Here is a 144,179-nt window from a genome sequence, read left to right on the forward strand (position 1 = left end):
GTTACGTTTCTACCGATTCAACATTTCTTGCACAAAATGATTATCATATGACCGGTTGACCGTTACCGTTTGTCCACTATTTCCCTGCCGCATCAGTACGAACCATTTTTTGTACCAGCCAGCCAGTCTGTTGTTTTGTTACCATATATTTTTCTGCCTCTTTGAATCTCGCTCCAATGGAAAATCTCTTTACCATAACCAAATCAGATGATCTTAACGAAAATTGATTCAAACAATCGATTAGCCATGCAGTAAATTTAATTTGGTCCAGACGGTATTGAAAAATAAAAAAGAACTGCCTCAGAAGCATGCCGGCATAAATACGGGTAGATTAATGAAGTGAACGGGAACACAGAAGGGAAGAAAGCACTTGCTGTGTATCGATATTATGCTCGTGAAAGCTAATGCTGCTCACGGCCAGTTACCGTTGTGTCGTCGATTTTTTGTTCATTGTCACACGCACAATTGCCTTTCCCATAGCCTTAAGCTTCGTGCTATGTTGACGGGGTGGTTGGTTTGCTTCTTGGTAGTTAGTGAGCAGTAAGAGTCATAGGAAAACCAATAGTGTTATGTTCCACTCAGCATAGATTAACGGAAAATAGATGGTAGTGTTGTTGTGGTGGCCTAATTTCGGTGCTTAAGGAAAAACAACGACACTTCTCGTTTAATCTGAATAATAAATACACTTTAAGCATGTCTGGCAATCTTGTACACCTGGTACTGCGGGAAAACTAAATTGAGCAGACTTTCTCATCGTCAAGTTCCATCTACTTTCCTTCGTCAACAACTTGAAGATATATATTTCCAGTGGCAATGTTTACGGGAAATATGCCTCATCAAAATTGTATGCATAAATCGATGTAATTAAATATAGTTTTTTTTTTAATTTATTTCATGTTTAAAAGTGTCTAGTGAGTCAAAAAACACCAAATCCTCTTTCTGAAAAAGCTTTACGATGATTCATCGCTTTACCCAACGATTGGCCCACACATTATTACCGGATCTCGTTAACTCTACATCTTGCTTCGTCGATCATTTCGCCAATGATCAGGGCATGTCGCGATCACCTACTCAAATAATTGTTTTCCGTGCGTTCATTCCATTTTTTGTATGTCCCACCGGCGCCTGCCTGTAAGCTGTAGCTGTGCCGATTCAACCACGTGCATCGCGACCGAACCGGAAAAAGGTAGGCCAAAGTTACACGACCTACTATGACATCTCGTGAACTCATCAGCGCCCCCAAACCGGCCACGGAACATGCGCGACTGTCTGCGTGCACACCTCCGCATAAATTATGGGCGTTGACTAGCGGAGGAAGACGACGCAGAGTGTGAGTGTGTATGTGTATGTGTGCTACAATTATAACGAACTGGAGAATGTTAAAGTATAGGAAGAAAATTTTCGAAATACTACACCAGCGCAACCACAGACTGACCAGATGCAACGACCATAACCATCATTTGAGGCAGCATAAATTAAAAATGTTAATCATAATGAACGCTACCACTTAAAGCTCGCCTCAAACGCGCTCGCGTCGATGGGAACTAAAGCGTAGCTAAAAGCAAAATGCATCATTCACAAAAGAATGCACCTAGGCGCAGTAAATGGAGTGCATTCACTTGCGATCTGCTGTGTGATTAAAGCTCACGATCATGCATTAGTTTGTGGTCGGCCACAAAGTGGAATCACAGTGACGAATGAGAGCGAAACGTTAAACGCAAGATAATGGCTGTTAGAATAGAATAGCGAACGGAAAGGGTGAGAAATATTAAAGCAGCAGAAATATACCTCGCGCTCAAAAATTTGATTTCCGTCTAGAATGTCCCAGCAGGCAGCAACCAAATTTTGTAGATCAATTGCAAAAATCTGTGACGAAACATACTTCGTGCTACTCATATGTTGGTGAAAAAACCATCGTTCGTATGGCACTGGGACCCAAAATAAACATTCTGCAAGTACAAACGCATAGTATCTGCAGCCAACCGTGTCCATCGAATGAAAAACGCGGAACGTGTTCGCACAAACAAAGAATTGCAACTAAAAAAAATACACGCACACATTCGCTGTTTAAATATACTGTTACGATTGTTCACGCTGCTTCCAACTCCATCATTCATTTGTTGCCCTTTCACTCATCCAGTGGCTTGCACCGTACCGAACATCCAAACATCAGCCACAGAAGGGCTGTACAGAGCAACCAACAACAACAAAAACGCATATGAAACATTAAAATAATGTGAATCAGAGCGCAAAATAGTGGGCTAACCAGGCAAGAGCTACGCTTTCACGCCTCCGCACCAGCCACAGCCGCAGCTGATAGTTTTGTTTACGAAAGAAGAAAAGCGACACGTGATTTACTAACAACGGGTCGGAAAAGTAAAAAGAAAGCTGCAAGAAGCTCCCCGTTAACCCATCCTTCCTCCACACGTTACATCGGTCTTTGGAAGCAAGGTGCAAGAGTTATGCGTAGTTATGCGAAAAGCGATAATTGTAATCGTATATTTTTATTCAATAACTAGGTATGTTTGATTGTTTGACTTATAAAGACTCATTCATTAACTAATGAAGTTAAAAAAACCGTTAAAGTGAGTTCGCAGCAATGAATCAATGAGGAGAGGAGAGCAGTATAAGACAGTATCAATCTAGTATAAGACACCACAAGTCAACATGTGCGGCGATTGCGATTGTTTTTTAATTTTTTTAAGTAAACAAAAACGGCTCATTTTTAGAGTTACTCAATGCAAAAAGTATATTAGAATGTATAAACTATTAAAATTAAAATAGTAAGTAAGCGTTTAACTTTGCTTAGAGATGTAATGATCTTGAGTACCATAAACGCTAACGACAAGATGCGTGAAATAGGAAAAATAAATAATTCATGGGATTTTTTAAAATTTAGCTTTCTGTTTGTCTGTAACATTGAAAATCTGTTTAAAACACGTGTTACTTCACATTTTGCAAAAAATATTGAAAATAAATGTTAACACCAGTTAAGTTTTGTGTTACTTGAATCGTGTTAAATAATCGTGAAAAGACACGTTTCTAGACTGAAAGTTATGAGTGTAGTTTTCTATCCAAAGCGTTAGGGACACTACCCACCTACATACGTAATGCAGCTTGAGTCACTTTTTCTGCAAAAAATCATAAAGAATTTTTTTAACATTAATTTGTCACTGTGATGTGTGATAATTTTTTAATAAAATTTTTTACTGACAACAAAAAATTTTTATAACGCTGTTTTATCTCTTGTGTAACAGTCTCGGTCATTACGGTTGGCCTATAAAAAGGTCATTACGGTTTTTTGTGTATTTGGTAGCATTTGATAGTTGACATTTTAAAAAAAAGAAGCCCTACAAACTACTAGGAGCTGTATCACAATGTATACCCTCATAAGTGTTGACGCCTCTTGTGTTTATCTAATGTGATGTACGTTCTGTAATATGATGTACGCTTCTGCATTATTGAACGGACCAGACCGGAAAAAACTCTTTGAATAGAAAACACACTCCATGGGGAGAAACTGCATATAAAACGCACAGTTTTGTTCAATATTGGCAAACACACATGTGTTCGCAATTATGTAAAATAGATTCATACTCTTCAATGTGCATAATTCTTCAATTTTTTATGCGTTTTGTTGAGATTCATGCTATGTTCCAATATAAATCATGTTATTCTCATTGCTAGCAAATGTTCGGTGCGGTCAAACTGGCTATGTACAGGTTTACTAAACCTATGTGCACCACATAACTAGATAGTCACAACGTCCGGACATACTTATATTTTATTTTATTTGTTTTTACTAGTCAGCGAAGTGCTGCCTCATATTCTCACGCTGGCGATGTACGCTTCCGCTAGTCTGTATGACCCTGTGCTTTCAGACAGTTCTCACGACATTTAGTAAATCGAACAAAAAAAAAACATTTCCTCAAACTAGTGAGCGTAATGAAACCCAAAATGGAGCTGTTTTGTGTTTGCCTTTAGCAAAGGTAAATACGCTTTTGCATGAAAACAGCTGTGCGCGGTGTGTTTTAACAAACAGTCTCTTGGCAGCCTTTATTTACTATCAGCAATGATGAAAACAAAAACAGTAAAGCACACATGCACTTGCATGCCCTTCTCACGGTAGGGTTTTACACATTTTAAACTTTTTCTGTTTGAAAAAGGTGTTTTTAACTATGCTGTTTTCCTGCAGTACAAGAGATTGTCATGGTATTGTGAAGAAAATTCTGTCTTATTTATTCCAGCGTAAACTTTTTTTTTTAATTTCACAATTCGAATGTCCACTAGTATCTGTGATTACATCAGTTCTTTATTTTTTCCATCGCGATAAATTTGCTTTTGCAAATGTGCAAAATTTGCAAGAAACAATCTACAATATTACAACACCACTAGCAAACAACCATTTACCGGGGAAAGGATGTGTTAAACTCAGTGTAACAATTCCTTCCAACCGGTATCCGCTGTTCGGACGAATGTGCCGCTTCATTTAATGTCAGCTGTTGTTTGAGGAGTGCAGAGAGTCGGAGACCAGTTCGCAAAAGCGTGAGCATGGAACATGGCGAGAGAAACATAAGTCAGTCGACGTTGGAGAGAAATTCATGAGGAATGATAAAGAGAGACAGAAAGAGAGAATGTTCATTCCACGTGGTAAGGGGAAATGTCTCATGCTACATCTGTCGTGTGCTTGTATCGCTAGATTTTTTCCTTACTTTCCCTGAATGTTAAACCAAAGTGCGAATGTAGTGTAAAATAGATGTTTAGTATAATTTATAACATAACTCCACCCACCGTCTCTAACTATCGTGGATATTCGTGAACATTCGACAAACGGTGCAGTAAAGCTCTATTTTATGTAATTGTGAAAATTATTAGAATTGCAATGGATAATTGATTAGATCGGCTTATTCAATGAATGATATCAAATTTTATTCCATGCAACAATTTATCTTCGAATCTAAAATTGCTATGAAAATATGTAAAGCAAACATTAACTATAAAATAAATTATTACAACAAAAGTTTTCTCGGAAAGATTTGTCGACGATTACCTTCTGCCCCAACACATTACCCCAAATTGCCCCGACGATTACCCCAAAAACATCACAAAAAGAAGCAAACAGTTACAAATTTTCCACCTTTTCCCTGTGGTTCTGTGTATATTTTCTAGCAAATCTATAAATTTTTAGCAGTTATGAATTTGTTTGTTGTTACAGGCTATAGAAAAGTTTGATTCTTTAAAATGTACTCATGTATCATGGATTTATATCGGTCATCATTTCAGCATCATTTGTTGTCGACAAACGAAGACTTCGACAGATAAACGTTTTCATCCATTGTTTAATCAAAAAGTAACATTTTACCATATCTATGTAACACTCTTCATCTAAATTTTTCAACTGCAACGCTTACTTTAAACATTTTAAGATTCTACTTTTTCTTGCTTGCGTCATCAAAGCCTAGATTATTAAATGTAAAACAATAAAAATACACTCTTGTTTTATCACAATACTCCATACATGCATGTCTAATTTTACTTCTTCTTTGGCACAACAACCGTTGCCGGTCAAGGCTTGCCCGTGAACTAATGAAATGAGCTTGATTTTCAGTGACTTATTGTTACCATAGCAGAATAGTCATTCCTACGTATAGGAGCACGGTCTGTTCGGGGCTTGAACCCATGACGGGCATGTTGTTAAGTCGTACGAGTTGACGACTGTACCACCAGACCGGCCCTAATTCTACTACCCTTTTTCAATTCCAGTGTTACCTGGAAGCTTAAAGAAGATAAATATATACCTTAAAGAAGATAGATACCGTAAATAAAAACTTCTTATCATCAATTATTTTGCTGAAGCGAAGCCGTGTGATTGTGCTTTTATAGTTCAGTAGCTTGATCTAATATTGTACCACTCTGCTTGCTTTTAGAACACTGAGTCTCAAGGCAAGCTGATGTTATTCATACGATTGTGATATCTAATCCGCTATCCGCACGAAACTGACGCTTTTTTGTCCTTTATATCCCGCATCAGCATTTTCATTACTCCAACGTAGCAGAATTTAAAAGAAATTTGTTTTGCAATCCTGGAATACACATGGAAACATCGTCATGCTACTGACGTTTGAAATTGTTTGCAATCTTGTTGTAAAAGTCCATGTAATAATTGAATCGATATGAAGATCATCGTGATCAGAGTTAAATTGTAAACATAGAAAAGCTTAAGTAAGTACAACTCCAAAACCTATCTTCTGGAAAGTGATAAAGAAGCTTTCTTTCAGAAGCATCTTGCTTCCCTTTTTACAAATTGCTCCGAAAGGCTGAACCTGTAGCCACCACATGTTTCGAATGGAGATGATGTTTTGGCACACGTCAAACACGCTTGCTGCCCATATGGCATGCGCACCGCGGATTTCGGGCACCGTAATAAAAGTGACCTGACCCCGATCCTTGGAAAGATCGTCTGCCACACACAAAGAACCAGCAGGGCTCCTGTCTTACCATTATTAATAGCTCATCCAGAGTAGCAACTGTTGCCATGAGTGCTGCTGTAGCTTCCTTTTCGCGATCTTGCTCATGATCAGTAGCACGCCTATCGTGAAAAAGGTAGCATCAAATAGGTGGAGCATGATTCTCTATAAAAGAAATGGTGCTAAATAGGTGAAGACAATAATTTGTAAAATGTGAACAGCAGGTAAGCCCGAAAAAAATTGGGGTTTGAGCATTCAGAAACAACAAACAACAAACAGAAACAAGAAACAAGCCTATTGACGTTTTTGTAGCGTTTAAGTATAATTATATATACAGTCGGCGAACATGTTTGCTAAATTTTCATGATTACGTCTCGAATATTTAAATAAAAAAAAGTAAAACTTTGCTCATAATAAATCAAAACATTGTTTAAAATAATTTGATACAAGACGAAATAAATGAAAACTGCAAAGTATGGTTTAAATTAATTTGAACAGATTTCCGTTATCTGAGCGCCAACCAAAGACGTTGTAGAAAATAATACGTCATTAATAATTGTCAAATTCATTTTAACACCCCTAAATACCACAGACGTAGTTCTCATACCGGAATGTCTTACGACGCGTGGCCAAGTCGATCGAAGGGCAAGCAGGGTACGAACCTTATGAACCTTGAACCGCAACCCAACCATCGGCTCTGTTGTGAAAGGCGCTTCAGCTCTCTAGCTAGTAATTAAAAATAGGTCGTGCCACAGTTGGAAAAAGGAAGCCACGGTTCTGAGAAGTATCTATCTTTCCCAACCAGCTGCAGCGGCGATCTTGCCGCATGTGCTTCCGTGCAGTACCGCGGCTAGGCAATTCGTTCGGCCCCATAAAGTTCATGCACCGTGGTCATAGACGGAGGAAGAGAAAGAAAGGTTCAAAATCTTCCAGAAACTACTCGTTAATCACTTCATTATCAGCTTGTTTTGCCGGCATGCCACACACCTCCGTGGAAGAATTCCAAGCAAGTTAACATACTTTTGCCTGGTCTATCACATTTCTCTATCTGTCGTGGAATTTGTGATCGTTTTTCCTTGCGGTCCTTTCTTCGCTGAACATTTAAAGATTTGTCAAACTGGAGCAGCTGATCTAGTACTACCTTAATTGTGAACCATCCTTAACGGTTCTTGGATACAAGTTATCGTTACACAACTTACGTAAACTGTGAAACGTTCCTATATCTCATATAAAACAACAGTCCGAAAATAAGAAACGAATCCTGAAATCAAATTAAAAATCGCCTACAATATGTCATCCTTCTGTAAACCACAGCACCTAACTATCTAGGCTTTGAGCCCTGCCGACATGCCCGCCATACCGCTTCGATCGCCTGGCGTTGAGTTAATGCTGAACATCTATAATACAAAAACAACATTCATACACACTACAGGCCAGTTAGATTGTGCGTTGACCAGATTTATCATCTCAATTTAATCTGTCCATATAATCGTACTTTGCCTTGGCTTTTTGAAAATATTCTTACCTGTGTTATCCTGGTGCTAGGTTCAGTTCAGATGCACGCCATAACGTCAACTTCAACCGCTGTGGTAGTTTTGTGTCGTAGGCTTCTCTATTGTGAGTTTTTCTCCCATTTGTTATCTATTTCTGAGCTTGTTTGCTTGACAAATGAGTAAAACTGACCCAACAAAACATCCTGGATGGCGTCCCTTTTGCCGATCGATCGGTGATATTTTTAGTAATAATATTGTCAATTGAGGAATGAATATTATAGAAAGTAGTTCAATTGCTGTTAAAACCCAGTGGATCTGTATTTCTTGCTTTAGGAATAAAGACACCGACTGAATTTGGTAAGTTTCTACAAAAGAACCTAAATCTTTAAAGGTTTCCAAAAATGACCCTCGTTGTGATATTACCTCAATTCACGACAATCTTCCTGATCGTGGAAAGCTATAAAAAACGTAAGATAATTACAGAAAACAAGCAGACTACAAGTAGACCCACTACGACAATAATGCTCTCTCAATATTGCAATAGTATTACAATTATTATTGCTAAGACTGGCTATGTAGATTTAGTTAAACGTTCTATACTTCCCAGGATCTCATGTAGGTAGACCTTCAGAAATAATATAAGATTTAGAAGATTTTTTTAATTTCCAAAAACAACCCGCCGTTTCTTAACTTAAAATGTACTGCAACAAATACAACTAATGACATTGATTCAAGGCAAGAGTATTTCGTTGTCATTTTACAGAAACGAACCAAAAGTCTTTGTCGGCAACAACTACAACTGGGCAGGGTAATAAAGATAAGGGTGGTGACGGTCGTTTAATTTTCCTAGATAAACTATCTAATAACACAGAAATCCTATACCGTCAAAGGGTTGTAAAAAGAGAGCGAAATATTGAACGCGAGTGTAATAAAGTGCAGCAGTGTTCACTCTTAGTTTGTTTCCTAGGATCTATATGGATGTTGTAAGAAGATTGTATGGCAAATGAAATCATTTAATGGTTAGTGAGATTGTAGGCGGTATATGAACTCAAAGAACAAACAAATCAGTCGTAGTATTAGTTGTAGAGAGATACTCGAATAATGGATTATTGATAGCATTACGGGATGAGGCAGTTTTTTTAACGTCCAGCAAGATTATCAAACACATAACATAAACTTGTTTTCAAAATGTATGTGATGTTTGCTGTACTCTATGTTTGTATCATCGGCAAGAAAAGTGTTTTAATTTTCAATTTATGTTTCACAAGACTGCAAGAGATTTGATCTCTCTAAATCCTGTCAAGATATGAGCTGACAGTATAAAACTATAGCCTTTGGCAATGTGGAAGATTATCATAATTGAGGTGTTATTTGCTTTATCATGTGTTATATCTCTTGTTATACTTCTTCTTCTTCTTTGGCACAACAACCGTTGTCGGTCAAGGCCTGCCGCCTGTACCCACTAATGAAGAGATATTGGCTTTCAGTGATTTATTGTTAACATAGCAGTATAACCAGTAGTGATGGGAGCTCCGGATTGGATTCGTGAATCCACTTCGACTCCGACATTCTTGATCCGGATCCGACACCGAAATAAATATGTCTTCGAATCCGGTTGCACCGAACGAATACAGATTCAATTGGCTCCTATTGAAACCGTTTCAGTGCCGTGCTTAATTCGTAGAGCCAACTATTTACACTGCACAAGTAAGCTTGCAAGCCACCCTAGCTCCTAGCTAACATTGCTGTATTCATAGCTACATATATCATCAAAAATGCGATTGTCTAAGTGCGTACCAGCAAAGCACGGTATAATGCGTATTTCATAATTTTCTGGTTGTTTCCAGATTTTTATTTTGATAAATCTTGTGATTTATGGTTTACTTCCCTAATACGCTAGGGTTCTTTCAGCGATTTACTAACAGCTTCCCGCATCCCTCCTTCCCACTAATTCCGGAGTTGATCCGGTTTCGGATCAATCCAAATCTGGCTGCAGACCCATTTTGCCCATCACAACAGTCAATCCTACGTATGGGGGCACGGTCTATTCGAGGCTTGAACCCATGACGGGCATGTTGTTAAGTTGTACGAATTGACGTCTGTACCAGCAGACCAGCCCCCGGTCTTGTTATACTATATATTGTTATATATTGCTATTGGTAAAACAGAGGCAAAAACGTAAGTGACTAAAGCAATCTTCAAATAACATTAAAAAGTTATTATTAATTTAAAAAATGATGAAATGAGAGAGAAGTATGTAATCTACAAATTTTCGTATAATTCAATAAAAAAAAATGATGAATATAGTTCTCCCATACTCTTTTTGATTAAAAAACACCTCATTTGAATAAACTAAATAAATGTAATAAAAGAATAATAAACTTCATTTTGTTCCTTTGCAGCACAATAGTCTAGTCACCAACTTGATAAAGATTCCATGCCATGCCTTTCTTCCCCATTTCTTTATTTCTTACCTCATTGCTGTTAAAATTTCACCTGCAACTGCACAACCACTGCAAACCACTGCGAATTCAGAAGGCAACATTAAGCCTCTAAAATCAGCTTTCTGAAGGATGGTCAAAAAATTCCCACAATTAAATTAAATTGAGTTTTTCCCTACTTCATGCTCGTCCCCGTATACCGCGTTACGGAGCAAAACAGGGAACTACACAAATAAAGTCGAAAAGATCCCTGGTGGTCTGACCAGTCGTACGTACTGCTCGCTCAGTTAACTGCAGTCACACGACAAGGATTGAAGGCGACACCGGTTCGTAAAGCGAAGCGGAGCTTCCATGCCGTGGCTAAAGCCAGTTAATATAAATCTGATTATAATAAACTAATGATCCTTCAGATGCAGTCTCACGAGTCTCGTTGCAGCCAAGGAGGAGAACAAGAACCGAGAGATCGGTCACAGCACGAGTGACATAAGCAGAACGACATCTCGCGCTTGAGCTCAAAAGCAACCCCGATAAAGGCAAGGTCTTGCCGGGGACCCCACAGCGGGATTGGGATTGAGAGATGAGTGATTATTTACCGGCGCTCGGGAAGCAACTTAATTTCGTAACGTTTGCTTTGTTTTCGGGTTCTCGATCACCTTTTTTCGCAACTGTTGTTTCTATTTTATTTATTTTTTGCGCTGAAGGATGTGCGCAGAGTTCTTCGTGTGGTTGTTAGGTTTGTACTTTTTGACCCCATTTGTTCCTTGCTTTGCAAAAGCTTTTGTGGTGGAAGCATGTTTTGGATTCACGCTGGGTTAGATGTGAAATTAAATTTTAAACATGTCTTTATCATCCCTACCGTCAGGGTACTGCGCATGTAACACTTTGTTGCGCCACCTGTACTGCTCTTCTGGGTGTGCCGAAATGGTTGCTTTATTTTTTTGTTGTTGCTTTTTTCTTTTGCTGAGGATTTCAGTTATCTTTTTTCGGTACGTTTACAGACATGCACGATCGACGACGACGACGACGACGACGGGGACGACGTCTATTAACACCTCTTTAAGGGAGATGGTGAGATCGCGGCAAGATTACACACAGTACATAAGGTGTGCACGAGAGCGATCGTAGGAGACCTGTTCCCTTCGTCTCGAATAATCAGACTGCTTGACGAAAGCGGAAATGAATACGGCTGGTGGTGCTACAAATTACACGAATCAGCCGACGCGAACTCTCCAGTTCCACTGCGGACGGAACCGGTCGGTGGAAATGCGCTGTATTGAATATTGAGGTGAAACAAATCATGATCATTAACAATGAACTGAAACACCACTTTGAACACTTTGATGTGCCGCTGGGAAAAGACGGAGTACTCTGAATAGATGTGGTTGTCATCACCACGTGAGAATATGTTTCTCGCTACTCCGATATGTTCCCAAACATGCTTTTGTTGTGAGAATGTTTAGCAGTGATTTTGTGTGTTGCTCTTATTTTTGCTTCCTCCCAATACGAAAACATGGGTAATTATATGACAAATGGCGCAAAATAAATGTATTAACCGTATTTGAAAAAAAATAATCAAATAGTATTTTACAACATACAGCTAACGTCATCAACACAACTCACATACAATTGATATTAAAGTTTTCTGCCATTCTGAAAAGAATGTATTTCAATAAAATTGTCTAACAAATACAAAAAGGATGACGGCAGGGTGCATACATGCAAAATATGTTAGAACACTGAATAGAAGAAGTGAAGCAAGTGGTAACGAGTCTCGTTTTGTAACATCATCCAAACGCTGTTTGCACTAGTCATAATAAGCCACATTAGGGATTTAAGACATTTTTGAGTTGATTGTTGAATTCCTTTTACATCTTCATAATCGTTCAATAAGAAACAAAATTTGTGTTTTAAGAAACAATGTCGAACGCATACGTTGCGTGTATGATCGCTTAGCTGTTTAGCGATCGGCGAGTAGATTTTTGTTTCAAACATAGCTTAGAAGACTATTGGATACCAAAAATCAACTAATTCAAAACATTCTGACTCATCTTGTCACAGCAGTTAACTGTAATTATTTTGAAATGTTGTAATATTATACTCACACGTTTTTGGATGAGATTTTATGGTGAAGTTAGGAATTATATTTTTAAATTAGCGATTAGGAATTTTTTAAATTTTTTTTCTTCTTATTGATTGTCTAATGGGTTAGTGCTTTGTCCCCATAAATGTTGTGTTGTCTCTTTTGGTCGTCCTACCAGAAAAAATACATGGAACTACTTTTTGGGTGAAACTCAGATATTAAGAGAGTCTTCAATTAAGGACCTTGGTGTGTGGCTTGATGACACCCTCATATTCAATGATCAGATCAACCATGTCATTGATAAAGCGAACAAGGTGCTGGGACTCATTATTCGTCTTGCCTCTGAACTGAGAGATCCGCCATGCATGAACACACTGTACTGTTGCTGGGTTCGATCTATGTTGGATTACGTTAGTATTGTGTAGACCCCGACTGGAGGTGCCGCAATGCAGAGACTAAAGGAAGTGCAGAGGAAGTTTACGCGTATCACAATACGTAGATTTCTGCACGGATATAATGCACCTGTGCCCTCTTATTCTCTCCGCTGTCGTATGTTGCGCTTGATGGAAATCAAATCTATCAAATCAAATCTCTAGCTCTCGCGGTGGTGGTGTTTTGCTAGCCGTTTCTAACGCATACGAGTCGATAGAATTACCTTCCCGTGATCGTTCTCTCGAGTATATTTGTGTGCGCGTCACCTGCAATAACGCACATCTGTACATCATGGTAGTATACATTCCATCGCAGCTTAGCTCCGAGATATCGACTCTTCGCTCTCTACATGATTGTATCAGCGGGTTCACTCTCACACTGAAGCCTTCGGATCTGCTGTTTGTTATTGGCGATTTCAATCAGCCTAGCATAAGCTAGTCCACAGCTGATCCTTCGTCCTCGCCAGCATACTCATCAATCACGCACTATGAACCAACTGCGCGCTCACTGGCCAACAACACCTTTGTGGATGGATTTAAATTTAACGGATTAGTGCAACTTAATCACATCAATAATTCGCACGGACGCATGCTTGACCTGCTCTACGCTAACAATGCTGCAGCTAAATTGTGTTCGCCTGTCTTTCCAAGTGTTGTTCCGCTTGTACCTCTTGACTCCTATCACCCCACCCGGCGTTTGACTTCAATATACGTATTAACTCGTCGACCCGACGCAATTCGACGACTCGACAAAACTCGACGACAACCGAATTTTATCGTTATAACTTTGCTAAAGCTGACTATGTGAAACTGAACGACATGATTTCAATGTTTAACAATAGCTTTCATTGTTCCAATTTTATTTCACTTGACGAAGCAGTATGTTCATTCTCGTCCTTCATGCTGCAAGCCTTTGTTGTATGCGTCCCAGTTCAGCGTCCTAAACCTAACCCCCCCTGGGCGGACCGCACACTCAAACGACTCAAACATGTAAAAAGAGCTGCTTATCGTCACTACCAAACGCGCCGCTGCCAAAGATCTCGCTCGATCTACTTTGACACGCACTCTTTATACTGCAGCTATAACAGGTTTCGATATCGCAGATATTTGAGTAAAATCCAACGTAACCTCTGCAGGTGGCCTGACTCGTTTTGGCGCTTCTACCACAGCAAAACAAAATCCACGCATACACCGAAATCCATTACGTACAAAGGAGCAACAAGTGCCAACACTAATGAAATGTGCAATCTCTTCGCGGATCGCTTCGCAGATTGCTTTTCACCGGCCATGAATGATACCGATACCATTGATGCTGCTCTCGTCAACACTCCGGCTGGCGCAATTAACATGAGCACTCCTTTCATCGACAGTGAGATCGTTTTATCTGCCCTAGCGCAACTAAAGCCTTCCTTCGCTCCTGGACCCGACGGAATTCCTTCTACCGTGCTGAAACGCTGTCAAACGACAGTAGCACCTATCCTTGCAAAATTGTTCAATGCATCGCTAGCCAATGGCTACTTTCCCAAAACATGGAGGAAATCTTGGATGGTTCCTATTTACAAAAAGGGCGACAGGACAGATGCCATCAACTACCGGGGTATTACATCTTTGTGTGCCATTGCCAAGGTGTTCGAACTAGTGATATACAAACATCTGCTACATGCATGCCGCAGCTACCTAAGCCCGTATCAACATGGATTCGTGCCAAAAAAGTCGACTACCACGAACCTGGTTGAATTTGTAACCTATTGCACAAGTCAAATTGATGCTGGAGCTCAAGTCGATGCAATTTATACAGATCTGAAAGCAGCATTCGACTCTCTTCCGCACGCAATTCTTCTCGCTAAACTCGATAAGCTAGGAGTTCCCAGCTCGCTCGTACAGTGGCTTAAGTCTTACCTAATTAATCGCACATACATCGTGAAAATTGATAAGCACATGTCCAAAGAAATAGTCAGCAGCTCGGGTGTGCCACAAGGAAGCAATATTGGCCCGCTTCTCTTCATATTGTTTATCAACGATGTTACCCTGGCTTTACCTCCCGACAGTATCAGTCTGTTTGCCGACGACGCAAAAATTTTTGCGCCTATTCACAACACAGGTGATTGTACATTCCTGCAAGACTGCATCGAAATTTTCTGTTCGTGGTGCAAGGACTGACTATCTGCATCGCGAAATGCTACTGTGTGTCTTTTAGTCGATGCAGGAGCCCAGTCACTGGGACCTACTTCATGGACGGCACTGCAGTTAATCGACAAAATCATGCCAAAGACCTGAGCGTTCTGCTTGACTCTAGTTTGAACTTTAAACAGCATATCGATGACGTTGTAGCCAGAGGAAATCAATTACTTGGCGTGGTTATCCGGACAACTAATGAATTCCGCAACCCCATGTGCATCAAAGCTGTCTACAACTGTATTGTTCGTTCGGTTCTGCAATATTCGTGCGTAGTCTGGAGCCCAACTACCGCTTCTTCAATTGCTCGACTTGAGGCGATTCAACGTAAGCTCACGCGATATGCCCTACGCTTACTTCCCTGGCAGGATCGCAATAATCTTCCTCCGTATGCTGCGCGGTGCCGTCTTCTAGGCCTTGAACCTCTTTCGGTTAGAAGACGCAATGCACAGTGCTCTTTCATCGCTGGATTGCTAAATGGCTCTATCGACTCATCGCCTTTGTTGCATCGAGTCGATATCTATGCACCATCCCGAACACTTAGGTCTAGAGAAACTCTACGGCTCGCTCAACCCCGTTCCAGTGCTGGTCGGTCGGACCCTATGTTCCGCATGTCGGCTGTCTTCAACACTGTCTCGGATTGCTTCGACTTCGACATCTCAACTCAGTGCTTCAAGGAACGTCTCCGGCTTTTGCCGTGGCCGCAGTGAATTGCGATGTAAATCTAATTTTTGCTATGTATTTTTTTCTCAATTGAACTGTTACATCTTAATTAAGCCATACGGCCCGTTGAAGATTAAATAAATAATAATAATAATAATAATAATAATAATAAATCCCGACGCTCACAAGCTTCATCACAAGTTCACAACTTCATCGCCAGCCTCCTGACCTCCATTATCGATGCTCCTTCACTCCTCAGCTCTATTTCTCTTTACGTTCCTTCTCGTCGTCTCCGCGTCAGACCTCCCATTTTTATCCCCTCGCACCGTTCTGCTTTTGGTCAGAAAGATCCATTTTTGAGAGCTTGTGTCGCATTTAATCAAGTTCATGATATGTTCGACTAACATGTTCCCTTGTTCAGTTTTCGCTCTCGTCCTTCTGAGTCCTTGTCTATATCATTAATCTCCCATCCTTAACATTTCCTTCTTTATTAGTTTGTAAGATATATTATTATGAAACCCTAGGCAGCTGACAATATGAAATAAATAATAAAAACAATATTACATTTAAAATTGTTTTTAGTTCACATTTTGATAAGTGGATGCATTATTTGAATACCCAAACTTAACTATGTGTCTGCAATGAATTATGGCTAAGTTACTGATGATCACAACTTATGGAAGCGGAATTTATTGTTTTGTTACTACCAAACCAAATTTCGTTATATTCCATTCAATTCCGAAATGACCATGTCAGACTATGTTATTTTGTCATCGTTATCATTTTCATGCATTATAAAAAATGTCTATTGAACTGACATCAAGTATTTGGTTGCCAAACCCAAACTATATGACTCAGTCGGATGTTATAAGTAGGGTTCAGGTTGCCAACTATTCTCCAGGTTTTTCGGTCCATGTCTGCCTGCTTCCATTTTTGTCTGCACTCAATAACCAACAGGTCCTAATCCACCTGATCCAGCCATCGCCCTCTATGCACATCGACCTACCACCAGCCAATCTCGTTCTTTTTTACATCCTACCGCGCTTTGCCACATTCTAAACCAAAAGCGTTTGCTTCCTTACGGACGAAATGAGAGCGGTTCCGTGATACAGTCGTGACAACACGTGATTGCACGACTTAACAACGTGCCCGTCGTGAGTTCAAGTTGTGAACGGACCTTCCCTATAGCAAAAACTGGCTATATGCCTACTTGGTACTGAATAAGTCTCTTAGCACTGAATAAGACCAGTAATGGATATTACGCCAAATAGAAGAAGAATGTACTTACGAGCTCTTCAAAACGTGACACATCTTAAATTTCTTGCATTCACTGGATATCAACAGTCTGTGGAGACCGACGTTGGCACGAAGGGCGAAAAATGAGTATGTTGATTTTGTTGATAATATCGTTATCAAAAGTCCACTAATTAATCTACATTAATTAATTAGGTTCATTCTCTAGTTTATAAATACCTGAAACGGATTGTTCCCAACGAGAACTAGAGATGTGGTGAGAAGTTCAGGTTTAGAGTGGAGAGTGCAAACATATCAATAATTAACGTTATGGTAATATACTATTCTTGCAATAGCGTTCAAGGACTAATTTTTTACACCCACATTCACCTTCTTGTGTCCTCTGTACGTCTTCTTTTAAAATCACTGTTCGCATCAAGTGAACAGACTGTTGATACTTTAATAATCTTCTCCAAATAAATCTATTCGATATTGATCGATGTTATATTCATCGTAGGTCTTCCCTATCGAGCTCGATCTTTAAATACAATTACGATACAATTGCAAAGAAAAAATACGGTTTGTGTTAGCAATCAGTAAAATAGTTTTACAAATAAGAATCTTTTTAGAATTGTAAATAAGTATATATAATTCATTGCAAATCACTAAGCTTCGTTCCATTGTAAAGTCATCAAACCAACCGCACAAATCAACTTTATCAACAATCAATAAAATAAAAATAAATCGTGCAGTAAGATAAATAGTAAAGCCGTTATTTGGTTAATTTATTGAAATCAAATACGTGTCCGGCTTAAGCGGTGTCTAAAACCGCTCACAGTCGCGCACCTTCGTCTGCCAATCCATTATCCTGGCTTTCAAACAAAGGCCGTCTCCATGCCATCTTGCTATCTTAACCTTGGCCTACCACGGCCCTTCTGTTCTTTGGGGACTGTCTAAAAGGATTTTCCGGGATAAGTCGTCCTATTCCATGTGTATAACACGGCCAGCCCACTGGAACAAGACGAACTAGATGCGCTGCGCGACCGAGCTCTGCGCTTCTGAGCATCTTCTTCTCGAACGCGTTTCGTCAGGTTTGGACAGTGTTCATGTCTGATATCTATAGCGTAGTATACTTGAAAAAATAAAAAAATTAAAGAAAAACTGAAATTATTACTCTTTTTAAGAAACGATCGCTGTACATTTGGGTTGGCCCTAATTCTTGAAACATTCCTGCTGATACTCTTTGTGATTGCATTACAGTTTCGAGAAGGGTATCCTTCTTTACAGTTCGCATTACAGTTTGACGAGTTCGACGAATGCATAAACATGATCTTTAAAACAATTGGTCTGCCAGGTATTGCATTGTTTATGATTGCATTGTATTGATATTGTACACGATACAATACAATGTAATTGATAAAATGAATAAAAAATAGTTATTAAAAGTAAGCTCGTTGAAAGTTTAATGGAGCTGCCTGGTGGTTTACGGAATGTTTTTGTAATACTTATAAACATTTGAAGGAATGTAATTATAACTTAAAATTATACTAAATTGTAATTATACTTAAATTGTTATTATACAGTGTCGGTTAGATTAACTATGAAACAAAAACTGTTCAACTACGACTGTTGGAACCTTACAACAGCAAAATAGGATGGTTCCAATGACTTGACGACATACACGTTAAGAATTGGTGAGAGAGGAAAGAGATGGGAAAAAAGAGAATAGTTGTAAGGAAATAGGATAAAAAGACTCGCAAGATAAGCCAGAGCGATTATTACCAACGAACTGGCGGAATAAAAGGACCTATTTTTTGGGAACAGCTAAAGTACAACCAAAAAACTTTAACGTGTTCGGCATTAAATTATTTTTCCGCTTCGTTTTCTAACAACGACTATACAACTGTCTATGCAACTGGCTGTCTGTTATCAAATACTAATTTGGATACATTTTCCATAATGTATTTGGCCTTACGCCATAAAATATAATGGTCGCGTTTTAAATTAAATAAAACGCATTTATTGTGTTTTTTCTTAGTTGTACTACAAGACATTTCTGCTTTCTGCTACTGATGCTCCTGATTTACTCTCGTCCATCTCGCTGTATGTTCCCTCTCGTTCTCTTCGTCCACGTGATCCTCTGTCAATTGAAATACTCTTTATACTCTTCATACACTTTACACACAATCTTTATACGCTCTTCATACTCTTTATACTTTCAATGATCCTCTTATATCCTGTTTCAGGTTGTTTAACCCCTTTTACTATCTCTTTGAGTTCTCTCTTTTTTTCACTAAGTTTATGATAGTCTCTACGCTCTACCTGTGTTTTTTTTTCTTTTGTGTTTTGCTAGGTCAAGACTAGTTTAGTTAGGTTTAGTTTTTCATGAATGATTTTGTTTATTTGTTAGTGTTTAATTAGTTTTAAGTCTGTTTTATTTAGCCTTGATCGCGGATATTGGATTAAATAAATGGAATGGAATGAAATTAAAGACATTAAGTAGTGTGCAACATTGAATAGTTTAACTAAAGCATTAAATACAAAATAGACACACATTTTAGCTTGGTCTGATGTATTTATAATCGTGTTTGTGTGTTCATTTATATTGATCTGTTTATAGAAACAAACACGCAAATAAAATGTCTCATTTTTTTGTCGATTCCTTATGTTTTTCACTAAGCAAATAATAAGTAATCTTATATCATTGCACAATCATCATATCTTTTTTTCAGCTAGCATGTATTTTTCAGTTCACATGTATTTGCATATTTTTTGCATTTATTCATTAGGTATTGTTGCTATCCAAAGCTCAACTAGCTATAACAATATAAAGGCCCAAATTATTTTACCTTCACTCCTTCTGAAACATGTTGTCAATTTTCTTTGCGTGCGATTTTTTTTTTCATCTCAATGATATACAGCTTATGACCAAACGCTGATGTGCAATTTATTTCGTTGGTGCACAGAATACATTTTTTGTTCGATAAAGTACAAACAATGCTTTTTGAAATAAGCAACGCAGCAAACGCATCATCCAGTATCCAAATAATGCAATAAAATGCATCTGACGCATCTGACGCATTCTCCGCAGTCTGACCAAACAATGCAGACAGACGGCGAACACGGCACATTGTCCCACTATCGTATGAATTGTCGCCTAACGGTACATTTGGCGCAGACTTAGAAGCATTCCGAAGGTCGCTGCAGATCGACGACAGATGCAACCGTCGCGAAAAATGCGCCAATCGTTCGTTGCCCATTTGATGCCTCCCTGTACCTTTTTCTCATGACAATCTAACGTCTGGCGATTGTTTTAGTCTTTGCCTTTTTTGTTTTTTGCTTACCGTTCGGTTTCGATCGAGTTTATTTTGATTATTACCTACCACGTTCGGTGGTTTGGCAAAATTTCAAGAAAGCACATCAGGCCCAGGCGGAGGTAACCTTCTAAAGTGGACTCCTTTTATGGATAACGAAAACAGGGAAACACATTTGATAAAAAAGAACAAAGCTTCTGCGCCGTCTTTACAGTTTTTTTTTGGTATGAATTTTGATAAAACATAAGCCACCAGGTCACATTGGAAGAATTGGATGGTTTCCAGAAAAAAATGTATTCTTATACCGAAAAGGAATGTCAATAACAGGCACCTTTATGTATCGAACATAACAGCTATCTTAAACATCAGATGCACTTTGTGATCCTTTACTGGGACAATATCTACCTAAAAATGTTTGTCTTAAAACAAGAGCAGCAGGTGTTTCGTAAGTCAGGTCGTTTTATATGTCGTTAATTTATTCTTAAATTGGCATTATCAGATAAACTTCAGCCATATTTAAACTACAGGTCCCGAGATACGACTGTATTTGGGACCAAAAAAATGTCCCAAAGCAAGGCTTAAGTCGAAATAGTCGTATGTCGAATATCTGTGAATATAAATTTTATAATCGAAGTTGAAAAGTTTAAATCTACTATATCGTGTATTTTATTAACAATAATGTTCAATGATGTATTAATTTTGCTTTAAAAGCCGTATAAATGTTCAAGATCGGGCAGTTGGGGAATTTTTGGAAATGTGTGTGTAAAAGTTATCAGCAAGAAATCTTCCAAAAAATATCAATTTCTTCACTATGGCAATTTTTAAATATCAAAATCGCCGTATCTGCGAATCGTCGTAACTCGAGGGGGTCGTAACTCGGGGGACGCCTGCATTTAAAGAAATAATGTCACAGCCTGCAGAAATATCTTACGACATACAAGTGACGGATAGCTCATCCCCAAATCAACCCAAGAAGGTGAAAACGATCGTCTCTCACTTCGTACATTCCTATGTATCGAATATGTAAGAAAATAGAGCTCATATCGAGCTTTGCATTAAGAGTTCAGTGACAAATTCATACGACAAGATGTAAAAACTAAAAAATATTGTTGTGCTATATACTACACTACTTTCTCCATACAGTTGACAAATTAATATGCTCATAATTTTGAATTATTTCAACCACAAAAACCAAGCAAATGAGCTTCTCAGCAAAAGCGCATGTTAGGCAAAGAATCTTTTGCCAATATTAATTTGTAAAGTTAAAAAAAAACTTTATTGCTATTATTATCACAAAACATTACCACCTAATATTATTTCCATGTTTACTATATTGGTGCTCTTTACAATAAACGACTCTGCTCCTGCAAAATCGATAGACTGCGATAGATCCATTCGTATCTGAACCGTTCCCGCTTACCAAGGACTCCTAGACTTAATACTTGAATACGTAAGAAATTCTTGTACTGGCCGGCATGATCGCGTTGGTCATTATGCCAAAGAACGAGGAGAGTTATTTTGTGTTTGGAATAATCTGAGCATAATACACATCCAAAAATTTATAACACCCAAGTCTACTGGAATAAAACATAAGAACATTGTTTATAAAATGTGAATGAAATCTCTCACAAACAAAGTACTGAAATTCGTCATAAATACTGTTCTGACTTTTATTTGGCGTAAACTTCCTACGCGGACATGCCGTCCCATGTTGGTTTTCAGACTTTATTCAGTATCACGCAGCCGAAAATTCAAGTCGTTAATTTAAAGCTCTGGATAACGCTTCAGAAGAACCAAATGCAAAAACTAGATGTGGAACTAGATGAACCGGTTAAAATAAAAAATAAAAAAAACACGCCAAAGATCCTCGAACATTGAAGAATGCGAGACGAACGCATATAAACTATAAGTTTGTTGTTTTATTTGTTCAGAAAAATATTTATTTAGTTATATAAATATTATATAGGCATTTTTTTGGCACAGTGATTTTGATCCACTTTGGAAAATATATTTTTCTAGAAGCAAACTTATCATTGTTGTCATGCTATGGTACTACACATTCTTAAGCATGTCACGAACAATGTTTCAAAAAATAAAGCAGTACATTAACTTCATTTTTCACGGAAAAAATATAAAAAATGTAAAATTGTAAGTAGTGGGCACTTTATTTTGCCGGCCACTGTAATTTAGAAAATAGCGAGTTAATTTGGCCAGTGTGCAAGGCTTCTTCTTCTATTTGGCGTAAAGTTTCAACACCTAAGGTTTTCCCCTGATTGCAATACTTTTGCCAATGTAAACTTACTAGTAGACATCGAAAAAGCATTTTTGATTCGTTATGTACCATCTTAGGAAAAACTACGGATTCCTGGATTGATTTTGATAACATTTTGGTAAAAATAAAAAAGTGTGTTTTTTGTTGGATTACGAGTGCAGGGCGGGCAAGATCGACATCTTGATGGGGTAAAACCGATACTTTGCAGGGTGATCTCGACACATAGGTTATAACTTTTAAAATAACAAACTCTGATGGCCGGTTGTTTTTCATTGAAGTTCAATAAAGTGTTTCGTATCAATTTTATGCAAAATCAACAGAAAACATCATTGAAATATGCGAAAGAAATGAAACTCAAGTAAGAACAAACATTACAAATAGCATCGTACCAGACTCCATATAGTAGAAGCTGCGGCGATAGCATCTGGTTTACGGAATGAATGGTTAAGATTCCTTTAAAAAATAACCTGGCAGCCATCTTCCAGTAATCTTCTCAGTGGCGGATCTAACGGTAGGCGGACTAGGCGGTCGCCCGGGGCCCCGCCGATTTAGGGGCCCCGTAGATCGCCATTCTATAGTATGCCGTATGGACAGAGTACTAGCGACAAGGGCTCCCGGAAGGATGGCCGTTGGTGAGCCGTACGCCTCACACACCTTCGCTGTTGTCCTGCCTGTCGATGTCATCCGCGAAACCGAGAAATTGGAGAGACCGGTAGAGGATCGTGCCACGGATGTCGTAGTTTAGCCCCGCGCTTCTAATAACACCTTCCAGGGCGATGTTGAAGAGCAGACAGGAGAGTCCGTCACCTTGCCTCAGACCCCTGTGAGATTCGAACGATTCCGACGTCAAGACTCTCACCTTGCAATGCACCCCGTCATGGTGGCTTCTAACAGCCGGATCAACTTCCCAGCGAAGTGGTACCGCTGCATGATGTCCCATAGCTCATTCCGGTCTATGGTGTCGTAGGCCGCTTTGAAGTCGATGAATAGGTGGTACTCTGAGGTGTATGTCGACATAATCGGCTCTCATAAATATACCTGAAGCCGAAACCAAACCCATACCGGTCCTGAAACTGTTACAGAGCCCATACCGGTTCTGGACCTGATACAAAACCTATACCGGTCGTAGAACTAATCATGAACCCCTGTCAGTCTTGGAACTGCTCACGAATCTATACTCTATATCTATATCTATACACGAAGCAATACTGAGCCCATACCAACCCAGGAACCGATCACGAATCCAAATCGGTCCTCGAACTGATCACAAACCCGTACCGGTCCTGAAAGTGATACGTAACTCATACCGGTCCTGGACCTAATACTGAATCCATCCCGACCCTGTAACGGATACTAAATTCATACCGGTGCCGAATCCGATACAAAACCAATACTGGTTTGGAAATAGATACTGAGCTCATACCAGTCCTGGTCCTAATACCAAACCCATACATGTACAGGAAGCAATACTGAATTCATAGCAGTCCAGGAATCACTTAGGTTATAGGTTCATGCCGGTCTAGAAGTGATACTGAAACCATACCGGTCCAAGAACCGATACTGAACCCAAACAGATCCTAGAACCAATCACGAACCGACACCGATTCAGGAAATGATCTTAAACCGATACCAATCCCGACAGCTCCAATTTTCTTCTGTTCCTGGAACTATACCTTGATCTGTTCTGGATTCGTAACGATACTTGAGACATTATTCGGGTCTGGAATCGATATAGTTCCTGTTTCCATCGACTAGCTGATTCCACTGTTCCATAAACACATACCCAGCAGTACATGTGCTGCATAGGGAATAGTGTAGGAAACGACAAGGGAATTAGCATAAGAAATAGCGTAGGAATTTTAGCTCAATTGATTGTAGACACTACAGCTCATATAAAAGCCTATTGCGAACTCGGGACAACAAGTAGCAAATAAACCCGCTGATAGGAACAACCGACAACCAACCATGTAATTGTGGAGAAAAACAAATCTAGGAAATCTCGCCACCTGCATTTGTGGTCAATTGCATTTAAAGCAGCTATAACAACATTTTCTATATTTTTTCTACAAAAAAAAACATCGGATATTTTTATCACACTATATCAAGTCGTATATTGGCCATACTTCAGTTAGAATCCTTAGTTCTATATTATTGTCGTGAAAAAATACATTCATTTTTTGGAATGGCCATAAAGACGGTTTCGTGTATCACATTTTATGCCAATTTTCATTTTGCATTGCCAATCAATGATACACTCTACACGACGTACAAAGTATAGCATAAATAAGACACGTTATTTACGTTTTGGTAGTTTTTGCTTATACCTATAAGATTCAATGTTGCAGTTTTTGAACTACTTGCTTTACATTTGCTCTGCAAAAAACACGCAAACCATTTAATTGCATAGACCTATTGAACTTACTTCCATCAGCGCAAGTTTCTAGATTCAGATCAGTTGTAGACGCTATTCTTACCCGCCTGTAATGTTCTGTAGGTTGTAATGTCTGTAAAGCTACCGGATGATGCTACCTTTCGGTAATGTATAATAATTGTGTTTTTTTTATCTTCTAGCGTTCCGTTTGAGCAGCCGATAAAATCGTGAATTACTTTCGGGAGATTCAAACACATCATCGTCCCCATTGGTCCATCGTGTGATGATGGGCTGTTCGTTTACGAAACGCTGATATGCCGCCGTATCGTCTGCCGCTATTACCGTACTCCTTTCTATGCGATCCTCGTCGTCGCCGTTCGCTGGGCCCCGCTGGCAGGGAATATCAAAGCGCGAATAATCACCCTGCACCTCGTCCGATTGATAACGGGAGCGTAGAAACAGTGCCACCAGCATGATGATAGCGAAGGCCGCCAGTGCAACAAAATCGTTCTCATCCAGTGCTGGATCCGAGTGAACACGTTCATAGTTTTCCACGTACAGTCGGCGGATAAAGTGCCGCAGCGGGTAGTCCAAACGGGCACCAACGATTGTATTAACGCCATAGAAAATAAAGACCGTACCAAAGATGACCGAGCGGGTGATCAGTATGATCGGCAAGGTAATGTTAAGTACGGCACCGATTAATACACCTCCCAATGCGATGTACCACGAAACATTACGCAATGTGTAGAAATTTCCATCTGAAACACGAAATACAAAAACGTAAATATTTGTTTGTAAAGAACACATTTTATCGCCAGCCCTGGAATACTTACTTATCATACCGAACAGGATTAAGCAGAGCATGTAGCCAGTTAGCATTGAGCAGAATATTTTGCCGGCCACGGGAGCGTACAGTCCGAGAAGCAACCCTACCACGGCTCCTACAATTGCCCCGCCGACCAAACATGTTATAAGCCATTCGTGTGCCAGCGGCTTGTCAAGCATATTCAACGCCTCCACCGTACCCACAACAGCCAGGAAACCTAGCGAGGCAGAACATTTGACCACGAGCGGTAAATATCCCATGATAACTTCTAGTACGGCAATAATCGTCAGTATGATGGCGAGTACACGATAGGGAATGTTCAAACCGTAGCATCCCGCCGGTTCTATGAATGGCTTACACGAGTACGTGTGGGTTGGAACGTAAAGAGCAAATCCTCGGTGCACGGGATCGATCACAGCGGTTACGAACACCATCCCGCGACCAGTCAATCTGCCGTAGGTGTGTCGATTCAGCAACAGCGGTGCGTGCAAAGCATTCTGTCGTCCCTGCACTTTGGCGTTGGCATAGCTAATCAGCTTATTAATTGCAGCGAAATAGGCCCGTTGGGAGAAATCGTGCGTAGGCATGATGTAGTAGTAGGACTCATATTCCAACCGTGCCTTCCCGCACGCATTCGGAGTGCCCTGGAAAGGTTTGGCGACTGCCGCAGCCGGCGTGTCCACAATGATGACTTCCGGCGTGAGGGTTAGATTGAGGACGGGTGAGATTTCGACCGGAAATTCGAGATTGCATCCACCCGGTACCGGGGCCGATCTGTTGTACAGCATGAGCACCAACGAAACCCACACTGGTTGATGAGTATTCAAATTGAACGCGTACAGATCACCATCCCCGTACATCAGCAAGCCAACATTCTGGCCCGAAAGATGGCCCCCATCCACGATGGAGCTGTTGTAGCTGAGCGTAACATTGTACTCGAAGGCGTGCAGCTGCACCAGTGCGTAGCCAACCAGATCGCCAGCATTTTTTGAATAGTTGCTCAGGTGGATGCGCGTATTCGAGTACGGCTGCAGGACGATCTCGCGATAATCGTTGATATCGTTCGGTCTCAAGGCAACCGGGACGGTCAACTCGACGACCTCTCGCACTGTTATCGCCAAACATCACCACGTACAGCAGGAAGGAGAGAACAGTGATAACATATTTGGAATGATAACACACAGTGAAATGCATTTGCTAGCACCAAGCAACAGTAAATATCAAAACTTACCAGACGCCAGGCTTGGCTGCTGTGGTTCGACAGAAGTGGAGGTATCACTGGTCACATTTTGGGAAGCAGAAATAGTTACGTAAAACATGAAATACGTACAAAAACATTTATATATTGTATTGGCAAGGCGAACATTGCCTGAACGGTACATTGTTGTCGGTGCTTGCCTGTGCAAATAAAATAGATTTGTTGTGATAATTAATGACAGCAGTGTTGCCAAATCAAACAAATCGCTGTACCCGTTCAACATTGCGATGGTTTCGAGTAGTATTTTCTGTTCGAAATCTCCCGCTAAACATTGCGTAGGTTTCGAGTAGTAATTATTTTTGCAACTTTCGTTGATTTTTATCGTGTAAATAAACGAAGAACGACGATGTCATACTGGTTTTCAATAGGTACGTTCATACAGGCCATATCTTTCTTCGCGAATCTTTCCCATTCCACCAAAAGCAAATATCAAAATAATTCGCCAATATTTTTACGTTTGCATATCACGAATCTTAGCAGGATACAACTATCGTAAAACAACAAAATAATTCGTAAACACAGGTTTTTGTTGTAAGAAATGCACAATACAGAATCATTAGAACATTTAGAACTTGAAAGCAATCGAAAACTAATGTTTATACACAAAAAACACGGCATTAATCTTGGCCTGTCAAAAGATTGCAAGCAAATATTTTTGTTATCCATCTAGCGATGAATAGCTTGAATTGCTCGAAAAAGATTTGCCACAGGCTGCTAGACTTCCCCTTCTTCTTCTTCTTTTTGGCTCAACAATCGTTGTCGGTCAAGGCCTGCCTTGTACCCACTCTAGTGAAGTGTGCTTTGGCTTTCAGTGACTTATTGTTACCATAGCAGGATAGTCAGTCCTACGTATGGGGGCACGGTCTATTCGGGGCTTGACCCCATGACGGGCATGTTGTTAAGTCGTACAAGTTGACGACTGTACCACCAGACCGGCCCAAAAGACTTCCCCTATCTTAAAGAAAATTTGTGTTTACCAGATATTTTCTAGCAGAATATGCCATATGTGAACGCTAGCTATCCAAATTCATCTAAAATTATGTATTATGAGTTTAAGATAAATTTGGGTAGTCGCGTTCACAGATGGCATATTTAGCTATAAAATACACCTGTTTCCATATACGTTCGAATGTCGTGCCGTTTGCATCGAATCGCTAACCGAATCGCATGCCACTACGATCAAATGCGTGCAACCATGGTTGAATCGCGTTCCACTACGGACGAATCGTGTGCCACTACGATCAAATCGTGTGCCGCTACGATTGGATTTCTGAAAGGTAGAGCCAAGATCTATTAAGGAGAACAGGTCGATGCAAAGCCCGTTGCTAGGTTGCCATTTTCAGCTCGTTTTTGACAGTTTCATGAAAAAGTGTTTACAAACAAACGGCTAATAGTTAACGCGCAAAAGTGGACGAATTTACTATTAGGAAGGTTATGTTGGTTAAATTTCTTGCGGTCAATCACTTCTGGAGAATAAAGGAGAAGTAATTGCAGTCTACTCTGTATTCAGAAACATTGATAACCTTTTTCATTGTTTGCCATTCCGTGACCACAAGCCACTACCGTTTGCAACGGTCCTGCTGGAAAAACGAAATGTTTAACATGTTCAACTGGGTTAAAGAAGTCCTTTTTACTTTCAATTGAACACTGAGAGTAAAATGAAACATCCAATCGACACACACTGGTACAATATGCATACCGTCATTTACTTATAACCCGGTTACGTATGATAAATGAGATCTTTGGATTGTATAGTCATGTAATATTCTAATTGGATTCTAATTCTTCAAATATTCTAATAGGAATTGAATGTAACATGCTGAACAAAACTCTCTTTCACTCCATAGCAACGTCCATCGCTAAACATAAACAATGTTCACTTTAACTGTCAAAATTTTCCCATGGCTTTCTGTCAATTTACTCTAAGCGCTTCGACCTGTTCTCTTTCAAGGACCTTGGGTAGAGCATAGTAAACGATTTTTTTACGTTTGCAAACTGCTTCCTTCTACGCCAATGGCAATTCGTTTGTAAAATTCTGAATAGGTGGTTTATACGAAGCTATTACGAAGTATATACAAAGCAGGTGGTTTGCGATTCGAACGTAACTGGAAACAGGTGTATCTGTCAAACACGTATTTTCGCCACTACCACCAAAATTGTGCTACTTTTTGTCACGCGAGACGTTGTTGCTCTATGTCTCAAGGTGTATGGATATTAGGAGGAGAAGTGCTTCAGGGCAAATTTACATTTTACGGCTTGACATAACAATACTGGGGCTCCGGTATTAAAATTGGGAAGGACTGGAGCGGGGTATAGAAATTTGTATGCCATTTGACATAAAAATTCTTAATGATGGCGGCCGGCAAACGCGCTAACAATTGCCCTTCTAAATAAACAAACCTTGCTATGTCTATTCGAACGGTCAAATAAAAAGATTAAAAAACTGCTCGATTTTTCTACTTGAGTGCAGAGCACGATGTTCCGCTTTTCGTGTAGCTCCGTTCCAATCGGATCGGAGCCTATCAACTCGAGCACATCACTATCGTGTGAGATGAACCTTTTCGCTTCAGACGTCATTTGGTGGTTCCGGTTTGCGGCGTTTCTTTCTCTTTCCGTGTTAGAAGTTCAACGAGGCAACACGTACGTGTTCGGCCCGTCGTGAGCAAAAATGGTGAACCACCGTATTCCTTCGGTCTTCTCCAAGACCTACGTTACTCCACGTCGTCCGTTCGAAAAGCCGCGTCTCGATGCGGAATTGAAGATTATTGGCCAGTACGGCCTGCGTAACAAGCGTGAGGTATGGCGTGTGAAGTACACGCTTGCCAAGATCCGCAAGGCTGCTCGTGAGTTGCTCACGCTGGAAGAGAAGGATGAGAAGCGTCTGTTCCAAGGTAAGTTTTAGAAATGCTGTGAACGATTGGGAATCCTCGTTTAATCCTAAACAAGATTGTGATGATCTGTTTTATTTCTGACACCTCTTGTCAGAATAGTTCTTTGTTGAAAATATAAAATCCTGCACACGCTGGGACTGAACCACGTTTCTCCCACATATAACTGCACAGTGAAAACCTTAACCTCACTCTAATCTACTCTCTAATCTACTCCACTTTCAGGTAACGCCCTGCTGCGTCGTCTGGTCCGCATCGGTGTGCTGGATGAGTCTCGCATGAAGCTCGATTACGTGCTCGGCTTGAGAATTGAGGATTTCCTTGAGCGTCGTCTGCAGACCCAGGTGTTCAAGCTGGGATTGGCCAAGTCGTACCATCACGCTCGCGTTCTGATCCGCCAGCGTCACATTCGGTAAGTAGTCGATTAAAGAATGGATGGGTATCGATAAAGCCCGATCATCGAAGCACATAGCGTCCATAACATATCATACCAGTGCCGAGAAGATTCAACTTATCCGTTGCTGTCTCCATCGTGTATTCAGTTCTCTAGAGAGATTTTGCGCTGGCCCCGTGCCGCCGCAAATGATCGTGAGTGCCACTTAGATTCTGAAGGGTCGCAAGATTTTTCGGTTTCTAACGCCTCACATACGTACACACGAAAAACTAGTTCAGTGACACGGCTTTACTTGCACGATGAAGCAGTTTCCTGGTTGGTCGCCAACGCGCATTGGCGATCATTGGATCTATTCACGGCAAGAATGAGCCATTAGGAACTTGTTAATTCGTGCTGAAACGTACTCGCCGATCCACGGAAGCAAGAATCAGATGTATTTCTTCCACATGCGCGATGCAGCGATGCATTGAGGATCACTGGAAGGTTTTACTGTTGTATCGATTCGGAACGAGGTAACAAAAACGGCATCATTTACCGTTTAATAATTTAAAACCTTAACGTTTAATAGTATGTAGTATTCAGGTGGCTATCTTCCTTCAGTCTTTTTGTTGTAAATCAAGTAGTTTTTCAAAAATTCGTATGACATTGCGAATGAAATTCACAGCAACGTTATAAATTGCAATGGCTGAAATTCATGGAATAAGTTTTTAGTGTCAGCATAATTATGGTGTTTCATTCGGATTGCTTATTCAAATTACGTACTATTGTTTTCTATTAATTCGGCCGGACCATAATACAAGTTTGTAACACGAATATTGTAAGACTATGTATGTCTTACAATACTGTCTATCTAAGATGCTAAATCAATGGTTTATGTTATGATCCACCCCAATTGCCACGCTCCACCGAACAATCTATTTCGCTGAGAGTGCCAAATGTAATAATCATTGGGAATATTGAATCCGGGTTAGGAACCATTTCCTGCTAATTAAATTCGTGCAGGCCGTGGGCCGAAAACTATGGAACAATTAAAACTGTGAAAACGATCAATGTGTACTCAATTATCGATATAGGATGCGAAATCAATGATCTATGTTACGATCTGCCTTAGCCCAATGGCCACGCTCCAGCAAAGAACTTATTTTGCTAAAGAGTGCCAATTTAAATTATCATTGGGAATATTGAATCCGGGTTAGGAACCATTTCCTGCTTATTAAACACGTGCAGGCCGTGGGCCGAAAACTATGGAACAAAAACGATCAGTTGGTACACGACTATCCATATAGATAGGATACAAAATAAAAGACTAAACTTTACTTTACCCCAATGGCCACGCTCCAACGAACAATCTATTTCGCTGAGAGTGCCAAATGTAATAATCATTGGGAATATTGAATCCGGGTTAGGAACCATTTCCTGCTTATTAAATTCGTGCAGGCCGTGGGCCGAAAACTTCGGAACATGAATATTGCAAAAAAAATCAGCATTTATTATACCACTACTTAGAAGAAATAATCATGCATCGATTTTACTGTTAATTATTTTATTAAAACGTTCACGGTTTCTGTGTATACTGGACTGGAATTGGACCCCCGACTACGCGACGGGATATGTATAGTCATACGTTAACAAGTTCATGTGTCTCAGTTCAAATGCGATTAGACTGGATCATAGCCACTTTTTACTACTATGTTAGAAAAAAAAACGTTAAAAAATCACTGTCTTGATCAATCAACAGCTCTAGAATCTGTTAATATGCTGAATAATCTCAATAATAATAAAATTTTGTACTTTTTCTTTCACAGTGTCCGCAAGCAGGTCGTGAACGTTCCTTCGTTCATCGTCCGTCTGGATTCGCAGAAGCACATCGACTTCTCGCTGAAGTCGCCCTTCGGTGGTGGCCGTCCGGGTCGCGTCAAGAGGAAGAACCTGAAGAAGGGCCAGGGTGGTGGCGGCGCTGCCGAAGAGGAGGAAGAGGATTAAACTGCTGGTCGCGGTTGGTTGTCTAAACCCTAAACATTCTGTCACTCTGCTAGATGTAATAATAACAAGCATTACACGAGTGTCATCAACACGATTCGTCTAATTTATTTAAACTTATTTCTTGCAGATGAAGTAAGTGTATCCGAAAATTTCTCTAATTTGATAAACGGTATCAGTTTTTTAATTAGTATGTTTATGCCGCCATTTAATAGTATTAATAGTTCATATTTAGTTAATCAAAAATCAGTTAAAAAAATATCTTAAATATTAAATTCTTAAGTACACACGTAAACTACTATACGAAATTTAATCTTAGAATGTCATTAGAAATGTGAATATTAAAGGCCAGATTGGTTTACCCGTAAGTTACATAAAACAATATTTCATTCATTTAATATCATTTCTCGGCTGGTTGTTGTCAAAATTCTTTTGGTTGTCGCAACGTTATGATTAATGATATGCTATGATATAAATGATTCTCAAATAGATCGGCAAATCTTAAATATTTCTGCAAGTGGAATATTGTGACTTTCAGCCAGAATAGATTTTTAAAAATTTAATTAAATCGTTGGTTTTTGACGTAAAATTTATTATTTTATATGATTCATGTAGCAATTTCACGAAGTTACTAAACAGTGAACTGTACACTTATGGTAGACCGTTCCATAAACTGTATTTCAATGTTCATGAATATTTAAATTTCAGTGCTTAACTAAAGTTGTACACGTCTCTGTTTGTCGTGTGAGGCTTCGTCTATGAACAATCAATTAAATTTCCATGTGCATAGGTTTATTATTCCACACCCTGCCGAGTTAAAATATATGTCTCTATAGGACAGCGATCGGCAAAGTATTGCTCGCGAGGCTCATACGGCTCTTTGATTTCTGGATGAGGCTCTTAATCGTTCATATATTTTGTACTTTTGCCTCATCTAAATGGCTCTGCACGTTAAATTCTATGAACATTTTTGTAGAATTTGGCTATTTTGGTCGCAAACTTTACCGACCGCTGGTCTGGGACATTCTTCTTTGTCTCTAAAAGACTTCCTTTCATTGCATCTAGAAATCCGCCGCTTGAACACGGCACTCTAGAGGAAAGGGCATGGAAAATTGAACGTAGCTAATATGATGTTTTAATTATTTATTTATTTTTTACGTTTTGATGCATGTGTGCAGTGTCTAAACGTCGATAAAACTTTCATTAATTCGAATGGGTCGGCATGATTTTAATATTTTTCCATTCGATTCGAAGCATTCTGTTCCGTTCGAGTGCCGTGATCACAGGCAGAATATCATTCATAACTTTGCTTGTTCGCGATACTTAAAAAAAGAAAACGAATAAAATATAAATCCCAGTAGAACCAACATACGAAACATAAAAACGGCATTGCTCTTCATGTGCAGTGTCATTTGGAAAGAAAGTTATAAAAACGATCGCCGGAAAAATAGTTCGGCCATAGGGTTGAACATTCTGAAGGGAACAAAACGTGGGCAAATATCTGTGGATGTTTTGATTCACCCACTGTGCCGGATCGGACCGCTATCAATCCATCATTAAGGCGGAGCAGATGATTCTGCTGCTTTGACTCTGGGCGCACATCTCCACAGACGAACAGCGGCTACAGCCGGACTGACAAATGTCGAACGTCGGAAAAATTAAGTTTCTCCACTGAGGAAAGTACTTTTTCGTGCAATTGGTATCCATCAAACGCTACAGTTTACTTCATCGCGCAAGTAAAGTATGAAAAGTGAGGTAGAGCGTTAGTATTTTGTCCCCCAAAGATAGTTGAAAGTAACGCTGTGTGCAGAGGGAAGACCGGCGAAGTGCAGAAGAAGCGGAAAAGCCAGTTTTTGTATCGCTGGTAATTTGTAGTGGTGGTAGTGCAGAGAGGGCCGCTATATCTGCCTGTGTGCTGTCCGTGTGGTGGTGGTGTCATCGACGGTGTAAAAGAGCTTTACACAGTCGCGCTGACTGAAGGAGAGAAAGATGGCCGATGGCGTTGAAATCGATCTGTACGCCGACGATTTGGACCAGGATTACGCGCAAAACAATGTAAGTAGACGGTGAAACTGGAGCGGCTGCTGTGCGTAAACCATTTTCCATCTGCAATGGGACTGGCACAATGGGTATCTCATCCCGCCGTAGCTTGAAGTTTGTGCCTGTGGGAAGTGCATATGACTGCGTGTGTGTGTTTGTATGCGTGTATGTGCGTCGCAGGAGGAAGCAAAATGTTTTTGTTGCAGAAAAAGTGAAAAACTTCTCTTGTAGTGCTTAGAGTCGGTCGGTTGTTTACCCGGGATTGTGCTTACTTTTGCAGGACGATTTCGGTGGCGATAGTGGCGACCTGTACGACGATGTAATCGTACCATCCGGGGACCGCAACAATGCGGGAAGAGGCCCGTCGATGGACCGGGGCGACGGTGTCGATACGAATGGTTCGTACCACCATCATCCCGGGGCTTGGTCGCTCAGCCACATTCCACGCCGTCATCAGCTGTACGTGGGCAATCTGCCCTGGTGGACGACGGACCAGGACATCACCGACTCGGTCGCGGACGTTGGCGTGAACGATTTCCAGGAGGTGAAGTTCTTCGAGAATCGTGCCAATGGCCAATCGAAGGGTTTCTGCGTGATTTCGCTCGGTTCGGAAAACAGCATGCGGCTCGTAATGGAACGGCTACCGAAGAAGGAACTGCACGGTCAGAATCCGGTCGTGACACTGCCAACGAAGCAGGCGCTGAATCAGTTCGAAAGCCAGCAAAAAACCAGACCCACGCCACCGGCACCAGGGCAAAGCAACGGACCGCGACCGCCTGTACCCGGCATGCCGATGGGTGGCCCGGGCGGACCAGGTGGCGGCCACGGAGGACCGGGCATGGGAGGTCCGGGAGGGCCACCGGGTGGTGGTCCTGGTGGACCGGGTGGACCAGGTGGTATGGGCGGTCCCGGCGGACCGCAGCCACGGATGATGAACCCCAATATGCCGCCGGGCATGCGTCCACCGCACCCGCACATGTCCGGACCGATGCACATGCAGGGACCGCACGGCGGACCGGGTGGGCCACCGCGACCACAGGTAAGTGTTGAGCCTTCTGTGCCGCCTCATCTAGTTCGAAGTGTAAGTTTCATCCGCCATGACACCATCTTTCGTAGGGACCGCCAATGCATCAAGGGAATGGACCACCACAGCAACCGCCTCGATTCCAGAATCAAAACCAATGGAATGGTCCGCCACGAATGAACGGTCCGCGACCAGGCGGCCCGGGGGGTCCAGGCCCAATGCAGCACAGGCCGCAAATGGCAAGTTATATCAGCAAATCGTTAACGTCTTTTACTCTCTTCATTTCGCTAACTCCATACAATCCGATCGTGTCTGTGTTGTGTGCATTTTGTCACTAACTTTCTTTTGTGTTGTGCTTCTTCATTCTTCCACAGTTCCAAGGACCGCCGAACGGTATGCCACGTGGACCTCGCCCGGAATGGAACCGGCCGCCGATGCACGGTGGTTACCCGCCGGGTCATCCTGGTGGCCCCGGACAGGGTCCACCGCATATGCAGGGAGGGCCACACGGGCCGCGCGCTCCCCATCACGGATCGATGGGTGGGCCGCCGGGACCACAGGGTCCTGCCCCGCACGTGAATCCGGCGTTCTTTAATCAGGGCGGTGGTCCACCGAATCATCCCAATGGAGGTGGCCCCGTTGGACCGCCGCACGGTCCACAGGGACAGGGTGGGGGACCGCCACAACACTTCAACCCACAGGGTGGTGGAGCTCCACGGGGCGGTCCATGGCCGGTACAGGGTGGCAAGCCGCCGGGTGCGCCGGGCGGATTCCCTGAACATCCGGTCATTACCCCGCAGCTGAGCGAAGCCGAATTCGAGGAGATTATGACCAGGAACCGTACCGTCAGTAGTTCCGCCATCGCGAGGTAAAGTGCAATGTTTAAGCCGTACTACTGAAATGTTACACTAAACTCACCATCAAACAACTCATATGATGCTCATGTTCTCTTTGTTTTGGTGTTGGTGCATTGTTTGCAGAGCCGTATCGGATGCCGCTGCTGGCGAATACTCAAGCGCAACCGAAACACTGGAAACGGCGATCTCGCTTATCAAGCAGTCCAAGGTGGCTCAAGACGAACGGTGTAAGATTTTGATTGTCTCGCTGCAAGACACGCTGCACGGTATCGAGGCGAAGAGCTACACCCGGCGAGAGCGTTCCCGGTCGCGCGAACGCTCGCACAGACGCCAGCGCCGGGAGCGGTCAACGTCACGCTACCGGGAACGTTCGCGCGATCGCGAGCGGGAGCGAGAGCGTGATCGAGATCGCGATCGTGAACGTGATGGGTAAGTGAATACGGCTGCGCTGCTTTGGGTGGTTTTGATTTGCATGATTCACGACAATGACCTTCCAACTCTAACGCAAGGGGACGGACTCAGGGCTAACTCAGGGCTGGACGGTCTTGTCTAGCCGCGGAAGATATATGAGATTTATACTATATCGTTTGTTCTCACCGTTTGTCACTAGCTCTCGCCGATCTCGCCCAAGGAAATCTCCGGAACCGGCCACTGATAACGCAACGGATAGCTCGTCGAAACGGTACTACAACGACGATCGCTACCGTTCGTCGGATCGTGAGCGGGAGCGCGATCGCGACCGCGAGCGCCGTGAAGATCATCGATCACGGCATTAAGTAGTACTAAAATGAACCCTTATATTTTCGAACGCTACTAGCAAAACGGAACTAGCTGGTTGCCTGAAATTCCTGCAACGCTACACTACTATTGAATTCTAAAGTTTTTGGGCAATTGTCTTTTTTGACAGTTCAGTTCCCATTTCCATGGAGAGAAGTTAATGTGAAACAAAATGAACTACACACACGGTCCGCAGCCCGATCCTTTTGCTCCGTAATACTTCCCGCAGTTTTATATATGTATCGATGTTTCCCCCAATCTCGCCCAAAGTTTTTGAAAGTAGTTTAATTTGAAGTTTTGGTTTCTATTTTGTATAAAATTAGTGCAAAAGTCGTTCCAAACATGGAGCAAAATGTAGTAAGTTCATTGTGAAACAAGAATATCTCATATACACGTTTTAATTGCACGACGCTCTCGAGTTTCCCCCTGATCTAGCTGCACTTACAAAAGCGCCGCCGTATCGTCTCTCTGTTTGCAAAGTGTTTAGACAGAGAATGTATCCTCTTTTTTAATTCCATTTGCACTATTACTATTCTACCAAAATGAAACGTGGGAATCATCTGAGAGCATAATAATACGCCACATAGCTAAATGTAACGCAGAGAAGGACGCATCGGAGCGCAGCTATGTTGACAAAGATTTTAGGCGCGCAACGGCAAAGAGGAAGCATATATATTCAAACTACACATCCATCCCGCTCTACTACTAGCAGAGTACACTTCCCATCATTGGCGTTCCTCTAAGCAAGCAGCAACAGGAATGACAATCTTGTGCAGCGACAACAGTGTTGTGTGCAAGTATGCGCGCGTGTGTTTGTGTGTGTGAGTGTTGTTCCGTTAGTGGTTTAAAGATCTGTTACAACTCCTGAAGACTTCTTGCGGTTCGTGTGCGTTCCGTGTGTACATCCTGCTACGTACGATCCATGCCCGACGGCAGTGGGTGCATCTTGAACGGTCAGCAGACTCAGCATTGACAACGCAACAACTCCCAGTACTTCCCGGCGGCAGTAGCTTCCTGATGGCAGCAGCAGCGGCAGCAGCAGCGGCAGCAGCAGCGGCAGCAGCAGCTGTAGCAGCAGCAGCAGCTGTAGCAGCAGCAGCAGCAGTAATCATCAGCGGCAAGCGGGTAATGCTGGAGGAGGCCACGTGTTGCTGTGACAGTGACGCACGACTCGACGATGACGACGCTACTGATCCGCAAAGAAGATTGTAACACATCCCTCTTTTTGAAGTCAATAATTATAAACGTAATCAGAGAGAAAAAAAAAATCAAAAAAAAGAAAAAAATGTGCAAATTTTGTGTACCGTGTTGTGTATTCTGTCCCTCCCTTAATCATTATTTGTTTTATTATTATTACCACACTAGTCTTGCACAGAGAGAACGTATTATGAATGAAAAACCATTGTAATGTATTGTGTCACACATTTTTAAGCTAAGTTTTTTTTTTACGAAAACCCAACACATGTTTTCTTTTCGTACTTCGACTAATTTTTGTACGGCGGAGAGACTTTATTTTAGTTTATTAGTTTAGTTTTGTTGTCAAAAAACCGTGACAGATCGCACAAGTGACGACTGAATAAGCACTTTGTGTGGGAGTGTGCTTGGGAGTACTGTTGTTTATTTTAGTACTGCAGCTAGATAGAGATGCTTGGCTGGAAGAAGCGTAAAAACTGTTTGATAATTTTACTCCAGTTGAAAAAGGCAAGGGACTAGAGAAATATAAACATGTTGCGATAAAGCGGAGCCGAAGTAACGGTGACAAAAATATTGTAAAATGTACCAAAATTTCGTAGAAGGTCTTTTGTAACACGAAACATAGATACCTAATACTGTTAAGGCCAAATGTAACCGCGGCATTTGTGGAAAACACTGCACTCCACTGTTTGATGCCCTTAAGTGCAAATGAGCTTCCTACTGTCCCCCGATCTTCGTCGGCTCGAAAAAGCAACTCATCTTTCTTGAGAAATCAAACAAATATTGCGATGTCGGTGTTTAAACTGATGTAAACTTGTTACTGTGTAGCAAGTGCGTGTATGTATGTAACATTTATGTACCTTTGATCAACAGACGTTGGGGGAGAAGTTGACGGACGAGCACAGGCGGTTTCGAGAATCCATTTGTAACATGATTCACGATGCCTAAGCATACGCGCCACATTTTATGTATAAAGGCTGCGTTGTAATGACAGAAAACATAAAAACTAGGTCATGTTTCTTTTTATAAAAACACGATCAATTTGTACGACGGGATTTGTACAGTATAGCAAAGACAACAGATATAATTAAGTGATGTGTACAAAACGCGTTCTATCTTTACTGACGAGCTTTATATGTATGTAGTATTATTAAGAAAACTACCATCTAGACGCTTTTACCTTTTGTAAATTTATTACTTTGCGTTATTAGACGAGCTGCTCTCTTCTTGGTACAATGCCTGTAGCGCGTTATCTCTTGCGTCTAGTTTTACCAAAAAGAAAAATAGGAACAAAGAAACTTATCAGTCATATTTAAGGATTCTTTTTGCAAATGCATATTTGTAAGGACACACTGTACTTTGTGCGAAGAAAGGGAATGCAACGACGCAAGACTGAACTCTCTGTCTCTAAGACTGTGAACGTATGTATCTCATTACATTTAAGCCATTTCAAACATTTGGGATGGGCAGCAGTTGACTTGCATACTCGTAGATTGATAACTTATTACTTTTAAATTGTTATATTTTAATCTCAAAAACCTGCAATGCAAAAAAAAATACCGTTGTTAGTAGTACATAATACTGTGGAAGATATTTGGGCTTAGCTAAAAGTACTATTGTGATTGGACGGTTTTAACCGTTTTTAACAACCTATTAAATTACTCCGTGCTCCGTGTATCGATTAATAAGATGATGAACGAATGTGAACGTACCGAATCGTAGAACTTCTAAACATTTGCTATATAATGTGTCTTTTGTAACAAAAATGAAACGTATTTTAATCTCAAACAATGGGGATTATTCTATTCTTTTATGGGGGTTCTCGAACCTAGTCGGGTCCAAGGTCCATAAATTACTACAGGTCGTTCCGTACAGTGTACTTCGACACATTGTCATTACACAGCTGAAAAGGGAGTCCAAAGTTACTCAGCAACTCATACAAAGGCCTTAGCCACCCCTACTATCTATCTGCCAATCTCCATAGAAATCTCTATCCATCATGGCCACCAAAATCAGAGCTTAGGACCCACCTGTACTCTACCTAGGCACCTTGGTCGTGTTGAGAAATTTGACTCGATTGCTTTTTGAAATATGCTTGCCTGTAAAAAAAAAATCTGGTATGAAAAATCAAACGAGACGGGCCTTTAACGTCGCAGTAGGCGACAAACAGCCAGACCAACCCTCGAAGATGACTTTAAAATTCGCTTGAAAATATAGAATGTTAGACAAAAAATAAGGAATTTCCCGATAGATAATCATAGGATTCGGTTTATTATAGTCTAATTTCATTGAACTATCGATTGAACATGAAAACAGTTGGTCCATCGACTTTGGTTAAATGACTTTCTTTAATTAATTTTAACACATATCAGTCATCTCAAATGGTCATTGAGGAAAACTGAAATATTTTTCTTCAAAACTGTCAAAAAATCGTCTTCAATCAATTTCCTGCTAGCCTTTTGATATCTAGAACAAGTGGCTTGAATCGAGACTCTGGAATCGAAAGAACACGTAGTCGCTTTTTTTGTTGATAGAACTCTTCTACTAGACAGACACATTTATATGGCAACCTCGAAACTGAAATAGACTTCCGCGATAGTTTAAGAGCATAGTAAACCCGATTTGCTTAACAATATTCAACTCCACGTCGACACATCTCGATTGCGCAAGAACAGAATACGCCTGAATAATACTCCATAAAGACAACAATGACCAACAGGATTAGAATTTTAACGTCCTAGGGAGGAATTCCGTATACAACCAAACGGTGGTTGGATGGAATCAATTATTCCTGCTGGGAACTCTCCGGGGTGTGCGATCGATGAAAGGACAAGCTTTCGCTAAGACACGCATTGTATTAATTATCAATCAGCCCTCGAAATGCTACATACACCCCGTCTGCTTTTACACAAAATTGTAATTATGAATAGGACAAAGAGGCTTGATTTTAGTTGGGTTTATCGCGTTGTTACTGTTACGTTATAAAACCCTGTTAAATGGTGCAGAATTAACCGTTAAATCGAAAATTGGGGAGGGATGAGCTGACACAGTATGCTATGAGACGATTGTTTCGTCGTAAACACGAACTACAAAAAGGTAAGCATTTTAAAACGTTGCCTAATCTGTACTATAAAATTACATTAAATAATCGTAAAATGGTAGAGTAAATGTAAATGTGAGTGCCAGTAGTAGAGAGAATTGTGTTGTTATACATTTGTAAGCAAACTCGTTGTAAGATATTCCAGTAGTTTGATAAACACTCATTTACATGAGCGTACCATTAGTGAACGACTGAAGGCATTTTGGCCCCTGCAAACAATGTATTACCTGAAAACTTATGCGAACCATGTGAAGGTCAATGTTATATTATTCCAAGTTTTAATCATTCTCTCTCTCTCATCATCATCTCTCCCACAACTATTATTATTAGGACAGCATGTTCTAAAAATGTCTAAAAACACACTACACGGACTCAAGTCTTCCACAACACCTTTTTGCTGTGATATACTCCTGGTTGTACGTACGATACGGTAATGAAAATCGATCAAACTCGATGTGTGTTCTTCAGTTTTGTAAATGAATGGAAAGCTGTTCTAAAAAGACGTTGTAACAACAATTAGCAAAGAACAGAACAAACAAACCAATCCAATAAGCGGGAGAGAGAAAGAAGATAGATAAAAAACATACAAAAACCACACCGAGCGAATTTGTTTAAAATTAAATGTTTATTTTATTTCCGTTTGCTTTCTCCTTATTATGTTTGTTTTGCGTTTCCCATTTCATTATCTTCTTTTGTGTTTTCGTTTTGTTTTGTTTTTTCTTCAACCAGCGGCACCCTTTATTTTATGTGATTTTTTCCTCTTCTTTTCCGTCTTGTCGCGCGCATTCTTTGTTTTGCGTTTTGTTGCTTTTTTGCGTATGCTTCTCTTTCTTCTCAATTCGTACAATTCTTTTTCGATTATTCACAGTGATTTCACAAAATATAGCCTAAAATACACGATCCATCTCAACGCACACGACGCTTCAAACTTCCCGCCATTATATATGCTCTTTTTCCGTTCCAACACCATCCTCTATACGCCCCGCTTGTACACTCTCCATTCCTCGCTCTGTGGGTATTGGGTGTTCCAAAACAAGGGACATCCACCCCCCCCCCCTCACACATCTTGCGACTTAACTTAAAGCCGTATTCCACATGTCTGGGAACACATCAAAAGGACCTGGGGGAAGGACCAGGAAGAGAGGAAACTGGTTGATCGGGACAGCGGGACAGGTTTGCGGTTGATTATTATTATTAAACAGTGTAATTAATATGATCTGTTCTACCGTGTGTGTATGTGTCTGTTTGGTTTCACCGGATATCCGTCCCAGTATAGCGCAGTAGGAGGAGTGTGATCATGGTTCATCTTTTGTTTTTCACTATTAACCACTAATCACGAAACCTGAGCAGATCAAGAACATGTTCAAAAGGACAATATATAGAGGTGTGTGTGTGTGGCACGCAGAACAAAAGAAAGAGAGGATTTACATATCTTACAAACTTTAAATCGTGCATGATCGATCGCTTACGGCTTGTACTACTTAAATTCCCTATACCAACCCCCAAGTTCCCCCAGCCACGACCACCGTTGCCTCTCCTGCTCGCCTTATTATCTTTAGTATGTGTGAGTGTTTTTTTCTTTGCCAACCCTACAATGGTTCTTCCGTTCTGCTGTTCCCAAACTTAACCTAACTCCATTGATGTTACACGCGTGCCTTACTTGCTACTATTGGGGGTTTTCACAATCGTTTTTCCTCTTTTCTATAAATTACAATCTCTTTCCGATTTCGTACAATTCTCGTTAGAACTCGATTGTATGATCGTATCCCTTTTGCTTTTCAACCGCTATCACTACGCTCCTCTCACCGTTCGCACTTTCTGGCCGTTTTCTACCGCTTTTTCGTTTCGTTTTTCACCAACTTAAACATCATCTCAAACGAGTCTAGGCGTGAACGTTTCTCTGTACTGCAAACCGCGATTCCAAAAAGGCGAAATTTGAAAATTTCTTGCGCGTTCTTGTTTCACCGCCGAAGCTAGAAAGAAAATCAAAACCTGTAGAACACAGTAACGAATCGACTAAACGATTACACGGTTCACAAGTGATTCGTACACAATTGAAAAAGAACGTAAAATAATGTAAAAAGACAAAAAAAAAAACAATTCACATATCCGGATAACACAAGCGAGTTCCTGTATTAAGGTTTTATCTCCCTGCTGTTCTTGCTCCGTTGTTAGTTCTATTGCTTATTGTGGTGCATTCATTCATATTGTGTGGCCCCTTCCGCTGCTCTTACTCACTAAACAAACAAACAAACACACACACACGCACGCACGTTCGTGGACCCACTTCTTTGTACAGACACATCCTATTGACCCCCAGATCGTCGGAAAAAGAAACATTTAACATTGAACTAAATTTAGACAACAGTGATATTAAAAAAAACATACCAGCAAGCAATATGTAACTAACGCGAAAGATCACTACTGGTACGATCGCGATCGCGTCATGTACTAGATACACAAAATCGGATTGAAATATCCTTCCTTTGTCCGTCCGCTCCATCCTTCTCTGTACATATTATTCTTCATTGATCGTACTCACTACTGTTAAATCCAAGACGAGAGGAAACTATAATTCTAAGATGAACCATGAAATCCTTTTATACAAACACAGGTGGGGAAGAGAATACAATTAAGGGACCTCTTCTCTTGGTGGTGGTATGCGGGCTTTGTTTTAAATTCATAAAAAATGGGGGAACTGTTATCGGCTGCTTGATATGCAGAGAGCCCATAGAACGTTGAATTAGAAATTCGTAATTGATGGTAACATTATTGCGGGATGATATTTATTTACGTTAAAATGGTGGCATTTTATGTTTAAACTATTGCGGTAAGCTCAGAGCTTTTTCGTAGAAGTAGAATTGTCAATCAACGATGACAATTCCGTGTTCCGTGGTGGGGCCAATGGTAGGAAGGACAATGAATTGCTCTACCCCAGGTGTAGATTGAAGCGTGTGAAACACTGGTGTATAGTGCACACAACGACGGTGGTCGAGATCATGATGAGACTCTCTTTTCCCAAACGAAATCCATACGAGGTGTGAACTAAACAAAAGCCAAACCATGTTGAAACAAGCGCGAAATAGAACAGCACTGAAGAGTAACACTATTGTTTCTTTGCTTGCAAAAAAACCACTACCCGCCCTCTCCCCTCTCCTAATCGTCAGCTATTGCTTTAACCTAGAGAACAAGCATGCGCTCATCGCAATCCCCCTTTTCTCTGATTTCGCGTCTTTCATGAATGCCTCACATGCATATATTACTTCATTCACTATCACTATTTATATTTCGAAAGTGTGTTATTATTGTGAGAGCCGCTTATTTTAACCACCAGGCGCGGAGGATGCATTTCGTACGTTCGTTCGGCGCACGCAATTGCAAAAACTAAACAAACACCACCACATGCCGTCGCCGCACACTTACAATGCGCGATCTCCATCACTTACTTGCTAACTGATCATTTGCATTTGCTTTCTTACTTACAAACGGGCGTACACCACCCTCTCCCTTCCTCCGTTCTCCCTTTCGGGCCATCTGTTCCCTCATCCTTACTATTATTATCAATCCTACGGGCTGCTCGTCTACTATCGTTGCGGGTTTACCTGTGTTAATGGCTAATATTAGTGTATCTTCTTTTACAGTTTTACATAGCGCGATTCTGATTACTGTGTTTCACCCCCCCCCCCTTCTTTTGTTATTATCAAACTCACGTGAGCTACTGCTACTGCTTTTAAACTCGTGTGCTTCTCTCGTCGTTATACTACAGCCGGGCGACCGTTGGACCGCAATTTACACACACACAACCTTCACACATCCTTTCTTCGAAGTCGGGCCACAAGTTCTGATCAGAAACTGCCGTGTACTTGCCGAGTGTATGTGTGTGGGTGTTCCTATTCTCCTACCAAACATTACCAGTTCTTTGTGATGATAGATGAACTCACCATTCCTCTCTCTCTCTCTCTCTCTCTCTCTCTCTCTCTCTCTCTCTCTCTCTCTCTCTCTCTCTCTCTCTCGCGTATCTTTAGCCTTAGACGCGTTCTTCGGGGAGTGGAAAAGTCACTGCGAAACGATCGGATGGTTGGATTTCATGAAAGAAAGATTAAAATATGTTCACCAATAGGCAAACCAGTTCGTGTGTTGAATTATTTCAATTGCACTCGATATTTTGATTGCTTTAATGAAGACTCAAAGTAAAATGTTTTACACCAAATGGTACAGATAGTCCAGGCCAATTACTATGATTTCTCGCTCTTACAATCAGCTACGGCGTGATGTGATGTACGTAATTCGGTTCGTGTTCGGTTTTGTAATTTTAATGCTGCACAAGCTTTGCTATCGATCGAAATAGAAGAAATTAACCAGCTCGAAGGTGGCGCATCATGCGACAGAAACGAATGTAAACTATAACACGTCAAATAAAATCGTGCCCGGCATGGCGGCTGTGTGGGATATTTCAGTATGAAGCGTTCCTGATACATGCGGCCGTGTGGTTGGTGCGTACGTTGTAAACAAGCGTGAACAGAGTAGCGGGGGGATACGTTGCAGAAAAGACGACGGGATGACGTTGACGACGTTTCTCGATTAGAAATTGAAGTAAGGCGCTAACTGAAGGATCAGACGTAGTCAATGTTGCTGTTGTTGAGCAAGTATATCGTCCACGCTAACGAACGCGCACGCACCGAGCGAAGAGCTCGACATGAGGCGCAGCAGCTCGCAGGCGTGCGCTATGCACACCTCTAGCGGTGGTCGCCATGAGTAATTCATTGATTCTACGAAAAAGAGAGAAAAAACGCATATCAGAAAAGAGTACCACATCCCAGGATAAACGAGTTGATTTGGGTGGGTAGGTAAAGGTGGCCTTTTGTAATGTCCGATTTGCGAACATACCTAATATGGCAGAGTTTAGAGCAGCACATACAGCTTCACGACGCGACGGGCACAGTTGCCATCCGAGCGGACTTGCCCATGGATTCGAATAGGCTAATAAACTAAATGCATCCTGTAAGTGAAGAATCAAACGAGCATTAGATGTTTACAGATAAAAATAGAGGAATATACATTAAAAAATCATTATAGACAAATGACATAAATAGCCTGAAACAATTTTATTAAACTTTACAAAGCAATGATAATTGAAAAGTAGGTTAAACTTTGTTATTCGCGGGACGAAATTTTGAATTTAAAATATTGCACTTTAACAAAATAAAATTAAAAACTGCAGTTTTGCAGGACGTGTAGCAACTCATAATTCAATTTTAAAGTCAATGCATGAATGAAAGTGTTCAAAAGAGGTTTTCATATAAATCTACAATAAAGATTCATTTGAATCATGAATCTAAGCCTTGAATTACTGAATTCTTAACAGCCGTCGATCTTTCAGCTGTATTTTTGTAATGAACTTTGAAGATGTTCTCAATTATACTCTACAAGAAAGTAGTCTTCTCATTGCATGAATCGTTGTAAAAATGACAATATGAATTCTATTAAGATTAATTTTAAATAACTAATAACTAACATAACTAATTTATTGGTGTAAGTGGGAATATAAATCTTTTGAGAGCTTGGTGTATTTTTTTGGTGTTTTATGAATTAGATCCGATGATTTCCAAGCATTATCACATCGTTTCATTAGAAATTGAGCTTTATGTGACGGGAAGTGGATACTACGGCGCCCGTTTTGGACAGGCGTATTTGACTTCCGGTTGGAATTTCCAAAGTGCCTGTCCAAAAAAAAAAAAATCTCTTTGTGGATGAAAGAGTACAAACGAAAGTGTCCCAAAATATTGAGTTACGCCTGAGAAACCCTGTAATGCAGGAGGAAATGCCGACGTATAACAGGGAAACCAATCTTACCTCTAACATTTTTTGATTAGTTTCATTAACACCATGTTCCTTCTCCAGTCGTTGGCTCATCTGGAACAGTTCGCGACCGAACTCTAGCATCCGCTCGACACCCGATTTTGCCGTGGCACTCGTCGATTTACAGTTTGGCGATAGCGATGAGTCCACATCTACAAGGCATACAACAACAAAAAAACAGAAACACACACAAACACGATCATTAGATTCGATTGGCCATGCCGTTGCCGAGTCTCGATGACGATGATCTTTTTACCCATATCTTCATCCCGGCCGGTGTCCGCCTCTTCCTCTTCCTCTTCTACCAGTTCGTTCGTGTTGGTTCGATTGGTGGCACTGCCGTTTTTGTAACCATTCGTGGCGCTATTATTGCTGTGGCCGTTCTCCATCTCGACGTCGTTCGAGTAGTCGTCTTCGATGCAGCTGCCATTATTGTTGTTGGTGTTATTACTGTAATTGTAAGCAAAAAAAAGTACGATTATTTCGAAGTGATGCCACAGTGATGCCGAGTGCGCGTTTTTTCTTTTACCTGAGGACGTTATTTTTTAAGTATCCCTGATTGTCAGCATTATCCGGAATAATGGTGTTACCGTTTTGATAACTTTTTGTTGATTGTATCACCGATGTTTGCACTGGGCTCGTACGTGACGAAGGAGTTCCCTGCGCGCACGATGGATGAAAAAAAAAAACACAAATGTTGGTATAAGTTGTGAAATGATAAGGTTTTGGATTCGGTTCGATTCTTGCGCCAGAACCGAGCCGCCAAGTACTTACTAGGTCAAAGTCAGATCCGTTCACCATCTCGATAAACTGTCGGCACTTCAGCATAAACAGCAGATTTTGATTCGACTCTAGCAGACCCGGATAGAGACGAATGGTCTGTTCGATCGCTTGTCCCATGCGGCCGGAAAGCACTAATTTTATGATTTCTACCAAAAATGAATGGATGAGAACGATGTAGTGAAGCACGGGACCGGGGCAAGGCGTCAGGGGGCTGTGTACTTACTTTGTCGATTTTTAATCGATGTCATGTCTTCCTGTAATGTTTGGCCCGCGCTCCGGGCGAACGTTTCCGCCGTCGAGCTGTACCCGTGATGGACCAGATAGGAGGAAACCATTTTGTGCAGGATCACCGTCCAGTCGCCCTGATCATCCGGCAGTGGGAAGTTGTAGATGGTGGCCTTCGTGCTGGCCCGCAGCTCCTTCAGCATGTCCTCGATGTCGAACTTGAACGGTTCCTGACCGAAGTTGGCATCGACTACCTCACCGGGCGTCTGCAGACCGACCGTCGGGTATAACCGGGGCTGGAAGCAAGAGAGCGAGGCACAATATTAGCTTGGGTTTGCATTTTGTGCGGGAAAGTCTGACTGCCACCAACTGTGCTTACCGGTAGATCTCTGAAAGCGATGCCCAGATGGTGGCCGTTCTTGGTGTAGAAACACGTATTGTCGACCAGATTGACGCCACAACCAATAATATCACCGGTGGTAAAGGTGGGCCCGTACGGTTGCCCATTGCCGGACGAGCAGAACGAGTGACCGTCGTCACCGTGGTAGCCGTACGATTGCTTGTCCCACCCGGGCAGACGATTCATCTTGAAGTTGGTATGGGTCAGCCCGATGCCCATGTAACCGTCCCGGCCTTTCGAGATGATTTTCACCTCGAAGTAGTACAGTCCGCAGGCGGCCGGTATCGGATAAGCGGTACGCACCGAGGCAGCATCTGTGTGTGATTTGCCAATTCCTAATTACAGCAGAGAAAGGGCAAGAAAGAGAGAAAAAGAACACAGTTTTAATCAATTGAAATGGGAAATGGGTCCGTTGTGGTGCTCTCTTTCAGTGGTTAGTTAAAACGAAAAGAATATCCCCAAATATCTCCCTTCTCTTGCAACAATTTTACACACCACGGTTTGTAGTATGCATTCGCTAAACTGTGGGGCTGCGCTGCTGTTAACCAGACTGTGAAATGTTATGACTTATTTCTTTAGCTTCATTGTGTACATTAAATTATCACATTTCTGCAGTGACTCACGTCCTCGTCTCAAGGGGGTAAATTTGAAATGCAATGAGTGGCGAAACACGGAACACAGCACAGTCCGTGGTCCATTTGTTTCTCTTCTTGTCCTTCATTATGGCGGCGCAAGTTTTGTACTGCTTGCCAAACCACTGGCCAAAAGAGAAACACTTGCTCTCTCCGCTTCGCGAGACAGTTCGAGTCCAGTCCAGGAGCAGTTTTGTGCGGCGGCTCATCGTACTTTTTGGCCTTAGAGTAGCTGCACAGACGCGGATAAAGACGCGGCCCACACGATCGCGCGCTTCATTTGTACGTATACTGTTTTCATTTGTAGCTGCTCGCTCTCGCCCCACTACGAATCAGTCGCGTTCAAAGTCATGGAAAAATCGTTGCTAAACGCCACTCTGACCCACTTCGGTACCTGGGGTGAGTGTGTATGTCTGCTGCTGTTAGAGTTCGACCCTGACAAAACACCCGCTTAGTTCGACGCGGCTTTCGGTTCGTTTCGTTCAAGCGTTTATTTTACCTTCCAACCGCCCCCCTTTTGTCGTAATCATTTTCAGCCTATTTTCCTTCTTCGTACGTCCGGCATATTGCTTCACCTGTGTGCTGTGCCATGTGTGCTGGAGGTTTCTATACTGCGTTACGCCAACACACCTTGTCGCTTTCGATATCCAAAAACTCTGTGTCCTGTGCAATCGTAGTAAGGGCAAAAAGCATTCCGAATGGAAGGAAGAACAAGGCGATATTCTTCCACAAACAGTATTCCGTAGTCAAAACACACGAGAGCCTTGAGGTAACTTAGGCTCAAGATTATTATTGAGATGTAAAATACAGGAAAAGGCTTTGATAAAACGCAAACATAACACTCTACTCACTTCCAGGAGCTATGATACTGTCGGACACTCAATTGACCCTTTCTTTCGTGAAATGAACCTAATCTACTGGGAATTGATTTTATAGGTGGACTCTTAGAGTCTTGTTGGACAAATCTAATAAGAATTTCAAAGGAGCCTGTCACAAAAGGGTGCCAGAGTACAATTTCCAACATTTGAAGTTCACTTCCCATAAGAAAGAGTCTAGGAAGTGTCCCACAACTATGAGAACCCACGAAACGTTGGAGCCAAAGCTTCTATAAACTGTTCAAACAGCAAAAACAACCCACGGAAAACTCTGTAATGCTGTTCAATGTTTCATCAAGAGTTTTTAAGCTTCACTTGCTTTACAACCAAGCCGTAAGGCCATAAATGGCTAAAAACACTCGTCCGTGTTTTCCCTTTCCTTTATTCATTTCCCTTATGCATGCCTGCAATAAAAACCAACAAAATCGAAACCCCCTTTTTAATTACAATAACAAAGAGCTAACAATACAAATTGGTTATTTTTAAAATAAAGTAGCAGCTACCAAAATGTGTAGAAATTCATGTTTTTACATTTGAAACATAAAAAAAAATAAATATTGCGCGCATTACTATTTTTGCTATTTACTATTACCACTATAAAATTCGCGGTACAGGGTTTCCCGACTCAATTTCCAGTCCCTACAAAATTTGTCATTGCTTGAAAAAATGTTTTTCAACAGCTGTAAAATGTTGTATTTGCATCACGATAAAGTTTCAGTTCTTCCCCATGGTTTCCAACACGTCCAAGGCTGGATTGAGTTTGACAGTTCTTTGTAATGTGTTGATGTGTTGAAAATTATGTGTAAGAATTGAAATTTTATCATGCTGCAAATACAACATTTGACAGCTGGTAAAAAAACATCTTGGAGATGATGAAAAAAAAAAATTGCACAATCGAAAGTGTCTTTAGAAAACCCTGGGATTTGTAAAATCTTAGCCGATAAGCGTTCCTCCTGTCTTTAATTCAATAAAATAAAACAAAATAATGAAAAAACTACTCAATTTAGTTTACTTTTACTTTTTAGTTTTAGTTCTTCTTCGATTATATATTTGGAATTGATAATCAGAATAATCATTTTGAAGAAAACCATTATAAATATTAACAAATAGATTGAAATTATAGATACTAATAATTTGTTTTGAACAATGAAAACATTTAAATAAACAACCATATTTGATTCTAACATGTGAGCATACAAGTCCCAGCTTATGCTACTTTCCCAAAGCTTCGAATACAATAGAAACCAGCAAATGAAATATTTCACCATAATTTATCTTTTTAGTTAAGCAAAAAATCAGTTTATATGACACATTCTACAGCAAACTCCCAATACACAGAAGGTGAGGTTAGTAAGTAGCAATCTCACAAGACGTTTTGATGGAAAATACCAAACTCTAGCAACAGGCAGTCAGCGATGCTATATCAAACGCTTCCTTCAATCGTTCGAATTACATTCGAAGGAAAGTAAACACACACATACACACACACACATACACGCACGCAAACACACTCTCACCCTACCACCAGCCTACCAAGTGTTAGTTGCGAAGCGGTTTTTGTGTCGAGAAAGTGAGATGTGCCTTCACCCGCCACGCGTTTGTGATTGTGTGGGGTGTGTGTGTGCGCGCGCGCTTGGCTGTGATTACCAAACAGCAGTAGCAACAACAGCAACCCCCCTCCCCCCACCACCCTTTCCTCTTGTCTGCTCGGGGGTTGTGGTCTGTGTGGCAGATTTTTTTTATTTGTGATTGCCCTTTTCTCCTCTTCTGCCACACTGTTGCGCCGTTTGCTGCAGCTGATACAGTGATAGTGATACAGGGGGAAAAGTAAAGGACCAGGTGAGGTGAGGTGGTGGTGGTGTAGAATATGAACCCGCATGCCTCCTCTCGCTCTCCTGCAACGTCCAACTGGCAACACGCAATCGAAAGTGTTTTGCGCATGTTTGTTTTATTGGGCACCGAAAGGCACCGTCACCGTCACTAGAACTAGCACACACACGCGCATTTGTTTTGTCGCAAATAAATCGACGGTTTGTTCAGTGTAGCTGATAAAGAGTGGCTCCGAAAAAGTTGGCAATCAGTAATGGGACCCAGAGCATAACTGGATGCGGGGAGAAGGGCATCTTATGTTTGGGGAATTAAAGCTCAACGCGTTTCTTTCCCAGGCTGTGGGGGGATGGGTGAGTGAGGAAGTAAATAGAGCTTCAAGATTTGCTGACCTAGTATTAATAGGTCCTACACTGCCATGTGCACCACTCACACCAACTATGTGAGCTTCACCTGCACCATATGATCAGCATGATCGAATGCATCTGCCCAGTGTGCTACTGGTTTTGTGTAAGCTCATATTTCTTCCCAGGGTTGCTCTCAGTGCCTCAGGGACGATACGAGGACAGGCTCTGGTTGTAAATCCGATACCTAAGCACTGTCTGTCCCGTCCGGGGATCAAGCCACGCGCGTATTGTCTCTTTCCTTACCCTGATCATCACACCATTCAAATGCGCACAAATAAACAAACAAACAAAGACAAGAACGGACACATCAATTCGCGTTCCGTCGGACAACGTCCTATGTTGAATCTGTAGAAGCGCGCACACCAACACACACACACACCACCATCGAGCGAAGGTTTAGAACGAAACAAAGACGTCAGTCCCCGATTCCCCCTCCCTTCCCGCCCTCCGCCATCGATCGTCTGCATCAGCTGACGGGTGGGGGAGGAGTTGTTCGTCGTTTGCAAGGACAGGAGAAAATAATTTTTGAATGAATCAGTTTGCGTAATACATCGATAATGTCGTTCTGGTTTCTTCTAACGATCGCGCAAATCATTTGCGCGCAGAATGGTGTTTTTTAACGTTTATGATCTGTGGAACTGGACATTTAATGTACAATCGACGCAGTATATCTTTCCAGTCATTCGTTCATTGTATGCCCTTCAAAGATAAAAAAGGATTAAAACAGTGTAGAAAACTAATTTATTAAGACTAGTCAATTATTAGTCAACTATCGGTGCGATTGGAGTTGAGAAGGTGACGAATCGGAAGGAATGTTTGACATTTATCGAAGCTTACGTTCTCGGTCTCACAATACCAACAGACCAAATAAACAGAAGTTTACACAAACAAGTATAGCAACGGTACAATTAAGGTAAACATTTGCACCAAGCAATGGTTATGTTTAAGGAACTTTTTAGGAATTGGGAGTTCAATATGAATATTAAATTTACAATATATACTAGTCAAAATCGATCATGATGCTAAAATGTCCGTTGTTTCTTACAAGAAAACAAAACAAAATTTAACAATTAATTTTTCCTAGCAAAATTGGTCATTGTGAATTGTTCAAAATTAGTTAAATAAATAAGCAATACAGGGATTTTCAGGGTTTCATACTTGTGGGATACTTTCATTACACTTTTTCTTACGCGAAATGGTACTCTATGTTATGGGAATTGGACTCTATAGCACCCTTTTTGGACAAAACCAATAGAAATTTCTAATGAGTGTCCAAAAAGGATGCCATGGATTCCACTTCTTATCTTATAATGTTTATTTTCCCTTAAGAAAAAGTCAAGAAAATTATCACAATTTGTAGAGAATGCGCGTGGTTGAGCATCGCTTCAAATGTCAGGAATCCGGAATTGACTAACATGTAACTATTAATGAAAAGCGTTGCAAAGCAATTCGTATAAAAATGGAATAAACTAATGAACCCTATTTTAGATTATATTTAGCGATTTAGTAATAATCATAGTGAATTATTCAATAGTTTGCTTTTTATTTTTAATTTTACAAAATTATGACAATTATGTTGTTATAATTCATGATTTATAATTCTACTGGTAGAATTGCTCCATTTCGTCTACTAAACTGTTTTCAAACGAATTATCAATTATGCCATCCTCATCATTACAATCTACATAATTTGCACTGTATTGCAAATGAGAAATCACTACCATTAAATAACAACTCCTTTAAATAGCTATTTTCCCATTTTTTTTTTCGTTATTCCACATCTTTGGTCGTTAAAATACGGTGAATAAACCATTGTATGGAATACCAAATTTATGATCCAAAAACACTTGAGCATACATAAGGCAAATTAATTACATTGCACATAACGAAAAAGTTTCTACAGAAATGAAATAATAAACGAGTCAAATCAACCAATTGAAGATTTAACAGTACAACATCACACTTCGGAGTTTCATAAAACATCAGAAAAGTGAAACGCAATAAAATAACGAAAGAAAGAGAGAAAGACGAACGGAGCGCATACGCAAGGTAGCAACAAAATGAGGAAGGTAGAGAGAAAAAAATCGAGAGAGAGAGAGAGAGAGAGAGAGAGAGAGAGAGAGAGAGAGAGAGAGAGAAACACAGACAAGCGTACGAACAAAAAAAATGTACACACATTTTCGCACAACGTTGTAAGAGCGCTGCGTACATCGGATTTTCTTCGGGTAAAACTTTTCAAAGGCGAAAGGGAACGCGGAACACAAAGGAAAAAGGCATTTTGCTAAGGGGGAAAGGGTAGCTGCTACAGGCCGCGAATATACGCGCACATCCAATGTTATTCATCCCAGCATGCGGAGGGCCATACCACTCCCACCCACATCTTCCACCCTTCCTGTACGATGAAATATCGGGGTCGTGCCTGTGCGTGTGATTCCTCTGCTACATTCACCATCATCCCATCCCTGCCTGCCGTTCGCTTTGTGTTATGTTGTCCGTTTCCGATTTATGCTCATCGCGTTTTATGCTTATGCGCGAATGTCGCCTTAAGGGGGACGTTTGTGTTAGTTTCCCTAACCGCACGTGTGTGTATGTGTGCAGTGTGGGGGGAGATCGGTGCTGATTTGGAACAGCTGGAGCGATGTGTTCGTGTGCGCACACCCCGTTTCTGTCATTCTGTTTTCATTGTTTTGATCTAACGCTTACACGCACACACACACGCGCGCGCGCGCTTCTAACGCATTGGACGACGAGTTTGTGACGCGATGGACGTCGGTGGTGGTGGTGTTGTGTACATTAAATTGGTCTGCTGGCTGGGTTTGTCTCTGCTACTGTGTTCAACATCGCCATCATAACATGACAAAGAAAAGCTCGCCACAATTGACTTTTCCGTCCGAAATGTTTCACAGTTCAGTTGTTGTAAAGGAGTGGGGGGCTCATAAGGCAGGCCAAATGGACTCCAACGAATACAGTTAGCCAGTGTAAGCCAAATAGGCCCAAAAAAAATGAAATTAATTTAAAAATTCACTCCTTGAAAGAAAAATCTATACAAACGATATCTTTATAAGCATTTTGAATTATTCAGTATTACAACCCATAAATATAAATATCATGTTTAATGATGGTAGACCAATTGCAATTACAAGAGATATGAAAATGTACAATGAAGACTGTACTGATAATCAATAAAAAAGAATGACATTTTCCTAACGACAAGCTACTCAGTAAACGTTTCACCAATCGTTTGTCAAACACTACTGATTGTTATATCACAAGCATATTAAAAATCTATAAAATATGCAATAATAATTAGCTTCAACAATTTTGCCATCATTTCCTCCCCAAATACTACAAGGTAGCGCATGATTTCCGTCCGTCAAATCGAAACGTCAAAACCTGCTGATTTGTGTTTCTTCCCGTGTTCATATCGGCGCTTCTTTGTTGTACGCAATCCGTCTGCCCCCAGTTCATCAACACATCACCGTCGTCTCTTTCACACCAAGGGGGAAGCCTATTGTGACGCGTGCTCATTCCCTCAGAGGCACGCACACATTCGCTCCCTTTCTACGACGTACATGCGATGGGTGTGTATGTGTGTGTAAAGCAGCTACTACTACATACTACTGTAGAATCAATTGCTTCTGTGTACGGTTTGTGAGCTACACTATTTGCGCAATATAAAACGCACACATACAAACACACCACACAATCAGCTACACGAGCCACACCATTGCGCTGCTGCTGGCAGGGCTGAATGGATGGAGCATTCCGAGGGCAACATTAAACACACAAACACACCTATCAACGATGTTTTTGAACACACAAATTTGCGAGTCGATACGAAAATAAAGGGCCATACACTTCAAAGCTGGGAGATGGGGAAGCCAGATAAAAAAAGTGTCCAACAACCAGTGCAATGAACGAGAGCACGGGCGTGAAAGAATGGTTGCACAGACATTTGGCAATATTCTTGCAAAGAAAACAACAGAATCTTTTATGTCACTAGCGACCTTATCCAGGTGTGATGTTTGTCACAGAATGTAAACATTCCCCAGACGCTTCGATGTGCGTTAAAGTGGCACACACGCATGTGGGTTCCTCATATGACAAATTCCTATAAAGGCATGATGATGATGATTGCACGCCCTCAACAACGCGGCCATTATTAATGCGCAGTAGAAAGGGGACAGAAGAGGAAGTGGAGCTGAGTTGAAAAAGCTCAATGATTATTAAAGTTCATTGAGGAACAAAGTATTGCATCGACCGAGGGGCGGTGGGTACTTCCTCTTTTTGAAGAAGTATACACCCACCTACCCCGTACGCTTTGCCCTTCTTTGCAACTGATTTGTGTATCACTTGCTTGGCTGAGGGGGATGAGGGGAAGGAAAGGGAGCAAAAAGTCGTCTTGATCCATGTGTATGCACACACACACAACAAACAACTCCCATTTGGTGGGGAGGGTGGGGGACACTTGGTGGGTGCGCATAGACAGGAAGAAGCAAAGGGCAGCATACAAAGGGACGCAGCCAGCACAAGATGGCGTAGCAGGAAAATAAGTAAGCGCACAGCAGCAGCGCAGCTGAAGCAATAGCAGAGCCAACTCGGACTAAATTTAGATATGCCGACGAGAAACCGCGTTCGAGCGACACACACCAACCGACTGGCCTGCCTGCCTGACTGACTGCGCTGTGCGGTGCTGAAAAAGGCTGAAACAAATTCGGATTAGCCAGGACGTGTGCGTACGCGCCGCGGGGAACGATAAAAACCTTTGTAGTGAACACGGAGATTGTTTTGCGTCAGCCCGATGGTGCTGCACTTGTCCTGGAGGCTCCAGGAGCGGGGCAGCGGGTCGACCGCTTCGTTGACGTTCGGGTACAGCATCCGGAGACGGTCGATCGGTCCGGCGGCCGCCGCATTCGGGCCTGCTGCTGCTGCTGCTCCTCCTGCTCCTCCTACACCACCCCCGGGGGTAGTACCGCTGTTGCCGCTGCCGCTGGCACCCTGCTGCTGGACGTTGTTGTTTGGGTTGAACATTCTGCTCGAGGACATTAGCAAACTGTCGCGAGGCTGACCACCATCACTACTACACTTCACACTACTTGCAGCGGCTGCAGGCGCATTGTCGGCCATCAGCGGGGCACCCAACTACGCGCCCGTTGGAGTGTGTGTGTGTGTGTCTGTTCCTTTCCTTTTCTTTCTTCGTGTGCTCGAGGGAAAGCGACTCACTCAGACACAACACACATATACACTCACGGTCACACAACTCACAGGCCACTCTCACCCCCCCGGCACCTTTGGTAGACTACTGACCGAGGCACACACGCGACACCGATAATCCCACACGTTATTCACCACTGCTGCTTCAATTTGCTTCCACTGCAGCAGCCATGCATTCGAATGGTGATGATAATGGCGTACCGAACACACATATGCACACACGTCCACTGCAATCCGCTCTATTGTTCTCACTCACTCTCCACACTATATCGCACACACGCGTACTGGCGCGCGTTGTACGTCGATTTCAGACCGTACGTTTTGCAAAGTTGGTCGCGGACCGACTGCGGACTGCGATTGCACTTTGCTATTGTCCTCGTTCGCGAGCGTGTTGTGCAGAGAATGATGATGATGATGATGATGATGGTTCTGCTGACAGCGGGACACCCACCAGCCAAAAAACCACTCTCCTTCTGTCACGCTCCGACACAACTGGGTTCGCTCGCTCGCTCGCTCCTGACACTGACGTTCACCAACACTGCACACACACCAGCACAAAGAGGTTCGTTTTTTGATACGCACACAACCGCACCACCAATGTACGACGATTGATCGTCTTCTTCGAAATGTGTCTTCGCTTTCTAATAAGAACACACAAACCTGTGCCTAATTGCTTTAATACCTGAATCCTTTCCCACTGCGAAATTTATCAAATAATCACACTAGCTCACACTTCGATTTGGCTTGTGTTTTAGCTGCGACGCGGTAATGGTGTTCGTGCGTGGTACTGTACGCGCTGTTGTCTCTTGGCCCGTGGCACCTTTGACTCCCTCTCACTCGCTCGCTCTCCTTCCCTGTCTTTTTCTCTCGTACACGATTCTTCCTATCTCTGTCGCTGCTGTCGTCTTGCTCGTTGGACAGTTCGTGATCGAGAAAGCCAGAAACTGAAACTGAAATGATGACGGGTTAGATGCGTTGGTCAAAGGGGGCGAATGGGCAAGGTTGGGGAACTATTGGGACACATCGCGTATACAATACCTTGTCAGCCCGAAATTGGGAAGGTGCGACCCTTCTCTTCCTGCCCTTGTTAATGCCTTGAGACACACGAGCGCACACACACATACACTCACACACACTGCAAGGGAAGAAAAACAACCAGGGCCACAGGGGCTCGCTTTGCCAGAGAAGTTCTGTGATCAAGGGCAGCTTTTGCTTCGCGATTTGACACGCTACCTCACGCTGATGTGCACACAAAGGGAAGAATTAACTTTTTTTCACTTTTCACGCGATGAAAGATGACGATTCACCTACTTCACCACTCCACACGCAAACCAGCAACAGAGCAGTGTGGAAGATGGAGTGGATGATGATGGTCTTTCTGGCTACTGTGTGTTCGATGGCGACTTGCTTTTCAGCAGCCTGTATCAGCAGCCTGCTGTCTCACTTGCGCCCGTGGTCGCAAACGTATGTTTGTCTCAAGTTTTGCATAACGTCTTTCGGAGCTCGATACAGGTTGCGTTGGTATTGTTCGCGATGAAAACGGCGAAACACTGCACACGGCACGCACACATCCACACGCAGTGCAGTTGCGGAGAAATTGTACGGACAGGGAATACGGTACTTGCGATGGTAGTTGTGCACAACAGCATCAGATGAGTTTTGTTTACTGTGCCAGGTGCAGAGTTCGTTTGGTGTGTTGTGCGGAAAATGAAAACAAATGCCCGAACGAACTTCAAACACGAAATTTGGTTCAATTTCTTTCAATTCTTGTAAAGTTATCCGTACGCAATACTTTGTATTGCTACACATGCAGAAGGCAAGGTGAATTGTCGAGTGTTGTTGTCGGATATGTTGTTTTCGGTAAAATTTGATTTACAACATCTTTTCAAATCGGAACTGTCTTTTGAGCCGGATGTTCGTTATTGTGAGTTTACAGCAAAAGTAGTGATTTATACTCCTTGCAACGAAGCACACGAAATAAATGGTGCGCCAAATTATTATCCATAAGCAATTTCGCAGCATTTGTACAGAAAATAAATGAAAATTTTCATATTTGTGTGCTTTTCAAACGAGCATTCCATCATTCGCATAACCGTTATAAACGTAGAACCTTCACACATTTGACAGTTGCTGTCAATTTTTACAAAATCAAAACAAACCAAACGGTAACGTAACAGCTGGTGTAGCTGGAAATCGGAAAACAATAGTGTAGCTTTGTGAGAGATACCTAATAATTGAGTGAATTTAGTTCTTCCCCATTTGAGTATCACGGGCATGTCAAATAGTGATTATTTTTTAATCATAAATAAATAAGCTGCAAATATGCAATTGGTGAAAGAACAGCAACGGGTTAATGACTACCAAGCCAGTCGGAGTGAAGGTAAATGATTCAGCTGATGCTACTTAAATATGCTTTTAATTCTGTTTTTGTTAATTTTCAGGTGGGTGAGTAAACGATTATAAATCGGTATTTTCATCGAATATAATATCGCATCTAGTAAAATATACCCATTACGAAAAACCCATAACTGTTGGCTTGGAAGGTAGATATGTACAGTTTTACGATTTCGATTTTGGTTTACAAGGTGGGTGTTTTTAGGATGGGTTTATACAGGCGGTCCCCGAGATACACGGTTAATGGGGACCGAAAACGGCCGCAAAAAACCGCGTATCTCGAATTTCCGCGTAAGTCGAATCTCGTGATTTCTAGCCAAAATATCACTAATTTTCGTGTAAATTTACAACTAGGGGGTGGTTTTAGCCACTTAATAAATTATTTGATATGATTCTGAATGAAATGACAGTTTCAAACCTTTTGAAATAGTTTTTAACATCCGATCAAAACAGAAATTATTTGGCATTTTACAATAAATGTGTCAAATCAGTACAATTTGCTCAAAGAACTGTCATATTTAGAAAACCGCGTATCTACGAATCCGCGTATAAGACGTACCGTGTATCTCGGGGACCGACTGTATTAGCCTTTTCTAAAACATACAATAATTATATATACTTTACATGGTCCTGTGAAATTATCTGTGATGTCCAAAACCTCTATAACAATACAACAACGACATCATGTAAAATGACACAGCCGTTTGAATGGCTCTGGCTGGTCTAGTCTTTAAGGGCCGTGGCAACACTGATAAGATTTTATCGGACTCAGCAGGGAAATTCTATTTCGGTTCATACTGCGGAATTGGATGATTTTAATGGTTTAACCATTATAAAAATAATTTGATATTGTTCCTACATAACGTACATAATTACATAAAAACATTTTGATTCCGTCATGCGCAAGGAGCCTAAAGAGACTACAATATACTACTATACATGTATTTATACAACACACATGTATTTATTTACAATGCTCGAGTTTAATTGGCATATGATTTGTTGCACAAGAATGCTAAATAAAAGAGTACAGTCTGTTCCCGAGTTACCCGGTTTCTGCGTTCCCGGCGAATTCGCGTAACTCGAATATCCGCGTAAGTCGATTTTCACGTTTTTAATTAAAATACTATTGATTACTCAGAGTTTTTGGTTTAATTTAGTACTCTTATACACTTTATCATTTATTTGATATGATTTGTGCGAAAAATTCTAATATTTCTGGCTTTTAAGCGGTTTCAATTTGTTAGCAAAAATGAAATTTTTACCGAACTTGAAGCAAATTGTACTGATTTGACATATGGTCTGTCAAATTTAGAAAACCGCGTATCTCCGAATCCGCGTAAGTCGAGAACCGCGTAACTCGGGAACAGACTGTACATGCAAATAGTTTTTTTAAACTATACTGTTGAGAATGCGACAACTTCAACTCAATCAATTATTTAAACGAAGATTTTCTAAAAACTTTAGCCGCTAACGACAGTATTCAATATCAAATTTAAATGATTTCCTTTAACGAGAAATTCTCGGAATCCAAATAAATGACATTTCCGTCTTTATCATGGACATTAAATTTAAACGGATAATATTTTTGAATTTAAAATGAGCGAACCGCTCAAAACGCGTGTAACCTTTTTCAATCGTACAAACAAACAAACGAGCAACGGCGCTATAAGTAACAAATCAGGATAGCGATCCTTAAAACAGTTCAAGTCTAGGAATATATCACGCATCCAGTAAGGCCTTCTGGTTCTTCTTGACTTGCATGTTCTAGCAATTAGGAAAACATTACGAAACCTCTAGCGGTTTAACCTGCATGCATGTGTAATCATCGTCAAGCAAGGACCAATTCTGAGCAGCGTAGGATAATCTTACATTCATGTTGCCCAAGATCATAAAACTTAAACTTAAAAAAAAACACTCGAACGCAAGCTAGTCTCTAATATCACACAAGTAATAGATTCGAGAAAGCAGTAACTTTAGTCACTTGACAGTGCAGGGATTTATTCTAAACATGCACCCGAAGATTGAAGTATTAGGTACAGTTCTGCCCAAAAGAAAATCCCTACGCTAATGCAACCAATTCGTCCTAATCCGAGAAAGGCACAAAAGGATCGCATTTCCATCCATAGCACTTGACATTAAAGAGAATGCTCGAGACAACTTCTAGAGAGATAGCGTGGATGCTGCAAAAAGAAAAGCGTTAACGATACGGACAAATGCGTGAAAAGGATGGGACATTTTCTTCCCTCGTTAGAACGCTAGGCCAATAGTATATAAGCTCTAATTGCAGATACAAATAAACACTTGCTATTAAGATCTCAAAACGATCACGTGTGCCAGTGTTGGAAATTCTTTTTTCCTCAACTTTTAAAAGGTGGTACTGACAGTTCGTTGGCAGCGGTCTCGTTCAGTCGTCTGATCGAGCCACTAAGATCTTGTAAACGCCTCGAAGTTTTATATATACTTTATCACCCCATCGTTTTAGTGCACGAGTGTTGTTAATTTGAGTTATAAAAACACCGTTTGGACTTGATCAAGAGATTGATCAAGACCGATGCCTACGCGCAGGACTCATCACTGTATTACAAAACAGGAGGAAATAACAGAGACGTACACACGCGATCCTTTTGGTTTATGATCTGATGAGCACGTGTTTATTCTATTAAAAAATTGCCTTATATTCTATCTCATTTTCTACGCGACCCCGATTTTCCAGGATAAGATTTTCCTTATCTTTTTCTTTTTATCTTTTATCTTTTGTCTATATGTTGTTATATCATCTCCAATTACTTTCGACGTTCGCCGTATGTAAACTCATTCCAAACCTTGTTTTGCGTCCGCCTAACGCGCATGTTAATTATTTGTTTAGGTTCTGCATTTCGGATATTTGAAGGTGTTGTTTTATAGCATCGCGATCATATGCTCGGACGATCGTGCGTTTGTGTTAATCTTTTTTCCGTTCGCTAGAGTAAATTTGGTTTGTTTCATTCGTGGAACGGTTCATTTTTCCTATGCTAAAGTGTGTTATAAATGAGCATTTCAACGGAGTGTTAATTTTTTATGTTGGTTTAAAATTTGCTCGACTTTGTGAGCTTTTTTAATATTATTTAAGTTTGAATGTTTCTAACTCGTGATAGTCGATGCATAGTATTCTGGCGCTTTTGGTAAACATACATACACGGCGCCCACTTTCTTCTACTTGGCGTAGATTTGGAACGATTAAACAGAGTACCACGCAGTCGGATAATCAGTGCTTGCTACGGGGAGACGGTCCATTCTAGACTTGAATTCGTGACGGGCATGTTATTGAGTCGTACGAGTTAATGACTGGATAATAGAAGAAATAATCCAAGCTTTTGCTGATTCTTCCAAGATTATTTCAGTTCTCACTACAACTTTCAATACATCATTAAATCTTAAACTCTTGCCTATAATCTATTTTTACAGCGTATATATTTCATGGATGTGTTTCATGCCAGAGATGCTACACCGATTTTCTGTTTAATGCAGTACAGAAAAATTTAACTATTTTTTTAGGAGAAAATTCATCAATGCTTTTAGTGATAAGAATGTTTACTGAATCATTCAGTAAGTAGATGCTCACCAAAATGAACGCTCGTTTATTAACCGATTTTTCTGTTACTGGTGGCGATTTAACAGTGACGAAATATTTCATTATTTTATTATTGATGTGCAGAGATTATTAGTACCTAAGCTCAAGTTCATACATGTTTGATGCAGTTTTTATACTGAATTAAACCATAACAAGTTTGGTTGTTAAGTAAGCGCTCATAGACGCCACGAAATTTCAGCAAGCACCGTGGATTGTAAAAAGATTTTACACACCAACACTGCTACCGATTCTTTCAAATTAATTCTGCAAACCAAAGTTTCATCAGAAATTTTGTCGATGTTATCACGAGCAAGTGGACATTGCGTTGTTTTGTTTTAATGTTCTGAATCACAGGTGGATTTGGCAGAATGATGTACTGCAATATGTAATTTCCAGATTTCCAGTAATATGTAAATGTACAATTAAAAATCTAATAACAGGAATAGTTTTTATCATTCCAACATTCTTGAAACAAATGATTATATACATTTTGAACGCTCAAAAGCTCGCGGGACAAATCCAAAACGAAATCGGGAAACAAACAAAAAATCCTTTGGAAACAATTGATTAACAACTAAAATTCTGTACAAATGTTGAAGTTTAGAAATCTGATTGTACACGTCCCATTGAACGTTTCGTATCATTCTCAAAAGTCGTTTTTGTTTTGTTTTGTGTGATATAAAAAATAAGCCTTTTGAACGGTTTTCTCGTTTTTAATTTAATAAAATGTTTCTTAAAGGTTTGCGTTTGCAACACGTATGCAAAATTTAAAGTTCATCTGTGAACGAGGATATTCGATTCCCTTGTCGATAACGCACACCGTCGCGTTTCACTCATGGGTCGGATTTAATTCCGGTGCGCAACCGGTGCCCCCATGGGTCGGAATCGATTCCGATAGACTCGCACCTAACTCCAGGTTGTGAAATGGATCGTATGACCCATCACTAGTACAAAGCCATTCTCACATTATAATGAAACAACTCGGTGATCGGTACCCAAATTGCTATAAGCAGGTTTTCTGCAAACACTGGTTTTGTGAGATAACCATGTTGCAACTGTAAAGTAAAAATTGTTTATGGCATAATAACCATTTATATTTGTGATCGTCCAGGCGATATTGGAAATTTGTAAGAAATTTCGCTTATTAGAATCGTTGGCGCTCAGAGGCCTTACCTTGTGTAGGGGGACACGCACAGTTTATGAATTAAGAACCGTGCAAGTTCGTTTACTGGCTATACCGATCTGTCTTTATTTCACTAAAACCCTGGTTTATATTTTGGAATTATTTGTGTGTGTTGGATGTGTATATACATCTTGTGTCGATGTGTAGGTGTGATGAATTCGTATATGATTATGCTATGCCTTTTTATGTTTATCTCGAAATCCTTCGCGTTTCTTGAACGTTCCTAAATACACTTGAGATTTTATGACCTATGCGTCTTGTGTTGTTATCTTACAGGATTCAGTTATTGCTCCGCATTAGTGATGGGTGCGCACGGGAAAACCCTCGGATTCATCGACTCCGAGTCCGAATCACTCCGGATAACTCCGGATCACTCCGGATAACTCCGGATCACTCCGGATAATTCCGGATCACTCCGGATCAGTCCGGATCAAGCTGCCGGTCAAGGCCTGCATGTACCCACTAGTGAAGTGAGCTTGGCTTTCAGTGACTTATTGTTACCATAGCAGGATAGTCAGTCCTACGTATGGGAGCACGGTCTATTTGGGACTTGAACCCATGACGGGCATGTTGTTAAGTCGTACGAGTTGACGACTGTACCAACAGACCGGCCCATTGCCTTTACTATTAATGTTTAAAAAAATGGGGTTTTATTACTGTGCCTGTCTAACCGGATGTGTTAAAGCTTTAACCATTTGATCTGTGTAATGTGATAGTTTCCAGATGATTCTGTGATTATATAATTTTGTACAGCAGACATGCTAGACAGCTCCATACCCTTGTCCTAGATTTGTTTTTTTTAAAATTATAATTCATGTTTTTATTTTTATATTCTTCATCTCCTCCCAAAAAGACCAAAGCTTCCCACTTCGTTGACAACCGCTGTTGTGGTCGTAAAAAGGTGCACAATTCTCATTCACAAGTCGAGATTATTATGTATCCGGATCAGTGTGCAAAGGCGTTCGAAACTGTTCCTGCAACAAATAAAAATGAGATCAATCGATTTGTTTCTCATGCAACAATCATGTTTCCGCCGCATAAGTTTGACAGTTCGTCCTTGCGATTTGGCATCAAATGTCCCTGCATAATTTTAATGTATCCGGGACATAGGTTTGACATCTCCGTAGAACCGTATCGTTTACGGGGTGCTTTCGACCATGTGGACCACAATCGATCAAAGGGCTGATCGCACCACTTAATTTGATTACGTTTCGCGAATCTTCTTCTACAGACTGAACATATTTGTACCTAAAATTCTCGAGAGTCCCTACTAAACCGATGGGGCGCTTGGTCAAGTTACCGTTAAAGCCGTCACTGTTGTTAAGTCAAACGACTGTATAACATGATCCGGTCCCAAAATTTGTTCGGTACAAATTGTTTTACCATTTCCTGCTGAATACAAACAATGTCTTACCGTAATGTGGAAAAAGTCTCTGCACCCAACATCGTTTGATCAGATTCCATTGTGCATAAAAATGAGGATTCCAATTAAAAAGACGCTTGTGCACATACATTTGATGCGCTCATTTAGCCACTAAAATGAAACAGTTATGATATTACGCGTCGTGGAGAATGCTTCACCAGCGCTTAGCTGTGAATCGTTCGTTGGATGGTACTTTTGCCAGGCCCTCTACTGCATCTGGAATAGATTCGTCTGTTCTCCGTTGATGGTACGCATCGTTTGCTAAACGGTACTACGAATACCATGTGCGATGTTAAGATAGTGCTCGAAAGCAACACACACAGGCAGCTCACCAGCTTAGACGTAGATGTGCCAATGTGCGGCATGTGTGCGTGGTACACCATCGTAGGATGGTGTGTCTTGCTTGTAGCTTAACATAAGAAAGAGATCCATCGCGATCGAGTGTCGAGTGTAATAGGCGGTTGGGATGAGCAATGGAGGTAGTGGTGGGGATGAGTGGCGAGGTTGAAGATTGCGCTACGCTTCGAAAGTACGACGAAGTACGGGAAACTAGACTATCGCGGGCCCCGTAGTCTCGTAACAATAACTAACGTTGAGTAATGGAATAACTGTTCACAACTGTTTCAAAAAAGGAAAGTCATTTATGGAGTTTTTTCCTCCCCCCTCCACCCTACACTCCCGGCGACTCGGTTTCCCATGCACGTCGTTTGCCATCGGCTAAGCGGTAAGCGGTTAAGCAATGTTGCCGTTATTTGGTTGGAAAAAGTTTGATATTTGTTTAAAGATACGGTTTTCAGGATTTCACCAGCAAATGATTCCTTCAAATTGCTATATATTGATATAATAATATAAATCTAAAACACAAAGTATGATATTTTTCTAATGAAGTGGCAATTACAATATTTATTCAGTATAGATCCCTCCCTAAGCATAGTGATGTTGTTTTACGAAATTTGTCGATTACTTAACAACAGGTTTTTCTTCGTTTCTATAGTTATTTCATGAGAAAGCGCAATCAAATTTCAACAGGAATGTTTGAGTTAACACTATTAATATATGCGCTCTCTCCCTTATTCTCTCTTTGTCCGAAGCCATCTAGTCGGGGATATAAAAATTAATGTTAAAAAAATTGATAATTAAATAACTTTTCAGGCTTTTTTCAACACGAGTGGGTTAGAAATTTAGTACCAAACAGGAAAAGAAACTTTACTATTTGCTTTCTATCGTTAGTTTTGTTTTGCGAAAACAGTGAAAGGCAAAACATAAGCCTGTAAATAAACCATTGTGAAAACGATGTCATTGAAATAGAACAAACCATTGGTAAATTGTGGCAGTTTTTGTTTGTTTGTTGTAACTGGCATAATTCTGCATTCTCGATTACCGACCCTGCTAACTGCTTGCCTGACAAGAAAATGGTTCACAATAGTGAACATTCGCTTAACCAGTCGAGTGTTGATGACTGTATGCTGTCTTTCTATTTGCTTTTTTATACCTTTATACCGATGTTTAGTGCAAAAAAGAAAAAAAAAGCGGCAGCAAAATAACGACGAACGCTAACGCAAATACTGACGAGCTTGCTGTTTGGATGAATTTCAACGACCAGTGTATGGCTGTGTTTCAGTGAAATTTTTCATCGTTCCACACAGCCCCATCATTTACTGTGCTGACTTGCGCTGTAGTTCAATTAAACTAAATATTCGTTATAGCGTGTGGAGGGATTTTCTTTGTGCCATATGGCCTTCCTTTGCGTGTCTCCCCATCTGACCACTCCGCCCGGAAACCCATTCGCGCGCAGCAACTTGTCTTTTGAGTGGGAAAAGCTGAAAAACAACAATTTTCAATTATTTTGCCACACTGTTACTAGCCGATCTCTGTTTTTATTTTTTTTATCTTTTTGCAGTAATGTTTTGTTTATGATGCTGTCACGACTGTAACCCGGAGGTGCATTGGCAGGGTAGGAAGAAGAGAAAGAGCGATATTAAAAACATCTACTGCCATGCAGCATATATGGGATGTGGGATGGACAAAAAATGTGTCATCGATTTCGTGTCATAGTCATAATGTGGTGAAAACAAATAAAATGTTTTTCGTTTGTAAATAAGCTCGAAAAGCAGCGACCAACCATTTGGTAGGGCTTTGTTTACTCAAATGCGACATGCTTTTTTATTTTGTTTTAACAACACAAACCCTGGAATATGGCAGTTGGTTGCAGGCGAAGAAAAACTAGTAATCTCTTCCGCTCGATGCTCTCGTCCTTCACAGCCTGCCATCGTCCCACGGACACGGGTGGGCCAAGCGGAAACGAGTGTTCGCTGGAAGTGGTGTGCAATTTTTACCATGCAAAGCACCATTTACCACCAGTTTGCTAATCGTGCTCGGTTCGCAAGAAACTCCAGCTACACACTCGCCTAGTTAGTGTATGATTATGTGGCGCAATGCATATTTCGCTATAATTTTATGTAACCACGCAAAACTACCCGGCAGAATGGCTGGCCTGAAAACGGCTGGGTTGAAACAAAGCGAAGGAAAAACGGCCACTAATACTACTACTACTACTACTACCACCCGGGCAGGCTCAATATGCTTAATGGTGTGGCTCAAAACTGACGCGTGAGCAAACGTATGCCTAGCGCACATGGGAAAGTGCACTGCGCACGATGTGCAGTAAAGTTGCAGTTGCAGTGTCCGGTGCATATGCCTGTCAGAGGATGGGTCCAAACTCGATTACGGCTTGGAAGAAAAACAGTACGAATTTTTTTTTTTTTTTTTTTTGCGCATACGAGTCCGCTACTAAGCACGTTCGGTATTTTTCTTTTTAACAGCCACTGCGCTTGTCCCTCAACCACTCATCGCCAGAACTGTACTTTACACACAAAAAATACTACTTTAACTGCCAACTCTCACTCTCATGGTGAACCATACACTCATGCTCAATGCTCCAGTTTTATTGCTAACGACGGCTCCATGAGTCATGCGCGATTCCACGGTGCGCTCTTCCGTTACAGGTAGGCCGGGAAGAATGGATTACAGTCGAAATATGATGACATACATCTGAACCGTTCGTAGGAACAAACGTCACTTCGTGGCAGTTCTCTTGCCCGCCGGTACTCCCGGGTATGTCGTTTTGTCGCCCGCCCCGGGGGTAATGCATTACACGACGCCTTTTCATTCGTTATTCGTTGCCTGTGGAAATGAAACGAATTGCGCGCCGTAGTGTTGTGAAGCACAAAGGGAATGTCTTTGAGTTTTGCGCAGTAAAGCTGGGGGATGGTGGTGGATGGACCATGTTTTGCATGGCTTGTGGCGCAATGATGTGGGTTGAAGGACTGTTATCTGCATATATTTGCTTTTTAATGGGAGTTTGCTTTTTTCGGGGGCTTCGAGATACCAGTGCGCAGGATCGTGTTGCTGATCGGCGCAGCTAATTACGTACACAGTTAATACTCATAACAAAGTGGGTTACATTAAAATGCATGGTCTGTGAGGGTTGACCGATTTTTATGTATCCTTTTTCATAAGTTTAAGTTGTTTTGCGGTAGTACATTTCGAGTTCCTGGAGTTTGGAGATAGTTAGTTATTATATCGAATCCTGGAGAAGGTTCATTTGAACCATCCACCAACGATATATCTTCTTAGCTTAACTGACCTTGAAATATTATTCAGACTAGACTAGGCTTTGCAGGTTATTTAACTTAACTCTTACAATAAACGATACGTCATTCGTAGGTTTAGTGATTTCGTTTAATACATATTCTTGAAGACTAACCAGACAAGGGAACTCGATCACTAAACAGTTTATTCTGTATAATAATATAAATTTATCATGCGTTGATCGTTCGACCCGTTGGAAAACTCAAATATGCAATATTTGTGGTGTAGTAGGTACGTTAAAATCAGTTAACATAAAATACAAAATACATTTTGACCCGTTGGAAAACTCAAATATGTAATATTTGTGGTGTAGTAGGTACGTTAAAATCAGTTAACATAAAATACAAAATACATAAAACAAAAATACTCAGACTACAGCTGAATCTTGCTATGGGTAATCAATAAGACACTGAAAGCCAAGCCAAAAACACTTCAAAACCTTAAAAAGTGATTTAACAGCCTCTCAAAAAGTATTCGTCTACTCGTCATTCGACTTAAAATGCGTATGAAAAAAAAGTTACTAGCATAATGAAAACAGCTAGATATGGTTTCTGTGATCAACAATGACTCTTAAAACACATATTTATACGTATATTTAACCCACTTTTTGAAGACTTGTTTCTATTAATATCTGTTTGTAATATTGCAATACCAAATAATCAGTCACGTAACCTTGATCCATTGAGATATTTGCAATTTATTATCTATTTGGACTCTTTCAGGTCGTTGTTACCAATTTGGGTTCGGCTGGGTTGGCGATTGGAGCTAGAAACCAATGCTCATAATTTTCTGCATAATATTTTTTTCTTCCAATGCCTATTGCAGCCATAATTCGTCTTTTTTTCTGTAAGCTTAACAATTTATTTTTGGACTCATAGTTTGACTTGGGCGTATGACGTATTTCACCTCGAAATGAACATGATTGTTATCGTTCAGCATTTAGTAACTACATCATGTTTTATTCGGATCTATTTTTTTGAATTGTTGTAGTAAAAATTAAATTTTTAGATTGCTAATGTTTTGGTTCCATTCAAAATTCAAACTGATATATTTTTTTACTATTTTTTACAATAACATGTTATTTCTTAGTTCAGGCTCTCTAATATCAGTTCAAATAATTTGTAAAAACTCCCATGATCTTGCTAAAGTCGTACATGTTTGTGTTTACAAAACTTTACCTAATCAAACTTCTAATACAATAGATCGTGTCGAACGTAGTTAAAGTTATCTATCTGCGCTGAAGGATACGGTGTTTCGATTCAATCGCAGCCCCACATGGGCATTAGACACTGCCTTCGGGGCTGTAAACACCGAAGCACCAGCTTGACGCTGAACCGAAAACGGCTCGAAAGCTTGCTAGGCTGCGGCCAAGTGCGTACACAGCGCCTTAATTGTGGCCGATAAATGCCGTGCACCGTGTGTTGCCGGAGGGCCATAGGACGAGGCGCGCAGGCAGGGTCTTGCGGGTTGCGAGATTACGCGTTGTACTCGTGCACTTATTCAAACACAGCATTTCGACGGTTGTTGTTGCAGTGTGCACTTATTCTCGGCATCTTGGACGAATTTGGAAAGTGTGCCGAAGGTTAGCCCATTGTGGTTAGCGGCACACCACACTGCGAGCGAACTTGCTAATCTAGTCTAAATGTGTGGTGTGCGTGCGTTATGCGCTATTCTCCCTTCCCTTCGTAAGGGATTCAATGTCGAACGAGAAGCTCGCAATAGCAGAAGCTCTAGAATTACCAACAAGGCAATATACCAAGGTGTGGAAATTGAGCAACAATCTATTGAATTGATGTAGATCGCGTACAGTGTTGCCTTTTGTTAGGGTTTCACAGATAACTAGCAGTATACCCATTCGAAAATGCTAATAAAGTAGCATAATAAATACTCGTTGGATTGTGATGGTGTCATTGAATGGATGCGAAACATTGTATTAAATTGTTTATTACATTAGACACTTATACGATATTTTTACCTCTCAATGGTTCCATTACTCCATTCCCTAACGTTAAACACGCAATCATCATCATCATCATCATCATCCTCTTCCACATCGTTTAGTTTCGATGATGGAAATTTCTTCATTTCGTGACATTATACCTTTAAAGCTAATCGATACGTCCCTCAATCGATTCAGACTATTAATAGACTATCTATTCCCTTTGTTCGTTCGATTGGTTGTTTTTTGTAAAAGGTAAAACTAAACAAATATTTTTGTGTGCTGTAGAAAAAAACTGTACTACAAATCGAGCATTTTTTCCTCAAATGTTGCAAAGAAAAAGTTATTTAAAGAAATATAGTTCTCGCACAAATTGGCGAGGTCAGTTGGCTTATGGCCTACATTCGAAAATCAAATATGGGGGAAGTGTAAATATTTTGATACATGCAATCGATAATAATAGCGCTTCGGGCTGCGCTGCACATAGTTGGACAGAAACAACAATCCGAACACAGCTCGCGGCACAGAATGTGTTTAAGTTATAATTGATGACTTAACATTTTCTATTGTGCTATTCTTTGACTGTTTTGCTATGAAATGATAAAAAAGAGAACTGCACGGAATGTGTGTTCGAATAATTAATTTTGAAAACGATGGTGCATGATATGGATGGGGTTGGTGTTGGGGCACACGGCAAAATTGGTGGATACAAACAGTGGGCCAGCTGGTTTCGCGTCTTTGGAGTGTGAGAGCGATCTTAGATGGAACGAGAGATTGAGAAAGAAGTGAATCCAGAGAGGCTCCGTTTGCAAGCACCCGCCAGACAGGTGGTTTTAATTGTTTATTATAAGGTTTTATTCAAGGTGTAGTACAAGAATGGACGCAGGGAGAGATGCTTGGAGAACTTAATTTCTCGCGAGTTGAATTGCGAGAGTGCGATTGTTTATTTACATCTCTTGCCGGTTTGCGTATAGCTTGCTTGTTGTGTGCAGCACGTGTTGAACGGTGCGTGTCTTCCAATAGGGGTGGTGTTCTCTGCAAGTGTATGTGCATTCGCTCACACACGAGCGTATTTTCTCATTTTTCCGAGAGCGAGCGGTGCACTCTGAGTTATGTCCGCAAGTAAGCTGATGCGTAGACCCGTAGCCAGGGACGAGCAACTGCTTCTTTTTTTCGAATAAATTTCAGCTAACACATGTCACGTGTGGTGCAAGTTAATTCATTTAATTAAAATTTATGTAAAATGATTTAAAATGTCGTGAAAGGATTAAAGAATTACTCAAGTAAATTACTAATATTTGCTAAATATTTGCGTTACTCTAATTCGATCGAGCAATGTGCTGGCTCATCATTACTGCTAGCTGGCGCAAAATAAAAAGTGTAGAGAAACCAGAACACCAGACATGAAAAACGTACAAATAAGTTTAATAGAATAGATACAAAGGGTCTAATCGCTTGGCAAAAAATCGGCGTCGGCTCCGATCCGACACTGAAAAATTTGGATCTGTATGTCTGACTAGCATTATAGCAGACGGAAGTCGGAGGCGCCCGGAGTCGGAGTCGTCTGGAGCGGGGTCATTTGGAGCCGAATGTTGATGGAGTTTTCCAGAACTGGAGTCGTCTGGTGTTAGAGTTGTTTGGAGGCGGAATCGTTCGGAGACGAACCGAGCCGGCATGTTTTGAGCAATGTTTTGAGCATACACTCAAAAACATTGTTTTCGGGGTGGCATTGGATTATGATGCCACACGTATAGTTGATATTTCGGCAAGGCGCCGTCGGATGTTGAGGCGGAAATCAAAATTCCACTTTTTGACAGCCATTCGACATTACGGCAGGCTATCGCGGTTAAGATTGCATCTACTTATTCTTTCATCTAGGTATTTCTTAAGTATCACATAGGTTTCTATTCGGATGTTCTATCTGCCACTCAAGAATTCCTTCTCGATCTTAAAAATGTGTGCATAGTTTGCCTAACCCTGCCTCGAACCAACGATCAATGGAAGCAAAAGAGAACGAATGCACACGTTTCCGAGCGGCCAAGGGCCAAGAGTCTCTCTACGCTCTCGAACGTTTAATCTCTTCCACTTCAAAGCAAACGCAACAAGCGCTGGCTTGAATTTGTTTGAGCGAAGAAAAAAAATTAGTACCAAAGGAGAAACCACCGCGAGCGGGCACAGACGCTTATTGTTGACGGTGTGTCTTCGGCGTTGTCATCGCGTGCTATTGTGCTGCAGGAAGTGCCGTCGTACGACGACGCATTTCTTTTCCGCCTGTCATTCCGTTCCGGTGCAAGCGTCGTCCGGTGGGGACCGTACCGTTCCTTTTTCCCCGTGCCAAAGTTCCTGTGGATTTCCGTGCTGCTGCAAATAGTGATTCAGTTTTCCGCAAAAATCAATCGTTTTGTTTTCCGCCAAGTGCATCGGTGATCAGTCTGTGTTGTGATTTGAAAAAAGTATTATTTTGCTTTGCTATTTTATGAGCAATTTGCGAAGTGTTTGTGCAACGAGTTTCAATTGGTCGACAAAAGCCACTTGTTGAAAAGAATGACAAAGTACAATAAATGATAAAAAGGAAAGCGTGTTCTCCAGGGTGTGTATGCGTGTGTTTATGTGTCGAATCTGTCCAAGACAAGGTTGCTGCTCCAGTTCCGTGCACAGACGGTCCCATCATTCCATCAGTTTCGTGTCACAATCATCATTGCCAGGCGCAAATAGCGATGGATACGTATGTCAAAAATCTGCTCAACGGTTGGAACATGCCGGAACTGATAAAAGTGTTTCAAGGTAAAGACGAAAAGTATGCTACTATACCTTCCCATCGTTTCGCTTCCGGTTGCGCAGGAAGTAGATGAGAAATAGATTGAGAAAGAGAGAGAGAGAGAAAAGGAGAAAGAGAACGAGAGAGTGAACGAAAAAGAGAGATAGAGAGCTATCACTCGAGATAAGGGAGAAAACGGGAAGCAGGTAGAAAGAGAGAACGCCAACTCGTTGTTCATATCTCTGTTTGATGATATTTTGGAGAGCAAAAAAGCATCCGTGAAAATATTTAGACCCGACAACACAACACCACGCATCCTCTCACGATACCTTTTTCCCATCCCATAAGGCACGTAAAGGAATAAAGGGAGTGGGGGATGTTTAGTAACAAACAGCACTGTTTCATGTTTGGTTTTTGTTATGTACTGTGAATGACTTACTTGTACTTGAGCTTTTTCTATCATTTTTTGTGGTGTAAAGTGTGGTTCAGTTTGGGTATTTTTTTTAAAGAAAGCATAATTGATAAAACAGATTTTAGTTTACATTAACACAGCTGCTTCTCCGATCAAATGGGGAAGTTTTCAATTAAAAATCATGCTGTAATTAAATTTAATGCCCTTTGTATTAATACAAAACTTTATCATTAACGCCATCAGCTATAAGCATTAAATGGTGTAAAGAAACATAAAATCAATTCAATTTGTTGAAGCGAAATGAATAACATCTCTCGCTCCACTTCCCACCGTTCGCTCTTTTCTTGACCAGAAAATTCTTCTTAAAAGGGTAAAATTTCCTTCAAAGCTTAATTACGTGGAAACTATAGAAGAAAAAAAAGTGTTGCAATCATTTTCTACTGGCAAACGATTCCAGTGTCCCCGCCGGGTTGCTCTTTCTCTTCGGTGTCCGCACGCACACGAACACGAAAAATTCCTTCCAAGTTGGTAAATAACACACAATTGTTCGTCTCTTTGGCCACTGCCACAGCGTACCGCGCTCGCCAAGCAATTCCCTTCGCGCAAACAACCATTACGACAGTTAGGACGGTTTGTCAGTGTGTGTCTGTGTGTTTCACTACAGTGGAGTGAAATTTAATTTGAATTGCAATGAGAATTATATTTTTTCTTCCACGAAGCTAGCAGTAAAGGCAACATTTTCTACACTACCCCCTTTGCGGGCCTTGCCACACGACCTTGCCGCTTGTGACTAGCCTACTAGCCGCTGTGCTGGTGGTGCTTGTGTGGCTGTGCGTTTGAGCGTTCTTCATTTACTGTATAGTTTCGGTCCGCTCCTTTCATATAATTTGAAAAACTTCAAGTTCCCGGTGGCGCTCTGGGTAGAAGGGGGGCCGAGGTCGGGTGCCTGGTTCGACAGTATATTTCCATTGATTGTTCGTTTGTACGGAAAGCATGGCGTGTTGATGTAATCCGAACGGTTCGAATAGAATCCAGTTCTCTGGGGTTGGTGCTGTGCTGTGTTGGCTCTTGAGCAGCAGCAGCGTAGGGTTTACCAGTCACCAGCTTACCTAAGACGATGGCGCTCATCATCATGATTCCATTGTTTTCTGGCACAAACCCGTGAAGCATAAAGTTTCTTTCACTGCACATTTCATAAAAATTCTGATTTTGGAGTAGTATGATTGCAGTTATTTCTGTAGTACAGAAAAGGAGAATGTTGAGCTTTTTCAGGCAATAGTTTTATTCAGTCTGTTTTCAAAATTTCCAATAAGCGCAAACTGTTTTGATTGCTGAAAGACGTGAAGTATTTTGAAAAACAATTACCTTAACATTTGTTAAAAAATGTATGTAAAAAATAAGCTCTATGGTCTTTTTGAAGATTGCTTTCTTTTCATTCGGTAAAACCGGCGGTGGAGATCGAACTGCTATTAGCTTGAGTATAATTTCAAAAGATCAGTTTTGATGTGCTTTAATACTGATGTTACAGGGGTTCCAAGACAATTTCGAATGTGCACAACATTATTAACCGCCTATACAATGATTCTTAACAGCTTTCATACATAGTATTTGCCTCACAATAAAATTTCAGCTCTTACTGCTGAACTTAATCCAGTTTGAGATGTGTTGAAAATCATCTTCATGAACAAATACAGGGGTTTTCAAGCCACTTTCCAATGCGCACAGAATTATCACTGCTTGTAAGATGTATTTCTGTCACGTGTTGTATTTGCAACACAATGAAATTTTAATTCTTATGATTTCCATATGATTTTCAACACTTCACAAATAACTGTTAACTCAGCCCCGCTTGTGATGTGATGATTCATCACCTGCTAGATGTTTTTCAACAGCTGTCAAATGATGTATCACAATGAAGTTTCAGTTCATACGCATTATTTTCAACACATCACAAAGAACGATCAAACTATATCCAGCTTTGGACGTGTTGGATACCATGGGGAAAAAGTGAAACATTACAGGGGTTTTCGAGTCAATTTCCAATGTCAACAACATTTTTATTGCTTGCGAGATGTTTTTCTACTGCTTTCAAATATTTGCATAGCAATACAGGGTTTTCCATGTAACTTTCGAATGTGCACATAATTATTCACCGCATCCAAGGTGTTTTTCAACAGCTGTCAAATGGTGTATTGGCTTCAAAATGAAATTTCAGTTTCAACACATTATTTTCAATACTTAACAAAGAACTGTAAAACTCAATCTAGCTTGAGTCGTGTTGAAAATCATGCTGAACAAATAAAAAATATTACGAAGGAAGTGAAATATCAAATGGATATGGGTTACCATGTTGCACGCGGTGAATAACAATGCTTACATTCCAAAGTGACATGGAACATCCTGTAATATATCAGTTCTTCCTAATGATTTTCAAGCTGGATTGAGTTTGACGGTTCTTTGTGACGTGTTGAAAATCATGCGTAAGAATTGAAATTTTATTCTGTAGCCAATATAATGTGTTAAAGCTGTTGAAAAACATCTTGGAAGCGGTGAATAATGATGTGCACATTCGAAAGTGATTTGAAAACCCTTGTATTGTGATGGAAATACAACATTTGACAGCTGTTGAAAAACATCACGCAAGCAATGAAACATGTTGTACACATTTGAATTGGCTCGGAAACCCTGTATTTCTATATAAAAAACTGATGATTTTATACTTCTGTAATCAGTTTGTATCTATACTGTTTTCCCTGCGAGAATACTCTTTTCATGCGCAATCAGATATCATGTTTTGGGACCCATTTACCGTGCTTTTAGACTTCGCAAGATGTTTGCCCCTTTTTATCTGTCATTTTTTGGTCGATTTTTCCTGCTTCCAAATGTCGTCCCATTACGGGATCGATGGAATACTGCCAGATATTCAATATATTTGCCGTGCGTTGGCACGACAAAAGCATTACCAGCAAATTGGTTCTACTCTCCGTTGCATTTTTTGTTCCTTTTCAATTTTCCCAAACGCACCATCACCATCAACTTCTGTTGTTAACGGTGTTCTTTGGAAGCTTTTCAGCACTGTCAGGCTCACCAAACACAAGCAGTGAGCATGCGCCGTACCATGACAATGACTGCCATTATCATTCATTGCGAAAACCGGCAAATTGTGTCGATTTCGATGGCGATTCGTTCGAAACGACTGCATTTCCCTAAACTATGACTCGCTGCCTTTCATGCACCTCATCCCCCTCGGAGGGCACAAAATCACATTCGCGTGTGCGCTAACTGCTTGCAGCTTGAAGCTTACGGGAGGCGTCCGTCACTCACTCGCATGTCCACCCTTATCGTGTGAGGCCCTTTTGTGGACAGGAAGCTTTTACGACAGCATGCAGCTTAGGCACTGTTTCTACTTTTTTCTACTTTTTATCCATTCCCTTTCGTCACATTCCACGAAAGGGCTTTGAAAAAAACTGGAGGAATTGATCACGAAAATGCACAGAACATGAAACGGCTGCACTACATTATTGCGTGTATGTGGTGCACGTTGGCCCCTCGTATGCGATATGTTGCGGGACGGCTAGTATTACGCTCTTGCGTAAGCTTGAGCGCAATACTTCCTCCTTAGGGCCGTCGTGTCGTAGCAATTGGTATAATTTTCCGTGCGTCTGATCGCACACGATCATATGTTTGTGTTTGTATGTGTGCGAAACGCGCAAGCCACAAGCACTGCCTGCAAAGACAACTGCCGAAGAGTTCGGTTGTGACAACTGGTGATCCATAATCGTATCACAATCGCAATAGATACATCAACACCGCGCAACACCCATTGCACCCAGTTAGTTTTAGGTGCCACCTGGTAGGAAATACGAGAGTGATCTGTTTGCTGGTGCCTCTGTAATCATTATTGCCACGGCGTCAACCCTCCGTCTTGCAGCTGTGAATGGTGAACTTTTTTTTTCTTCTTTTGCACTCGCCTGCATTACGGCGTTACTACGGCTCATATTCAGAGTTTCTGCCGCCTTGCAAGGTCCCATTTCCAGCACATATAATGCGCACTTAAACCAAGCCACCACGCCATCATCGCCAAAGTGCTGCAAGTAGTACTAAAAGAAAATGTGCGTTCCCTGTGCTGTTCCCCTTTCCCGACTCCAACACGTGTAAGTTGTATTACAGCTTGCACAGTACCGCGTTTGAATCGAAACACTTCTTCCATCACTACTCCGCACGACGTTTTACTGTGGCTGTGGCACTTTTATTCGTTTATGCGATGCCCTGCTTTTCAGTTTCTTCTCTTCGTTTTCTCTCCTTGCCGATCGTCAACTTATCATTTCATATTCCAACCTATCTCTTTCCTCTCTCTGTTTTTCATGTTCACATGGCGCTCTGGGCCTATTTTCCGTATCGTCTGCCGTAATTTATTCCATAATGCGGGAATACTGCGTTTTGTGGTCCACTGACTTATTCGTCACCACACACCACCAGAGGAGGAAATTGATGAAGCTGCTTTCAAGTGCCTCAAGTACGATATGATCAAGGAGATAATACCACGCATCGGCAAGCGGGCCAAGTTCCTACAGCGGTACGAGGAGTACAAGGAGAACCTAACGGAACGACCCGCCTTTGCGGAGCTGCAGCTGGACGAAAAGGTAAGAACTGGGGGATTGGGGAAGGGATGACTCAGATGATTTGAAGCAGAAAACCATATGGGTTGTGATGGGTTTGCTGTCTATAAGCTTTCGTTCGGCCAGATTTTGTCCGAACATTAACACAAGTTAGGAACACATTTTTGGGGGATTTATTTGATTTGAGACGAATAGTCGTACCGCTTGTTAAAATAATGACTGATGATGTATGTTGTACAACATACCCACGTTAGTTTCCATTTCTAATCTCTTTGCATTTACACAACATTGTTCAACATTACATGATATGTTCGTGTAGTTAATCTCCAAGATAGTTTTAATTGCTTGTTTTAATACTAAATTCAAAATTTATTATAATCGGACATGCCGGCCTTGTACACGATTACTAGACTTAATTGTACCACACAGTCGGCTATTCAAGACCTTGCTACGGTGAGACGATATAGACGAGAATCGAAACATGTGCGGCCTTTACAGAAGACGGCGCGTCAATCGTTAAGCCACTTTACTACCAACTGCCGTTTTATATTGTTGATTTTAAACTAACCATGTCGAACATAAGAATTGATCGTCCGTTAGAACCTTGATCCGATAGAAAGATTAGGGGTTAGTATATCGGGCTTGTGTTCAGTGTTGAGCGTCATTCATTTGGAGCTTAACTCCCTTGCATCAAGTGTATCGTGTTTCTTCATGTACTAGCACGTTTACCCCTCGCTTCGGTGTAGTGTAATTTGTTGAGTTATAATAATTGACATTTATTACAAATGATCGCGCACATGTTTTCTGTAAATGTTTCAACAACCGTTATGAATCTTGGCCTGCTTTTCTAACCCTCAACATCTTGTACGATGTCTCTGCTCTTCATAATATGATTTAAATGTATTCCGTAACCGGACCATTAACTTTGTTCTGTTTCCATTCTCTTGGTACTGTAATGATTCGGATTTTGTGTTGTGCGTAGCATAACCCTCTACTCCGTTTTAACGTTTGTTCTTATGGTATTAAATTCTTTATATTTTATTGATTGAATTCTGGCTTAAATATTTAAAAGTGGTGAACAATCTTTTGATAGTACCTTATATACGTAGAAATTATATTAAATTGAAAGAAATGTTTTTTGAAATAGTGGCGAACACTATCCGAAGCACATGTAGTGTAGTGTAATAATTTCCATGAACTTTCAAAGACTTTCTTTTTCATGTCATTTTCCCTTCTCATGTCGTGAAATATTCCTATTACATTTGCTTTGCACGCGTAAACTGTAACCGTGCTCGAGAAATATGTTTGCAATACTCTTATCATGTTTGAACTGCAGACAGCGGCACAGTGTAGCTATGTGTGTATTCATTTAAGCACTATCAATTAACAGCAAAAGTCTCGCTGACCCAGGAAAACGGCCGATAGATCCAGTAATGACGGTGGTACTTAAATGGCACAAAACAGCACAAAAGATGTGACCACCAGGCAAGATAACAACTACAAACGGGAAACACCCGCAACGATGGGAATATTGAAATGACATTCTTGCTGTCAGTACCAACGTAGCCACCAGTACCATGGCTGGTGGAGTGCCTAGAACTGGAATGTTACAAATAATAATAATAATTACAGCGCAATACTATCAAGAAGGAAGATACACGATAATATGGCCTACCCCCAGTGGTCGCTTATCGCGAAAGTGCGTACCGGGGAATAATAATGGCCTTCTCAATGCGAAACGGATGTGTTACAGTGGTTTTCGGTGACCGAATACCGAATGGCAGCACTACGCGTCACCGTGTCCCCGCGATAAGCAGGAAATGGCGTACCGAAGTTGACCTGCAGTTGTTAGGGTCCGTGTTCCTCCACACTACCCATCATTACTATGCACACCCAGGGTCAACCAATATTCCCCGAGGGAGAACGAGTTCCAAACTTGTGACAGTGGCTCCGCCGTCCGCGGTTACGCCAGCCAGCAGGGAGGTTAATCAGCAAGTTAAGCGTATTCGGAATACATTGCGCCAAGATTCCGTTCGCTTGTGCTCAACGTCTGCGGGTCCGTTGCTTGCGGGCTAGTTAGTAGAAGCCGGTTGAGTATTTCGGGTCATTTGTTTGCGCCCAAAAACCCGGCGTTGAACCTTGATGGATTGGAGACGACGAAGACTGATAGAGATGATTTTCTCCAATATCCTACATCGCTTGAGGCGGCACAAAAGCGCACTGCGCTTAACACTCGTTTTGCGTTGCACCCGTGCGGCCGATGCACAAGGGGCCCCGCCGGCCACACTGTTATTCGCTTCTCCCGAGGCGTATTGTGCCTGCTCAGCGGTTGCTCATTTATCATTTGGAATAGGAATAGGAGTTTCGTTTGCTCCCCTCTTCGAGCGAATAATAAAACCCTGCGCAGTGGGCCCTTCTCGATAGAGCTGGCCTTGTTTCGGAGGCCGCTCGCGTGGCGCGATTCCGTATTTATTATGATTATGATTTTTCACAAACTGTCTCTGGCCCTTTTTCTGATGGCTGACAGAGTATATTCTTCGACGGCCGGTTGCGTACGCTGGCGTACATCGCGCTTGCACCGTTTGCTGGCGTGCGCGCGCGGGCTTGGCCTCATTCGGTGGTGGGTAGTTTTTATTGTTGTAATACAGCTAGACAGCCTAAGCGGGGCACCACAGAGGGCTGAAGAGAAGTAGGGGTTTTGAGTGTTGTCGAGGGCCGCTATTACGGTAGCCGTTTGGTGGGATAACGCTTTCCCACTACTTCTGCTACTACTACCGTTTCTAACTATTACTACGACCGAATACTATTATGCTGCGCCGTGGCTGTCGGGGCGATGGAGGGCCTTGGGCAACGGCTTCACTCTGGTCTTCCATTGTGTGGTATTTTTCGTTCCGAGTGCTTAGCGCGTATTTCGAAATTGGTTCGCGCATATTCACACCGCCACTAACTTCTTACGCCCGATACGGGGTGGCCTTTTGATGGTTTTGTGAAGTTTAATTTGTGTTTTGCTTCTTTACCCTACTTTTGGTATGCCTATTGTTGATTGTTTTTTTTTAATGGTTTCATTTTGTAGATTTCAAAATAATGAAAAAAATAATAATACACATATTGCGCGATCAGCTTCTTGTGCTTCACGTATCTGTTCCGGCAACGTGGTAGCAGAATATTGAAGCCATTCTTTAAGCGCTACGTGGCACTGCTGTGACAGCTAGTGGATATTACTTGGGGTGTTTGTGCTGAATCGACACTTTTGTACTTAATATCCAGAAAAAAAAACTCCACGGTTTAGTGCTCCGTCGTGTGACGGATTTGCATTTGCTGTGCCGGGAGACACAGACAGTATAATGCAATATATTCATTGCACTAACAACACATTGCAAAGTGGTTTCGAAAGTACTCGGTATATGGTTAAAAAATATTTTGATGCCCGCACAAACCCGTGTGAGCAATAAGACCGCTCGTTGGATAGTACATGTAAATGGGTATTTTCCATTTATTCTTTTTGTTTGAAGATTTCACAATGCCATGCTTTCATGAAGGCGGAAATGTGATAACTTTGTATTTGGCAACAGTTGTTGATGGCACACAAGAAGTATCACTTAGATGGGTGGAAAATCTCTTCTTCTTGTTTGGCTCAACAACCGATGCCGGTCAAGGCCTGCCAACCCACTTGTGGGGTTGGCTTTCAGTGACTTATTGATTTCCCCCCATAGCAGGATAGTCAGTCCTACGTATGGCGGCACGGTCTATTTGGGGCTTGAACCCATGACGGGCATGTTGTTAAGTCGTACGAGTTGACGACTGTACCATGAGACCGGCTTAAAAATAACTCAACAATAATAGAAATTATTTCAATTTTAACTACTAAAAATAGTAACACTGTAAACTATATTGGATACCCGATAGTCTACCAATAGACGCGTCAAAGACAATGTATAGTATGTAGAATTACAGGGGTTCTCAGGGGATCTCATAGTTGTGGAACTCTTACTTGAGTCTTTCACATGGGAAGTGAACTTCATATGATGGATATTGGACTCTATGGGACGTTTTTTTGGACAGGCTTATTGGAAATTTCTATTGGACTTGTCCATTAAAAGTGCTATAGAGTCCAATTCCCATTACATTAAATCTCGTACCCATCACGTGAAAAAGGTTCAATAAAGTCTCCCACGACTGTGAGAACTCCGGGAATACCCTGTAAAGGAAAATGATGTTCGACTATACATGTCGACAAAGCACATGAGCCTAGGGTTTCTAAAATTATTCCGTCTAACGCAAGGAATAAGAATATTTAATGCGCTTGAGATATTGTAGCTTGTTTTGTAGCGTGTTAGCATCGACATGAGTAGTCAAGGAATTTTCATGATAAATTTGTTTACTGAACGAATTGATCCCTTATTACTAAGCAATGTTGTTGTCCCTATTAGGCATTTAAAAGCTCGACGTTTTCTACTGGAAGACTTTTGTTATTGTCTTTTCTGTGCTAGGACTTAACACTTCGTTATCGATGTTCAGAAATTTTAATGTGTATTCAAATGTAATTGATTTATCCTTTGGTAAAAGGATTGGTTATCCCGAAATGTAAAAGTGCTATTAGTGGTTGTATTGCGTCTAATTTTGGAGACTTAAGTTTATAAGTAGCTCAAATGGCAAACTTACACAATTCCCCTATTCGATTGACAGATACTATTAAATGAAGGCTGACCTTCACATAATGCTTGCACAATTCCAATAACCAGTTGAAACATTCCACCAAGTGATTTAACTGTTCCATTATATGACTCTTGTCTTAAAATTATTGCACGTGTCAGAAAATAATTCCAAACAAATTAAATGTACAATACTGAGCCATATTCTATTCTGTTATTGTTTATTAGGTAGAACAATATAAAGCATATTGGAAAGGTTCGTTTCCAACAAGATCATGCCCATGTGGGATGCAGTTTGTAATAAAAAAGTAAAGTGCACCTCTACAAGAACATAAAAGTTTAGTTGTTTTGCATATTCATTATTATTTAACACGATTGCAATTTTCCATGCTGAATTGTTTCTACGTTAAACATGGGCTCGACCTGGTTGGAATCGATTTTTGCCAGGGTCAGCAGTTCATTAAAAAACGTAAAAACTAAACCAGAACGCTCACTTTGTGCAGATACGATTTTTAACGCGATTATGAACGCGAGCATAATAAATCGTAGTGCTCGTTACATGCTGTACATATCTACATGTTGGCATTTAAATTGGTTCATAAAAGTACTGCTCTCTGTTGAAGTCATGCTTCGCCAGCGAGTTGGTACGATGCTTCGTTTTCTCTTAACGTGCTACACCGAAAATTAATGTTCAGAGCAATGCAAAACGCTAAAACTCATGGGTTTTACTGCCAATGATTGACAGACTTGCAGAAACACATCGGTGAGGTGTGGGTTTCTTTTTCCTCGGTGGTTCAAAGTGCCACATTTAGCGCTGCGCCATCATGGAGAGAACTACAATGCACATGTAGTACGTACCTTCGGCTTCTGTCCCGTCCCGTCGGATCCCTCGTTCGGCGACACCAGCATATGGGTAAGGGCGGTGTTCAATAAAACATTATGCCAATGGAGCTCATGTCTAGCCCCGTGCGCGCCGTCTTACTGTAAATTGCAGATGTATTTATTCCACCTCCAGCAGGCCCAGGGTTCGTCTGGGGTGTAGTATGTCTATGTCTTGACATAGTTTTTGTGGTCGATGGGACCGGGTGCTGGGTATTTTCCGTTTTGAGTGTTTGAATGAATGCTTGTTGCTCGGGTATTGATTGGGGTTCCAGCTTCTGTCCTCTTGCTGCACCCCTGTTGCCCATTTGTGTCTCCCGCGTGAATATTACGCTTCCTGTTCCTGCGTTGCCTGATGAGCGTGATGTGCTGCGGGTTCTCTTTCTCAGGAACAGGAGAATTTTTAATGACAAAAGCTCCAGAGCCATGGAGTAATGAAATGCATTGTGATAATAATATCTTCGTCTTCTCTGGGCGGTTAGAGCTGGGAGTTAGCCTGCCTTACTCCTCTCCAAGTCAGTTTTATGTGCGTTGTTGGGCCCGTTCGTACACAGACTACACGTGATCAGTAATCGGGGAGAATATTATGTATTCTAGGGTTTTGGGAATAAACTGCAAGCGGCGACCCGTTGATGTGCGGCGCATACATTACACCAGCCTCACACCCATGTTCTCATCCTTCCACCACGAGAAGATGTACAATTCGAAGTGGCAGGAAGTGGTGTGGTGGCAAGTAAGCGTTTGTCAGCGATTGCTCACGCGAGTTTTGTTTTTCATTTTCAGTCTTTTTATCAGCTGGAAGAGGGAATTTGTGGCGAGTAGGTGCTGGTAAGGGAAGACGAAATTATGAATATTGATGGGTGTGCTGAATATGTTGAATCCATGAATACATGTTTGTTTGGAGATGAGAAATTTCCTTATCACCTCCGTACGATCGACAAAAGGGAATGAGTTTTTTGGGTTTGTGTTTTTTAAGATGCCGAAAAGGCGCGCCACTTGAGCCTAGACGAATATGTATCGTTTATCGTGATGATCGAAATCAACTGTTTATTGGTTGCTGATGACTTGTGATATTCATTTCTTATTATATTTAAAGTTTTGTACTCAATTTGTTTGAAAAGACGGCATCTTAGCTCAGCATAAATGTAAATTAACAATTTTGGTGATAAATAGTAAGCAATAAGATAGTTACATATCTCTTGGTAAAGTTCTCAACGCCTGACTCAGCACCCACTAGCTATGGTGTCGTTAAACCAAAGTCAAATACCAAATCAGAACGGGGGTAAAGTAAAACATCTCTTCTCAAGGAGGGTTTTACTTACGTGTTAAAATAAGTCACGACTCAAGCAGTGATCATTATCAGTGAAGTTAAACAGGAAGCGATTCCCTATGTGCTCCTTCTTGCTTTCGACGCACCGGTTATCCTTCAGATGGTAAAAATAAGTAAGCATTTCTACACCAATTGTGGTTGGTGTTACAAAGAAGGAGACATATATGATAATGTGGATGAAATAAATTCGAATTATCGTGTATGCATGCACACTACCAACTATAACCATAGATAACAATACTCCTTTTAGATAGCTAACTAGTTAATGAAATCAAATCAAAAACTAATTAACAATTACACAATCATATTTTCTTAATTATGTGACCTTTTCGGTTGTGTTTTCAATTTTCTTCACTGGTAACCCCGGTGTAATTTTATTCCCCGGGTATTCTATACTCTTATTCTTCTCATTGAGCGCAACAACCGTTATCCGAATAGTTCTGCTTTTACCACAAATGATCTTGGCTTTAAGTGAAGGGGGAACGATCCATTCGGGTCTTGAACACACGACAAGCATCCACAGTTCCTCAAATAAAAAAAATAATTTAATTTTAATTAGATGAATTTTTAGTAAGACTAGCTTGGTAGGGCGATCTCATAGTACAGTCGTCATTTTGTACGACTCAATAACATGCGCGTCTTGGGTTCAAGCCTCAAATGGACAGGTCGTCCCCCCGTAGCACGGAACTATTTGGCTGCGTGGCCGAAGTGAATCGCCAAGTGAAAGAAGAAATAGCAAACCAAGAGTAAATGTCCCAATAATAATCACTTCATGGCTATGAAACATCAATGTTTATAGTTTTTGAGAACTATGGCGAGCCTAAAAACTGATTGTAATTCTAGTTAACATTCCAAAACAGTCGTTTTGATTTGGCAATGATCACAGTGTCCATAAAACAGTGGTGTATAAATTGTTGAAATCCAATTTTATATATATTTTCCCAAACATAAAAAAAACATATTAGTTTCTAAATAGATCTTATCAGCTGTTGAAACAAGGTTTAACTGAACTAAGGCTCCGCTATTAAATGGTACGATTGTATCAGCATCCAATATTGGCTGATTTCGTTGATGCCACACGCAATACAATCCGATGAGTGTTGTTGTTGGCTGCATACCAACGATAGTCACGGTGAATATGATACCGCACGTGGCATATCTATCGACTTGATACTGAAGAATATGACGCGGTATGTATGGTTCAGACACTCACCGCATACCATTGATTGCATAGTTTCATTAGTCATTGTGAAATATCGATCGCGGTATTCGCGGTTTTACTAGAAAATTACAACGGAGATTTCTAGCAGACTGATGATTTTATTTGTTTCCTTTTATTGTTCATTTGAGTGTGTCTGTAAAGCGATCCCAAGTTTGGTTAAATCATTGCTTTGAGAGCAGAATCTTGTCAATATAATGTTGGTAAATGATCTTGAGCATGTTCATTAATTTGTATTTTTGTAAAATCTGTTTTACATATCAGCTTTATCTATGTTACATATCTAACACATAATACAAGCGTGGTCGCGTGAAAATGATGGTTTGCAGCGCTAACTACTAATAATATTTTTGTACTTATTCAAAAACATTTTTTTAAATTTCCTATCTCAAGATTTTTCAATCTGAAATACGAAAAAACGATATCAAGGGCGACCCGCTTAATCTACAAACTAGAAAGTATTATCTTTGCAATAAAGTTAGTAATCCCGCCGTAAAATAATCGATGAAATTGCTACCGAGGTTTGACAATAGATAACAGATAGTGAGATAATACGATAATCTACATTATGTTACATTGTAGAGTTTGCTACATTTGTGCGCAAACATGACATAATCAATGATATAACATGACATACAACAAGTCCGTAAGATGATTTCGTAGAATTTGCTTAGCAACATGTAACATATGGATTTAACATACAATTTGATTGAATAAAAAAAAACGAAACATAGAGTTACGAAAACTGATTGGTTTATTTGTTTATTTTGTTTTATTTTTTTTTGTTTTAGGAACGATTCTCACCAACGTCCCCGCAGAAACCTTCGCGGATCGACTGGGGTCGGATAGAGAAAGTCTGTGGCCCGGTACCTATCTATTTGAAGAATCTGCTAAAGATGTGTGGCTATGAGGCGGAAAGCAGTCTGCGAAATTTGAATGACGATGACTTCATTGATATGGAGCGTTTCGCTCGGGAAGAGCTGATCCACCTGGTACCGGCGACACAGTTCTACTTCCACATCTTCTGCAGCGATCCGGCTCGCGAATTTCGGCTTGTTCCTGGCCACCGTAAGCTGCTGCTGCAGATAAGCGCGTATCTCAACTATACCAAGGTGGCTAGTGAAATACAACGGCCAGAACCGGCGCTCCGTCTACCAGCCGATCTGACGATTCAGCGTGAGCGTGAGCGTGAACATCGGCTACTTTTAGCTCAGCAGCAACATCAGCAGCAGCAACAGCATCAGAAAGAACAACAGCACCAGCAGAAAGAGCACCAGCAGCAAAAGGAGCAGCAGCAACTTTTGCAGCAACAGCAACAGCTGCTGCAAGAAGTTGTCCGAATGCATCAGCAACCGCTGACAGAGATACAAGAGCAGATGCTGTCCGAGATGAAAATGTCGCACAAAAACTCACCACTCGCATTCGAGCAGGCAACCGTGTTCCCTCCGCTCAGCGACGAGGAGCGCATCAAGAAGATTCAGGGCTGCATTGTCAAGCTGATCGACATGTGGAGCGAAAAGCAACCCATTAAGCTGCAGATCACGGAGGAAATGATCAACGTGACCTACGAGACCAATGGCTACAACGCATTCATTAAGTGTCCCATGTGCGCGGTGCAGATAAAGGTGTCGAAGCTGCCAACGAAGAAGGGCGATCGGTTTGTGATCTCCAACTTCTCGAAGCATATCATCAAGATGCATTTTTCTCAGCTTAGCGACGGGGCCGGAGGGGGTGGGGGAGGCGTAGGCGGGAATGGTGTCGGTGGGCATGCGGGATCGGTTGGCTCGGAGCGACATCTAAGCATGGATAATGTGTCTTCCTACTATGGAGGGGAGAATTCGGACAGCAACACGTACCCGTACGATGACTATGGGTCGGGTAAACGGCCAAAGCTGGACGAGGACGATGATGAGATGGATCCGGTGCCACCACATTTGCTGCATCCGTATGTGAGCATTAAGGACGAAATTATCGATCTGGACGCGTAGCAGCTTGTGCCGAGGTACGGTTGTACTTTGTCGTCCATAAATCGCACGAGAACGGTTACTCGTGTCGAAAGCGAAAAAAGACGTTAAGGGTAAAGATGAGACATACGAACGATAGCGCTTAAGCCAATTTTTCCATTCCTCAATCAAACCAAATAGCCTCTCTTAGCTTGTTGACTCTCATAGAATAACTGCATTATTTCTTAGAATAAGTTAGGCTGTTAGATTTTAATCAAAACAAAGGTTTAACTTGCCGTGAATTGTTTCGCAATGATGGTTACGATTAAACCAAAATAGCTGTTTTATTTACTAGCAATTATTTGGTGGAACTGTTTGCACTCAAGCTAGGACGAAGTGGCATGATAAAAGACTTAATTTTGGAACCGTAATGGCTGATTTGAAGTGAATTTACCGTTTTACACGGGATAGCTAGCGAACGTCGTAGGTAGGTTGATAGGAAATGGTGTAAATAAGAGATGAGTTAAATTATACTAGTAAATGATGAATAAATACAAACATATATGTTCTACACATTGCATGTTGGGATATGAAAAGCTGTTTCCTTAAATTTTGCATAAAACCAACGATAATTTTTCTTTTCCAGCACAAATTACAAACCAATACAAACTGGCCAACGAACCCTACCCAACAGAAAGCTAACAAGTTGCACACAAAGATGTGTCTTGTATGCAAGCTTGTATCGAAACTCTCTGATATACGGTTGACCATATTTATTGCTGCGGTTTTTCACTATTGATTACAGAAATCTAAAAAAAAAAAAAATGATATTGCCTTATGATTTCATTACAATCGCATAACATAAATTTAACAATTAATATATCATCAACAAGGCGATCTGCTGTGCTTTTTGTACAGTGAGCTTTACTAAGCTTTTATCGTGCAATAATTTTCAATTGCATGAAAGTGTTTTTCGAATTTGGTAAACCACAAAAAGTGCAAAACCGTGAAACCTGGATAAGAAAGAATCCTAAAACCATCGTCCAGCCGGTTTTTTTCAGGATAATGTAAAACCAACAACGGATCATATCGGAACCAGGCGCGTTCATTGATCAGATTGATTTATCGATGAAACTACGGATGCTTATTTTTTAATAATTTAATATCTTTAGCAGTATTTTGGGGAACTGAGAAAGGGAATGCGAAATGAAGGGATAATGGCTCATTCCGGGAAAGAGATAATAATTCTTGCTAATCGAGAATGTTCTTTTATGCAGTTTCATAGCAAGAGTTTTTAAACTGTTGAATTGAAAGAAACATAGTAAATTAAAGTAAGTACTACATTATTTTTATTTCATGATTTTAATATTGTTCTATTATCTCTGATTACTAATTGAATAATTGTTGAATTGAAAGAAACATAGTAAATTAAAGTAAGTGCTTCATTATTTTTATTTCATGATTTTAATATTGTTCTATTATCTCTGATTACATAAAAATGCAGTTGCAAGTCACAGTTGTGGATTGACTTATCTTCATTGAAAATTATTAGTTTGTTTAAGTGTTTGGAAACGAATTGCAGGACTTCTGAAATAGAAAATGAGCTACAATGAAGAAATAAAACATATAAAAAGTAAAAGGATTTTTGAATATTTGGTTTAATCGTCAAGGATTTTTTTTGTGGATATTTTTTAATAATTATATTGAATTAAATGAATATCATCAAACGATTTTCACCGAACGAAGCTATGAACTTTTGTTCTCGATCGTACATGTTGAATGGTTGATGACGATGGTGAATATGCCGATCTGTTCTCTATCTGTATTATTTTATGTCTAATAGCTTTAGTACGGAAGAAAGGATTGAACACAGCTAGTAACCGACCAATTTGTTGGGCCAGAGCCGCACTGCTAGATTAACTCCGGCTGTTATTTATTTTAATTATTTCTCAATTTTAATTTAATCCAACTTAACTAGACCTTTTTTCAACTCGCTCTCCAGGTCTCCTTATCATAAACTTTCAGGAACTTATTCGTTTTCTGTTGTATCGAGATTCATCTCGTCGTCTCTTTGTGTTATGGAGCAGTTACGGTTATGGAAGCTGGGCATATTTATAATCTGCTGCAACTTTAATTTGTTTAGTAATAGACAAATTTGTATACGTCGAAACTTTACTTCATGTTCAGTAGTTTAGGGATAAGTTTCAGCATGAAATGATATAAAACTATCCAACAAAACAGTCCTTACAACAGCTTTGGTGAAGATATATTCTTAGTTTGTTGGCTAACGATTCCTCCACTTGGTTAAAGAGTGAAGCTTTGGTCCGATCGATTTCGAAATCAAATCAAGCACCCAAGTCCCAATTATTGTTGAATTAGGACTAACTACAAGCCAGGTAGGTCAAACTTGTAGTTTGGCGTAAGAGCGTCGAACCGTTGACGGCTTTCGGCTTTTGAAACCGACTTCGGCTTTTGAAGTGATCTGTCCAGTGGCGGATTAAGGGTATCGGGGGCCCTAGGCGGAAAGACGAGTTGAGGCCCCCTGTAAATGATAAATGTTGTTGGGGGGTGGGGGGAGGTTATGCGGTCACTAAACTTGCTGTTGGGAGATTGAACAGTAAACTTGAAATGCCGTCGGGGGCCCCTACGAGCATCAGTCATAGGCTCTAAAATTTTTGCTGACGGGGGGAGGGGAGGGGGGGGGGTGCAAATGATTCGCCAGCCTCGGGGCCCCAACGGCCATCCTTCCGGGGGCTCTTGTCGCTAGTACTCTGTCTATACGGCATACTATATAATGGCGATCTACAGGGCCCCTAAATCGGCGGGGCCCCAGGTGACCGCCTAGTCCGCCTACCGTTAGATCCGCCACTGGACCTGTCGAACATACAATCGGATTTTCCCTAAGAATTTAATACTTAAAACAAAGCTCATATAGATTTCGAATCTTGCGACTACATTAGCTTTGCATTGTCCTAATCTGTCATTAATCATAATCTCTTCAAATCGGTTTGAGTAAATGAGCAATAACTTTATGATTTTTCTTTGCACTTTAAATTAGTACTGCGCTTTCTTGCCGCAAATAATTGCGTACCCCGTTTACTTACGCGGGAACGAGAGCCACTTGAAAGGGATGGGCATGGGTAAGCGTTGAAGTGCGCTCTGAAGTGCGTGGGAAAGGCTGAAGCAGAAGAACAAGTGGAATTCCCGCCGCATTGATGACGGTTGCTTATCAGCTGGCAGTGCTTGCCGGCCGAAGAGATATAAAAAAGGTCTAGCGGCGAGGCAAAATCTCATTCCCTTACCGCAAAGTACATCCATCAAGATGGTTCGCCGTAGTTCGGTCGTGGTTGGTCTGGTTTTGGTTGCGTTCCTGGGTACGGTACTGTCCGTACCAATCTGGAATCGCATCGTCGGCGGGCAATTGGCTGAAGACACCCAAATGCCGTACCAGATTGCGCTGTTCTACCAAGGCAGCTTCCGGTGCGGTGGCTCGATCATTGGAGATCGCCACGTCCTGACGGCGGCCCATTGCGTAATGGATGACGGTGTGCTGTAAGTATACACTCGATGCCGAACCGGGGTCGTTTGTAGAAAAGATGGATTCGATTTAATTGTAATGATGGAAACCTTTTTCCAGCCTTCCTGCGTTCAAGTTTGGTGTTCATGCCGGGTCCGCACACTTGAACGCCGGTGGTAAGCTGTTCAAGGTTCGGGCAGTGTACCCGCACGAGGGCTACGGCAACTTCCAGCACGATATCGCCGTGATGGAGATGAAAGAACCGTTTGCCTTTGACAAGTACATCCAGCCCATCGAGCTGATGGATGAGGAGGTTCCCCTCGGCGGCGAAGTGGTGATTTCTGGTTACGGACGCGTCGGTAGCAACGAACCCGTCTCGCCCGCGCTGCTCTACACGTCGATGTTTGTGGTGGAGGACGAAAACTGCAACTCGATCAGCGAGGGTTTGATGTGCATCGACAAGGAGGGTAGCTACGGTGCGTGCAATGGCGATTCGGGCGGCCCGGCCGTATATGATGGCAAGCTGGCCGGTGTGGCCAACTTCATCATTGACCATTGTGGTGGAAACTTTGCCGATGGTTATGCCAAGGTGTCCTACTACCAGGACTGGATTCGTCAATTCCTGGAGTAAGCTGCCATTTGCAAGTGTTACTCCAAGGGAACAACGGGGAGTGAGTTTGGTTAAGCAAGCAAGGGAATAAAGTGTGGCGAAGAGATGCATACATACAGGTCGTACTTTTATTCAATTTCTTTTACTTTATTGCAAAAAAAAACGAATTCGGTTGATTGATGTTCAATTTAGTAAAATGTTCGCACGATTTGGAAAATATTGAATTAAAGTAAGTGTAATGTAATAGCTCTCCACTTACTCCATAGCGGAAATTGTATTGTAACATCTTTTCTGAGCTGTTGTGATACAACCGGGCAAATACGTTTTCCTACAATTCTAAGAAGGCAAAGGCAAATGTAAAAGGAAAAAAGTTGCTTCTGCGAAGGATGACAAAAGTCGTACCGAAACAAATACAAACAACCAACCATCCAACTTTTCAACATTTTTACCACAATGTTCACGGGATCAGCTGCGTAAAAAATGTTTAATTCTGTTGTTAAAAAGGTTGTTTGTAGATTGACACATTTACAAGGCTGTACAACAATGTTTCTTTTTGAACATACATAAGTTATTTCGATAAATCCAAACTTAACGACTACATTCTCTAGAAACTCTACTGTGCTTTGTTTTCAAGTATCACTAGAGACCATCATGAATGGGACATGTATAAAACATTCTATCTACCAGTTGTGAAACCACTTCAAACGGACATAAATGTTAAGCCCGAAGCAAACGGCATGGTATGGATTGAATCGCTACTGTAACTGTAGAGTGAAGATTGTTACTATCAGTTCACTTCAAAGCGCACACCTACAGCGTTTGAGGGGGTTGCCTACAGCTTGGTTGCGGTTCTAGTACTGGGTTGATGATGAGCAGCAGAATGTTCATCAATTTGAAGTTCGGAATCTTGAGGGAAAGTTGGTCGAAAATAATGCAGCATAGAATGTCCTCATTACGACGACGGTGTGTTTGCTGAAGGGTAAAGTCTTGTGGGACATTGAGGCCCAGTGTTTGCGTCTTAAATAATGTATGGGAATACAAAGATGATGTGGTCGATTTTTGAATGAAAATAGGGTTGCAATAGTTGATAGTTGGTGATACAATACTTTGGACTTGTGTGTATAGGCCAGATTGGTATTGGATTTTCTAAAAACTTGTGTCATATTTTCCAAATTTGTACCGAATTCAGTGTTCTGGGAATGAAAAAGGATACAAGGTTTTTTTCATTCTGGTTTTATTTTGCTCGAAGAAAGTCATGTAGCCTTTAAGACTGTAGGAACGTTGCTTTAAAGGGATTTGAAGAGACTTGTGGGGTACTTATCAGGTTGTTCTTTTCAGACAAAAAAAAAAGTTCATTTTAATGCCGGTTTGTATAATATTTATTCTACATTATTTATTTATTCATTTGATTCATGTATCTTGAATTGCTACATCTTGAATGGTAAGCTTTAGCCAATGTGGAAAGCTACTCAGTCGCATCAGCTGCCCAGAGGCAAATTAACCACAATGAAACATTTATCGAATATGTGTGAAGATGCAAACAGCAGTGGGTCACAGGAACGTAGTAATTAAACAGGTGGTACAATTCGTAATTATAATTGAAATTCCTTGTAAGTCGTAAGTGTTCCAAAGAAGAGGTAATTGGTTGCGTTATGCGCATGGTCTTATCGGAAGATCAAACGAAAAGAGCATCAAGATTGGGGGAAAAGAGCCAAGGATTGAGGCATACTCTCTAACCAATTGATGGCAACAGGGCAAAGTATTGGCTGTTTGCTACACTTACACGTTATACATTTAAAGGGGTTTTTTAAAATTATCTCTGCAACAGTTTGTTTCAGTTGAGTACAGAGGACCTAAGGTTTGGTTTAATAATTTCTTCATATAATGAGAACATTTCCAAAAATGCCTATGCTCTATTCTCATGGAAATTCACTCACTGATTTCGCTTCCGAAATTTTCGGAACTTTATTTCAAATCTAGAACTAATTATCATTCCAGAGCTAGTTCCAATTCTGGACTCAAAACTGATTGCGTTTCCAAAGCATATTGTTATTCCCTGGTAGATTCCGATTCCGGTGCCGATTTAAATTCCAGAATCGGTTCCGGAATCGGATCCGGAATCGGAATCAATTCCAGCATTCGAATCGGCTCCAGAATTGATGATGACCCACCTGAGCAAAGAGGGACGAAATAGCTATGTTATATACACGACAGAAAAGGGACTAGAGTATGTTGATCTACATGATATTTCAGCACAAATAATTCTTGGGCTCTTTTTCTTGCAGCAACAGGAAATTCCTGACTTGAATACAACTAAACATCCATAACGATGTTTTGACATCGATGATAAGCTCGGGGTTTAAATTTCTAGATGACATAACGACATGACATATAGTTTTAAGCATTTTCAGTTTTAATCTTTTTGCAAAGCCTATGTTTGGGCCTACGTCTCGACGATGAACTAAGCCACACTTCGCTAAGGTAGCTACGTAGAACAACGATGGGGTTTAAACTTGAAAGCAATGATGTATTAATTTGTGTGACAAAATTTCATGAATTCGACTGTCCATACAATTCAATTTAATCGAATTCGAGAGGCAGCCATAGCTATACGAGAGGCATCATGAATGGTTCATTAACGATACACAGACATGTAGTGAAAGGAGCTTTTGAAAGGTATCCTTTCGCATTTACGGCTGTGAATATAATAAATTAAATGATTGATCAAATTTGTGGAATCCTGCCAACATACCGTGATACGTGATTCTGCGTGGTAAATTATAGTTAATTTTCATTACCCACCAATTCACTGGCACAGGAACTTGGCACTGGTTGACACCGCCAACCCCTCCAAAAACCTCGACCTTTGCGTACCTTTACTTTGTGTCAATAATTATGATGAGAGGTGTATCCAATTGTGTGACGCCTCCGCTCAAATAGAGCCACAAGAACCTGGAGCTTTTTATTCAAAAACACATACACTCTCCCACATGCTTCTCGTTCACACGGCGAAATAAAATGCTACCCAAACCAGGGCGGTACGTCGTCGATGCTACCGTACATTAATTACCATGCTCTTTTCAGAAGGAAACCATTCCGGTGTCACGAGTAGGGTATGGGTGCGGGCCACATCGCCAGCATAAATGCCGAACATTTATCTTGCTTTCAGGTTGATGTATTCTACTTTTTTCCTGCCTTTTTTTTCTCACCCTCCAGTTTGAATGCCATTTTCGACCGTTCGTTAGGCCGGTTCAATGCAATTTAAAGCCTGTCTCGGTCCGGTTTGAAATAAATGGTCACGGTAAATTGTAGCTTATTTGGTCTGTGTGGATGTGTGGTAGTTTTACGAAATGGCGTTGGTGGAGGTTGTAAATCAAGTTTATTGCAACAATTAGCATCGTCTTCAAGCGATCCCCTATGTCAACCGATTTAATCCGAGTTAATCTTGTTGGCGGGTTAGATCAGTTTACGGGAGGGATAAAATAAAGCATTGTAAGGTTTAGCAAAGCGATTCTTTGTGGATTGATTGGATTAGATTCAATTGGTGTATCGTTCGAGTGAACAATGTTTTCAAAACAAGTTTTAAGAGAATGTTTTCTATTCCTAGTATATATTTTTTTAATATGCTTCGAAGGTATTACACATTCACACTATGAGGTTTATATAGCTTATCACAGAAATTTTCAATAGGATTATGCATTTTTACCCTTTTTCATTCAGTTAACATATCCTTGAATATGATTTAGGGGAATCGGAATGAATTTATAAAGAAGAGAACTTGGGCTGAGGGGGCAGTCGTTGATCAGATCGCAATAAAGCAACACCGTCAAAAGAGAAAAAGTCTGTGTCAACGTTCTCCCTCATTCGGTCCACCTCCTCCACCCCCTCGGTTGGTTTTCGGTCGTCATGATACGGCTGTGGCTAGCATTGTTTTCCAGTGTTCAAGTATTCGTCGCCTTCCCTCAATCCATCCGCTCCTCTCGTTTTTTCCTTTACATTTTATGTAACGTTTATTTTCAATCTTTTGGAAAACCATTTGCTAGAAAAAGTAAAATCAGAATGTGGTCATACGTGATTTATATACCTATTTTACCGTACAACCGGATAGTCAATTCTTGCTACGGGTGAGCGGTTGGGAATCGAATCCGTCAAGCCTATTAGGAGCCGGCGCGTACATTCAATAGATCACCGGGACCTTATATATTATATTTTTCACAATCTAGCATAGAGCGATCCTCTGTCCACCTCCTTATGCCATAAGCTACAAAGTTTTTTTTTTGTAGAAAATATATAAAGAACATTTCACTTTCGTTTTCTTACGGTCACATGTTATTTATTTAATTATATTCCGATTAAATAAACTCCGATTTAAGATTTAATCATATCATAAATATAGCTATATTAATTAATGTATTGTGTTCTACTGATGAACTTTCTGGCCTAATCATGTCTTAATTTTTTCTTTATCATATACGTAGAGCAACAGATATCTAAAAGCTCTAATACTTCGTTGAATACCATTGACATGCGAAGTATGGGTTATGGTTGTGTAAGGAGTAGGGAGATAGGAATTGAACTGCCGTGTTCGAGAGGGAGCGAGTAGGTTTATTGGACCTAACAGAGTGGAGCAGTTGATCTCACCGTTAAGAAGCCGGAAGATAAACATGCATTGCGTATGTATACGCCGTTTGCTAAGAGGCTCGAGTCAGACAAGCAAACAGCACCGATAGTAGGCCTAGCAGTAAGCTATTACCAAGGAAGTAGCCGGATCGCGAACCTTGTGATTTTCCTCTGCAAGACTTCAAGGTGTTTAATATTACCAACACCAAGCAGGCACCAAACCGAAGACTAATATTCAAGACAAGATCGGAACAGGAGACCACATTTGGCGTAGTAAACCCTTAGTCAAGCATTGTTATTACTCAGGCCTTTTCTTTTTTCAGCAAACGAGGTGAAATTACAGCCTGTCAGTGTAACGGTATTTATCATCCGGGTTGTATCCATGGTCCGCTATATTGGATTTCTGCAATTGTGTACTAACAAAGATTCCTTTTTATATTGTTTTGTTCTCTATGTTCTGTTTGAAATGACTTATAGTGCTTTTATTTAAATTAAAAAACATATTCCAAATAATTTATAACCTTTCTCCCCTAAATATTTATCTTTAAGCAAAAATAAATCAATTCTTCATGAGCTAATCTGATCGCGCCCTCGACGAATTGGCGTTTACATATTTTTCAGGCTGAAATAATCTAAGCTGAAATACTGAAGCTAGTTTTGCGTGAGGTTTTGTATAGAGTGTTGACATGGTTTCAGTCGCCATGTGTCAAACTCCACATAAACAGCTGACTGATATCGTAACAGTCATCATTGTTAGTTAAAATCTCGGAAAATGAATATGGTATGAATATGATTTTTGGTGTTTTGGCGCTGTATGTAGAGTAAATCATAGAGCGGTCGATATATAAACTTTAAAACGTTAATAGAAACGATATAATTGAAAGCGTTAAACTATTCATTTTTACTGTGCAGTAATGTAATTTGAAGTACTGTTTAAAAATAAATTTTACATGTTCTTAACCTGTTTTCCAAAGAAATTTACTATTCGTATCATTTAAAATCGTGAACTATATTTTCATTCTTTCTTCTTCTTCTTCTTCTTCTTCTTTTGGCTCAACAACCGTTCTCGGTCAAGGCCTACCTGTAGCACTTGTGGGGTTGGCTTTCAGTGACTTTTGGATAACTCCCCTCTGAACCCATGACGGACATGTTGTTAAGTCGTACGAGTTGACGACTTTACAATGAGATCGGCTATTTACATTCTTTATTTTGTCATAAAAACGTAACTGTACGTAAGTTTTAAAATAAACCTATTTACTTTACTTATGACTAATACAGGCGGTCCTCGTTATACTCGCTTATTCGGGACCAAAAACGGTCGCAAAATACCGCGTTAGACGAATTTCACAGTTTCTCACCAAAATAACACTTAATTTTATACAATTTTGCTTGGCGTGATGAGCTATAGCAACTATCTGATACGATTTTGACTGTATTTAACGATTTTAAACCTTCATAAAGAATTTAAAAATTCGATCAAAAAGGAAATTGTTTTGCATTTGATAAAGATGTGTCAGATCAGAGCAATGTTCTTAAGGAACTGGCAAATAAAAAAAAACGCGCATCTCTGAATCTGCGTATTAGAGATACCATGTATCTCGGAAACCGCCTGTACTTTATTTTATCTAATAATATCTGTACTTCATACAAAGTTGTTTGTTGACTTATCGAAAATAATGGACACCGAAGGTAAATTTTATGGATCAGCTTTGTAAGTTTATTGTGTTCTGATATGTTCATGAATAAAAAAAAATCGAAAAGAAAGAAGAAGGTCTAAACGGCCAGACGGGTTCAAATAATTCAAGAAATTTGGTAATTTTAAAATAGCTGCTACAACGTGGTTTTATTTATTGTTTATATAACATTACGTTATTTTTTTATTATTTTGAAGTAAAGTCACATCTTATAGGACCTCAAAATTGCACACAAAAAATGCACGTACACACTTACTGTACGGCCCATGTAATATTATAAATACCATTGGAAATACAAACTCGTCTTTATTAAGCTCTAACGATCTCGTCAATTTTACCAACTTTAATTCTCTCCATCTAAGCTTGCATTTTCTGAAGCTGTTACACCCCTAGCGCCGAAAAGTTCGTCATTCTAGCTGCCCGGTTAAAGCAGCACAGTGTAACTGTGAAACAATACTTCAAACGGTTTTCCGTAGCGAGAACCACCAGATGATTTTTTTTACATGCGCAGGCAATGCAGGATGGATTTATGAAATCCTCTCTTCTTTCCGTCTTTACTTTTTACTAGTCGGTTTATATCGTCAAAATTTTCACGATTGATCGATTCCATCCGTCGGCTCGGGTCGATCCCTTGGCGGTTTGTTTATGGCCCCTCGCCTGTTCCTGTTGCACGGGACCCCGGGTCGGCCCGGTGGTACTGCAGGCGGGGATTGGGATCGGGGTTGTGTTGTTGTATTGTTTTCCAACGCTAACATTTCCCACAGCCCGGAGGTAAAAGTTGGCATAACTTTGAACCTTCGAAATTGCTTTTCATCGGGGCCCACGGGCAGATACAGTCCCGGCTCGTTCGTTTCGAACGCATCCCGCGCGTTCGGTCCCGTATCCGAGGGCCTGCTATCGTACAGGAATTTCAGAACGAAATCAAGAATTTTCGCAATTATTCGGATTTGAAAATGTGGGCAGAGTGTCGCTGTAGCAGAATGGTTGTTGTGCAGGCATGTTCCGTATGGGCAGAATTTCATCGGGCAAGCTTTTTATTTTTCTTTTCTTCAACAGCACAGGTTGATGTGGCGCTCGAGGTACAGCATTTTTCTATAAACGGTCATATGCACGTTGGGATGCTGATGAGCGTTGGAAAAATAGTCCACCACCACACATACTCATCACATATCCACACAAATTCGGCGAACTGAGACGCTACACATCGCCTTACCCGATTCGGTGAAACTTGAGTGATGAAAAAGTTTCGGTGATTGAAAAGAGAGAAAAAAGCTTGTAATTTCTGTCTGTTGTGACGTCAAATGAAGGCTTGATAGACATGAAGTAATTTAGTGGAAATACACCCCAAAAGCTGCTATGTGCAGAGCATTCCTTTCTTTCGCAAATTTGATGATTATGTATTTTTGAACGGGGTGTTAATGGCGGCAAACGATCATCAACGGGGGATGTTTCATGATTGATGTTTAATCTGTTTAAAAATATTTCACCTTATTTTTCCGTGTGCACATTGTTCTCTCTTGAATTGAGTTCTAAAATTATCTTATTAAGTTATGAGTGCTAAACAAAACTGATTTTGTATTTTCTTCATTATTGTATTATTTTTATCGTTCATTTCGTTCGTCAGGTTTTCATTATTTGACAACCATGTAGATTTCTGTGATTCTTTAATATAGAATTGGTTTGAAATTGGTTCCGTTATGCATATGTGCAAAGAAAATAAATGCTACTAGCTTTTCTTTAAAATAGTTTTACAATTGCACAGAAAATTAAATTAAACTTTGACCATTAAGTGAATAGGTAGATTAAAACTGGAGGCAAAGTAAATTCTTCAAAATAAAAAATAATAAATTGAGCCGGAGTAAGAAGAATTGTTTTTATTCACACTAAATTCTAACAAATAAGCAGAAATACCAAAAACAATAATCAAACATTGATTGATATAACAAAGTTTTCAGCATACATTTTTTAACAACATTCTTGAAGCATCTTCATCTTCTTCTATTTAGCGTAACGTCCTACGCGGACATGCCGGCCTCCTATACAGGCTTTCGAGATTTAATTCATTACCACGTAGCCGGATAGTCAATCCTTGCTACGGAGGGACGGTCCATTCAGGGCTTGAACCCGTGACGGACGTGTTATTGAGTCGTTCGAGTTGACAACTGTACCACGGGATACCACGGGATGTACCCCGGATTTGAAGCATCAAATCGATTGTTACATTTATCAAATTTATCCAACTAAACATATTCTGCCTTTAGCCAGAGTTTGTATTTACTGAACTGAATTTTAATTAATAATTACCGTGCAACCAGCCATTCCGCCAAACAGCGTCGCGCCGTGAGGCCGACGCCGGACACATCGAAAAATCACCATAACGAAAAAATTGACAGGTTAAATGTAACGCATTGTAACGCTCCTTTTTTCGGTAAACCAATTTCGCTACTTATTTACTGCGTGAAATTGTCTCAACGTGTCTGAGCGCACGGTTATACGAAATAGTACACTATTTTCGAGCCCAAATAGATATGTAAGATCAGATCCGGATTCGTTCAAATGTTCCGGATCAGTACATTGAGCGAGTGAAACATGCATCAGTTTTTGAAAGATCCGGATCATCGCTTCCCTGAGAGAAACAAAGGCGATTGTTCGAATGCTCCAAATGAGCAAGTGAGCAGGTATCATTTTTAGATCACCATTCTTCTCTCTACAGATAGCTGAACAGACATATCTTACACGTATGTGATTCTTTATACCAAAACTAGAAAGCCTGGTTACACCGCTTAGATCTGACTCACGCTTTGAATTCGACCGCCCATGATTTTTAAGGCGTGTATACACGAATCTAGGTGAACGCATTTTTGAAGTCGTCCCAGAATTCACCTATCTGGGGTCAAAGGACAGCAACGACAATAGCATGGAAGCTGAGTTGCACGCAAGGATGCTGGTTGCCAACCGGTCATTCTACAGCCTGAAAAATCAGTTCACCTCAAAGAACCTGTTGCGACGGAGTACCGGTACTCACCGGTACCGTGTAGTAGTAGTACCGGTACTCACATACGCCTCTGAGACATGGACACTGTTTAAATCTGACGAAACCCTCTTAGCCGCGTTCGAGAGGAAGATGCTCAGAAGGATGCTTGGCCCCGTATGTGTGGAAGGACTACAGAGGAGTCGCTATAATGACGAGCTATACGAGATGTACGGCGACCTCACTGTCGTGCAGCGTATCAAGCTCGCCAGGCTCCGGTGGGCTGGCCATGTTGTACGCATGGAAACGGACGACCCAGTTCGTAAAGTCTTTTTAGGCCGTCCACAAAGACAGAGGAGGCGTGGTAGGCCCAAATTGAGGTGGCAAGATGGCGTGGAGGCATCCGCCATTAAGGTCGGGATAACGGAGTGGCAGACGAATGTGCGAGACCGTGAGCGGTTTCGGACACTCCTGAGGCAAGCCAAGACCGCAAAGCGGTTGTAGCGCCGGATAAGTAAGTAAGTATACACGAATAGCTCAATTGTTCACAATGTACAATCGTTTGGGAAAATCTGCGTGCGAGGTGTCAATTCCATACAAAATTTGACACCTTCACTCTTTTGCATTAATCCTGTAGATGGAGGTTTAGCGATATGTTTAGCGTATTGTCCAAGCGACAATGACGATGAAAATACAACTGGCTGTCTCATTCGTTGCTCGTTACTACGTATTGCATGTCTTCGCCTCGTGCTTCGTCTTAGTGAACCTCTTAAGTACGAACAGCACTGGATATAGAGTTTCCAAAATTTATTGTTTGATTCCTGTAATGTGTTCTGTCCGTCTCACGGTTTATTTACCGTTTCTCATATATTTTTGTACTGTTTCCTCATCATTTCGGTATCGTTCTATTGGAAGTCAATGCAGTCCAACCTAAAAAATATGAGTAACGCAATAAATCGTGGGAACGAAGTAAATAACCATGGGAACCAAAAGGTTCTGCATTAACTGAAAGGTTCTGCAGAGAACGAACGATTAAATGATTGATCTGATCAAATGAACCAGATCAGCTTTATGAATGAACCGGAACTGGGCTGATCTTCAAAAAGATGACAGTTGGTGGACCACATTGTTTCGTTTATAATAATTATTTAATTATTTATTTACCTATTTTTCAATTTATCTAGAACTCAAACTTGATAAAAGTGAATAGATTCTCTAATCTACTTAAATCCTCTTCCTGTTATAGCAAAATATCAACGGAATTACAAATCTGTTCTAAACTTCTGTACCTACCCTCTTGATCCAGCGTAATCATTATGAAGCTAGATTGAGTTTCAGACCATGTACTAGCGCAATGTTCGAAACCAAATGAGACGAGAGACAAGAACATCGTTAGAAGCGAAAAACCAAGCGGTATGACATAAAGAAAGAGTATTTTCGCTCCTTGCATTTCTGCTTGTTATTGTTGCTCATTTGCCCGTTCGCCCACCATTACGACGAACTGAGCAGAGCAATAGGGCAGCCGCCCCGGCAGTTTGTTTATGTCCCGAACTGGCTGTGAACAGTCGTTGAGCGCTTCCGGTCTTCCTTTGGACGTACGCCGGGTACGCCTTCCTCTTGACCGGTTAAGCCGTATCGCTTTCACTGTCGCATCGGTCCGGTCCACCAATCTCGATGGTCGTTTGTTACGTCAATTAGATTTCTCGTGTATTATCAACATTGTTTACTAGTCCATTACCACGTCCTTTGTGCGAAACAGTTTCAACAGACGGAACACATCCGATCGAGTTCGTCGCGATGCAAGACACTGGACAAACAAACAAAAACCAACCACAGCAGCAACCAACAAGACAACAACAACAAAAAGAGCCTCCAGATTGCAAAAAATCAGCCTACACAGCAAAGCGCACCGGCTCCCGATGCCCTACTCCCATTATTCAATTTGGTGTAATGATTTCGGCCAGAGATGCGTAATAAAGCGCTCCAGATTACGTTGCTGTAAGCATGTTCGCGCGTGGCCTTCACCAACAAAAAGCCACCCCAACCATGGCGATTATTGTGAAAGGCTAGGGGTGAAGTTACGGTGGAAAGGGATTTGGTAGCCGAACGGTACGGATAGATAGAATCGGGCATTTTTTTCACATCGATTGGTAAAAGCAATCATACTAATCAAATAATTAATTAATTGGCGACATAGAAATGGGCTATCCTGTACACCGCGTACCGAGTCAGCCACGGACGATATTATTGTTGATAGATTGGGCCGACCTCTCTGGTTGTGGTCGGTGATGTCAACACTAATCGCGCCGGTGGGTAGTTTATGAACTCCGGCACCGAGTAGGTGGGCTGGTTTCGGTGCTTCTGATGAGCTGCTCTTGTTCGATAATGATGTCCTACTGAATGGAGTAGCCGCACGGGGCGATTAGCTCCTAACTGGTACTGCCGTGAATGGGTTATATTTGGAACTCAGGAACAGGCCGTGATTTCGGTGTAAATGATAGCAAAAACCAGTCGAACGATAATTCCGCCACTTAAATGGGACGTAAAAACACGCCAGTGACGCAATCAAGAAGGTGAAGCACCCGATCAGAGGCTTGGGAGAAAGGGGCAGCTAATATTTATACTGTCTCCAGCGGACACAGAACACAAGCTCGTTCGATTTTTTTCCCACGGAGACACTTACGGCTTGCTGTTTGGGAGCGATTCTTTTTCATTTGCGCCCGGGGGGCCCTCCGTCTGGGCTCTATAAATACCCTTGGGACTTGTAAGAAGCAATGGTTGGAAAACAAAAGTTTTTCCTCCTCACGACATCATCGTCACACCGCGAATGATGATGTATCGAAACGAATTGGTCCAGTCGGGTGATTCAATGGGGACGGGGGGTAGGGTGGTAGTTGGAGCGGAATGGAAAGATTTATGGAAGAAATGGTATTAGGACAAAAAGCAAGGCAACAGAGAGAGAGAAAGAGAAAAAACGATAGCCCCTATGCCATGACATAGCTCCTCATCGGCGCCGTGCTGAATCCCAACCATCCCAAACCAAACCTGAGATTTACTGACCCTGAAGAAAACGGATTTTCCCAAGACAAATACAATTATTTCACTGTTATCTTCGCTAAGTGAAACTGTTTTGATTCCGAATTGGGGATGCGGGGTTCGGGCGATGAGGTTTCATGTTTACCCACGCCATTACACCTTTTACTGGTTCTACCGGTTTCTCGCCACCCTACCACGGCAGGCCTTTTACGACTTCACTACGACTAAGACCGGAACAACCGACCACACTAAATGGGGCCCTTTGCTCTCACCACAAAAAAACGCCCCGTTGTTTCTACTTTTAGATTAGTGGCGTACTTATGTTTAAAGTTGTGCTTTGAAAGATTGAGGCTTTTCAAGCGCTTTTTTGTTGTTGGTTGCCTCCGTGGCGGCCTTTGATCTGCGGGTCACAGGAAAACTCGGATTGAAAGCATACGGTGTGCTATAAATCAATCACCGAAACGGGAACCGACGAACGGACGAACATAGAGCGATGTCATGTCGCTCAATCAACTGATTGGTTTGTTTCTTCCCATTTTCTGCTGATCCTTTCGGGGATTTGTGGGTTTATGGGGCTACGGTGCTAGGAGCATTTCTTGTTCTCGTTGTTTTTTGTTTCCTTTTCTTTAATGGAATGGTTTTTGTGTCTAATTATAAGGCTGCGTTTTGATCCGGATTTACACACTTAGATCGTGTTGAAATTGACTGATTTAGAAGCCAATTTTATGATTGAAACTAAAACATATACCTCTCCATTCATCTCCTAGTGGGTGTAACATCCTACGTGGTCATGCCGATTTATACAGGTTTTTGAGACTTACTTAACACCATACAGCCTGGAGTGTCAGTCCCATGACTTGACACATATACGTTGTTTATGAAATAGATGATTTAAAAAAAAACGATCAAGTCAATGAAACATGAAGTTTCCACAGTCACTTAATAAAAAAACAAAGTTTACAGAAATTATTACAACACGTTTCAACTTAATTTTTAATTTAATTCATCTTATTTTTAAACACAGATAAAACGTATTTAAATACATTTCCAGTACGTTACATATCACTTCGATTTCCCTCATTGATCTCCAAACAGAAGAGTTATAGAATTTTCATTCCGAATCCTTAATATAAGTATCAAAACGTGTTAATCAATGTTCGTGTGCTTGTAAACCTGCTTTCTGAATTAAATTTTTATGTCCGCTGTGGTTTGCCTACAAGGCAAGCTTCTTTTACTAACGCCACACTGTAACAATTGCTCACTACGAATTGCACTTAGTGTTTCAAAGGGTTATAAGAAAAAGAAAAAAAAAACTACACACTGTGGCTAAGCAAATACCCTTGGCAATTCGGAATGGTATTAGTGTATGGCTACATGGAGGATAATTGAAATTTGATATTGAATTTGGGGTGTTACAACATTTGTGTTTCAAGAATTCCATCCATACGATGGTCGATGGTCCGTAGGATGGACGTGTTGATGAGTTTTAGCTATTTAAATTAGCCAAACAACAACTAGTGAAAATTTCTTAAATGTGTGCACGAATCAATGTCAAAACATCTTTATTTCGCCCAAATAATCCTTTAACGTAATGCTTTTTGGTTGATAACGTGATATTACACCTACGCGGATATTCGACTAATGCTTCAGTTTTGGCATTATCTGTGTATCTGTGGATTAGAGTGTTATTTAAAATTTGGCTTTTTGTGCCAAATTAAATAATACTGTGTTATACGACAAAAGTTTGAATAAAAAAATGAGCTTTTTTCGGCTGGCTGTTGAAAAAAACCAATTGTGATAATTTTTTTCCATGAACATCCTCTGAAAGATAATTGTTTAAGCAAGGGGTCTCCAAATTACGGCCCGCCGGCCGCATGTGGCCCTTAAGAGCCTTTAATGCAGCCCGCGATGACTGGGTAAAGGTTAAATAAAAGAGCTTTCTTTTCTGACTAACCAACCAATTTATTTTCTTACTTCTGAAAGACAAAAAATAAGATTCAAAAAAAAAGAGTTGCAGATATTTGATATATTTTGTTAATATTTTCTTATTAAAACGAGATTTGAACTTCCACTCATTCTAAAGGTAGCGTCAAAATGGCCCTCAACAACGAGGATTGTGAAGCAATGCGGCCCGCGAACTAAAAAGTTTGGAGATCCCTGGTTTAAGCTAAGATATGGAATACAGCTCGAGTGGGTATTGTCTAAATAGTTGGTGAATTGAATATCATATGTTTTGGCGTACAAGAAGCCATATTATGCAAATTAATTTGTAATGAAATATAGCTAAAAACAATAAAAAATTTCACGTTTACTTTCACTCGCGCTGTAGCCCGGGCTTTTTCTTTCAAAAATAAATCTGAGACCTACACTAAGTTATCAGGAAATTTCGCCATAGCGGACAAAGACATGCGTGTAGGCTTGTTTTTAAGATTTTGGAGTAGATCTGTTGCATTATGTTGGTCTAGAAAAAATCGATGGGACGAAGCTGGGCGATGTTGGACCCGATTCTTCTTAAAACTAACAGATAATCTAAAAAAAATCTTTTCTACGAAAGTTTTCATCGTAGCAAGAGCTGTCAAATTTGAAACGTACTATATCGAATATTCAGTACTGAATATAATTTGAAGATATTCTAGTATCTTAGTCTCATGAATATATTTAAATATTGCAGTATGAAAAACTACATGCAATATGTGCATGCAAGAAAAATTTCTTAAAAATGATGTATGAATTTCAATTGTTAATGGCGGTATTTTTGGAAAAATATAATACAGCAAACTGATGGAACAGAACAAAAATTTACACAAACGTAAAGGTATAAAGATTTTTTAAATAACTTTTTCATATAAATCAAATTTTAGCAAAGTAATACGACTTAGCCGTTCTTTCTTAGCAAAAACCAACAAAAAAAGGTCAAAAGAAAGTCGTAAAGTTAATCTCAAGCACTCCCAGAATATAAACATTATTGTTGCTCATTGTTTTCTTCGGAACTTCGAAAGACCACATTAAATTAAATTAATTTCGCGAGCGGGCGAGAAATAAAGCACATAAATGTGGGGCGAAACGCACCGTGACTTTAATTTTCCCGAAAACGAACAATTTCATTGTCCTAACGAGTTACACTACAAACAAAAACCCATCAGTAAACCACAAACAGTGTTGCGAGCGAGAGCGTCTTACAATTTAGAAGTAACAAAAAAAAAAAAAAATAAACAAAAACGAATGGCCAGAAAGATGCCAGACATGGTCAGCTGGCTAACAACTGTTACGGAAGAGCTAATTTATTAGTTTCCGTTCGAACGTTAACCCAAGCGGAACCGGCAAACTCGAATCCGGGAAACGGAAAAATCGGGAACCTGAAAGTGAAGCGGTCTGGCTCGCCTTGCTGATGGTAGCTGATTCGGCCGGTTTGAGTGAAGGTAAGATACTACTACGCGTAGAATTTGAAGGTTCGCCTTGTGCCCTGCGCTTTCCTTACCAGCCGCAAACAACGCCATTAATCTTCGGCACATGCTTAATGTAATAACGGTCCGCTCGTTGCACGTAATGTTTGTGTTCTGGGGTTTGAAATCGATTTGATTTGGCAAGCTTACTTCCTCTTGGAAAAGCTTCCAAGAACGGGTGTCCGGGACGGGGCAGGTGAACGAGTGGTGAGTTATCTTGAGCGTCTGCGGCTGTAAATTGATTTTCCTGGAAAGGATACATTAGAAGAGATTAAAATTGTTCCCTTCGCTGTGGAAGTAAAGTTCGGAGCTATATTTTCCAGCTATGACAACACCGTACACCATGAATCGTACGGTTTGTAAGGCATAAAAGCTCACGCTCACTCGAGACGAACGATGGCGGGATTAAGTTGTGCAGGCACTGTACCTTTGTTTAATTTTAAAGGTAGATTCATGGCTGATAGGGGTAGTGCACGGCAACCTGTTCACACCGTCCGACAGGATTCACACCTATTTTTCGGTCCGTGCCCCAGCGTCGACCACGGTCGCCTTTGGCATTAGCGTCGGCAGCTCCGCCAGCTGGCTCGTAATGTTCGTCAGTATCATCACGTCCGGACCGCTGATGGTTTTGGTAATACGCTGAAACGTGCCATCGGCGCCGCGCGTATCGGTGGTTTCGCGAATCGCGTAATTACCATCCTTCTGGCGCAGGACCTGCCGGTAAGGGCCGGGCAGAATGGAATCACGATGCATCTCAAAGGCAACGGAGGAGGATTCTTCGTCATCTTCGTCGCTCATTAGCATTGACGTGCTGGTGCAATGGTGGTGGTCGTGCTGTTGCAGCTGCTGTTGCTGCCGACGTTGCCTTTGAGGGTTTGGTGGGCAATGTTGCCACAGCATTGCGTTGGTGGGCGCGGTGGCTGGTATTGTTGAGACCGGTACAGCACCATTGTTGGGGTGCATGGGGGCCGGACGTGTTAACGTTGTATGTGGCAGCTCGGGGCCTCCGGACATTTCAAAGCGACCGGAACCGTCTGATGCATTTCTGCCAGCGACAGATGAGCTGTGTCGGATGCGGTCGATTAGCTTGCCGAGGTTCCGGGCGATCGGAAGCAGCAGGAAGAACAGCTTATCGGGCGCTAGATTCTCACGGCGCCCAAGGACCTGTGGCACATCGATCGCAAAGCGGATTATCGAGCCGATGAGGCTGACGGTTAGCTCGCGGTTTGTTGGAATCGGAAGGGAGCGACCGGCGTTCTGCGAATTTTTCATGATGTTGTTGAAAGTTTTTCGCGCAGCGCGACGCCAGGAGCCGGTGCAGGACGCGTGGTATTTTGACGGGGGACGGTGGTTGCTTTGATTGGTGTTTTTTTTGCTGCTTAAAGATTCACCGGTTGCTATGTGAGATGGAGCAGACAGAAAAGACACACGGTTATGGTTGAAGCCATCAGACGAACTGGTGGTTTCGATAAGAAGTTTTTTTTTGTTTTTGTTTTTGTATTTTCTGTTCTTAATTTAATTTCAAAAATGTTTTGCAACGCTATGCTTAAAAATATTATTCTGCACATATCCTAGATCGCTTTTTATTATCTTGCAGAATGTTGTTGCATCAAATAATGTCGCAGAATCGAATGAAAAGAGTCGTTAAATACATGTTTTCACACTGTCAATAGGAGTTGGAGGAAAAGGTTTCCCGTGACTCTCCAACATGAAATGTCCAAGCATCTTTGCCAGCGCCATTCGATGGAAAGGTACATTTGTAAGCAATAGTGGAGCTGCTGCAAAAGATTGTTATGCTCGGACGCTAATTACAGTGGACGCTTATCAATACCGGAACCGTGCGACTGATAAAACGAGCTTCCGCATCCCAATTTTGGGATGACCGTGACTAGGCAAAAGGTAAACCCAAACTCATGGTTAACACACCGTCCGCTGGCCACACGCAAGGACCGGCAATCTGGACAAAGGGTGGGCGAAGAAACCCTCTCCGTACGGAAATCTGAGATTATGTTTTGTGACCTTTTGCTACACGTGCACGTTGGTCCGGTTTTTGTGCGCCATTCGATTTCCTTTTTTATGACATGTCGTGAAGTAACCAGCACATAAAAAAGCGCACCTTTCCCATCGTCCCTGATAAAGCAGCTGATATTCGAGGATTGACGACGGGGATCATTGCGCTGGTATGCTATCAACCTGAGTCAGTATGTATGTAGGTGCATGTGTGTGTGAGTGTGTGTGTCCGTAAAGACTCCGTCACAAGCTTATCACAAACCTTAGATCTGTGTGTGCCTTCGAGCCATGAAACACTCCCGATGACCTGCAGAAAAGGATGTTTGCAAAGTCAGGAAACGGTGAACTTTTCTTTTCATCGTAGATCAACGATGCTGTGCTCTGCGGTGACATATCCTTTCGAGCGAAGGAATAATGTGGTCATCGGTATTGGCAACTTATTTATGTATACGTGTAAAAACTTCACCGTACCGGACCACCCCCAGGAGTTACGGTTCGTGGGGCTAGATTTGTCGGGTGTATTTCTTTTTTTATCTTCTTCACATTGCCAAACCGATCGTGTGAGCTTAGAGCTAAAAAGGAAAAGTATCCTGAGTAGGTTTTTCAGTTGTGTGTTGAAAAGAGCCTATTTCTTTCATCCCGATAAGTCTTTACCTTTAGAATAGAATGGATCGGAGAAATTGTACTGACTCTAAAAAATTCTTATTTCGTCAGTGGCAAAGGCAACGGGTATTGTGAGTCGGATCTTTCGATACAATCGAAGATTTTATCTCCGTACGGTCACATCACATTGAAACACTGAGGTATGTAAAGGCTGGTAGTGTAAAATTGTGCTTCACAAGAAAAACACGACCATTGCATGGAGAGTTGATTTTTCTTTCGCTTAGCACATTGGGCTACAAAACCCGAAATCGATCGATCAAAAATGAGCAGAGCAAAAGAGGAAAGCAGTATAAAAAGCTTAATGTTAGTGCGACTAGATTGGCTAACTACATCGAACAGTTAACTATTACAGGGAACGCGTTTATTAGCTATGCACGCACCGAAGTTAAAGCAAAAGCACGCTACTTAGCTGGAATGTAGAGCTGGAAAAGGATCAAGAATAGCTCAAATCACCTTACGGGAAACTTTATCCACCACCACGACAACTTTCTCTGTACGGTGTATTGGCTTGACAAATTGACTCCGTCACAGGTGGTAGTGTCTGGAGCATCTGCTGCACGAGCAAACATTTGCCGTGGTGATTGGTCGTCGAGCGACGAAGCAGTGCAGAAAGCAGCCGCACCTCCCAGCCAGTCCGGAGCTGTCCAGCATCGACCTGGAGATGGGATGACATGCGTCGGCCATACAGCATATGAGGTTTGGGGGCTCAACTCGACGGGGCGGCAATGTTTGCTTTCGCGAAAAACGCTCCGTACAGCGAATATGTGCGGACCGGTACACCGTAGACAGGTGGCAGCTTCAATATTGCTACGATTTTGGCAGCCCGTGTGCACTGGCACCGGCTAGTGCTAACAAATCCGTAAACTGTCGATAGGATGGAGCAATAAAATAATATGAAGCGTATTATGTTTTCCTTTCATGTTTGCTGGCAGTGATGTGTTTGGGAGGGTAGAAGTGGAAGGGAGAACGATTTGAAGTACCGTGTACATTTGTATGATAATGGTTTGTTGGTGCCTTCGTCATCATTTGGTAAATTAAGCTTAATTAGCATGATTGGTTGAATTGTGTTGAAATATCATAATTCACCTGTAATCTTTACTTTGAACTTACGAAAGTATCCAAAATTTTCATCGAATGATGCCTAATTGCACAATGCGTCTTAACAAAATTAAAGAAACGAGCATAACGATATGCAGAAAAAATTAGAGAGAGAGAAACAGATACAACGGTAGAGAGATATATGTATATAGAAAGATATGGAGAGAGAGAGAGAGAGATTACGAAAAAGAGAACGAACGCCACTGTCCATTGATGGAAACTTTAAATTGATTTCTTAGAGCAAAGAGCTGCGGAGCCAAAAGACGGTACCGCATCTATTTCGAAACTATTTGGAAAGAAACTTAACATCTTATTGCATCTTGGCAGTGGTTTCAGCAGTTTCCAATCATGCTCGAATGGGTTTGTAAAAGTTTTTGTTGTAAGAGTTTTGGAGTTACAGACCACTTGGCCGTGGCCGTAAGCAATGAGTTGAAGCAGCGGCCATTTTTTTTTGGTTGGCCGCATCCTCATCGCTCCGCTCCGGGGTTCGCCAGATTACCGGGGCAAAGAAGTTTGTGCCTGCCTGCAAATGCCACCGGGGAAAGGGATGGATCCGGGATTTGCCATCCGGAAGGGATGACTTCCTTCCACACAAACGAAGTGAATTAAATATGCAATGATTAAACCATTCGACCGGTAAACTATCCCCAACAAAGGGAGAGTGAAACCGAAGACCGACCACCGTCATGAAGAGCGTGCGCGCGGGTGACGGTGGGTGGGGCGGGCACGGAATTAAAATTTACTTTTTTGAAGCTGAATAAGCGCTTGTGCTAGTGTAACGTTTGTGAAATGTATTTTCTGTGTGTACATATTCGCTCTTTCCGTGTGAGTTGTTTTCATGCATCCGGAGTAGTTTTGTCAGTTTTCATCTGTACGCTGATAATAGTTAGTAAGGATTGGGATAGGATTGGACAGTATATTGGATTGGGAAAGGTAGGTAAAGACGGACACTGCGGGTAAGATGGACACTGCTCATAAATGCATGAAAAGGGTGATTTTCGAGTAATTCAACAATGTAGAATCCAAACTGAAGGTAAAACAACAGATTTGAGAACATTTTTCGTGTAATATATTGCGAAATTGGTTAAATTCACAAACAAAACCAATTTTCAATCAAGCGCACCTTTGTGGATCTAATTTGATTACTGCGGATCTTAAGCTCTGTAACTTGCATTGTTTATATTTTCGAAAGTTTTATTACATGAACGATTTGTCATGATTGTTAAGCAAAAAACTGGTGAAAGAATTAAAAATTCTTGTTTTCTGCTTGTTCAAACATCGTGATACCAAAGCGGGAAAGACGGACACTTTGCCATAGGGAAAGATGGACACCAATTTTGTTGAGTTATTTTACTTCTTGTATCAATAGGTGATGAATATATTTCTTCAAACACCTTTGTAATATGTTTGATGACTGTTACGGTCGCCATGTGGTATGTTTTGAGATAGTCATGGTATGTTCGATTTTGGGACGGATGCCATGTAGTAACTTTGAACTCGCGTTGGTCAGGGTGGCCTTCGTCATCGTTTGCCGAATTAAGTAGAACTGAGGTGGATACTGTTTCGAAGCGGACGTTCGACACTTGATCGTCCAGGCGATCATAGAAACCTTTAGGAGGTTTCCCTTACTGGAAACGTTGGAGTTTAGAGGCCTTACCTTCGGCAGGGGGACATATCTAACCTCTTTAAATGAGAACTCGATAGATGTAGGATGGGCATAGTCCTATCCTGACAGTCCGAACGAATCTGACCTGCCATGATCGGAGTTGGTTTTATTTATACTCAAAAGAAGTTAAGGGTTTCTCACATTTGGTTCCGGGTTGTATGTTGGAAAGTTATTGTTTTCACTAAGCTAGTTACGTTTGTCTTTTGTTGACTAGAATGATGGTTCTTGTCACTAAGTTCCTGTTTTGGTTTTAATGCTTATACTGTTCCTGCTTTGGGTTATAATGCATAAACTGTTCCTGCTTATGTTGTACGTTTCGGTTGGTTCTGTTAAGTGTGTCACAATTGTTTTTATATGAACGGTGTGGCCTGAGCTCTTCCGGGTGTGTATGGTATGATCTGATTTGCTGAGTGTTTTATATTGGATGTGTTGCAATGGTGTGATTTGATTTTCCAAAGTGTGTTACTATGTGTCTATGGCTGATAGTGTGTATTACAATATGTTCTGTATAGCAGATATGCTACACCTTAAATAAGGGTATTTTGAAGATATGAACCTTTACGCAACTAGAAAAAGTAATAAATAAGTGAGAAATGAAACACCGGTCAAAATAGCAGTCATGCGTAATGATATTACTCGCTCGATGCTGATGAGGTTCTTCACGAAATTCAATATTTTGTCACGACTTGGACAGCTTTTATAAAAAAGATAAAGTACTGATATCAAATCGTTCAGCAATAGATGAGAGATTCTATGGGTTTACAGATATCAAAAAGTTCAATCTTCAATGTAAGAATTGGCGATTAACAAATCCGTCAAATATGCTGTGGTCGCGGACTTTCCGCGGAATAATTTCCTAAAGCGAAGTTTTAAATTGTTGTTCTGTAAGCTGGTGGAACGTCCATTGTTAGTGCCCGATATTTAAAAAGATGCCTTGGATTCTGCATTCTACTTTCTATTAGACGTGGTGCTAAAAATTCCTAAATTCACGGCTGAATGAATCGTCGTTGCAATTGGCCAAGAATTGGTTTATAAACGTACCAGGACCAGGTGTTTATAAACTCTTCAATTTCCAACGTGTTCTAAAGGTGTCCATCTTAGCCTTCATGGTGTCCATCTTTCCCATATCAGGTGTCCGTCTTACCCGAACATTTCATGGTCGTTGTACCTATATATTCATAGATTTTTACCATTTCCCTTAACGTGTCCGTCTTTACCTACCTTCCCCTAGGTACTGCAGAAACTCAAGTTTGTGAGAATATAGCGAGTGAATGGGTCGATAAAACACGAAGGTAACAATTAAACAATGAAATTTGTGATGCAATCACAATTCATCCCGCAAAAGTATAGTTGACCGTGTAAGTTGTTTCTATGAAAAGGGATGACTATCATAGGTAGTTTCAGAAATTACTCCCTGTCAAGAGGAATCATCTGTGAGTTCTTCTAAAAAGGTGTAGAAATGAAATGTTCAATATTTTAAATTTATACGGGCTATAGGAGGATTTAAACCCCCGTCAGGCATGTTGTTAATTACAATTAATTCATTATGTTTTTAGTACGATGTCACTGGTATACTTGTCACTCGATGTTCTTATAACGTCGTAACGTTTCAACACTGAGTGGAGTGGGTGAATATGGTGATCGAGGGTTTACAGGCACTGATCGCCGTTTGTCGCAAGCATTATCATTCACGTTAACGTGTCATTCAATACCCTCGGTTTGGCGTAATGCATCGTCGTTTGCGCGCTTTTAACGTCGTTGCGTAAATGGTTTGGTAAAAGCGCAGATGAATACCATATTCAATTGCAATGGGCCTACAATAATACCCTTTCTACATATTCATACTGGCATTAAAAATACTTATGTAATACATCTCAATACCACATTACTAATTAAGACAGCCCTTATTTTGACTCATAAACTACGTTACGAATTTACGAACAAACTTTACCAGCAGACTTCTAGTGGTGTAGGAGAACATCGATGGTGAAGTGTGTGGTGGGAGGATATAATATCAGGCTAGGATTACAATCCTTAACTATGTATGTAACAGCAGCAAATATTTAGAATCTGCTTAAAAATCGTTGTTGAGGTTTTTGTGTCGCTTTTGTTTGATCGGATCAGTTTTGAGCCGTTATACACTAAATTGATATGGTTCTCATGGCCATTTTAAAAATATTAAAAAAATATATTTTTCATTATTTTGATTTCAAAACAATCATTACATGCCAAAAAAAAAGAAAATATTTTTGATAACTTTTGATATGTAAAAAAAAAATTATACCTTTAAAACTCTAAAGCCCTCTAAACAAAAGTTATAAAAAAAAATCGTTAAATTTTTCTTTTTCTTCAAAATCAAACCTTCGAACGATTTTCAAATGCCTCAGTTAGCACAAACATCCTGTTTTTCGTAGCGTCTTTATAGTTATGGTACGATTATAAATTTGATTTTTTAGAAAATTGCTCCATGCCATTTGTAAGCGCAACGGTTGGAAATTCGGGATGGTTCTATAACTGTTAAAATCGATTTGATAATACAATATTGTTTTATTAAATTGTTTTTGTTGTTCAAAATATCTTTGTCATGTTTGATCGAGAAACATCGATGGGAAATGTTCAACTTGACTATGTGCATGTAAAATATTTTCCTGATAATTAAAATGATTAATTTTATTTGATTTTTGCAGCAATCATCATAACATCGAACAAAATATTAAAATTTCAAACCACATTTAATTAACATTGCAATTGATACGCTGAAAACCCTTGTGCTTCTCATTTCAGGGCAGAAAAATATAAGCATCGGTTTAGCTATAATACACCTTCATCGTGGCGTATCGTTAGTGTGTGATATGTTTCACCTATCAAAGCACATTATCCGTCATTGGTTATGTATTATCAAGTTGCTTTCATTTTGCTACAAGCTCGCCGGTTCTCATGATGTGTGTAATTTATACATTTTAATTCTACTGAAATTCAGTGTTACGCATTGAAACCGTATATTGTAATCTAATTAACGAGAAGCGCTCCATGCGGTGTTATCTTCGAAATAATTACTCAACAAACATGTGAATTGTAACATTTTCAACAGCTCGCTTCTCGTTCCCTTTGCGTCGTTGACTGTCGGTGATTGTTTTTCTGTATTTTTTTGCTTCCGCCTGTGTGCCATTTCCAACCAAACAACCTCGAATCTGTTGTGCGCTTTTGAACAACGACGAGAGAGACAGAGATAAAATTGAGCGGAAATATATTACAGTTGTAATCACCAACGTTTTTGGACACATAAATTCAGTTCATTAACGGCAGCAGAATCAATAAAAATGATGGTGCGGTGGTGTTGTGCAAAATGGACTACAATGTGTGCTGCATGCAGCTTCGAGCATTTGCGTTGGAGTAAAGTGGAGGAGAAACGGAGCGGTGGAACCGCTGACCTTTTATCGGTTCGTCGGTGACGATGGACGACAAGGGTATTTTGTGGTCGACAGAAGTGTGCGAAAGCCCGGCACGCATGGGTTATTCATGAGCGTACCCTATCGTTCGCAATGCGTTGACATGCCTTGAGAAAAGTGAAGAAAAATGAAGTATAATTTTCCGGATGAAGCGCACGCAGCAGATAGGATAACGATGTTAAACAACGAGCCACTCTGATCGATCGTCCCGTCGTCGGTGTGTGGGATAATTAAATCAGATTGTCCCAAAAATACCTTCCACGCGTGGAAACTATGCAAGTGGAATAATCTGTACATTGTAAGACTGCTGAGCTTTTATTTTACGGCAACTGTTGTTTCTTTTCGTGCTGCACAAACAAAGTGAATACATTGTTCTGTGCAGGGCTGTACATGTTATAATAGCATGTTCCACAAAGAAATGTTACGCTTTGGAGAACGTAAATACAAATTTAAATGAAATTGAATTTTAAGAAGAACGTTTTTGAACCCTCGTCGATGAAATTTAATTTAAAGTAAACTTATTCAGAAATTCTCCGACATTGAAATATCTTGAAGGCATGTGTAGAATTGCCTGTTTATCTGATCGTCTATTAAAAAAATGAATGTGTAATGCTATCTAAACACTATCCAACACATTTTTTCTGGTATTCATTCTATCTGCAAAATTTGAGGATGTGGTGGAACTATTAAAGATAAGGTTAAGTATCTTCGTTCTGAAATAACTTGAGCTATGTTTTAAGATTTAAGCAAGATTTAAGGAAAACAAAATGCCATCTTTCAAAAAGTTTATCGCATTTATTTTAGCTGTACTGTAGCAGTAAATAGTATGAATATGCAAAATGATTGCATCTAGGGTTTTCAAATCCGTTAAATGAACTAAATAAATGGTTAAACAAACCCATTATTTATCGCTCTTGATCACCTTGTTAAGTAAGGTATCTGACTCTTGAATAAGTATCTGCTATTAATTATATGACTCTTGTTGTGATAGGTATACCTAGAGCTTAAAGCGTGAACTTGTGTAGCATATCTGCTATACATAACTTATTATAAACCACACTATCAGCTGTAGACACTTTGTGAAACACTTCGGAAAGCCAAACCACACAATTGCAACAAATTCATTATATCACACTCAGCAAATCAGATCACACCAATCATAAAAATTGTGACACATTTATTGAAAACACCCGAAACGCGCAACATAAGCAATTAAGCTTTACTGCAGAAAAGTAGACAAACAGAAATCGCATAGCAACTTTTCGCAAAAAACGCAGCATAGGCAAAGACCGAATAACCCACCCATTCTTTAGCGACAACAGTTTAAACGTTTTTTCGCAATACATCAAAACACCAACATAGGCATACATCAACAAACATCTCACACCAATTCAATTTCAGAATTGTTACCAATAACATTCCGTAAAATTCCAAAACCAAATGTACGAAGAAACCCAAAACTTATTTTGAGTATAAATGAAACCAACTCCGTCCATGGCAAGTCAGATTAGTTTGGATTGCCAAGATAGGTCGTTACGCTTCCTAAAAATTTGCCTTTCTACTTATTTCAAGAGTTTAGTTATGTCCCGCTACCCAAAATAACGCCTCTAAACTCCAACGTTCAGGGTTTTCATGATCGCCTGGACGATCAAATGCCTGGTTCAATCAGTCCGCTTCCAACAGTTCGTTCCACCTCGGCACATATCAGTAAAAACTGACCTACCGCGACGGTACTCGACGTCCAGTTGTGACGTATGTACGATCATCACAATACTCACATGGCGAGCGTATCTAAAATCGAACATACTACACTTGAACAGACTTTCACGATATGGTCGCTTTTTAGTACACGTACTTTAACATGAAATGTTTGGTATATGTTTCTAAGAATGGGGCCCTTCACAATTCCAGTCAGTTTTTTGTATGGAGTTTGACAGTTGGAGGCTGAAATCATGTAAACACTCCATACAAAACCACACAAAAAACTAGCCTGCAATTTTCAGTCTAGATTATTCTATCCTCAAAGCTAGAATTAGATTCGAGTTGTTTACATTTATCCCAAGGTGCATTAAAGAGATCTGGTGGTGGAATCTGGAATCAAAGTGTATGTAGTCCAGGTGGTCTCATAGTATGTTTTTTAAAACCAAATTGGAATATCACTTTTTGACAGGATGGGTGAAAACTTTTGTTCAAACAAGCTTTCTTGAGGCTTGACGAATACTCAAAACACTCTGAAAATCTTCATTCATAAACAAAAGCGATAAAAATCAGCCTTCTAAATTCATACACCTTGGGATAAGCCCACCTGTATATTATATTCACTTAGATAGCTGCTCGAAAACTGCTATACAATGCAAACAGCTGACAGGCTGAAATTTCAGCTTACGAACTTCAAACGGAAAGGGCCCTAATAATAGCATTGAACATTTGATTTTTTTTCAAAAATGTATTCGATTTTCATTCGGATAGAAGGGCTACAATTTTCTGTGTAGAAGTAACATTACTCAATGGTTCTAATTATTTGTATTGCATATCTAAATTTAAAAATGTCTCAGTAAACATTCGTACCACTTATCAACCTTAAGTCTGTTCTTTAACATTGTAAATCATCAGCCAACTTTATAACCCCAGCCATTCACTCACAATCATTCAGGCGTGGATAGAAATACGTGGAAATCCAAATTGATTCGCAGACAAAGTAAGAAAAAAATCAATTGCATTTACACGCACAACAGAACCTCAAATGCCGTATTATGATCGTGATAAAATCACTTCTACGAATTACAGACAAAAACACGCCGTCTGTGTTGAGTGATTCTGAAATACCGAGAGTGTTTACATCTTGTGATGGTTTCATATTTTTAAAAGCAACGCTGTATTGCTCGAGGGATTGGATGATAGATTAAAATATGATGCTAGGTCTAATCTTAGAACGTGTGCGCACTGAGCACGAGATAAGGAAGCAAAAAGGGGAAATAATTCGTTTCTCTTTGGCGACAAACAAAAAACCAAACAGGCACACACTTGTACACAGTAATCCCAGGTGAATAATGTCACAGCTTGGGATAATAATTTGTAAAGAGTTTTCTATAGGAAGCCATGTTACTGCACGATAAGATTTGCCGCCAAGATAGATTTTGAAGATGCGAGCTACGCAATGATCTAATCAGTTCGAACACTAGAGGTTTCTCGAACGCTTTGTGCAAAGGAGGAAAGAAACTCCTCAGTAAGATACACACTGTTTGTCACGGTTTGTCGTAACATAAATCGTTGTGCGGCTTGTGATAGAGGTAAGTGAGTAGAAGAAAACAACAACAAAAAAGTGATATTATAGTACTCTGGTAATTAAAATATAGTGCTCAGAAATATTTATAATTACAGTGAGCAAACATATTGCGAAAGAAAAGTAAACAAAATGGGGCATAATTCGGAATAAATCTTCTGCTATTTGCCTATGCATCAGTATCGATCGTTCTGCACGTGCAAGCACCAACGCATGTGTAGTGAATTAGTTACCATGAAACATCGTACCACATTGGTATAGTTTATTATGGCAATTTAATTTCGGCTATGGTAGTAGCTGCGGCCTTTCACAAGTCATAATCAACACGTTATTTTTTAATGTTCATTATGGTCGAGTTGTTATGCAGCATTATTGAACGAGCTAACAATGTGTGCTTTGCGCAAGAGTGTAAAGAGGCAAACAGGCAGCGATGTTGCAGCAAGTGTTAGATAAATAGCAAACCGTGGCTCTGGTTGGTTACACGTCCTCGTGCACCACCCGCGGATAATTTGATTGGGTTGCAAATGATTTATTTTGTGCGAGAGAGTGTATGTGTGTGTGTTTATGTGGCCATGCTAGCAGCAAAACGTGCTCTTCATAACAGGCATTGCAGCCAGTGTTGGTCAACAGATTACAATTGTCTTGAAGCAATTTGTTTAAAATTTACAGCCTCCACTGCACTCCGACGGTTTAGCAGTTTACCGAAGGGTGCGGTGTTTAACATCCGATAGTGGGTGAAACGAGGAGGTCAGCTTGAAAGTTCCAACCGACTGTTCATTCGAAGAATTTGAAGCAATTTAAACGGACACAATATTACTATTACAGTTTAATTAACGGTTAAAAATAATTTAGTTAAAATCTGAAGTATTATTTAGTATTATTAATTTGAAGTAGTTCTAGTAGTAGTTTTTAATTATTTCTAATATGTTATACAGTTTGATTTTACTTAAACCCATAAGAGCTTAAAACCCATATGTAGTAGTCCTTAAGATTATAAGCAAAATCAGCGCTTTGCTGCATAGCTAGTTCTGAAATAAATGTTTTAAATTTGAACCCAGGCATCATGAGATCACTTTTCGCTTCACAGCAGCGCGGGAAGGAACACCGGAACCCATTTTGCACTAATCGTTGTCCAATTGTGTGGGCAGTACGGTGATATGTTAATGAGTCGAGGGTACATTCCCGAAAAATTATAGCTTTACGCGAGACTCGGTTTCGATGGTCACGCGTGTGTCACCGCGCGTTATGACCCCTTAACTAATTCATAATCGCATAACCAGGCTCATCCACGGAGCTGCTGTTTGCATAATCGTCGCCTACAGAAAAGATTAGAAATGTTCTCGTTATTTCTGTGTGTGTGTGTGTTTTTTTTTTTTGGTATGTTCACCCACTGCACAAATAGTCATGCTCTGGATGAGCACTTTGGTTTTGGTATGTGTGGCATATTTGGTTAGCTTGTTCAAATAACTATAGCTTCATAGAACGGGGGACCGACACCGGGACACTGGTCACAGAGACAGGATTATGCAATCAAAAGAGATCTTTTACCGGATGCGGACAGTAGTGGGTGGATAGCATGGTGTCCCAACTTCCTGTTCAACATCTCTCTGTCTCTCTCTCTCTTTTTCTTTCTCTCCCGTTCTCTATATCTCTCTCACTCTGTTCGGCCCTTTACCCTTATGATAACCCCTTTCGTGTGGCATCAGGTGTATCAGTGTTTGCGTAATTGTATGAAAATGCAAACATAGCTAATCACGGAGTGGTGAGCCGAGGCAGCTGCCATCAAATGATTAAGAAATTAAGTTGATCCAGGCCCACAGTGATAGTCACTTCATGTGTCTCTCGTCCCGAGCCGCGCACCGCGGGAATTCAGTGTCAAATAATGGTGATGCTGAATGGCGAGATAATCCTGTGTCAATATTAACGTTTCCATCGTTTGCTGTACTCAGACTGGATTTTCGGTCCTTTTTTCAATCTCAAGAGGAGAGTACCCTACACACGGCAGATACGTAGGAGCTATAACGATGGAGCAAAAGAAAAAAAAAACTCGTAAGCACTTTTAATCCCGTGTAAAGCGTTTCATGCTTCTGTAACCACATTGTGTGGTTAAATGAGAAAATTAGAACAGGGTGGCTTCTTCCATAAAGAATCGCTACCAATAGGGCAATGAAATTGACAGGCTTTAACTACAATGGTAGAAATAAATGAATTGACACGAAAGTAAGGCGATTATAATTGAAAAGCATTGATTGTGTTTTGGAAGAAGTAGAAGAAGAGCTGAATCTGTGCGATGGAAAGTATGTTTGTCAATTCTTGTTAATAGGATGGACTGATTTATTTTTTGAAAATATTTATATATTTAATAGTGACTAAAAATAAAACATAATTTGCACTAATATTTAGTACTATTTGACAACTTGTTTGATTCATCTCATTATTGAAATTTAAGGTTAAAATGCAAATAATAAAAAAATACAGCATTAAAACTAAATTGAACAGCATGTCATGTTTTGGAAGGGTTGGCCGGATGTTGTTACTTTTTTTGTTAGCTGAAAGACTGCGTCCTATAATTTGTTGCAACGCGTCCATCTAGAATCTATAAGCATTTAGAAAAAAAGACTTTATTTTCAGTAGATTTATTTCATTTTTCTTTAATATTGTTAAATTCTACACTCCTGTGAAACAATGCCAATAGCTGTAGTTGAAAACAAAAGATTTCTATTTAGCTTTTAGTTTTTTTAAACCAAATGTCATCTCAGAAAGGTGCCGTTAATGCCTGACAGCCTGTAAAGGAACCGTTCGAGCATATTTTCGTTTGATACTTAAATATGCTTTCTTGTATTTTGGTTTTATATTTGTTTGAGTCTGAGTTAGCTGGTTGTAAGGTAGACAACACTGCAACGACTTATCTTTTTGTCCTGAACAAATCACACAGCAACACGAAGGTTCAATTACCGGTGGTAAAGTTGTTCAAAACACAAAGACTGACAAAATAGCTTTAAACTGCATGTTGAATGCTACCGTGGAGATAAATTCGATCGCCACTGCATTGCTTTCCTGCGCTGCAGATGATAGCAAAAGACGTAGTCCTGCAATTGTATACTCATCTCCACCGTCCGTACAATTTCCTGCGATTTGTCTATCTGCTCTATCCGCTTTCTCGTTCTCGAGAGCGTAACAAGCGGAGTGAAGCATCTTCTACAGCACTTCACCTGCAACATGCACGCGTTGTACTCGCAACAATTTCAAAAGATTCCTTTCACCAGCGGCACCGGTTGGTGTTGGTTTCGCACAGAAGCCAGATGAGCTCTAGAAAGCAGAGCCTCTGCACTCCGTGTGATGTGCAGCAGCAAAGGAAAGAACACAGTGAGAAGTGCAATTATAACTTTTTAACAACATTATCTTTATCGTTAATTATGCACGGAGCATGCGACAATCACGAGCAGGACAAACTATGCGCATCTCCTGCCAGCTGCAGCAGACGAAAGCTTTCGGAAGGAATATGCCCCCGAGCCCCATCACGAGCAGCTGACCTGAGTAGTGCACTGCGGCAGCAAGCTACACAACCGCTGTGATCTATTGTTTTGGTTCAAAGAATGTTCCCTCCTCCTGCTGGTAGCTGGAGTGTGCTTTCGAATGAAGTGTAAAAATGCATGTAAGTTAGAGGGAAGAATTTATTACGATGTTTAAGTAGAGATCTGACTTAGGAAGGCCACTCCGGCGGGTAAGTGGCTGCTAGGCGTGATTTAATGAAGTTTAATTGTGTTAAACTTTCTCGATTACACGCTCATGATAAGTCTTTTGACTAGCTTCTTTGAAGTACATTGTTTAGTGCAATGTCAAGTGTTGGGCAGAAACAAAATGATAGTTGTTCATTAAAATGTTGCTCTCGCTAGTTATTCATAGTTAAGTAAAGAAGCTCTTAGTCTTTTTTGTTGCTGTTAAAAGGCTACAGTAACACATTTTAAATTATAAGCACGCGTTATAGTCCCAGTAAAATAGAACGTGAAATTTTGAGTTTTTCTGCTATATTTCATTTTTTTACTAGAATATTGCTTTTCGAACACCAAAAGAAAGGCTATTCAATTCTCCAACTGTCTAGAGTCTAGACTATGAAAAACAATTAATTAATGAATAAAATGCATTTCCTTGTGATTCCGCGCTTTGTTCACGGTGAAAAAATAATGGTCCACGGGGAATCACAAGGGAATCTATAAATTAAGTATTTCAATATGATTTACAGACTAATTATTTGGGGAATTAAATATCCTTTCTTTTGGGGTACGATAAGCCATATTCTGACAAATATTCAATGAACTAACAAAAAATCACGTTCACTTTCATGCAAGGTCTAAAACGACCTTAAGGTGAGATGTCTTCCATAAACTAGTAATTGCAATAACAAGAACTCAGAAAGAGCAGAAAGAAATATGCAACAATGTTGCATTTTAATGAAATATACACCATATGTAATTGCAGCAATCTGGTTGTTTTTTATTAAGTTTTTTTTTGTGTTAACAATTTTAATTATTTCATATCACAGCAAATGACTGAACCATTTCAGTTTTTCAATTCTTTAAACAATTAAATCATTAAGTTGATAAAAATAAAAATAATATTTGAATAACATTTAAGGTGGTAAAAGCAAAAGATTTGATATGTTGAGAATAAAAAAAAAGTTAGAAATAGGGCACGAAAATGGTCATTCAATAGATTAATTAACCATGATTTCATTAAAAATGTACCTTTTTTCCGCATGTCCATAATGGGTACAAATGAACATCGGTGTACCAAATATCCCAGTATACCATGAATACCATCAACTCGAACGACTTAACAACATGCCCGTTACAAAATAATTTTTGGTGTAAATATCCACGAGTTTTGGCCTACAACCACAATTGGTATAGCTATGGCGAATTACTAGGAACACTATAGTCATAATTGATACGTTGAAAAGTAATTTTTAATTGAAATTTTCTTCTATTTTGATAAACACTGAGTGAAAATAAAAAAATAACCTCATGTTCTACACAATTTAGGCTACAAGAAAACATACAGACTTTTAAAATATTACCTTATTTTTTCAGGAGTAAAATCGGTATCGTGATAACACAATATAGCCATAATTGGTACGATTATCCTAGCATAAATTCATTTATACGTTATTTATTTTGATAAAGCTTCCACATTTCTGTTGTATAAATTATGTAGGGCCGGTCTGGTGGTACAGTCGTCAACTCGAACTACTTAACAACATGCCCGTCATGAGTTCATGCCCCGAATAGACCGTGCCATAAGTCCCTGAAAGCCAAGTCCACTTCACTAGTGGGTAGAGGCAGGCCTTGACCGGCAGCGGTTGTTGTGGCACAAGAGAATAAAAAAATGTAATTGCATAGATTTATGTATCGTTTTCGATCGCATGCTCGCACAAATTTTGCATGCATGGTTAAATAAAAGGTAGAGGAAAATACTCTAAGGTTTTATTATTTTTAGAGAAATAACATACATATACATTGATCAGATGTATGCAAACAAACACAAAACTAAACGTAACATCGTAAAAGTGAAAAACAGATTGATGTTCTTCAGCATTACGGTCAAACACGCGATCAGATACGCTTGCCAAACTACGGACTTGAAATTCCGTGGGCAGTCCACTTATTTACAGGTTCCTAATTCACATTCAAAGCGATAAGAAGAAAAAAACGTGTATCTGAATCGTATGTCAAAACGTGTTGCGACTAATCCATGCATTCGATGTTGTGCCACTGTCACAGTAAACCGTTCCCTCACATTTGTTGCTCTAAGCCTACCGATATACCGGTTATGACTGATAAGATGTCACCGGAGGCCGATTGAAGTCCCAAAGTAAGCTAGTGCCGCAGCTGACCGTTTAAAGAATTTGCGCTTCGCAGTTGACGTGCCGTTAATTAAAGATACCTTGCTTCCCTTAAGATAAGCGGCGATAAGGTGCATGCGGCTTTGGATTCACTGATAGAGATAGGTTTGTGGCGGACACCCATCTTAGAAATTAGTGTTGCAAAATTTTTGACAGCCAAGCTACAGATGTGTTTTGAACGTTGGTACGAGAAGAATCTATAACCCCAGTTAGCCTGCGTGTTTTTTTACAGGATTGATCGATAGAGCATTGAAGAAATGGCATCAAAAACAACAAAGAACGTGCAGAGTCCAATTGCACTGAATCAGCGCTCTACTGTAATCCGGGATGGAATTCAACCGTTGGACTACTTCGGTCATTGGGATGGCTTGGGAAAGGCAAAAATGGTCAACACTGGCTCGTCCGCGATGGTAAGCAGAGGTTGAGGTGGCATTACCGTTTAATTTTGTTTCACCACCATATGCATCTTTCCACTGTGCTTCTAGATTACCTTCAGCGATCGTCCATTCCGGCCGTTCATCGTAGGAGGCGTCCTTGGCAACAAGTACATTTTCGAACAGCTACACTTTCACTGGGGCATAGGCGATGGGTCCGGATGTGAGCATACGTTAGAGGGTAGTACCTACTCGATGGAGGCACACGCCGTGCACTACAACGCTAAATATGGCAGCTTCGCGGAAGCGGTTGACAAGCCGGACGGTTTGGCCGTGCTGGGATTCTTTGTGCAGGCGTACGGTAACGATGACTGCCCAGCGTTTGATAAGATCGTCGCCGGTCTGCAGTACATTCGCAGCCCGGATGCGCAAACAGAAATCGATGCGGATTGTCTCGCGTGGATGGGAATGCAGGAGCTTAACCGTCACTACTACACGTACAAGGGCTCGCTTACTACGCCGCCGTACTTTGAAAGCGTAACTTGGCTGGTGTATAAAACGCCGATTTACGTGTCCAGCAGGCAGCTGGAGGCATTCCGGCAGCTGCAAGCTTGCCCCAAGGATAGTAGCAAAAAGATTGTGAACAACTTCCGGTCAGTGCAGGTGCCCCAGCAAGTGCCGGAGGTGGTTTTTGTGAGAAACAATCATCCCGTTGTGCTTTCGAAGCTGTAACATCGCTGTTAGAAATTTGTGTGTTGTTAAGAATTGTGAGAAAATAAAGATGGTTTAAAATTGTTAATCATGGTTGTTTGATACTGTTGAGCCGTGCATATGATAAAGGGTGGTAAACATAGGATAAGGTTGAAGTTATGATACGTAATAACATTTCCTCTAATTGTTGTAGAAATATATTCGGAGAAAATATTTTTTTCTGTCTTGTTTTAGTTAAATAAAGAATTTTAAGCAGTTCTATTCACTATAGCGTCAAAGGATTTATTTCACATCCGGAAGTGTACATAAATTTGCCAAAAGTATCACAGCTAGTGTAGCCCTGTGCAGTGCGGCAAAATGTCACTGTCGATGTCATAAAAAAATCTGACTGACAAAATCCATATCAGCGTCACGTTCTTAATTGTGATAATCAGAGGTGATACTCAGAACGGTTGGTGTGACTAATGCTCATGACATGTTTGCGACCATCGCTTGGTCAGTCACTATTTCACGACTTTTTTTGCTGTGATCAGTTTTGAAAAATGTAGTCTTGACAAATTCTGGCTGAAACAAAATCATCTCAGCGTCACGAGCTCTACTGTAAAGAGGAGAGCCTCAAATAGTTGGTGCGACCATCACATGCTTGGTGACATTGTGTGCAACCAACTCTTGGTCAATCACTTGGTCGCGACATTTTCAGTCGGTGATGAACGCGATGGTCATGTGCGGTGCATGCGAGTGGTTCCAAGAAACAAAATGAGCATGTTTTCACGCTCTGTTTAACCCGACAGATAATCAAAACAGATAGAGGGAGAAAGCATGTTAATTTAGTTGTTAGAGCCCACACGCCAAGTATATTGCAAGAATGTCGTGATTATTGCCGACTGAAAATGTCGTGACCAAGTGAGTGACCAAAAGATGGGTGCTAAACTAAATGTCACCAAGCATGTGAATGATTTTCCAACTGTTTGAGTATCATCACTGATCATCTCAGTTGTGTACGGGATCTGATTGTGTACGGGAGCTTCGTTTCGATCTGATGAGTGTTGATGGCTGAAACAGTGGCATTTGGCAGCACTGTTCACAGCCAGAAAAAAATCATGATTATGCTTGCGCCGGCATTAAGCTAAGCTTGTCAGTCAGAGTATCGCGTTGGACTCAAGAATTCACATGTCGTGTTCAGCATGTCATGACGGACTTTTATTGACTATCAGCAATGAGCATCAAGCTACCACAGATATGTTCATTATTTTCGTTGGTGAAAATCTCGTGATACTCATGACATTTTGCAGCACTGGTCCTGTGTGTGTACAAGTTAAAAGTAACATAACATTGTTAGCTATTTTAAGGTATTATTTAAAATGTCGTTTCAAAAATATATGTTTTTACCACAAGTTTAATGCTACGTTTGATTTTTATAATACTTATAAAACCAACACTGTTTTATGAACAAATGAATCGATGAAAGAGCCTGATAGAGTTTGATGCAATGTTTGATTTTTATAACATTTATAAAATCAACACTGTTTTATGACCAAATGAATCAATTATAGAGCATTTTGATTACCCTACAGACAGAAACTAATGGCGTACAGCATTACTCCTTAAAATACCAATTAAATCTAATATCTTGATGTTAAATGCTAGCTTCATTTGCTTGCTCTTCCCATTTATGCGGCATTTACGTAGGTGCTGCATTTCGGGCAATTTTATTCTAAATTATTTGCATGTTGTTTGAAGATTTCCCTAGGAGAAAGGCAGCATCGGCAGCAGCTAGGCAAGCACGGCCTCATACATATTGATGCCAATCTTGTATGATTGCTTTATGCAAACAGGTATCACTATCACAGGGAGCTTGTAGCCCGGTTGAGCAAATGCAGCCTACCAGACCAACAGTAAGACCGAACCCACCAGCACGAGCCCGATCCTTATTAGTGTTTATACAGAAAAGCCCATTATTTACCGTCCCCGGTGGATTGTGAGCGGGGACAGTTTATATTTCCAAACCTGATGCTATCCGGCAGATCAAGTACGGTCCATTTCCTTGTCATCGTGAGAAGCCGTGGGGTCTCCCGCAGTGATGTACCGGTGACGTTTTGTCGAACGTGGGATGAAAGCTCTGTGGCAGTGGTGTAATTGAGCATGTTGGTGCTCAATCGACCATGGACCGCTTGCCGGGGTTCCATGCTGGCCTGGTGCGGATGGATGATATGCCGATGGACATCCGATACTTGCTGCGGCACGGTTTGATGCATGCTTTTGCATAGTGTTTGAACGTTCAGCTCATCCTAGGTGCATGTTGTTGGACTGTTGGACGGCAGCTGCGGCCCGGATAAGGACGAACAATGATGGTCGTCAAACTGTGACATAAATGGCGTTTGATCGTTCGAAACCATTGTCATCTTGTTTGAATTATCGAAAAGGCTGGGCGATGAGGATGATGAATTTCAATTCATCCCGAATATGTGGACGTAGTTTTTAACAGCACTTTGATAATAGAAGAATAAATTAATTTAAATGTTGTTGTTTTTAACGCTACATTGTTTATCCATTAAGTATTTGTTTTTTAGTTATTTAAAGAATTCGAAAGAGGCAAACTTCGTGCAATACAGATAGCTTTCATTAGACTATATACCAAACCCACTTCATACTTAAACGAAACGGTTTGTAATGATTTACCTATTCGAACTCAATGGGAAGCACGTTCCACTATCACGAGAAACATAAATTGAAATTGCCTAGACTCTTTACAGGCAGCACCAGTTAGTTGATTTTTTTTCTCTCCTCTGTACTGAACTTTTCACCGGAATGGTTGCTATCAGTCCACCTGCAGGTTTGGCTAGGCCAAGTCAAACTTTTTGACACCGCAGATTAAAGCCGATTAGAAAACTTTGCAGAAACTTACATCGTGCACAGAAACGCTCGCGCACGAACGGAATACGAATGCACAAGAAATACTATGAATAGGAATTACACGGAGTACGGTCCATTTGGGGATTGAGATTTCGTACAGTTTTCAGCCAAAGCTCGCGGGCGACATGTGGTCTTATCAAAGAACCAACAGAAACTTTTAAGGCGATTTGGGAGAGGATCGGAAAAACATTACCTCTCGCGAGCATAACTTAGTGCGGGTCCGAGTCTGTAATGCTTCCCTACAGAATACCCGGCTGTAGGTAGATTTATAATTATTATAATGTGCTTTATATAAAGCTATAATCCCACGGAGCTCACATAGTTCAATAAAGTCGTGGCGAGATTTGTTGCTTCATTTCTACATATTACGGCTTGAAACAATGGAAACGGTTCACATATAATTCGTTGTGTCAATTCATACACTGACGTGTTAGAGGAGTTTTACACCAATATTAACTAAATCGAAGAAAAAAAGGGGATATTGTTAACTTTTAAAGTAAATACAAAACTACAGAAAAAATCCAATGTAACAATTGATTTTAAAAAATGGAACAAAAGCGTTCACCTCAAGGTAATATGGTGCACAAAGATCAGGTAAACTAATGGAAATCAAAAGGTTGCCAGTTGTCGGTACGATAGAGCCAGAGTTTCAATGGAAACATCGTTTTGCTATTTTTTGCCCCTTTTAATCTCGCCTTACAAAATGAACACTCCCTTTCGGACACCGGAACCGGAAGCGGGCTTGAACAAATCATAGACCTAGGGAAAGGTGAAGGATAGCTTCGACGCTATACGGTGTGCCCGGAAAGAATCCGTCGGTGCACACAATAGGGCAAGATCGGGCAAAAACGCTGTAGTCGTGGCAGAGTGATAAGGAATTGTAAAGTGTGTTTTCATGTTGCACAAAATAACGCTACCGTGAAGCGCCCCGGGAGCGGCCGGAAATGAGGTTGAGTCGTGTGCTTCAGGCCAAACTGGGATAACGCAAGAACAGTGAAGACCTTTAATTAAACTCGTGAAGTGAGCTTGGTTGCGTTCGCTTTCAAGACGTTATTTGATCGGGTGGCCCTCCGTGGCCATGCCGAGGGCAGCGCTGAAGCAAATGGGAAACTTTTATATCGCCGTGAGTGTTTGCCGTCGCCTAGGCAGGGAAGATTGGTTTAAGGTACGGTATGATGTGTTTATGAAATGTTTCGTATTTAATTACAACACTTGCCTGTAATCATAGATACCAGTATCTCAAGAAAGTACAATAAAAAAATGTAGTTTTGCAAAACACTTATCTTACAGGTATTGAAGTGTTATTATTGTGTACGCCGTTTAAAAAAACATTTTTAAAGTCTTTTTGAATTGTATTTTACATAAATTCTTAACGGTACTTTTGAAACGTGAAATATTATTTTAATATGACCACAACCACTATTAACTTCGTTGAAATAACGTACACATTAGTTTAATAAAGTTTCTATTAGTTTGTGGGTAATAAAATCGAGTGCTTTATTTTATCGAACAAAATTCCACAAACGGCTGAACTAGTCGAACACACTACCTCTTTAACATTCACTCTCCATAATCACAGATATACCATTTCTCCTTCCCTAAAGTATGATTTATATTGATTAGCAGCAACATTTTCTCCACATCTGAGTGCTCGTTTACATGGAAAAGTTTACCAGCCTTAGTTTACAACTGCAACATCAACGTGCAGCATTGGTTTCTACCGTGTAGAATAAAAACACTCTATTCCCTCTCGCATGTCAAAGTTGTTCCTTGCCCACTTGCGCTGAGTGCCTGTGCAGGCAGCAAGCATTTCTGTTTAATTCTGTTTTTCCTCTTGCAAATTTTGCGGTAATATACATCACGGGCAGATTATGAAACGAAGAAACTTTATCGTGCGCCACACAGAGCACAGGTAAGGCAGGCAATGATTGCAACCGACCACAGAGCCGTGGAACCGATGCACAAAACATACTGCACCAGAAAATGTCCGTGTGACGTACCGCTCTCCCCGATCTGCATATGCTTTTGTGTGCGCAAAGGAAGGAATATAATTTATTCAAAATCCTGACCACGAGTTACAAAAGGTAGATCACCCAACGAAGGTGTGGGCTGTGGGTGCAGTTCCGGTAGCATGCGGGGATGGGAGGCAGTACACGTGGTGCCATAGATGAAAACAGCACAAATAAACAACGCTACAATTTATGGACAACATGAAGTAATCATTTCATTTATACAGACAAATATCATGCTTCATCTGAGCGCGGGATTGAGAGAGCAAAATTTACGACTGCAACTAGTAACTGGCATTAAGTTTTTGCTGATGAGTAAATCTGTGTAAGTTTGGATTAAAATTCGTATCATTATTTGTATTGTATCTTGGGCACGGGAAATGCTACTCATGTTAGTTCCTTTAGTTTCTTGAGATAGCTATAGTTTATTTAAACGAATAAAAATAAAGTTGCAGTTTCAGTTAAAGCAGATGTTTAATACGCTAACAGCAATAAGACAATAAAACAGTAAACAATAAGACCATTCCCAGGGAAAAACATCGTCATCTGGGTAATACTTTTCCGAAGTAAAATCAATGCTATAACGAGCCTTTATCACCGTGATTGTTATCCCGAGCAAATTACAATTCAATTTCAGTTTTTAATACTCGTATTGCCTGATAGCCTATTTCCTGCGCCACATGATATCGTTCCTCCCATGCGCCAGGCCAGTAAGGGTGGGAAGATTTAATGGAAAATTGGCACAATTAGTGGTTTACCGTACGGCACTTAAACAAAATCGCTGTGGCCAATTAGAAAGCGATACTATGATTACGCCACGCTCTGCTACAGCAGTACAGCAGCGTCTGAGCGATGTACCGTAGTTTATTTTTGGTAAAAGTTTCTGGCCTTTCGTACGGCGTAGGACAGGAGCAGCTTCGTATGCAGCCACCTGCAAAGGAAGACTTTATCCTTTCGGTAAGCCGTACCTTGGCAGCCGGTGTAGCTGTTGCTGTAGTTTGCCGAAGGAACATGAAACTTTCAATCCCTGTCCCGGCATGGCAGGCTGGTAGAAGTGGCAGAAGCTTCCTCGACCGGCTAACGACAGGCTGATAGATAATTAAGATGCTATCGGACTGAACGTTTGCGTTTGTAGCTCGCGTGTCGTTTGCGCAGATAACGACGCACATCAGGCATGGTTCGCTGTTGCCTAGACGGCAGCACATTGCCATCAAGGGCTGTTTCGATATCGGCAGATGATGATGCCGGCAGTACTGTCGCGCCAAGCGATCGTACCGTATAAGTCGTTTACGGTGAACGATTTCAGCTGGTGATAGACGAATTGATGGACTCATTATGCTTCTGCTTTTCTCGTTTAACGTGCTCCGTGAATGTGAGTGCAAACGTCGTAGTCTTTTAAAATCCATCTGCACCCATTGCTCGTTGACGACGATGGAATCAAAACATCACGATCGAATGCCAACAGGCAATGGTGGCAGGCAGACAGATATTCGCAACGTTACGCGTTTTCGACGTGCTCCAAGGATTTACGCACAGTGTGAAGGCGTTTGGTATGGTTCAATTTCTTCCTGTATCGATAGCGACTAGAAAGAATGGATACTCTTTTTTTTAGCAGAGGTGCGTGATATCTTCACAATTCCAGGCCACTAAAGTGCGACAGTTTGGTGAGTTCAATAATTCTCATTACGATGGTACGCTGGTTATTGAAAAGATATGGTGTCGAACTGATTTGAAGCAGTTGCTGTTAACCTTTTTTATGATCCGTTGCAATAAACCTATGAATAAAAAGCATCGAAGCGAAAATGGATCTGTTAATTATTATGAAACTTAATAAAAATCTTATTGTAGATAAGCTTTGATGATTTGCATGTTGTAAATACTGAAAAAATTTCACAATAAATTAATGAATTTAGTACTTTTTTTTAAGATTTTGGCTTTCAAGAGAAAGGATTGGCTACACTCAGGGGAAGGTAGGTAAAGACGGACACTGCGAGTAAGATGGACACTTCATATAAATGCATGAAAAAGCAAATTTTCGAAAAAAGTAAACAATGCAACATCCTAAAATAAAGTTAAACAACATATTTTAGAACACTTTTGGCATTATATATGCAAAATTGTTTAAATTCATAAAAAAAAATCAATCGTGTGCGCCCTTGTGGATCCAATTTGGCTACTGCGGATCTTAAGCTCTACAACTTCTATTGTTTATACTTCCGGAAGTTTTATTTCATGAATGAGTTGTCGTGATCATTAATGAAAACACTGGTGAAAGAACGAGAATAAAAGCAATAAAAAATCTTGTTTTCTGGTGGTTTTATCATCCTGACACCAAAGCGGGAAAAAGGGACACTTTGTCGTAGGGAAAGTCGGGTACCGAATTGATTGGTTTATTTTACTTCATGTATCAATTGGTCATAAATAGATTTCCTCAAATACCTTACATAAGGGTATTCTGAAGCTATACACGAATCAACAACTTTAGAAAGTATTGAAATAAGCGAGACATGAAACACCGGTAAAAATAGTAGCCATTCGTTATGCTATTACTCGCTCGACGTTGATGAGGCGCTTCACGAAATCCAATATCTTAATACACAACTTGGACAACTTTAAGCATTAAAAAGATGAGGTATTGGTATGACATCGTTCAGGAAAATATGAGAAATTCTATGGGATTACAAATATCATATGTTGAATTTTGACATGGTGGATAATGACTATTTACAAGTTCTTCAAAAAATACTGGGGTCATGGACTTTTCGCGGAGTAATTTCCTAAAAGGAAGTTCTAGACTATTGTTCTATAAGCTGGAGCAACGCCAGCTGTTAGTGCGCGATATTTGAATAATGATTTAGATGCTGCATTCTACAATATATTACAAGCGCCGCTTACAATTCCTAAATTCATGACTGAATTAACCGTCGTTGCAATTGGCCTAGAATTGGTTTATGTACGTACCAGGATGTGGAAAGCAAAGGGATATGTTAAAATACTATAAACCTCTTCAATTTCCAACGTTGTTTATATGTGTCTATCTTACCCTTCATGGTGTCCATCTTTCCCATATCAGGTGTCCGTCTTACCCAAACATTTCAAAACTGCACGAAAAAAATCCATGTTTTTCATTCATAAAAAAAAACGCAAAATCGGCGGAAACTTAAAACTTTTAACACATTTTTTGATAAAACATGAGTGTAGGATAATGTATGCACATTTTCGTGCTAGTTGCACTTATATATCCCTAGATTTTTATTATTTCCCTTAACGTGTCCGTCTTTACCTACCTTCCCCTACTTCATACATACGTTTCAATAGTTTGGCTCGATTCGGAACGGAGTGTAAAGCAATCGGACTGTTCCCTTCGATTTAAAGTGATCTCAAAATAACACCAATACATATTGAAGAAATTTCAAAATTATATTTTAGTTTGACATTCTGTTACTTCCTTGCGCGGAATTTATTGAAAACTTTTACACGCTAGAACAGCAGTATTCAACCGGGTGAAGAATTTCCCCCGAGGGGGGAATTTTTAAGGTCAAAGGGTCATAGCTAGATTAAAAGTGACATAAATGGTATGACTCGAAAAACGATTGTTCATCCACTAAACAAATCAAGCTGAACATTGAAAAAAGGTATTAAAACAAAGAACTACTATTAAAGCCAGAATAAGGTCATAAAACTACTATATACACTGTTTGGCAAAAACTAGTGCTTAAAGAAAAAACGCTTTCGTTGCATAACGTTGCGGAAAAAGCTTTGCCTACATAAAACTCTATTTAAAAGTCAACAAATGAAGCATATAAAAAGGTATTCGTTCGAAGAATCGAAATTCTTCTTTTAACCCTGTAAAGCCCAAAATTTTGGTTTGTGTTTAAAATTAGTAGAACACGTTCCTTGCAATTCTTCAACTTTCAATTGCTTTTGCGTTTGAAGGACAGAAGTAGTTTGAAAGATAGAAGTGTTGTGAATTGGCTTTGACATTGGTAGCAAGAAAGATCATGTTTAATTTTTGTTAATATATTTTTCTGAAACCTTTCTAAAGGAAATAAGAGGATAAAATATCAAGGGCCCTAATTAGACAGGCAGCAAAGGCTAACGAAGGAGCTGCTGGTAATAATAAATAAGGAAAGAATAAGTCATAGACTGCTTCCAGACTGCACTGTCGAGCATATCCTTCCTCCCCTCCCAGGTCATGAAGATACAGAGCAAAGTTTTTTACTGAAATAGTTCAGTAATAGTATATTTTACTAGTTTTCAGCATAAATGTCATCTTTTTACTGATTTTCAGTGCTACAATTTACGAAATGCGTTTTAGTAATACAAAACTAAATGTAATAATGTTACTAAAAATCAGTAAAATCAGTGTCAATATCAGTAAACTGAATATCAATAAAACAAATTACTGAAAATGTAGGAATTCCTTTTTGCCAAATCGACCTGTCAGTCAGAACATCAAAACACATCAATGAGTGAAAGTTTATTTGGTAGGCCGTTACAGGTACCCCGACAAAAGTTTAGGTGAGATTTCGGCTTGCGGGATTAGTTTGGAAGAATTGGTGGTCGTGTTAGTGTTTACAACCTTCGCTAGAATTCACTGTGCTTGCTGACATTTGATTGTGTCTGTGAGCGCTTACTGAACCATGATAACTTGTTCCGGCAAAATACAGTATAAAAAATGTATCAAATAACATAAAACAAGAATGAATATAAACTACTACTAGTTAGGACTAGCAATCTCTGCGAATCAATAAAAAACTCTATTTAAAAGAAATATTTTGTCACTTTTTAATCGCTACCAACTACTGAAACATCATTAATATAAGAATGGCTTTACTGTGATTTCAGTAAACGTGTACCAAATATTACTGAATGATTCAGTTAATATTCTTTTTACTGAAAGGATTACTGAATCTTCTTTCTTCTTTGGCACAACAACCGCTGTCGGTCAAGGCCTGTCTGTACCCACTAGTGAAGTGGGCTTGGTTTTCAGTGACTTTTTGTTACCATAGCAGGATAGTTAGTCCTACGTATGGGGACACGGTCTATTCGGGACTTGAACGCATGACATGCATGCTGTTACGTCGTACGAGTTGACGACTGTACCACCAGCCCGGCCAAACTGAAGGACTGAATCTTCAGCTTATAGAAATTCTGTAAAACTTTACTGAAGTTCACTAACAAAAGTTTTCTGCGTACATGCACCCTCCATGGAAGAAGAACGCTACAAAAACCAAAGTGGTTTAAAACCACTGCAATAGATAAATGTTTGCAATACTTTTTCTATGATGTCGAAAATCCTACGTAAGCGGCATTGTGGTTTAACTGTAGTAGCATGCATTCGAAGGCAAACCCTCGAACGTTGTTGGAATCCGATGTATATTACTAAGAATATTTAAAAATATTGACATTTAAAGTCTAAAAGATGTGACAAGTATAAGAGCAATCTTAAGTCACTGTTTGCCATAAAGCATAACGTTTAGGAAATAAATCGTTGGAACATGACACCACACACAATCATGCTCGTAATGTTCAAGGTAATTAGTCCTTAAAGCAATGGTGGCATTTTTTTTATCTGTTTTTAAGATAAGCTCATTACAATTTTCTAGAGATTTGATTTCTATTTTTTGTACGTAAAGAATACATATTCAACAGGTATGAGTCAAACAACTTGATTGAATTTAATTTTATGGTAAGATATTTACATACTTGTCGATAGATTAATAGGACCGTTTCAAAAAGCCAGCCATGTTAACTCTCAATAGTGTATTTTTGTCACGGTTGGGCCTTTTGTTACTGGTTTATAAACATGTTTCATCAACACTTGCAGTTGATACCAGCCATATTGCTGAACACGTCGTCTACATTTTTAGCATCAGTCTCTTCTTTGCGTATGAGTATTTTCATTGGAAAGAGTTGTTTGTGTTTTTTTGTAAGCATTGGAAATTTGTACTACCGCTTGCATTCTCTATGATTTATGAAGTATGGACCAGTATGGATTTTGTATATACCACACTCCAATGCTCACTGAACGCTGCACGATCGATTCCCATACTTTGTAAGACGGCGTTTTTGTGTGGCTGTGTTTGCCAAGCTTTGTACAGGACGGAAAAAGAAAGGAGGGTAAAATATTGATCAAGTGTAAATATTATTTCCGAATAAGCTGATGGTGTTTGCAATAAAAATGCATGCTTCAAAGACTTATTAAAAATGAAAGGTTGCAATAAATACTGATTCGTTTTCAAAGCGCTACTGCATCACATCTTCAGTACAGAGGGTTTTTTCGCTCTTAGTAGCAGAATCCCTTTGAATAGTTCCTTAGTGTTTGCACCTATCTAGAAAACGAGTTTTGGAACCAGCAGGAAACGAAATAATAAATGCGGCAAGGTTTTTTGGAATTCGTCTCAATTTATATAGCATGTAACATATGCTGCGATGCTCTTTGAGGCAACGGCATAGCAAGGATGTTACAAGACAAAATGAATGTTGAAACGAATCATTTTTCATTTTGTATTTGAACATAGTTTGTGAAGAGAAAAGCTTTTAAAATTAAACTTTCTTTTTTATTATTCAAAAAGAGTTGTTCTTCATTTTTAAGGGGTTTTTATAACAGAAACATGGAATAATGATAAAATTAAATACAAAACAAGTTTTACGAATCAATTTTTTATTATTGTGATTGCTGATTTACCCGGTTTCACACGGGCTAGCATTGATGATAAAATGAAAAATAATAAAAAACTGCAAACTGGAGAGTAAAAAAACATCAGAATTGTCAAAAATCTCAAAGTTTCATTTCTTCTTATCTAGTGCAACAAAAATAGTTGGCCCAAACCTGTTGTGAGAAAATTCACAAATTGAAGAGGTACAATGAGAATCTCCAGTTGGGCAAAACAAAGCCTTCCGGTGCAGCCATTTTTCACAGTTATCGCTTTCCATAACTTACATGTATCGGTTGTTAATAATTGTTTTTAATTATCAATAAATCATTATAACAAATTTGTACAAGGATTTTTTAAATTTTACTATGGACACGGACTAGTTTTGGGAATTCCGTCAAAACAAAGAAACCGAAGGGAACTAGTTCATTTTTGAAAAGGAATGGACCGTGATCCTGGGATGCAAAAGAAACCTAATGGGTTCAACATAGCCCAACGTCTCAACGTGGTACAGCTCACTGGGGTTAAGACGGACCCGTCATTTAAGTTTTTTGCGTTTTTTCCAGTTCCTTTGTGAAAACGTCTTTAATGAACGTCCGCTGTATCAAGCATGTTTTTGTCACCCTATATTATTTCAATCTTATTTTCCTTTTTGAACGCAACAATCATTGTCGGTCAAAGCCTAACTGTACCACTAATAGGTATGGCTATTAGTGACTAATTGGTAATCCGTAGCAGGAAAATCAGTCCTACGTATGAGGGCACAGATCATTCGAGGCTTGAACCCATGAAAGGCATTTTGTTGAAAGGTACAAATTGACGACTGTATCACGAGACTGACAAATAGTTTCAATTACACTAATTATTTTAAAGAAATAATTTTTTCACACATCGTTGCTTGATATAGTGTGGCACAAAAACTAAATTTTATCATTCATTCTTCATATTGGCATTTTATTTTACATCTCTTCCAATCCGTTCTACAATATGAGTATAACTTTAAATGTTATTATAACTATTTCTCTAATTAAAACAAGTAAAATGGATTACACAAGATTGACAAACATTAAAAATTCCATTATTATAATAAATGCTACACCGATCGGAACGGAACGGAATAAAGGATCTGAAAGGAACAGCCATAAAAAAGAACGGAATATTTTACTACATTTGAACCGGAACGGCCAACGCTAGTCTCGACGTACACCAGCTCCTCCGCTTAGGCCACATCATTATTGCAGTAATTACCGGAATGTAATGTTTATAGTTTCATATCAATCTAGTACAACCTATAATAGAGTCAAATTTACAATCTAATCATTGAACGCATATAGTTCAATGTATTGGTCCCGCATGTTCAATAGAAATTATTATCATACATGGTATAGTTAGCCTGGTGGTACATGGGCTGGTCTGGTGGTACAGTCGTCAACTCGTACGACGTAACAACATGCCCGTCATGGGTTCAAGTCCCGAATAGACCGTGCCCCCATACTTAGGACTGACTATCCTGCTATGGTAACAATGAGTCATTGAAAGCCAAGCTCACTTCACTAGTAGTGGGTACAGGCAGGCCTTTGACCGACAGCGGTTGTTGTGCCAAAGAAGAAGAAGGTATAGTTAGCCGGTCTCATGGTACAGTCGTCAACTCGTACGACTTAACAACATGCCCGTCATGGGTTCAAACCCCGAATAGACCGTGCCGCCATACGTAGGACTGACTATCCTGCTATGGGGGGAAATCAATAAGTCACTGAAAGCCAACCCCACAAGTGGGTTGGCAGGCCTTGACCGTCATCGGTTGTTGAGCCAAAGAAGAAGAAGAAGGTATAGTTATGGAAATGGTACGGAAGATTTAAAAAAAGATGAAATTTTGTAGGGATCGAATTAAAAATAGAATCGGCGATAATCAGTGGATCAATGGGATACAAAATTTGACAACATTATGAGGTTCTTTATAGTACCAATACACGAATTGTATCAAACATTAAGTATTGAGTAAATCAAGCAACAATGTAAATACTATTAATAATTCAAATTTGGGATGAAAAGGTTTGTTGTTTTATAAAAGGTAGACGCACTTATTCTGGATGCATTTCAGCCATTTTCGTGGAAAAAAACATTGAAAAACTAATAATTGTGAGATCCGGCACGACCATTCCCTCGATGACAAAAAAGCTTCCAAAAGCCGCTGCAAGATGCGCCAGTGAACATCGAAATTACACTAGCGAGTACGGACAATGTAGCCCGGCCTTCATACTTGAAACAGTGATAATTTTATCATTGTACTGTGGCATCACCATACGGCAATTCGTCTCCAAATTTGAGTAAAAGCGGTCGGATGCTTCATTAAATAATAAACAAAATTATTCCTTGAAGTGGAATGGGATAAACATAGAAAGGGGTAAAAAGAGCTCAAAAGTTTATATTAAAAAAATCCAGTTAGCTAAAATCCAAAACAATAAAATTTACCTTATGGTTATTGTGTGATGGGAGCCTGTTAATACAGACAAACATACAATCTTTCATTTGTGTTGTTTATTGAAATAGGATTGTGTCAAACATTGTGAATTGTGGATTGTGAAAACACTCGCTGATAGTCTTACTCCGATGACGTTATTTCTAAAGATTTGAATCTAACTTTTCAGAAGCTGCTTCAATTTGATGGAAACGATACAGATGGCTGGCTCGTTACTATATCACTCGAGACAAAGAGCCAGTTCAGTCATGTCAATACTTTAATCCTTGAATCATTTTCTGTTGTTTCCATTTTAGATACCCTAGCTTACTCTCGCCTTGTATAACCCCATCTTTGTTTCCTTTTCTCGTTATACTGGGTATGACATACAAATTTCGTCTAATTCTCATAACTCTCAATGGCAACCTATTTTCATTGATTAGAGATTTCACTTCAAATCCACTTTAATCTTTTCAATACTCGCCAGGTAGAACTATAATAATACTGGCAGAGCTCTCAGGCGTAACTGCGTAAAACGGGAAAAGCTTTTTGTTTTGACAATTTCCAAGTGTTTGCAAATTGATAGATTAGATACTGAGCCACTCGTGGGTGTGCTCTGCCAGGGCTATTGATAAAGAAACACTTGGACGGAAAATAAACATTCTTCTGGAGTGGGTTTCAACAGAAAGCAAAAAAGATTCTTATTGAGCTTTACATAATTATATATTTCGCTATCCTCAATTCATTGCATGCTTGCCTTTGTAGGCACATGCCTTTGAAACCCATTTCCCTAGTGTTGAAAATCATTCAATAAATCAAGCTGCTTTGAGAAGGGCCAGTTTGATTGCCTTTCGATAATGATTTTAAATGCTTGAAATGGCAAGAATCTTTTTAACAGTGGATTGAGATGAGTGGGTATGCTTTTCTTCCTTTCTTTTTTCCGGTTTCCTTGCCACATTTAGAGAATTCAATCAATTCAAGACTTTTATTCTATTGAATGCAAACATGCTTCAATTTGCATAACAAATGGTTCCATTCTTTCGCTACCGGTACCGCTTGACCGTTTGACGTAATTGTTAGGCAGCGCTCCAACGAAAAGGTGCGATGTTTTTCTTTTCTACGGTCAGGTGTTTTTGCTCTTCCCGCCACAACGACATTTGGGCTGTCGGACGGCACTCCGTTCGTAGAATGAAATTGAAGTAAGGAATGTAGCAACAGTAGACACAATTAAGTTGTTGGTAGCAAACAAAAAAGGATCGAGTCCAAAATGGGTTGTCAATCGCATTTCCACCAAACCACCAATTAACCGGAGTAAGCAGTATGAATGGAGAAGGTGAGAGGGCGTTATTGGATCCTGAACACTCATTTTGCTTAATCAGATGACGGATTAACCATGACGGAGGGTCGGCCGTGTTTTTGAAACTGTATTTCACCGATGGCAAAAAATACCTTATGGTTGAAATGGTTGAAAAAAATAATCGCTGTAAGAGGCCGAAAAAGAGACATTAATTAAAGCAAGAATAAAAACTATCATACATTTAAAATGTTTTAAAGACAAATACATGACTTCAATGT

The 144,179-nt window shown here is 40.5% G+C and overlaps 8 protein-coding genes across 14 annotated transcripts; 5 read left to right on the forward strand and 3 right to left on the reverse strand.

Annotated features, from left to right (window-relative positions):
* Positions 1-24,631: 24,631 nt before the first annotated feature.
* LOC121593868 (transmembrane 7 superfamily member 3-like) lies at positions 24,632-27,208 on the reverse strand. Its single transcript, XM_041916616.1, has 3 exons — positions 27,001-27,208; positions 25,777-26,877; positions 24,632-25,701 (listed from the first exon to the last, which is right to left on the reverse strand). Exons 1-3 carry the CDS (start codon positions 27,149-27,151, stop codon positions 25,130-25,132), a joined length of 1,824 nt encoding a protein of 607 aa, XP_041772550.1. The 5' UTR covers positions 27,152-27,208; the 3' UTR covers positions 24,632-25,129.
* A 2,405-nt stretch (positions 27,209-29,613) lies between these two features.
* LOC121593509 (40S ribosomal protein S9) lies at positions 29,614-32,381 on the forward strand. Of its 2 annotated transcripts, none has more exons than XM_041915889.1 (3): positions 29,614-29,918; positions 30,141-30,327; positions 30,458-30,824. In XM_041915889.1, exons 1-3 carry the CDS (start codon positions 29,696-29,698, stop codon positions 30,516-30,518), a joined length of 471 nt encoding a protein of 156 aa, XP_041771823.1. In that variant the 5' UTR covers positions 29,614-29,695; the 3' UTR covers positions 30,519-30,824. The 2 variants fall into 2 exon arrangements, with proteins under 2 accessions (XP_041771823.1, XP_041771822.1); XM_041915888.1 differs by lacking the exon at positions 30,458-30,824 and adding an exon at positions 32,115-32,381 and having other exon boundaries at positions 29,617-29,918.
* Positions 32,382-33,872: 1,491 nt separating this feature from the next.
* Positions 33,873-45,697, forward strand: LOC121593505 (cleavage and polyadenylation specificity factor subunit 6). 2 transcript variants are annotated; one of them, XM_041915879.1, is made up of 7 exons: positions 33,874-34,344; positions 34,610-35,368; positions 35,446-35,592; positions 35,728-36,221; positions 36,334-36,639; positions 36,821-41,277; positions 45,307-45,697. In XM_041915879.1, the coding sequence occupies exons 1-6, from the start codon at positions 34,279-34,281 to the stop codon at positions 36,984-36,986; spliced, it is 1,938 nt and encodes a 645-aa protein (XP_041771813.1). In that variant the 5' UTR covers positions 33,874-34,278; the 3' UTR covers positions 36,987-41,277; positions 45,307-45,697. The 2 variants fall into 2 exon arrangements, with proteins under 2 accessions (XP_041771814.1, XP_041771813.1); XM_041915880.1 differs by lacking the exon at positions 35,446-35,592 and having other exon boundaries at positions 33,873-34,344.
* Positions 45,438-59,074, reverse strand: LOC121593507 (ran-binding protein 9). 2 transcript variants are annotated; one of them, XM_041915881.1, is made up of 10 exons: positions 58,542-59,074; positions 57,053-58,453; positions 48,528-48,883; positions 48,147-48,444; positions 47,915-48,069; positions 47,670-47,800; positions 47,397-47,590; positions 47,135-47,292; positions 46,169-46,280; positions 45,438-46,050 (listed from the first exon to the last, which is right to left on the reverse strand). In XM_041915881.1, the coding sequence occupies exons 2-10, from the start codon at positions 57,414-57,416 to the stop codon at positions 45,905-45,907; spliced, it is 1,914 nt and encodes a 637-aa protein (XP_041771815.1). In that variant the 5' UTR covers positions 57,417-58,453; positions 58,542-59,074; the 3' UTR covers positions 45,438-45,904. The 2 variants fall into 2 exon arrangements, with proteins under 2 accessions (XP_041771815.1, XP_041771816.1); XM_041915882.1 differs by having other exon boundaries at positions 58,235-58,453; positions 58,542-59,070.
* A 42-nt stretch (positions 59,075-59,116) lies between these two features.
* LOC121593508 lies at positions 59,117-90,091 on the forward strand. 4 transcript variants are annotated; one of them, XM_041915886.1, is made up of 4 exons: positions 59,117-59,883; positions 59,945-59,948; positions 79,356-79,519; positions 88,367-90,091. In XM_041915886.1, the coding sequence occupies exons 1-4, from the start codon at positions 59,857-59,859 to the stop codon at positions 89,561-89,563; spliced, it is 1,392 nt and encodes a 463-aa protein (XP_041771820.1). In that variant the 5' UTR covers positions 59,117-59,856; the 3' UTR covers positions 89,564-90,091. The 4 variants fall into 4 exon arrangements, with proteins under 4 accessions (XP_041771820.1, XP_041771818.1, XP_041771821.1 ...); XM_041915884.1 differs by lacking the exon at positions 59,945-59,948; XM_041915887.1 differs by lacking the exons at positions 59,117-59,883; positions 59,945-59,948 and adding an exon at positions 59,961-60,046.
* Positions 90,092-92,826: 2,735 nt separating this feature from the next.
* Positions 92,827-93,780, forward strand: LOC121593459 (serine protease SP24D-like). The gene is made up of 2 exons (XM_041915794.1): positions 92,827-93,070; positions 93,156-93,780. The coding sequence occupies exons 1-2, from the start codon at positions 92,841-92,843 to the stop codon at positions 93,664-93,666; spliced, it is 741 nt and encodes a 246-aa protein (XP_041771728.1). The 5' UTR covers positions 92,827-92,840; the 3' UTR covers positions 93,667-93,780.
* A 15,238-nt stretch (positions 93,781-109,018) lies between these two features.
* Positions 109,019-110,785, reverse strand: LOC121594468. The gene is made up of 2 exons (XM_041917733.1): positions 109,837-110,785; positions 109,019-109,656 (listed from the first exon to the last, which is right to left on the reverse strand). The coding sequence occupies exon 1, from the start codon at positions 110,679-110,681 to the stop codon at positions 109,920-109,922; it is 762 nt and encodes a 253-aa protein (XP_041773667.1). The 5' UTR covers positions 110,682-110,785; the 3' UTR covers positions 109,019-109,656; positions 109,837-109,919.
* A 16,705-nt stretch (positions 110,786-127,490) lies between these two features.
* On the forward strand, positions 127,491-128,653 carry LOC121592497 (carbonic anhydrase 2). The gene is made up of 3 exons (XM_041913994.1): positions 127,491-127,585; positions 127,713-127,890; positions 127,966-128,653. The coding sequence occupies exons 2-3, from the start codon at positions 127,738-127,740 to the stop codon at positions 128,584-128,586; spliced, it is 774 nt and encodes a 257-aa protein (XP_041769928.1). The 5' UTR covers positions 127,491-127,585; positions 127,713-127,737; the 3' UTR covers positions 128,587-128,653.
* The last annotated feature ends 15,526 nt before the right edge of the window (positions 128,654-144,179 follow it).

The sequence above is a fragment of the Anopheles merus genome, chromosome 2L (genome assembly GCF_017562075.2).
Source record: "Anopheles merus strain MAF chromosome 2L, AmerM5.1, whole genome shotgun sequence".
In the NCBI taxonomy this organism is placed as follows: domain Eukaryota; kingdom Metazoa; phylum Arthropoda; class Insecta; order Diptera; family Culicidae; genus Anopheles; species Anopheles merus.

Excerpts from the sequence above, each read along its gene's own strand:
- LOC121593868 (XM_041916616.1), bottom strand. The coding sequence starts at position 27,151 with ATGTACCGTTCAGGCAATGTTCGCCTTGCCAATACAATATATAAATGT. Across the intron at positions 26,878-27,000 it reads GCAGCCAAGCCTGGCGTCTG|TGCGAGAGGTCGTCGAGTTG; the intron begins GTAAGTTTTGAT and ends TGGCGATAACAG. Across the intron at positions 25,702-25,776 it reads AATCCTGTTCGGTATGATAA|ATGGAAATTTCTACACATTG; the intron begins GTAAGTATTCCA and ends TTCGTGTTTCAG.
- LOC121593509 (XM_041915888.1), top strand. The coding sequence starts at position 29,696 with ATGGTGAACCACCGTATTCCTTCGGTCTTCTCCAAGACCTACGTTACT. Across the intron at positions 29,919-30,140 it reads TGAGAAGCGTCTGTTCCAAG|GTAACGCCCTGCTGCGTCGT; the intron begins GTAAGTTTTAGA and ends CTCCACTTTCAG. Across the intron at positions 30,328-32,114 it reads ATCCGCCAGCGTCACATTCG|TGTCCGCAAGCAGGTCGTGA; the intron begins GTAAGTAGTCGA and ends TTTCTTTCACAG.
- LOC121593505 (XM_041915879.1), top strand. The coding sequence starts at position 34,279 with ATGGCCGATGGCGTTGAAATCGATCTGTACGCCGACGATTTGGACCAG. Across the intron at positions 34,345-34,609 it reads AGGATTACGCGCAAAACAAT|GACGATTTCGGTGGCGATAG; the intron begins GTAAGTAGACGG and ends TTACTTTTGCAG. Across the intron at positions 35,593-35,727 it reads TGCAGCACAGGCCGCAAATG|TTCCAAGGACCGCCGAACGG; the intron begins GCAAGTTATATC and ends ATTCTTCCACAG.
- LOC121593507 (XM_041915881.1), bottom strand. The coding sequence starts at position 57,416 with ATGGCCGACAATGCGCCTGCAGCCGCTGCAAGTAGTGTGAAGTGTAGT. Across the intron at positions 47,591-47,669 it reads TTAAAAAATAACGTCCTCAG|TAATAACACCAACAACAATA; the intron begins GTAAAAGAAAAA and ends TTACAATTACAG. Across the intron at positions 46,281-47,134 it reads CTAATCAAAAAATGTTAGAG|GATGCATTTAGTTTATTAGC; the intron begins GTAAGATTGGTT and ends CTTCACTTACAG.
- LOC121593508 (XM_041915883.1), top strand. The coding sequence starts at position 74,268 with ATGATAAAAAGGAAAGCGTGTTCTCCAGGGTGTGTATGCGTGTGTTTA. Across the intron at positions 74,491-79,355 it reads ACTGATAAAAGTGTTTCAAG|AGGAGGAAATTGATGAAGCT; the intron begins GTAAAGACGAAA and ends ACACACCACCAG. Across the intron at positions 79,520-88,366 it reads AGCTGCAGCTGGACGAAAAG|GAACGATTCTCACCAACGTC; the intron begins GTAAGAACTGGG and ends TTTTTGTTTTAG.
- LOC121593459 (XM_041915794.1), top strand. The coding sequence starts at position 92,841 with ATGGTTCGCCGTAGTTCGGTCGTGGTTGGTCTGGTTTTGGTTGCGTTC. Across the intron at positions 93,071-93,155 it reads GTAATGGATGACGGTGTGCT|CCTTCCTGCGTTCAAGTTTG; the intron begins GTAAGTATACAC and ends ACCTTTTTCCAG.
- LOC121594468 (XM_041917733.1), bottom strand. The coding sequence starts at position 110,681 with ATGAAAAATTCGCAGAACGCCGGTCGCTCCCTTCCGATTCCAACAAAC.
- LOC121592497 (XM_041913994.1), top strand. The coding sequence starts at position 127,738 with ATGGCATCAAAAACAACAAAGAACGTGCAGAGTCCAATTGCACTGAAT. Across the intron at positions 127,891-127,965 it reads ACACTGGCTCGTCCGCGATG|ATTACCTTCAGCGATCGTCC; the intron begins GTAAGCAGAGGT and ends CTGTGCTTCTAG.